Here is a 144,179-nt window from a genome sequence, read left to right as displayed (position 1 = left end):
CTCCTTGTATGATTTTCCAGATTTCATCCCAATTTTTCCTCTCCAACAACCCTTCTTCCAACTCCGATCTACTTGTCGTCCGACCTCCAATCGACGAACCGAAACCACCATCGTGTTCGTTGTGAATCGGCGTCGTTTGTCGTTAATTTCAATCGGAAGTATCGTCGGTTTTAACTCAATTTTCGTTGGTTTTTCGTCGATTCACGACGATCCAGTCATCCGTTTACGGCACCTCCCGCACCATCGTGTTTCTTGCATCGTTCCGAGTCCACCGGTGTTCTCCGTTTCTCCATTATCGCCGACGCGTGGAGGGGTGAGACCATTAAAGTTTCTGACGTTTCGAAATCGAGCTCTCCGCCGTTCAAAATTGTGAATTGAGCTTGGTAAGTGTCTCAAAACACCATAAAATAATTTTTAGGAATTTTTCCAGGAATTTTCTGACACTGTATCACTGTTCACGCGCCCCACGCGCCACCCCCGAGAGTGGGCATCGTCTGGTTGTAATTAATTTCTGTTTGGGTTTTATTTGTGTAAAATTTGGGTGTTAGTTTTGTAAATATTTGCAGAAGGTGGCTAATTTTGTAATTAATTTCTGTTTGGGTGATATTTGTGTAAAATAGTCGACTATTGACCGTTGACCGACGTTGACCACTGTTGACCAGAACTTTGATCGGCTTTGACCGGACATTAAACGACCTTGGACTTTGACCGAGTATACATATACTGACATTTTTTGACGTTCCGAATCTGATTCCGCAGTCCATTTTTCAAAATTTGGACCCGAAGGCCTCGAAATTGCCAGTCAAACCCGTTAACTTTTATTTTGACCAAAAATTCAAAATTTTCGAAAAGTCATATTTTATGTTTTCGATGTCTTGAATCCGAATCCGAAGTCCGTTTCACAAAATTCAAACCCGGTAAGCTATTTTTCACTGATTTATCATCCGATTCAATCCGTTTGTTAGAATTAAGCTCTGTTTTGATGTAATTTCTGTTGATATGGATCCGAGGAAATATTGGAAGATGATTTCAAGTTCGAGGGCGTTCGAATGGAATTTAACGGTTAATTAGTATTACACGGAAATCGAGGTAATATTTTACTACCTCTTTATGCTTTATGGAACATGTTAATATTGGTAAATGCATGAATAAGATAATGTTGGTCACTTTTGTGGAGTTGAATAATTTATACACTCTATATATATGTGGTAGAAATTCTGTAACTGAAAACGGATCGAATGACTAATATAAGATATTGAGGAACTGTTATAATTAAATTACAAGTTTGTGATTAGTGATAAAGAAATCAACCATTGATTTGTAACTTATTTTTTATACCATCAAAGGTTAAATGTTAAAGGTACTTGGATGGGAAATTATGAGAAAACTCTGGTAGGGTAAAATTACGAAAATACCCTTATGTTGTAGGATGAGAAGAATTATCCCTGGAAGTTGGTTAATAACTCTGAAAAGACATATTGATACGATATAATTACAGATGTGCATAATAAATGATAGTTTTGTTTAGAAAATTTGGATAACTGGTTTTTAACGCCAAAAAAGGTTTGCGCAAGATGCTAGAAGTTTGTTAAGGAATAATTTCAAGATCAAAGAATGTTCGAGAAAGCAATTGACCATATGATCTTTAAATTATAATTATTTTCGTTAAGAGTTAATACTGAAATTATCTGGTTATAAAATTACGAAAATGCCCCTAAGAGATAAAATAATTCGAGTTGACCCTGAATGAGAAAGTACTATGAGGATTTGTACATAACTCGATTAATTACGAATTTGATTATTAAGATCCTGACTTAGTGCAGAAAATTCTTGATATTCCGTTGGTAAAAATCTGAGAAGGCACTTGACCCGAAAATATCCAAGTTAAGAGTAAATACCTGAAGAACAATTTATCGGGGTGCTCTTTTATTAGAATTGTTCGAAGGGACTGAAATAGATGATAAATTGGAATTAAATAATAAAAAAGGATGGAAGAAAATGATTGAAATACATCGGATCTGTAGAATGAACAGAATACCCCTGTAATGGTAATGACCCCAAGAATATCACCAAGCTCAGGAATGATTGGATATCATCGAACTCTGAAATGAATGGAATAAAACTGAACACCAAAATTACTAAAATAACCTTATGGCCTAAACTAAGTAAATGTCTTGGATTAATTAAGGAATCCAAATAAGCATAGGTATTAGACTACCTTTAAAAGTAATGGAACACGATTTAAGTGAGTAGATCAACCCTAAAACTATGTCAATACCTGAATGGCATATATATTATTGGAATGCGTGTTCGTCTTTTAAAGTTTGGCTCGATGATAGTTTTGGAAGTATTCAGCTCAGCTCAACTCTAGAACGCATTCAGTAGTAAGGATTTGATATTTGTTAGACAAATCGACCACGAAGACCAAATTGAATTTAACGGAAGTATAGTATGTATCTGAAATTCAGAAACGTCTGGATTACCCTGAAAACCCCCAAATAACATGAATAAACATGAATGCTAAATGAATTAGGTAACCTCAATGACTGAGGATTTAGTAAGTGATTTGGATAAGTCTGGAAATTCTGATGAGTTTACATAGTGTACAATTACGATGGTTTATGATTAAAATAATCAAGTACGTCAACATTACATGATATTGTGGAAGCGTGGAAATGAAATAAAGAGTAAATACCCTGGAAGGGTAATGCATTAACCAGTCGATAAGTATTAGTTCTGGGAGTTGTTCAGCTCAAGTTGTTCGGTATTCTGATAGATCGACACAAATCGTAAATGTTTCGAATCTTCGTTTCTTCCTTATCAGCTCAATTCACATTCTGAATAATTGATGATTCTGTCAGTTAATGAACTCTTTCAATAGTGATTCTAAATTCCAACATTCTATCGACATACTGAAGATCTGTGTTTCTCTGCCTGATACAGTACCTCTAAATAATATTCGTAAACTTTGGTGTGTTTCCTAATCATATGAATATTTTATATGGTTTCCGATTTGAAATATGTTCTGATTTCTTATCTGAATTTTGATCTGATTTCTGATCTGGATTCTGTTCTGATATATGATATGAATTCTGCTTTGATTTTTGAAATCTCCGTTTATTGACGAAAATATGTTTTATTTGGGGGTATTGTTGGAGGAAGAATATATACAGGCTCCTCGGCTTTGTGCTCAGGGCTTCACTGTTGTGCCGGGGTTGTATGGTTCTGGGGAACCTACATATTATGATGTGTTCGGTTGGGGGATTTACTATGGTTTTTGATAAATGTTTTGTTTGGGGGTTATTGTTGGAGGAAGAATATATGAAGGCTCATCGGCTGTGTGCTCAGGACCTTACTGTTATGCCGGGATTGTATGGTTTTGGGGAACCTACACATTATGGACATGTGCGGTTGAGGGAATTACTATGATTTCTAAATTTTTAAAAATATGTTTTGAAAAGATATGTATCTTTTCACTGGTTTTGCGGGAACACACTAGATAACCTATTCTGATCTCCTGAACCTAGACATCCGAAATATTTCTCTAAATTGAAAGCTCATTGTCCGTTACCATCTGAAATACCAGTAGGATTTCCGCTCAACATAAGGATTTGTAGATGTCTGAACCGATAAGAAAAATATATGTTTATCTGTATCTGCACGTTCATCAGCATCATCTGGTAGTTCTGTATTACTGCGCTTTTCGAAGTTTACTCTATTACTCACCTTTGCAGGTTAAAAGAATCGTACAGTATATCTATCGACATCAGTAAGGGAGTTCTTCCAGGGTTGCTTGCAGAGTACGCTACATGTGATTAGGGGGCATGTAATTGTATTTTGTTTTATATATGAGTCTGAAAATCTGTTTTATTTCTGTATACTGAGAAATTATTTTATAAGTTACATGTTTTAATAAAAGTTTTAAATTTTCCGCTATTTTTTACAGTGGGTCGCTCTGGTGGCCCTAATGTGACACCTCAGATCAGATCGGGTCATCCGTATCGGTCTGGGGGGTTACAATTCTGAAACAAAATCAACAACTACAATTACTTTCATGACAATTTATGTTATACATATTTGTCTATTTTGAGATTTTTAGTAAACCCGTTACGACTGCAAGATAAATCCCGAAACAAATTTGTTTACTATCTCATTTTTCCTACAATTCCGAATTATCTTGGATCAAGAAAGGTACAAGATGAAAAATCTATCATAAGATTGTTGACCGAAGAAATAATCCGAGACAAAAATGAAACCTGATAAAAAGTAAAAGGAAGAAATCTTATTCTTTATAATAAAAGAGAATTAAAAAAGAAATAAAAATACTCTTTTATATTTGATCTTGTGATCGAAATCAGTTGAGGCTGTCACTATACAGTTTTCTTAAAATAGATTTTCGACCACTCCTTGTTGCTTGAGATCTTTTGGTCGTCTGTCTCCCATGATACAACAATTTGATGATCAAATACAATAGTACAACAGTAAAGATCACAAACTTTTATTGCCTTCGACTATCACCGGTAAAACTAAGGGAGAAAAAGAATATTTTCTAAGAATGAGAGAAAATATTTTCAAGAGAAGAAAACTTCTTGAATTCTGAGGTATGAAAAACTGCGAGAATTGCTAAATATTTATAAGGGAATTTCGAGATAGTTTTACTCTAACGAAAACTCTTTTAATATCTAAATTTAAATAGATAATAATATCTTTTAAATTTAAAATATTGAACTTGAGAGTTTAACTCCAACCAAAACTCTTTTAATATCTAAATTTAAACATAATAATATATTTTAAATTTAAAATATGGGCACTTTTCCGTTGAAGAAGCTCCACCCGACCTCCCCCCCGACGACCAAAACCCCTATGAAATCATGACCGATTGATGATCGACCGACGACAAATCGACGATTTAAATCCCGCGAACCCTACAATAAAAATCACGATCACACGCGATTTTGACAATGAATCACGACAACTACGGTGACATATAACTAGGATGATGGTAAGGACTACGTCAGGGGCGACGGTTGTGGGAGAGGGCGGCGATGGTGGATTAAGATTAGGATTTGGAGTTTTGGGGTTGTTTTATAAAATAAGAAAAGTTAGGTTTTTTATAAATATAATAGTATTTTAAATATTTTTTAAAATAATTTTTAAAATTACTAGGTTGTGACACGTGTCACTAGACGGAGAAAACTAATGTCGTTGACAGCTCGGACACCTAAAGTGCTAACGTCTTTAACGTTAGGCACCCGGATGGCCCAAAAAAAATATAGGCACTTATTTGGCACAAAGGGTATAGTTTGGACAGTTATTTGAGAATTAAGCCTTCTAAATTTAACCATGTTACCACCATCATGGTTTACTCCCTCATAGGCTTCTGTGCTCTCTCTTGCTTCTTACACTTCACCGACAGTTTCATGACGCCTTGAGGGATGACCCTTTTCGAGCTTGATCTCCAAGTCGAATCCCCGAAGGACAATAGGTACAAGGTTGGACTTACGGATTTCGTTCATGCCAGCATGTCGGTGTTAGTGTTCATGACGACCGCTTTCCCGGATCATAGAGTTACCAACTGTGTTTTTCCAGGACACGAAAAGGAGACGGATCAAGATATGCAGGGTTTTCCACTAATGGTGAGGATTATTTGCAGCGTCTTGTTTCTTGTGTTTCCCAAAACTAGGTTTGGCGTTGGTTGCATGGATACTTGATATTTAACATCATGGTTTCGATTTAGTGTCTTAATATAGATAGATTTAAATTTGAAATGATTTTCTAATAATAAATTTCTTCGATTCGTGCCTGCAGAAGAATATTACGTTGTTACTGATTTTGTATTTTTATTCTGATATGGAGTATTTGACTAAAAAAGTCTAAATATCATCTTGTAAAGCACCCTGTATCTTATTATTATTAGCTTTATATATTAGATTGTTCAAGAATCAATCTCGGCTCCCCCATTTCACGACTACATCATAGTAGGCGGAGGAATTGTCGGTTGTCCTTTAGTTGCAACTTTGTCTGACCACAAATGTTTAATTTTGATCATAGAAAGAGGAGGGTCTCCCTATGACAAGCCTAACAAGCAAAGAGAACTTCTTGCTTACTCTTTTAGATCCCTCACTCACTCGATTCATATTCTCAAGCATTCGTTACGGATGATAGGGTATACAACCACCAAGCACTGATTTTCGACGGTGGCTCCATCAACACAGGATTTTACATGCATGTTGAAACTGAGTTTATAAAGGTATCCGGTTTGAATGAGCTAGCTCTGATAAATGATTAGTACCAGTGGGTTGAAAAGGAGGTATTCAACGCACCTGTGTTAAAGTGGTAATCTGATGGACTTTTACCATTCAACGGAATCACGTACTACCTCAAAGTGTAACTAAGAAAACGATCAAGTGAACAAAAAAAATCTAATATATAAAGCTTTATTATTAAATAAAAAAGTTTTAAATTACAGTGATCAAAATAAGAGAAAAAAAAATCAGTTGTTAATTTTGTAATTTACCCTTTTTCCCGTTTGAAACAAAGCAAGTACATAGGTAGAGATGGAAGCAATTAGAAGGCATCTATAATTTTTGACATAAGGTTCACTCTATCCAAATTATTGTTTTCGTCATTATCATATTTTGATCAATTTTACTCTTAAAGTTGTTTAATTTAATCATTCTAAATTCTAATTCTAACGTAAGATTCTAAATTTTAAATCATAAACTCTAAACCCAAAACCCTAATTAAATATATAAACAATATTAAATATTTTAAACATTGATGCAATTGATTAACTAAAAATATGATAGAGACGAAAATGATAAATTGAGTCTACTACAGAGACAAAAATGACATTTTCACCTTAATTTTTTAAAACCCTAAGTAGAAAAACAGAAAATAAAACAATATATATATATATATATATATATATATATATCATGTAAAATTAAGTGACTCTATTTGAATTTAAAAATTAATCTATTAATTATTAAAATTTTGAATTATTCAAATTATATTTTACAACTCGTATCAAATGCTATACTTTAAAAATAATAATAATAAAATTTATGAAATTATAAATATAATCAAATTAAGTTGAATTTAACAAAAATATTTTTTTACTCAAGTCGCCTGCTTACCGTACTGCTTTACTCGCTCTCTCAACTTTCTCCCCCAACCAACATTGAACTGTTTTGGGTTTATGTTTTAGTATTATTTTTCTCCAAATTCCCGTGAGGGTTTTTGTTCTATTTTCTTCTCAACCAAACAGACACGCAACTAACCCCTCTCTCGTCCTTAATGCTAAATGGAAAATCCTGGTGAATGTTTCTCTCAATTAGACATATCAAAAGAGGTAATTTTTTCTTTTGCTTCAGTTTCTGCTAATACCTTTCGAAATGATAATCCAATCTGTTAAAAAGTTGGTTTCTTTTTCTGATTTTGTTTTTGGTAGGAAAAAGACAAGCTTGTTGCAGAAGTAATTCGTTACATACTATTTAAAACGCATCAGAACTCAGGACGTCCAATTAAAAGGGAAGAACTCTCTCAATTAGTCACTAAAAACTATCGTCACTTTTCACTTCCTGCTTATATCATCAACCAGGCTAAAGAAAAACTCTCCTCCATCTTTGGTTACGAATTGAGGGAACTTCAAAGATCTCGCCCTTCTTCCACAAACCAGTCCTTGCTATCTCAACAAAGTAACAATATATTGTCGCCCTTTGTTTGAAATTCTCTTGATTCGTATAATTTTTTTTTCTCTAACTTTAATTTCGATGACGTTTGTTGTTTTCAAGGTGGAATTGATGCCAAATCATATGTTATCATAAGTCAGTTACCTGCTGATGTGTATAAGAAATATGTTGAGGATGTGAATACATCTCATATGAATGGCTTTACTTTTGTTGTGATTAGTATCGTGCAGCTTGCCGGAGGCAAAATTGCGGAAGGTACACTTTATTGATCAATGTATGAGCTTTAAAATTTTGGTTATGAACTTGTGAGGCCAAACTTGCTTTGTGTTTGTGTGAATCTGCTTTTTCTTTGTCTTGTATGTTTATAGATCATATACTTGGTAGGCTGTCCTGTATTACTCTCATTCGAGTGAATTTATCTGGCTGAAAGTTAATTATCAACTTATCACATGATTAATAGTGTTTTCTTGATGAATTAAGGATTGAATTTGATTTTCTTTTTTCCTGCACGTGAACTAATCCACTTGTGCAGATAACCTTTGGCATCATTTGAAGAGGATGGGATTGCATGAAACCGATGAAAACCACCCAATACTTGGCAATGTGAAGCAGTCACTGGAGATGTTTGTCCATCAAAGGTTAGGGCCTACCCAATAGTTCGTTGTTCATAATGCTGTTTACTTTCAACAACCAGTTGACCTGGACAGTTTCTTAATGGCTATTCCTGTATTCTTCTTGTAGATATAATGCTGAGAGAGCTCTGGAGGGAACTGTAAGTGAGAGAATTAAGCAATACCTAACACAGGTATTGATAACATATGCTCTGTCTGGTCTTTATGGCTGATATTTTACTCAAGCATTTCAAGTAATTTTTAAATGCATTTACACTGCCTGGTGTCTTCATGATCAAGCACTGCTTTTTCTCTCTGATAACTTTTTTTTTCATGTAAATTTGATTTGAGCAAGTTCCATGAATACAACTTGTAACACCCCCAACCCGTATCCAACCCGAATATGAGTCTGAGGTATCACATCGACTTTTAAACCGTTTCTTTTCACAAAATAGCTAAAGAATTTCAATTTCACATTTAAATCAAAACTGAATAAATTACGTTAATTAAAAACATTTGGTTTTACATATCCTATTAGAACATATTCAACGCAAAGCTCTTAGTACATGCCAACGACATTTAATATACCAAAATACATATGATTCAAAACACTTTTCTGATCTGATCTTCGGAAAGGAGAAGCTGACTTGTCTTGCTCCTCTGTGCTTCTTAATCTTCTCGAAACCTACGTGTGAAACATTCACACGCTAAGTCTATGACTTAGTGAGGCATAAAAAAACATATAATATAACCTTTAACTACTAACAATGCATGAACATTTCATACTATCATTTCACACCAAATCATATAATATTTCATATAGCAAAATGTATACATACACATAGGTCATCATTATCCTCACTAATATTCTTATCATTATCATTAATACCATTTATCATATAATATTATACTTATCATTTATAAAATCCATATAACACATTTCACCACAAAACACACAACACACATACTTTATTTATATTGTATCGTTTAATTGCCCATGGTATACTTGGGAGAACTAAAGATATGTGAGTACATAGTGGTGCACATATGCTGTCACCACAGCTCGTATAGGGTCCCACTAGGGGCATGTAAAATTTGTCCCGAAAGACCATATAGATGTCCCGAAGAACCACATATCATATAACATATATGTCCCAAAGGACCATATATAACCCTCGACTCTTGACATGCCAACTATACCCTTAGCTCTCTTATCACGTAACATGGGCTTTATCACTTATGTTATTTCACATATTCATATAGGCATGTGGTTCACTTACACGTAGGAAATTTTCATATGATTCACATATCACATAGCTTATCACATATGCTTGTATTCTTTTTCACATAATCACATAGTCATATAATGTTTCATATATTCACTTAGATAGTCACATATACATTTTCTCATATATCTCATAACATATATCATATATGCATGCCTTCACTTATATCATATCATATAGTTTATGTTTTGTTCTCTTATGTTCACATAACATATAATGCATACAAGTCATATTCACACAATATCAATCCTAATCATTATTTTACTAATACAATCATATTTTTCCAAATGTAGGAAACAAACTTGTCGCAAATCTAATTTCCCATTAGCTAATATTTCCTACCCGTATGCAGTCACCTGGACTCACTAGTCAATTCAAGCACTTATAACTCTTTCTTGATCGATCTTATCTCGTTACCTCATCAAATACTTGCTTTCGTTCGATATCTACACAATTGTACATTTGATACTAAAATTAGAATTCTAAACCTTATGAATCAATCATCAATAATCTTATTTAAAAGAAACATCTAATTCACATTTTTACTTTGAGTAGTATCGGTACCGAAGGTATGGTACCGATACTTCCCTAGCTATGGTATCAATACCAAGCCTGGGTATCGATACCCAAATTGCATTCTGTAATCCTTATTTCAAAATGGTATCGATACTGTCCTTATGGTATCGGCACTCTTGGTATTGATACTACCCCTTTAGGCATCGATACTCTTTGAATAACTTATCAAATTTCGACTTATGGTATCGATACTGTTCAACCAGTATCGATACCCCTATCCCAAATCTCACCTATTTTCCTTTGAAGTACCGGTATTGGATGAATCAGTACCGATACTCCTAACCCAGAATTCACTCCTTTAGCCTTAAAATTTACCAATCCCAACCTAAACCTTTCGTTTTTAATCCCTTTTATGCCATTAAACTCAACTACACTTACTTAAATCAATTTATATCCATATAACACATCATTGTCTTCAATATCTACACATATAACTTGAAACCAAGAATCTCACTACATTTTCAACATGTTCTAATTTCATTTCTAACACTTCTAACTTCTTAATTAGATCCTTGACAAGTCAAATATGGCTTAAAAATCCATTTATAACTTCTTTCTCATCAATTCACTTAAATCCTTCTTTTATTAAATCACCCATAACTTGTCCATCTTTTTGTTTTACACCACTATAACCTTTCCTTAAGCTTTCTTAACACTCCAATAATCAAAACCAACCTTAAAATGAAAGAATTAATCCATAGAAAGCATACTCACCTTATGCAGGAAGAACCCACGGTGAAGAGGAAGAAGAAAGCTGAAGAATGCTCTGGATATCTCTTACTCTTTCTTTCCCCTTTTCCACGTGTTATAATATTCTCTTCATACATTTTTAATTATTTTCTTCTCAAATGACCATTATGCCCTTTTCATTTCCTAACTTTATTATTCAATCCTGCTCCAAGAAATTCTCATTTAAGTCCCTAAACTTTTCAATTTTCCGAAATTGATCACATAGTTTCAAAAACTTTCATTTTAGTCACCAACCCGGTTTTTGGGATGTTACACAACTAGTAGTGAAGCTTTTCCTTTCCATCGGTAATTGTAGTTGTATATGTCATAGGTGTTCATTAGAAATACATGATATACTCAATGTTATAATGTTGTTGCTTTAATGTGCTACAGTAAAACTATTTTCCTTGGAGAGAGTACTTTTTTGTTGCACAATACAGCCGCAATAAAGACTTTCCTTATCATCAATAATTTGTGCTTATGTACAACCATGTATAGTACATTCATGAAACTGTTGCAGATACAGATTTGAAACTATAGATTCTGGTTTTGCTTTCATTTTTGTGGACCTTCATTTTTTACAGGGTAACTTTTAGGGAAAATGCAGCTAGCTATTCGTACAAGAGTATAGATACATGCCAGTTACAAAAAGACTTGCATTCTGCTGGCTCTTTGCTATCATTGATATTTGTTCAACTTATAAGACAGAACATTGATGCTTTGAAATATTGTATTCTAGGACAATGAACTTTCTATAATGCATTCTCATAATCATTTAACATTGATGCCTTCGATATTGTTATTGATGGTACTGACCTGAAGGGATGTCTTATGTTGGCAGATTGTGAAGAAAGATGATACCACTGGATATCTCGTGACAGCTTGGTGCTAGCTCTTACCAAGTAAATAGAGGTGGATGTTCGACTTCTTGCTCCATGGCTGATTCATTAGTGAATGAAGCTCAGTTCCTCGTTGGTTTTTTTTTTGTGCAGTAGGTTTAGGAGCCTTAGTAGTTTTTTGGGGTGCAGCTCCAATTTCTGTTGATTTTGTTCATTGTTAGCTGGGCGCCAAGCTTGGTTCAAGGCAACAGTTCAAACAGGTTCATTTTGGTTTTAGACATTTGTGTATACAACTGAACAAAGTGGTTAATGGGTGGCCCATTATGGTTATGGATGGTAATGATGTGAGGTGATTATTGTGGTTAGTGAGTAGAGCCTATTTTGGTTTAGACATTCTGATATATACGCATAAACATAGGGATGTCAGTGGGACGGGTTTCACGGAACCTCCCACTTCGCACCAAATTAGACGGGATGGATACAGGTTTCGAGGTAATAAAGACAAAAACAATCTCTCTTTTCATTCACTTTTTCTTATAGAACATATTCAGAATTTATTTTCTTTTCACCAAAGCAAAACCTAAGAGATTTTCGCCATTGGAAAGGTCAATTACAAGTATCGAACAAGTTAAATAACCACCCCACACGTCAAACACCAAAGTGAGAAAGATGCAAGTGAAAATAATTAGTCTTTGCAACTCCAAATAATAGTATAGAACATGGAATTTAGGTCTACTATTATTTAACAAAAAGTTGCAAACATGCTTTGAAGAAGCCAAAAATGGCATAAGCCAGATGACAGCTTGCAGTTATCGGCAGTAGCCTATTTACAAGTTGAAGTGCTGCTTTATGTGTAAACGTCATGTAATCTAGATCATCAACAAATGATAAATAACTAGTACAGGGTCAATATAACATAGCATAATTCAAATTAACACAAAAGCTAGTGTATTGAAAGAATTCAAGAAACAACAAGGCTCCCTGCTTCCCGGAGATTGCGGCCAAACATTCCATAGGAAACAAATATAGCTACATCCCACACCAACCTGAGTTAGTGACATCCAGTTATTGGCACTGCACGGCTTGTGTTGGCATCACCGATCGAGACGGTTGCAAGGGATTTAGAGGCCCATGCTCTAGCATTCATTGCTCCTTGTAAATTGCTTCTCTTGCAAGGTTCCTTCAGGGAATTAAACAGTTGAATCGCCCGTTTCAGATATGCCAGAGGGTGTTCCAACAGAGCCCCCAATTTCACATTTTGGATCAACAGTGTCCAAATTAACTGTGCAATTACAAGCATAGTTGGATACAATAGGTAAAGCAATCTTAAAAGCACAAAAGTGGTGGCCAGAGCCAAATATGTCTCTTGTCGAAGTAAATTCTCTGGAGATCTTGCCCATGGGAATGGGCAGCTTTCCTGCTCAGTGCTATTATGCTTCTCATGATTCGACATGCGACTGATTCTGCCCAATGATATTTGATCCAGACAATTCTTAATGCCTAGAACAATGGCAAAGCAAATATGTTAGCCATGATATGCATAGCTTCCAGATGTAGAATATTATTAAACCCCATCAAACTTTGTTTTCAATCAAACTCCCCATCTTGGAAATGAATGAATCACAAATTAACATTCCTTGATGGGGAGAAATTTTGAAGGGAACATTAAAGGAGGTATGAAACTATAAATCATTAAAGCCCACCCAAAGAAGGGGGAAAAATTAAGAAACAAAAAACTCCTTAAGGAAGCATTTACTATGGAAAGCAGGATCATAGATAAGTATATCTAATAAGACACTACAAGATTCCCCTTCAGTTAATTTTATCTCATTTTGCATCATCTTATCCATGATGGATTATGCAATCTTATGATGAGAAGCAGGTTTGCAATAGTTTGGATTGGATTATGAGTGGGATACTATGGCATATTTGTCTTTACGTAAGCCAAAACAAAGACACAATGAGGACATTTATTACTCAAGACTACCTTATCACTCTTATCCTACTGAATCCATAATCTTACGCACTAAACACAAAAAAAAAGAGAAATATCAATTTAGCACCAGACAGACAGGTTAATCACACAACTCACAAACTAGAACCATAAAGCATTTTTAACCCAAAAATTAAAATAAAAACTGCATAAAAAGTATGCCATTAGTCAAAACATATGAATATCTCCACTTTAAATCTACTATACGTATCAACTCGATGAAACATAGATATCACAAAAATCCAAAAGTTGCAGAGCAAAGGCCTTACCAGTGACATCACCATAGAATGCACTGACAGATTTCAAAGACCGGTTTCCATGATAACGAGCACGCATTGTAGAATTTAAAAGGAAAAGAGTAGGAAACCCGTGAACTCCATACTTTGAGAGTATGCTGAAGAAATCAAAACCAAAATTCAGTTTAGCAAGATAAACATACTCAATTACTCATAGCATGGAAATACTAAATTACAGATATTCATTTGCAAACCTTGGCCTGACAGCTGCTTCATCTATGGCAAAATGAGGAATAGAAGGATAAGAAGAAGAAAGGATATTGAAGCTTGGTCTAAAAGACCTTGAAAAGGGGCACCAAGATGCATAGAAAAGCACTGCTACATATTGATTACTGTTCTTGTAAATCATGTTAAGCGCCTTTTGCAATGAAACCTCGTCCCCCTTAACCATATCAAAGAAAAAGTGTAATTAAAAATCACGCAGAAAAGAAGTACAATCATAATTCAAGTCAACTTCGAATATGAATTTGTCTAAATAATGTTAGTTCCTTTAGACCCAATGCAATGAACTAACAGAAATAAATAGATTTAAGATATCTCCAATTCCATCAAGACCAATCGTAAGATTCTTGAGAACTAATCCAGCAAATTCATAAAAAAATGCAAAAATGGATGATATTTGTGTGTGTGATCATATATTTCTCAGCCCATACGTGACAATTAGCGTATTTTCCCTAATTTTGAGAAATCATGCTCCAACCTTTCTAAAGCAACCAAAATGGAAAACCCTAAATACATTCTTTTTTTTTTTGCGTATCCTTATCAGCTTATAAAAAAAAAAGCTTCTAACTTATAATTTCCAAAACCTCAAATCAGGCGGAAAAAAGAGAATTTAAAAGAAAGGGATATAATGAATACAAAATGAAAGGGGAAAAAAAGGGAAGGAAATGAAAGAATGCGAAGGTACTTCGGTAACACCAACGAACTCGATAGATTCGGTATGTGCAGAGGTAATTGGACAATAAGAGTCTCGGAAGTCAAAGATCGCGTCGGGAACGGAGACCTTGGGACATAACGGAACCCTAAAGGGAACGAAGACGGCGTACGTTAGCCTCCACCAGAAAACCAATATTAGCAACCTCCTTTGCCATGCCTTCGCACCCATCAACTACCGACTATTATTTGCCGATTGACACAATTTTTTCTTTTTTTTAAAAAAAAAAAGGCTGGCAAATTATATATAAAACCCTATAAAGGAATTCCAGATATACTTCAATCGGGAAAAGGATGAAAAGCTGTGGCACAAATTTGTATATATATATATAAACACAGATATTTTGGGTATTTTAATTCGGAAGGATCGGAGTAGGAAAGAGTTAACAGAAAGTTGATTTTTGGTCATGGTTTATAAAATAATCGATCAATCAATAAAATTTATGATAACCTATACTATGGTCGTCTAACTGTTAGGATCATTATACTTCAACCATCCAAATCAAAAAGCGTTCATTTTAGTCACCAAGAAAAACTTTCTCAATTACTTTACTGTTAAACCCTGATGATTATGAAGGTTGAGAATCAAACCCGAAACCTTTGATATGGTACCCAACAAATAGCCACTGGATTAATTTGAGTAATAATGTTATAGGATTAAGAATTAATATTTTTAAAATTTAATTGGTATTAAATTTATTATATTTATTTTATGAAAATATATTGATTATAACGTAAAATTTGAAGTATTATTATAAAATTATATTTATAACACTAATTAAAATATATTAATTTTATAAAAAAACATTATAATATTAATTATGTTACCATTTAGGTTATAAATATATTTTTATAATATATATATATATATATATATATATATAACTAGGTGGATACAAGGTAATGTCTATTTAAATGCTCTCAACTATTTGAAAATGAACGGTTACATTCCTACATATACAGTGTTCAAACATGAGACTTCAAAGGATAACAATAAATCTCTTAACCACTTTGATTCATGCTAAAATAAATAAAATGAGAGTAAATTAAATCAATGGTCACTAATATTTGAGTAAATTTTCATTTTCCCCGTTGAAGTTTCAAAAGTAACAAATTGGTCACCAACCTTATAAATTTGTAACAAAATGATGAATCCATTGTTATCTCCATTAAAAGTTTCAAATAGGTCCTTGAACAATAATTTCATATTAAATTTATCCCTAAAATTTTCTAATTTGAAAAAAGAAAAGGTTCTAATGATTATCGGTTAGGAATTAGCCAATTTGTAAATTTCGAGAAAGGATACGAGAGCGACGATGTTACTTTGAACGTTAACATTATTAACGAATGACCAGAAAATTGTGGGTTAGTTTTTACTTGAATCTTTGAATTTGGTCCGCTAATAATTATTTGGGAAATTGAGTTATTTCCCATGCGAACGTAGTTTCAAAATTGATCTAAAACATCAAGATCAAAACTACCAAAATTGCATAACAGACAAACCTTTAAACTATTGAATTTTAAAACAAAATAGAAAAGCCCAATAAATATCAATAATGGAGAGAACACACCAAATTTACGAGGTTCAACAAAATTATCATCTACTCCTCGTGCACCACCAACGGATGATAACTTCACTATCAACAAAATATTACAAAAAATGGAGTTCCTTAGAATTCCCAAAATATTATAAAGTGGGAGGATGAAGAAAACAAATATAAGAGATGATTTTTGGGATGATTTCAAGTGAAAGTGCTTAGGCCTGTTTATAGTTGATCTTCAAGGATCAACTTATAAATAACCTAAAAGTTTAGGGACTAAAGATTAATTTTCCCATGTACAAAAGGTTAGTCATTTTCCAACTTGAATCAACTTGTAAATTTGTATTGCCAACTTGTGTAGCAAATTCAAACTTGATTTCTTTAGTGCTAACAAATTTGAAATTGAATTCTTTGATGGCTACCAATTTTGACCAACATTTGTTGACTTTCCAACTTGTAGCTTGTAAAAATACAAGCTACACATAACAAATCTCCACCTTGACTTGATATTTCCAAGCCTACTCAACTTCTTCAACTCCACAAATCTGATGAGGTTATCCTTATATAGTGATTCTAATTGCGCTCACAAGCATCGTACACCCAAAGGTGCTCAAACTTTCAGGATATTAATTAAGTTCAAACAATGATTAATCTTGATTACTGTTACCACCTTGGTCATCATATCTATAAGATTTTATGTTGTCATAATCCTTTGAATTAGAATCTTTCCTTCTTCAAAGATCTCACACACAAAGTGATACCTTATATTGATATGCTTAGTATTTGAATGGTAGACTTAATTTTTTGCTAAGAGAATAGCACTTTGACTATTACAATAGAGACTAATATGACTTTGTACAACTCCCAAGTCCTCCATTAACATGTTAAGCCAAATTACTTCCTTCATAGCCTCTGAAACTATCACCTACTCTACCTCTAGCCTCTGAAACTATCACCTACTCTGCCTCTATGGTAGACAAAGCTATTGTAGACTGTAAAGTAGACTTCCAACTTACTAAGACTTTAGCAAGAGTAAATAAATACCCAGTAGTTGATCGAAGCTTAATCAAATCACTAGTATAGTCAAAATTAACAGATCCAACCATAAACTGACCAAGTACTTCATCCTGTACAAAAATTAAATCAACATCCATGGTTTGTCGTAGATACCGTAGAATTCATTCATAGCTTGCCAATGTCCTTTTCCAGGATCATGCATGTACATGCTGATAACTCCAACTACTTGTGAAGTGTCAGGATGTGTACAGACCATCACATACATTAAGCTCCCAGTTACATTAGGATATGAAACTTTTGTCATATATTCTCGTTCTTCATTATTTTTAGGAGATAACTTTCTTAGATATTGTTTCTGAGTCAAACAAAGCTTGCCTCTATATCTATCATTGTCTATCTCCACACTAAGAAATTTTTGGCCTCACCAAGACCTTTAATCTCAAACTCCTTATTCAACTGAGTCTTTAATTTGTCTATCTCATTTTGACTCTTCGAAGTGATCAACATATCATCAACATAAAAAAGGAGATAAATGAAATATCCATCTTGTAGCTTTCGCAAATACACACAATGATCGTATTTGCTTATGGTGTATTTATACCTCCTCATAAAGCTATAAAATTGTTTGTACCACTGCCTCGAAGATTTTGCTTCAATTCATATAGTGATTTGTTCAGCTTACAAACCCATTCCTCACAACCACCATCTTTGTATCTTTTTGGCTAAGTTATATAAATATCCTCTTCCAAAGCACTTATAACACCCCGAATCTCAGGTTAGTAGTTTTGGGTTAACCCGAGTGAGTTTAGATAAATCCATTAGCATTGTAAGAAGACTTGAACCAAGTTAGCCTTGAGTCGGGCTTGGATTTGGCCCAACATATGAGAAAAATGGGTGTTTTTAAGATAAGACCAAAACTAAGAGGATCAAAAGAGCAATTATACCACTTTTTGAAATAAAAGCTAAAAATCTTTAATGGCTTGATGATATCACGTATGGGGTTCTCTTTTTCACCACTCTTCTTTGTCATATTATTCTCCCAAAAGCTTTCATATTCCTCTTTGGTAACCTAGACAAAGGTGGTGACTTTGTAAACTAGCAAGCTTAGTTTGAGGTTTTAAAGGTAAGAATGTAACACATATTTCCCATATATGTCCCCGTATACTAATAAGAGATGTCACATGTTTCTTATAAAACCTTTACAAATCGAAAACTGGTAAAAATTTTGTTTCTTTAAAAAATTTCCAAATCATATATTCAATTTAAATCTAGAAATCATGTAAAATCGTAATTTAATAGTTTAAAGTCAAAATTGAATTCGATTTTTATGTAACTATTTGGTATATCAGTATTGTTTCACATCATAAATAAAACTGGCTAATTTAAAATTTTAACTTTTAAAGCAGAATTTAGTAAGACACTATTCATTTATAATATTAGTCATACTTAATATTACTATAATTAAACAATACTAACTTTTCTATTAAAAACTATTTTTATAACTTTCATATCTGAATAACTAAAAATCCTTTAATAAACATGTCACTATTTAAGTCAAAATTAATAATCGTAGGATGTCCTTACTAATCATGGAGGCAGACTCGATTCCTCGGAAATGATGTTGTCACTCTTCCTACTCCGCTCGCTTACTCGTACTTACGTGTAAAACAATCACATGCTAAGTTTTCACTTAATAAGTGCTAAGTTTTCACTTAGTAAGGCATTAGGTAATTTTTAAATAAAATCAAATAATAACCAAATTATCTTATAAAATCACAATATAGAAAAATATTAAAATAAGAATAATAAAATATTTATAACATAAACTTTTCAAAGTTATTTAACATATAAAACATATCGAGTCAACCCAAATATTTGATAAATCACTTGTTAGTTTTCGATTTATATAACTTGTGTTTTTCATATTCGAACCATATAAGCTTGTACTTTTCATGTATTTAAATCATAGCCCAATGCATCTTAACTAAGAATATCAGGTATTTGAGTCTTGTCAAGTGTGTGCGCTATATGCACTTAAAAGTGTCTCGTAGATATATTTTCACTCGAAATCGAAAGTGCCTTGTAGAATTGCACCATATGTGCCAAATAAACATGTATCATATAATCACTTCAACTCATAGCATTCCATTTATACCTAAAACTCTCAATACACATACATTGGGCTTTTGCCAATATCATATACCATTTCACATGTCAACTCATCCATATATACGAACAAAATAAAAAATATCATAAAGTTATGCATTGGGTAATCCATTCCCGAGATCATCCATCATTAAATAAAATACCATATAAAAATATGTTTAGTAATTTATACTCAAAATCATTCTTATGTCATGGAGTAAAATAATAATAAAATATATTTTAAAATACAATTTTAAAATTTTTCTTTCAAATAAATCGAGGTTGACTCATCGTAAATCTTCCTCGACATATAAATATATAAAATAAGTTAGATGCACTCATATGATGCCTCACTAGAAAGCCTTACTGTATATATATATATATATATCGAATCACTCTCGAACTTTGTCTTTTCCTTTTTGATCTCGATATTGATCACGATCTACTCAGAAATTAATTTACCCAATATATACAATTTCAAACACATGTTAGTATCTTGAATAACATAATAAACATGTATTTGTATACAAATGCTAAAAATGTGATAAATACCTAATCGATACTAATTTCTTTCACTTAAATAATTTCTAACTTAATTCCTTCAAAAATAACCTTCCAAGTCCTTGAAAATGATGATTCCTGACAATAAATAACCTCACTTTTCAAAACTTCACATTAAACCCACTAATATACCTTACTTTAAATTTATTCTAATACTTTGAAAACTTACAAAATGGTCCCTTTCTATTCACTTTAATTTCCATATCAACCACCATATTCAAACATTCTAGCATTATTCTCCAATGTAGTACTCCAACCTTGTCTTAATTACCATTTAGTTCTCAACTTTTCCAAACTTTTTAATTTGATCCCTAAACTTATAAAATCTTCCAAATAGATATAAATGAGCATTATAATACTAATTTCCAGCATAGCAATTCAATTTTCAAATATTTTCATCTTAATCCCTCAATTTATTAAAACTAGAGAACAAGTCCTCTTAGCTTAACAATGTTCCAAATTGGTCCAAAACTTATTTCAAAGCATGTAGAATCATTCTTTAATCCATTCTAACCCTTAGGCAATTTTTTTTTATAATTTTCCTAATTTTCTCACCAAGGTTGAATACTAAGTGGTGTATTTCTAATAATCTTCAATATGATTCAAGCATGATTTCATCATCTAAACATCCTTCTCATGTATTATCAATTATTTTCGTATCAAAACAAACCAAACTTCAACATTTCTTCATGTATTTTCACCATGGTCGGACACTAAATCAAGAGGTTTTAAGTGTTTTCAATCATCCTAAAAACTTGAAAACGATTCTATAACATTAGTAACATGAAATTATATCCTTAAATCATCTAATTTTCACATCCCCTTCAACCCCCATAATAACCAATTCAACACTTTAAGCATGAAGACAATGAAATTTTTATATCAACTTGTAGAGAATTTCATGTAGGTTATTTTTCTATTTCATGTCTTAGTCCAAAAACGTACTAAAATGGCTTGAAAATGAAAAAGAAAAGCTTGCTTACCCATCCATGAAGGCCACAGTTTGAAGAGGAGAAGATGAGAGCATTTTCTTGATTTTTCGGCATTTAAAATATCATGGATACTTGTTATAGTTATAGTTAAAATGAATTAAAAAAAATAATTCCAAAAGTCCTTTCTACCCTTAATGAATCTTGATATTTACCACATTGCCATGCTTCATCATGTTTCCATCACCATTATAACATCATCATACAAATATCAACAATTATTTCAAAAAAAATTCATCTTGGTCCCTGTACTCTTTTAAAAATTCCAATTTGGTCACTTTAATTTAACTATTCCACTTTAACATGAAAAATTCACTTAATTCCACTGATCCACATCAAATTCTATTGATTAAAAATATCAGAATAATATTTTTAACCACAAACTACCTTCTAATTTTTGTAAACTTTCGATTCAATCCGGTTAACCGATTATTTACCGAACTTTATACCGAACTTTATCACTTTATATTTTTTATACAAACTCTAAATCAAAAATATAATTTCCATGGAAATATCATTTTTGGGGAGAACTATTTGTTTACAAGATAAAAATTCTTTTTGGGGAAATTACCACTTTAGTCCTTGGACTTTTCCTAAATTTCTACTTTGGCCACTAAACTTTTAAAAATTATATTTTGATCACTTGCCAAAATTTTGGGTTACAAAGAATTTTAATCCTCTCCTCCATGGCTTTAATTCAAACCTCTAATCTCCTAATTTCACCACCAAAATATGGGTTTAGTGGGGATTTTAGAAACATAAAAAACAACTCGTTTTTTAAGGGATTCAATCCACAAGAAACATTTTAGACCCTTTTCTAAGCTTCCCAACAATGTCAGTAACACTGATGCTTTGTTTTTTCTAGTGAAAGAAGTTGGAGAAAACTCCAAGGCCAGGGGAAAGGATAAGCTAACACTTGGTTAACCTTGGGTGTTTTCCAATTGCTTGGGAATCCAAGGTAACTTACTTCTAACTCAACTCAACTACATTGTAGATCACTAGGTGAGTTTGTTAGCTTGCATGAGTCATTAAGAATGTTTATGGTAGATTTCAATGTTTGGGGATTTTCAACATGTTTACAAACTTATTATGACCCATATTATCAAACATAACACTCTAATAGCATTTCGGGACTTCAATAGGACGTTTGGAAGTGTTGGAGTGGCATTTTCATGCCCAAAATAGGGTATTTTTGGGCATGAGTATCGGTACTAAAAGAAAAATATCGATGTTGTTATTCAGATGTTATAAATAATGGGGTTTTAGGCTAGAAGTATTGATACCCATATAATGGGTTTCGATATCGTAGGTGAGGTATCGATGCTCGCAAGGTGGTATCAATACCAATTTCACTTAGAATATTTTAGTAGCCATTTTTGGTATCAGTACCATGGGAGTATCGATACTAAGGGTAAAGTATTGATACCCCCTAACGGCGTATCGATACTAAGGTATTTTTTAAAATATCAAAGCCAAACTTGGTACCAGTACTTAGGAAAGTATCGATACCTCAGACCAGGAGTATCAATATTCAAACTAGAGTATCGATACCAATATTTTTCTATCATCCTTCAATAAGTTAGTAGTATCAATACCCAAAATTTATTATTGTTATCTAGAGGTCAGTACTGATACTGAAAGGCTTAGTATCAATACCCACGAACAGTTTTGGGTAAGAAACTCAAGAGTTTTAAAGGATAGTTTTGAGATACCCAATAATACCAAAAAGCTAAGAAACAAAACTACAAGTGAGAACAATAATAAACTCAGAACTACTAGAAACAATAACAGCTAGGATGAAATAAAACTAGCTTTGTTTGATACTCGGGAAATAGTCAGAACACTTGAGTTACTTTAGCCAACAGTGATTGTATAGTTCAAATATATCCTAATCAATGCCAAGACACTTTAGCTGCCAATTGGGTGTAGATGCCCCAAGACTTGATGGGATAAGTTGGCCAGGTGTATGTTTCCGATGCAGTTTCGGATCTCACCCTAGATACCAAAGGGTATATAGGAAGGCTAGATGGGTGTGTGAGCTCTGATATGCAGAATCCTCAGTCACACCAAGATACCTACCTCAACATATTATATCATATTCATATGTATTCATGCTTATTCCTCTAGCATGCATATTTAGTGAATGTATGTAGTATATTACAATTACTAGTGAGGCACTAAGCTCGCGAGCTCAACGTTTAGAATGTGTTTTCGTGCACAGGTTCTTAAGAGGTTGTATGTGGAGCGTTATTGTCACTAGATATTCCAGCACCGCTAAGGCATTGTGTATGTCTTAATTTATATTAGAGGACATGTACTATTGTATACCTTTTTGTATTGAATCGTAACTCTATTTTGGTTTAGACTCAGTGTATTTATTTGGATGATTTAGAAGCTCCCTTTCTTTATAAACTTGAATTATTACGTTTTATTTCAGTTATCTTGGAGGGATTTATTTTTATGTGATTTTTTACATTTGTTTTAAAGGAAAAAATTTGGGATAGCCACTCTAGTGGTCCCGTGTGACATCACAATCTAGTGATCTTCGGGTCGGACTAGATTAGGATGTTATATCACCATGCAAGAAAGTTGTATTTACATCAAATTGAGCTAGCTCTAAATATAAATGTGCTACCAAGGTAACGATATTCTAACAGAGGAATTCTTCAGAAAAGGGAAAATACTTCATTATAGTCAATTTCCTCCTTTTGGGCATAGCCTTTTGCTACCAAACTTGCCTTGTAGTGAAAATCTTTCTTACTAGGAGATCTATCTTTTTTGCAAATACCCACTTGCATTTAATTACTCTTTTATCTTTATGTAATTATATCAGCTTTCAAGTTTTTTTTTTGTAGAGATTACATTTATTCATCCATGGCACTTTTCCACTTGTCACTTTTCAAGCTTTGTATTGCTTCTTAATAAGTGATAGGAATATCATATTTAATAACTGAAAGAGCATAGGCCACCATATCAGCAAATCAAGCAGGTCTACAAATTTCTCTCATTGGTCATGTAACTACAAGCAGTTCTAGTGTCTCTCATGGTTATTGGGTTTGAACCTCTTCATCTTTAGAATTCATCGGATACACCCAAACTCTTCTGGAAAAGTTATAACACCCCCAAACCGTATCCGACCTGAATACGAGTCTGAGATGTCACATCAACCTTTCAAACCATTTCTTATATAAAAAGAAAGGAAAATTCATATATAATTTAAGCATACAAAATAATTTACATATATTACTCAAAAGTTTACAAAATAGTTCAGAGCTTCTACCATTTAATTCTTTAAATACATGCCAATAATATAATACAATAAGAAAACCTACTGTTAATTCTTCTGATATGATATTCACATAAATTATGATGTCTCCTCTGCTTATCTTCCCTGCTAAACTTCTCGGATCCTATATGTAAAACACTTACACGCTAAATCATAGATCTAGTGAGACATGTAAATAAATAATGAAACTATAACTACTTAACCAATGCATGTTCATTGTAGACACCTAATTTCATCTTTTTCTTTTATTAATACTACAAATTATATTATATTTTGTTTACATTAATATAATATAATTTTATTTTTTATTTACATGATTCAGGCCTAAACCCCATAGCCCGTTTGATGACCTACCATACCTGTGAATCAGCCCCAAGACCCACAATAGATTAGGGTTTTTAGAAACCCTAACCCCATCTCATCCAACCGCATATCCAAGCCCTGTCGAAGACCCCTTGTGTATCACACCATACGCAGCCACCGCCGGAAATCTCGACACTTATCAACCACCAAGGCAACAACCAAGTTAGAGTTTTAATATGAATCAAATACTTAGCAAATCATAGGCTATAAATAAGATGTAATCGACCATTTGTAACACACGGAGATTACACATGAAAATACACAAAATACTCAGCAAATAAGCAAGGAATACGAGAGGAAAATTAAAACCCGAGCCTTGTAAATGTTTTAAGAAGCAATAAAAGGTTGAAGTTTATACCTTTCTTATTTCTTTTCCCTTGCATGTGTTGTTTCCTTATCATTTTTACTCTAAAAAAACAAAAGAATTTGGGCCGATGAACACAAGGGAACCGAGATCTTTTCTCTTAGACCTCCGGTTCCCCGAGGCTCAATTGTAAAAATCACTTTGATTTTAAGAATGGGTGTGAGACGGACTTTTGAATGATGGAATATTTTTTTGTTTCACCGCCGATGACTGGCGGCGGCAATGCGGTGCAGGGTGGCCATTTTTGGGACTCATGAAGAATCCTGCCATGTTCATCCATTTGGGATGAACAAACCAGAGAAGAGTTGAGAGGGGGCTGCGTGTTTTCAAATGAGGGGAAATGGGGATTAATTTTTTTTGGTATTTATAGTGAACCTGAACCGACCCGTGACTCAAGCGGATCCCCAAGAGGATCCGTGTGTTTTTGAATAAAATAGGGTAAACTACCCTTTTGGCCCCTCATCATTTTTAAAGAGTTATTTTGACCCCCGAATTAAATTTACACCTTAATATTGCTTTGAAATTTAACCTTCAGTTTATGATTCTTTCAATTTAATCCCTGCGCAGTTTAATTCATTCATTTATTTATTTAATTTTCTCATTTTTATATTATATTTTAATATATATACATATTTATATATATATATATATATATATATTATTTCTTTTTTATTTTTTTTCCTTTATATTATTTCCTTTATTTATTATTACTACTTTTTTAATATTTTATTCTATTATCTATATATATATATATATTTCTTTTTTTCGTTATTTTTATACATTATACTTAATGCTTCATTATCTTTATGTATATCATATTTATTTATGTATATTACCCTTTTTTATATCATTATTTCATATATATATTATTATTTACTATTATTTTCCTATACTTCATTTATTTATTTATTTCATTTTTCTTGTCTTTATTTTTTTCCTTTTTATTTTTATTTTATTCATTTATTTTCTTTATTTTTTTATTGCGCTTTCTTCATTGTCATTTTGTTTATTTTATTCATTGTTTATCTGTATTTTATTGTTTCTTTACCCTTTTTACTTTTCTTGATTTCCTTTGTTTTTATTTTACTTGTTTTTATTACATTTTTGTATCTAACACGTTTCTCGGCTATTTAAGGGCACATTTTCAATCAACCAAAGGTAAGTAGTCTGGATCAAATTTTACCTTTTAATTTAAACTTTCAATTCTCTTAATTTAAGACAATTGGAAATTACGTAGTACCGAAAGGGCAGTTCAAGGGTGCTAACCCTTCCTTGACTGTAACCGACTCCCGAATCTGACACATCTTTGGTACGATGCAGATCAGGTAAGAAATAAGGTATCCAATCAACCCATTTTTTTAAAAATAAATGATTAGTGGCGACTCCTAATCCATTTTCCTAAGTCGAAGCCCAATTCCGGGTCCAACCGAAAGACAACCGCGACAGCTTGGCGATTCTTCTAGGGACATGTAAATGAGTCAGGCTAAGGTAATTTCCAGTTCTCTTTTTAGTAAAAAGGTAAGTTTAAATTTTAAGGTAACATTTCAATCCTTTTTACTTACTTTTGATTATGTTTTTCAAATAAATAGTTGTACTAATGGTTTTTTCAATGATTTCAGCCTTCAAAGCTTGTTTTTCATCTAAGGCTCTATACTCGAGCTTTGAACCCTATTTTAAGTTAGGGTAAAAGCGACGCTCTCGTGAGAATTTATTCTTCGTATGGGCCTAGCAAGTAACCTTCGAGTTTAACTTAGTCCACATAAGCTTGTAATGGGCTTCGGACTAAGGGTCTGGCAAGCCCAAGGGGGGCACCAGCAAGGAGAACTCGGGTATCGTTTTTTAGAACCTAAACCGGGAGACTACATGGAATTAGAACCCACCCCAAAAACCTCATTTCAAACCCTAAGATATTTGAATTATTTTCTGCTTTATTTTTTTCTCAAAGCTTGAGAACTAGAAATGTATGCGGTTTAGGACTAGTTTAAAATTAACATGCGGGATAGAGATCATGTCCGGGTAGGAATAATAAGCATGTGGGGTAGATATCATTGGGGGTACGACTTTTTCATTTTCATCATTTTTTATTTTCCTTACCTCACTAACTTTTTTCATTTTTGTTCTCTTTTATTTTATTTTCATCATTTGCATCATTCAAAAGAGGTGTTGATCCACCAAAAACGTGTTCGTTAAACATAAATAATTTGCATTAATGGACAGAGGGGTTATAATACAAGAGATAAAAAACTCAGAAGTCCAACTATGGTCCGAATGGACTGGGATTTATGTTGTGCACACCAAAAGTCAAGTTTTTGAACAGGAAAATGTTGTAGGGGCAAGACGAGAAAAATGTTACCGGCCTAGGGAGTCCCTTCAAAGACAACGAGAACAAGATAGTGAAACCCTAGCTGAGCTGGAGGCCATTGTGGACGAATTCAAGAAACATGATGGAGGGCTACAATGATGGTTTTGTTAGGGAACATGTTCAGCAAAGGATGAAAGACATGGATGCAATCATTCGAGACTTCTTGGAGCAAATACAAAAAATAGCTCGTTACTTGCACGGTTTAGCCAGAGAAGCCGGAACAGTGCGACAGGGTATTCAACCGGTGACAAAAAAAACATGGAAGACGAATCCACTTGTCAGAGGCTGTTCGGGATCTATACCATCAAAATGTTTTTTGTCTCTTAAAGATGTAACACTTTTCTCCCCAATAAGGATTATTTATAATAACAGGCACATTTTTTGGATCAATGCCTCGAACATTTCATGCATCATACATTTTTGCATATTCCGCATTATTTTCATTTTTTCATTTCCGGTATTTTTCATTACATCCACATTAACTAACAAGAGACGTCTCATATAAAAGGAAAAAAAAGCTTTGAAAACAAATTGAAGATTACCTAAAGCGTGTTTGAAGATCCACAACGATGAATGAGATACTAGCGCGTGTTACTAAGATCGAGAAAATTCAAGAGCAACTCATAAAAACCCAACGAGAGATGATTGATCAAACAAGAAGATTTCAGGATGAATCTAGAGAACAGATGACCAAGTTAATGTATATGATAAATGTTTTGATCCATGGAGAGAAGCCAGTAGTGGATCCCATTTTGGATGGGACTATGAATTTTGGTGCTGAAACTGAAACGGTAATGACCAGAGGACCTGTTAAGGAGCCAAATATTTCAGATCCGCCCCAAAAACCAAATATGGTTATAGAAGGTTCTACTGGGTCAACCATGGAGGAGGAGCTTTCCCTTGTGAGATATAAGCTTCACTCAAAGAAGAGGGTCATAGAATATGACTGAATATTGACCAAGAAAGCCAAGAAGGATCAACATCTCATGATTAGAGGTTCTACCACTTTTCAATCATCAAGACATGACACTGAAGTTCTATCTATGAAGTCATTGCCAAGTAGTATCTCGTCATGGGGACTAAATGAGAAGAAAAACAAAGTGCAGGAGTTTCAGTTCCCTCCCTTCCACTTTTCTCTTGAACAATTACGTTCAGAAATGCACACAGCCAGATTGATTACACCGAGATATATCCAGCCACCCGAATGATAAATAGACCTACAAGGAGATTCCTTGGGTAAACCAAGATGGAACCCTAGTTTGTTCAATTAAGGTTCCTGGTAACCCTGAGGATCCTTTAGAACAAGCAATCCAGGGGTGCAAGGTAGAAGAGAAAGTTATGAAGGTCCAAACCTCGGAAGTCATCAATTCAATGGAGAATGCTTGTGAAGAACATAAGAGCAAAAGAATGAAAAAGTAAATTTAAGCAGAAGGGCCTCCGCGAGTGTAATCTAAGACTGGCCCGTGGGTTTGAGAATGGATGGGGCAGATGTAGCCAAGAATACACCTCAAACTGCTTCAGCAGAGGATTTCTGTGAAAAACCTAAGGCACAAGAGGATCGGAAAGGAGATCCAAGTAAAAGAGCTTCCATGGATGTAGTCCGAGACTGGCCCATGGGTTTAAGAATCAGTGGGACAGACGCAGCTTCAGAGACACCTCAAACACATATATCAGATTTCCTAAAGGCAAGAGGGATTCTGGGAAGCCTAGGAGGCTTGACGAATATTATGCCAATCACAGATGTCATATGCGTTCGGGATCCGACCAAAACTATCACCATCGAGGAAAATCATTTTGGATTTAAATTTAGGCCCATTTTCCAGCACCTAGGAAAGGAGAAACTGATGAATCTCAGGGAAGTATGATCTTCACAAGAAGCAACTCGAGAGGAAACAGAAGTTTGTGCGTCTGAGGGTACATCAAAAGGAGCCCCAACAAGTGAAACGACTGAGAAATAGGGAGCAAGTGCAGAAGAAGACCCAAATCCAACTAGTAAGGCATCCCGATGAGGCCTCATTACATTTTACGGCATCCTGTTTGAATTTGTTTTTGAACTTTCTCATATTTGGAGCTTATTTCTAAACTTTCTTTTTATGGATATTTAAATGAATTTATGTTAAATGATTGAACCAAATTTACAACTTTAAATTCTTTGAATATCAAATGAATCAAAAACTCTGTAAACGATCAGAGTTCCAGATCTTTGACATTGTGACGTGATAATGACCTTTGATTTTTCCTCAAAAGATACACTCGAACACATACCCTTTTTCTTGCAAAAACTGACATAGCCTTCTCTTTTCATAAGGTGATAAACAAGAGGCTTGGTAAAGTATGCATAGGAGCGGATAACATGGGGCATCTCTTGTGTATGCCATTACTATACTTTTTATTTAAGACGTTCAGTGATGATAATGAAATTCACAGATAGAATAGTTGAGTAAGCAAATCTAGTTTGGGTCTATTGTTTGGAAATTGAACTCTAAAGATAAGATTCCTTGGCTTTCAAAAACACCTAGACTATAACAGGTTCTTCTTGACAAACTTAAGAAATTGGACCCGTATACCCAAATTATAATATTATATATATACAATAAAGCTTGAGTTATCCCTCTAAATCAATTGGTTAAACGCCCCAACTTTATGGATAAGATTCATCTAAGCCTGATAAAGGTGATTATAATATACAATAAAGCTTGAGTTGTCCCTCTAGAGCAATTGGTTAAACACCCCAGCTTTATGGATAATATTCAGCTAGCCTGATAAAGGTGATTATAATATCTATACAATGATATTAAGCTATCCCTCTAGAAAAATTGGTTAAACGCCCCGGCTTTATGGATTCAACTAGCCAGACAATGGCAAATTTAAATAAGGAGTTTCGGTAAAAATGGACTAAGGGAGTTAAGGGACACCTGTTATAGTCAATTTCACACTAGCAGTCAAAAAATTCATTTTTAGCCTGATATTTCTGCATTGCCTTTGTTAGAGGAGCCTACGAAGCTTGAACAAATGGAAGATTTCAGAGAACCAAAATAGAAGGTCTAGTAATTGATAATGCTAGTTGCGTCATTTTGTCTGCATCCAATTACAATGCCAAGCCAAAGAAAAAGCATGTTGTAATGACAAAAAAATGACATTTTTTAAACCTTAGAAAATAGGAGGCCAACCTAAAGTCAACTCATCCATTTGAATACTTGTCAAAGAGCTATAACTCTGAAAGCATTAAAAGAGCTATAGATTCCTTTGATATTCTTTGAACTCATGTTTATAATTTGATTCGCTTTGATTACAAGCCTGAATTAAGGGGCAATGTTTTACAGAATTCTTTTATTTTCATATTTTTCCCCCTCCTGAATAAGAGAAAGGAAAAAACATTTTCAAACAGGACAATCTCAAATGTGAAGGGCCCTGGAAGGTACTAAGGTTCATTTTGCCTATATTGAAGAAAGAACGAACAATGTCAAATTTCGAGCCTTCCACAAGACAATCAATCCGAGAGATCAGATAGAACTTGTGACATTACCAATAACCTGATAAGAAAATGGGGCATGGTCAATTCCAAGGACAAGACCAGTAGACAAAAATATGGCTCCGTACAAGGGATAAAATAGAATTAATTCATGTTGCATGCATTTTAGACATACTTAAGAGCATCACATTTATCATTTTTAGCATACATAATTTTTTGCAACTTTTTGAGTCAAGTTTCAACTTCAAGACGAAAGATACTCGATTCAAAAGTACATTTAAAAATTGATGGTGGTTTCTCGACCTCACAGCGAAGTGGCGACTGTCTGGCGATAAAACAACTTACTCAGTCTCGTTCATAGTCAATTTTAACTTCACAGCGAAGGATATTGAACTCGAAGCGACACAATTTGTTTGATATTTGATTTCAACTCCACGACAGAGGATATCCAACTCAAAACCAACTTTCTCGAGATTGGATTTCAACTTCACAATGAAGGATATCCAACTCAAAGCAACATACAATACTTGGATTTCAACTTCACGACGAAGGATATTCAAGTCAAGACTCAACTTCACGACGAAGGGGTCATCCACTATTTTAACTCCACGACGGAGGATACCGTTCCCATCTACGCAAGATTGGATTTCAACTTCATGATGAAGGATATCCAGTTCAAAGCTCAACTTCACGGCAAAGGGGCTTCATAGTTTCTTTCGGAAGCAATTTCAACTTCACACAGAAGGACATTGGAATCAAAACAATACAAGCTTGGATTTCAACTTCACGACGAATGATATTCAAGTTAAGGCTCAACTTCACAACGAAGGGACCATTCACGATTTCAACTCCACGACGGAGGATATCATGCCCACAAATCCACGATTTCAACTTCACGGCAAAGGATATCATGCCCATCTACACAAGATTGGATTTCAACTTCACGACGAAGGATATCCAATTCAAAGCTCAACTTCACGGCGAATGGGCTTCCTAGTTTTATTCAGAGCCAATTTCAACTTCACGGCGAAGGATATTCAAGTTAAGGCTCAACTTCACAACGAATGGGCCATCCACGGTTTCAACTTCATGACGAAGGGAATCGTGCTCACCGATAACATTCATCTTCAGCTTGGATTCCAACTTCACGATGAAGGATATTCAAGTTAAGGCTCAACTTCACAATGAAGAGGCCATCCATAGTTTCAACTTCACGATGAAGGAAATCGTACTCACCAGTAATATTCATCTTCAGGTTGGATTTCAACTTCACGATGAAAGATATCCAATTCAAGGCTCAACTTCATTACGAATGGGCCCTCCACGATTTCAAATTCACGAAGAATGATATCGTGTTCATTTGCAGCATAGCTCAAGTCGATAAGGGCTATCTGCTAACAAAAGACCATCGAGTTCGACTACACTCAGCTCAAAGGCACATCATTTATAGCATAACTCAAGGCTAGAAGGGTTATCAGCCAACAAAAGACCTTCGAGTTCGACTACGCTCAGCTCCAAGGCACATCATTTGTAGCATAACTCAAGGCTAGAAGGGTTATCTGCCAACAAAAGACCTTCGAGTTCGATTACACTCGGCTCAAAGGCACATCATTTGCAGTATAGCTTAAGGCGAGAAGGGCTATCTGCCAACCAAAGACCTTCGAGTTCGATTACACTCAACTCGAAGGCTCATCATTTACAGCATAGCTCAAGGCAAGAAGGGCTATATGCCAATTATCGAGTTTGATTTCGTTCAGCTCGATGACACATCAATCACACTACTGTCCGGTTGCAGTCGAGGTTTTCAAGTCGAGAAGAAAATCTGGGTTAGCCATGCCTTAGTGATAATAAACCATTTTTTCGGCAGCATAACTTAAGTCGAGAAAAACTATCTGTCATCGAAGACTTTTCGAGTTCGATTTCATTTAGCTCGAGGATCTATCAACCACATGGTGGAGTCAAAGAATTATTTTCCAGTCGAATTTTAAATCAAAGTCTTTAAATCGAGAAGAAGACCGGAGTTGACTATAATTTGGCAACGAGAAGCCACATTCTGATTCAAATTCTAAATTGCGGCTTCAATTCCATATCATTTCAAGATGGACCCAACTTCGCAACTAATGAGCCATCCACAAGGAGTCATCCACAACTTAAATCGACAGGGAGTTACTCTTAATTGAAATATCAAAATCAATTTTCAACTCTACCGAATGAAATTTGTGTCCTTTTGTCAATCAGCCCCACGACCTGCAATAGATTAGGGTTTCTATAAACCCTAACCTCATCTCATCCAACCGCATCTCCAAGCCCATTCGCCGAGAAGTTGAGCTTTGAATTGGATATCCTTCGTCGTGAAGTTGAAATCCAATCTTGTGTAGATGGGCATGATATCCTTTGCCGTGAAGTTGAAATCGTGGATTTGTGGGCATGATATCCTCCGTCGTGGAGTTGAAATCGTGAATGGTCCCTTCGTTGTGAAGTTGAGCCTTAACTTGAATATCATTCGTCGTGAAGTTGAAATCCAAGCTTGTATTGTTTTTGATTCCAATGTCCTTCTGTGTGAAGTTGAAATTGCTTCCGAAAGAAACTATGAAGCCCCTTTGCCGTGAAGTTGAGCTTTGAACTGGATATCCTTCATCATGAAGTTGAAATCCAATCTTGCGTAGATGGGAATGGTATCCTCCGTCGTGGAGTTAAAATAGTGGATGACCCCTTCGCCGTGAAGTTGAGTCTTGACTTGAATATCCTTCGTCGTGAAGTTGAAATCCAAGTATTGTATATTGCTTTGAGTTGGATATCCTTCATTGTGAAGTTGAAATCCAATCTCGAGAAAGTTGGTTTTGAGTTGGATATCCTCTGTCGTGGAGTTGAAATCAAATATCAAACAAATTGTGTCGCTTCGAGTTCAATATCCTTCGCTGTTAAGTTAAAATTGACTATGAACGAGACTCAGTAAGTTGTTTTATCGCCAGACAGTCGCCACTTCGCTGTGAGGTCGAGAAACCACCATCAATTTTTGAATGTACTTTTGAATCGAGTATCTTTCGTCTTGAAGTTGAAACTTGACTCAAAAAGTTGCAAAAAATTATGTATGCTATGTGATGCTCTTAAGTATGTCTAAAATGCATGCAACATGAATTAATTCTATTTTATCCCTTGTACGGAGCCATATTTTTGTCTACTGGTCTTGTCCTTGGAATTGACCATGCCCCATTTTCTTATCAGGTTATTGGTAATGTCACAAGTTCTATCTGATCACTCGGATTGATTGTCTTGTGGAAGGCTCGAAATTTGACATTGTTCGTTCTTTCTTCAAATATAGGCAAAATGAACCTTAGTACCTTCCAGGGCCCTTCACATTTGAGATTGTCCTGTTTGAAAATGTTTTTTCCTTTCTCTTATTCAGGAGGGGGAAAAATATGAAAATAGAAGAATTCTGTAAAACATTGCCCCTTAATTCAGGCTTGTAATCAAAGCGAATCAAATTATAAACATGAGTTCAAAGAATATCAAAGGAATCTATAGCTCTTTTAATGCTTTCAGAGTTATAGCTCTTTGACAAGTATTCAAATGGATGAGTCTAATTTAGGTTGGCCTCCTATTTTCTAAGGTTTAAAAAATGTCATTTTTTTGTCATTACAACATGCTTTTTCTTTGGCTTGGCATTGTATTTGGATGTAGACAAAATGACGCAACTAGCATTATCAATTACTAGACCTTCTATTTTGGTTCTCTGAAATCTTCCATTTGTTCAAGCTTCGTAGGCTCCTCTAACAAAGGCAATGCAGAAATATCAGGCTAAAAATGAATTTTTTGACTGCTAGTGTGAAATTGACTATAACAGGTGTCCCTTAACTCCCTTAGTCCATTTTTACCGAAACTCCTTATTTAAATTTGCCATTGTCTGGCTAGTTGAATCCATAAAGCCGGGGCGTTTAACCAATTTTTCTAGAGGGATAGCTTAATATCATTGTATAGATATTATAATCACCTTTATCAGGCTAGCTGAATATTATCCATAAAGCTGGGGTGTTTAACCAATTGCTCTAGAGGGACAACTCAAGCTTTATTGTATATTATAATCACCTTTATCAGGCTTAAATGAATCTTATCCATAAAGTTGGGCCGTTTAACCAATTGATTTAGAGGGACAACTCAAGCTTTATTGTATATATATAATATTATAATTTGGGTATACGGGTCCAATTTCTTAAGTTTGTCAAGAAGAACCTGTTATAGTCTAGGTGTTTTTGAAAGCCAAGGAATCTTATCTTTAGAGTTCAATTTCCAAACAATAGACCCAAACTAGATTTGCTTACTCAACTATTCCATCTGTGAATTTCATTATCATCACTGAACGTCTTAAATAAAAAGTATAGTAATGGCATACACAAGAGATGCCCCATGTTGTCCGCTCCTATGCATACTTTACCAAGCCTCTTGTTTATCACCTTATGAAAAGAGAAGGCTATGTCAGTTTTTGCAAGAAAAAGGGTATGTGTTCGAGTGTATCTTTTGAGGAAAAATCAAAGGTCATTATCACGTCACAATGTCAAAGATCTGGAACTCCGATCGTTTACAGAGTTTTTGATTCATTTGATATTCAAAGAATTTAAAGTTGTAAATTTGGTTCAATCATTTTTACTCGAAAAAAATAAAAGAATTCGGGCCGATGAACATAAGGGAACCGAGATCTTTTCTCTTAGATCTACGGTTCCCCGAGGATCAATTGTAAAAATCATTTTGATTTTCAGAATGGGTGTGAGACGGGCTTTCGAATGATGGAAAAGATTTTTTGTTTCGCCGCCGATGACCGACGGCGGCAATGCGGAGCAGGGTGGCCGTTTTCAGGGCTCATGAAGAATCCGACCATGTTCATCCATTTGGGATGAACAAACCAGAAAAGAGTTGAGAGCGGGTTGCATGTTTTCAAATGAGGGAAAATGGGGATTAATTTTTTTTTGGCATTTATAGTGAACCCGAACCGAACCATGACCTAAGCGGATCCCCAAGTGGATCCGCGTGTTTTTGAATAAAATAGGGTAAACTACCCTTTTGGCCCCTCGTCGCTTTTAAAGAGTTATTTTGACCCCCGAATTAAATTTACACCTTAATATTGCTTTGAAATTTGAACTCCAGTTTATGGTTCTTTCAATTTAATCCCTGTGCAGTTTAGTTCATTTATTTTTTTAATTTTCTCATTTTTATATTATATATATATTTATATATATTATATATATATATATATATATATATATATATATTATTTTTTATTTTTTTCCTTTCTATTTTTTTTCATTTATTTATTATTACTACTTTTTTAATATTTTATTCTATTATATATATATATATATATATATATATTACTTTTTTTCGTTATTTTTATACATTATACTTAATGCTTCGTTATCTTTATGTATATCATATTTATTTATGTATATTACCCTTTTTTATATCATTATTTCGTATATATATATATATATATATATATATGTTTTTTACTATTATTTTCCTATACTTCATTTATTTATTTATTTCGTTTTTCTTGTCTTTATTTTTTTCTTCATTTTTATTTTTATTTTATTCATTTATTTTCTTTATTTTTTTATTACGCTTTCTTCATTGTCATTTTATTTATTTTATTCATTGTTTATATGTATTTTATTGTTTCTTTACCCTTTTTACTTTTCTAGATTTCCTTTGTTTTTATTTTACTTGTTTTTATTACATTTTTTGTATCTAACACGTTTCTCGGCTATTTAAGGGCATGTTTTCAATTAATCAAATGTAAGTAGTCTGGATCAAATTTTACCTTTTAATTTAAACTTTCAATTCTCTTAATTTAAGACAATTGGAAATTACATAGTACCAAAAGGGCAGTTCAAGGGTGCTAACCGTTCCTTGATTGTAACCGACTCCCGAGTCCGATACATCTTTGGTACGACGCATATCAGGTAAGAAATAAGGTATCCGATCAACCCATTTGTTTAAAAATAAATGATCGATGGCGACTCCTAATCCATTTTCCTAAGTCGAAGCCCAATTCTGGGCCCAACCAAAAGATGGTCGCAACTGTTCATATCATACAACACAATGTTCATATACACACATATATCATCATTAGTATGCTAAACATTAGTTATATTATTATAATTAATTCCTTTTATCATATAAACATGTACTTATCATTTCTAACACATCATAAAACAAGTAGATCATTTCATAATAGAGCATATATAGTATCAAGCCAAATTTATTTATTTATTCTCTTTAGAGCCCATGTATACTTCTAAGGACTTAAGGTATGAGAGTACATAGAGGTTGTGTACATATTCTGTCACCACAGCTCGTATAATTCCCACTAGGGGTGCGTAGGATTTGTCCCGAAGGACCACATATTACATATGTCCCGAAGGACCACTCCTTAAGAACCATATACATATTCCAATGAACCAAATAAGTGTACTGAAGTACCCTCTATATGTTCAAAAGGTTTACATATATGTCCCGAAGGACAACGTAGAAACCTCGACTCTTGGCATGCCAACTATACCCCCTAGCTCTCATAACACATAACATGGGCATTATTATTTATATTATCACACACATTCACACAGTCACGTAGTTCACTTACACGTAGATCAATTTCATATGATTCACATGTCACATATCACATGGCTATATAAGTTTATAATTTCATATCACATAGTCATATTTAATGTAACATTCTCGTAAGGTCTCTTATCCCATTATCACATATATGTCATGTCACATTTCTTGTATTCATATAGACATGTAATCACGTATCTCACTTTAACCATAATATCTTTTATCATATATCTTATTATCACACATAGCTTATGGTCACATAATTTATCACACATACATGTATTCACACATATCACATATAAAAATGCACTTACCTTTAAACATATGCATGGACTCGGGTACATCTAAGCATCATATCCCTATATGCTTATATTCACATACTCATGTAACCTAATATCAGAATTTGACTTATCGCAAGTTTTAATTCCATAGCATAACTTACACTTATTATCACGTACTAACATTGGCTCACTTGTTAATACCAATCTCTTTTTTTCCTCTTGAAATTCTTACTCTGTCAGCCTATCTGAACTTTTCTTTTAATCGATATCTACACGAATATAATCCAATGAATATCGGAATTGAATAACTTGAAAAGATTCATACCAATGTAAGCTAAATAAAAATACCAATTTCAACTTCCCAACTGAAGTAGTATTTGTACTACAAGCACAGTTTCGATACTTCTACTCTAGGGTACCGATACCCCCTCTGGCATCGATACCAAAATTAGATTCAATGTTGTCTGGTATCGATACTCATGGTACCGATACTATTACTTCAGTATCGATACCCTATGAAGCTTTCATCCCATTATTACCTTATGGTATCGATACTGTTCATGTAGTATCGATACCATATGCTTAAATTTCATTTTTTGCCTTTAGTATCTACTCACCTAACAGTACTGATACTACTCACCCAAAAATGCTTTTAACCCGAAAATTTCCAACTTCAATGTGTTTTAAACTCATTTCTAATACTTTAGACTTCTTAATCCTTCTCATGACAAGTCAAATGCATAATTAGAACTTCAAAAACCTCTTCATACTAACAATTCATGTCTTCACCTTTTTTTCAATTTCCTTTTTAATTCTCTCTTCTTGTTGTTTTGATCTTATATAAGCTTTCCTTAAGCTTATATAAGACCCCAAGAACAAAATCCAATTTAGAAATTTAAGAAAGAAACAATTATCACTAACTCACCTTGAAATGAAACCAACGGGAAGAAGAAGAATGAGACAAAAAAGAATAAGCTTCCAGATAACTCTCCCAACTCACGTGTTTATCTCTTAATAAAGGAGAAAAAATATCCTTTAAAATAAAAAGACCATACTACCCTTCATTCTTTCCATCTTTACTATTTAATCCAATACAAGAATATTTCACTTTAAATCCTTGAACTTTTTAATTCTTCTTAAATTGGTCACTTATCTTTACTATTTAATCCAATACAAGAATATTTCACTTTAAATCCTTGAACTTTTTAATTCTTCTTAAATTGGTCACTTAATTTCAAAAACTTCCATTTTAGTCACTAGCCCATATTTTTTGGGATGTTACAAAAGTTATCTAAAAAAATTACAAAATAATGTTTTCCTCCTAAAGATGGTATCTTGGTAGGACCCCACACATCTAAGTGACTATAATTCAAAATACCTTTCGTGTTATGTATTGTGGTGACAAATTCACTCTCTTATATTTTCCCATAACACAATGCTCGCAAAAGTTTAATTCGCAAGCCTTTGCAACTTTCAACAACCTTTGATATGCTAGAATTTGAAAGGATTTCTCTCTAATGTGTCCCAACTGCATATGCCACAACTGAGTTGTGTCCAAATTGTCGTCACTATAAGCTACTGCAACTACTCTAATAATTGTACTACCTTGGTAGTAATAATTTATTTTTCTTGATGCCCTTTATCATCACAAGTGCATCATATGTGACTTTCAAAACTCCATCTCTCTTACTGAAAATTGAGCCTTTGGATTCCAAGGCTCCCAACGAGATGAGTTTTTTCTTCAAATTATGCACGCACTGGACATTAGTCAAAACTCTTGTTGATCTATCTTGATTCTTCAATTGAATTGAACCCATCACATCAATTTTATATGCATTATCGTTGCACGTATTAACAACTCCTGCATTTAGTTCTATAAAATCGAAGAATCACTCCTACTTAGAGGACATATAATAAATGCAAATCGAATCTAATATCCACCCATCTGAATGGTATGATGATGATCAAGCAACCAATGATATGTCTTGTCTGGACTTAAACTTTGATCTCCCTCTCGTCTTTGGCTTTTGGCTTTTTGAGCGACCTTTTTCCACTATGGCACTCATTGCTTCGTACTTGTTCTCCTTATTAGTTTTCTTCCTGAGCTCATAATTATACAAAGCAATATTTACATCTTTAAAGGTAACTTTATTCTTATCATAAAGTAACAGTCTCAAGGTGCTCAAATTCCTATGGAAGAGATGATGACAACATTAAAGCCAAATGTTCATCTTTGAAGGTTCATCGATGCCCAATAAATATATCGCTAGTTCATTGAAGGTAGTGATGTGTTTATTCATACTGGTGTCTGGTTGATAATCAAATCTGAATAATCTTTTCTTTAAGTGGAAATGATTCTAAGAGTTTTTCTTTATGAATTTTTCCTCAAATGCTTTCCACAGCTTACTTGCAAAAGTTTTGTTCTTGTATCCATACTTCTACTCCCTGGAAAGATCAGATTGAATCGTGATGCATGCCAAACAATTGATTGTTCCCCATTTTTTCTCCTCCATATTTGTGGGATTTTCTTCCTCAATACCGATGTCTAGACCTTGTTGGAATAGAGCGTATAATACATCACCTTGTTATATGTTGAAATGATCAGATTCGTCGAACAACTCCACATAGAAGTTTACATTTGAAATCACCCTCCTCATTAGTCTAGATGAAGAGCTTGATGTCTCAACTGATTCATATTTTGTCATTTTGATTCTAATAGACAATATTCAACAGCACAAACTTGATATTTTCAGCAATGGGACACCAAGATAATGTCAACCGAAGTTCTAATACCAATTATAGGGGAAACTGGGTTATTTTTCACATTAACGTAGTTTTAAAATTGATCTAAACGTCAAGATCAAAACTACCAAAATTATGCAACAGAAAAACCCATCAAACTATTGAATATTGAAACACAATGAAAAAACCCATTAAAGAACAATAATTGAGAGAACACACCAAATTTACGAAGTTCAAAAAAATTATCGTCTACTCTTTGGGAACGACCAACGGATGATAACTTCATTACCAACAAAATATTAAAACAAATGGAATTCCTTAGAATTCCTAAAATATACAAAGTGGGAGAATGAAGAAAACAAATAGGAGAACTGATTTTTGGGATGATTTCAAGTGAAAGTTCTTAGGTATATCTATAGTTGAGCTTCAAGGACCAACTTACAAATTGAATTCTTTAGTGGTAACAAATTTGAAATTAAATTCTTTAATGGCTACCAATTTTGACCAACACTTGTTAACTTTCCAACTTGTAGTTTGTAAAAATACAAGCCACACATAACAATAACAACAATAGAGGGAGGTATTTATAATTTTTCATAATATTTGTGTAGCAATAACTTTGTTTGTTCCATTCATGAGTTATGCTTTAATTGGTGGTAATGAACCAAAGGGTAACAAAAAATATATAAATGTTCTATTTCTGTATTCTGAAGTTTATTGCAATAAAAAAAATGGAGGTGCCACCATCCAAAGAAGCTGGAGGATAACATGAATTTTGTGTTGAAGTTGATATCTTGAGCAGACTTGACCATCCGAACCAGGGAGAAAGTGACTGAAACCTTGTAGCAAAAGCTTTTGCTGACACCGAAACAACCCATTTATCCTTGATTTCCATCGTTTTATTGATTTCGTAGTACTTAACGTCATTTTATTTTCAAATATCTTCCTAAAAAACTTTAGTTGACATAGAAACAACTCATTAATCCCTCCATCAGTTCTCATCCCGAAAAAAATAATACAACTACCACTGTAATGTAGAAAAGTATTATTTGAATCTAACTAACTCTTATATCTCTAGTTTGCATGTGTTTATACCTAGATTTCAAAATGCACGTGCTTTATTTACAACTGAGAAATTTTTCTTTGTTGTAGTTCTTGGGACTATAATTTTACCATGCTTGGATATCACAATTGATTTTAATATGTTAATTTGCAGTGGATTTGTTTTATGGGTTTCTTTAATTTCAGCAAAACTAAGAGATTTTATTGTACATAGTTAGGCAAAAGGGAACCAAAAACTATTGAATGTTTAAACTCTTAATATTACTTTTATCGTTCTTTGTTTTTTTTTATTATTATTGTTTTTGCACAATCATATTTGGTGTAGTTTTGTATATAATATCTACTTCGATTCTAGGTATAACAACCATAACAATGGTAAAGTCAATTGCTGGTGAAGAAACAGTCATAAACTTCCTTCATTTTTTCTCATAGTTGTTGGTGTTAGCTATATGTTGTTGTTATTGTCTGATAAGGGTAGATATAGTCTCTTCTATTCTCAAATTAAAAAAATTTGGGATATATTTTATATAAAATCATTGTTTAATGACTTGTTTGATGTTTTAACAATAGTTTAAGGGTAAAACTGAATATTAACCTTCTTATTAACGTTTCCACATCATCAATTTAACGGAGATAACAGTGGAGTGATCATTTTATTATAAATTGCAAACGTTGATGACTAATTTGTTACTTTTGAAACTTCAATGAGAAAATGAAAACTTAATCAAACTCAATTATATAAGGTATTACCTATGGGGCAAAACTCGACTTGACTAGAAAAATCAATTTTTCGACTTGACTTGAATCAGAAAAACTCAACCCGAATTGACTTCGAGTTGTAATTTCATAAACTCGACTAAAAAAATTTCAAGTTCAAATAGAGCTGTAAAATGAAACTCGAATAATAACTCGAAATTTTTAATAATTAGTGGATTGATTTTCAAGTTTGAGTTAAGTCCCCTATCTTTGTATGATATATGTATACCAAATCTGAAAAAATATGAAGAAATATACATGTATTTTATATGATTATAAAAAACCATTTAAATTGGAATAATATAATATCATAAATATTATAAATATTTATAATTAAATTTAAACAGAAACTCAAAAAATTTGACTCAACTTGAAAAAAATTCAAATCAACTTCAATTTAGAAAATAGAACTCGTAAATTTAAATAATTCAAAAAAAAGTACTCAATCGAACCCTCACCCTATTATTACCCATGTTGGTTTTGTGGTTATGCTTTGATTGATTATCTGACTTCATAATAAAAATTTATCTTATTTTGTTTGATGCATCACCACTAGGGCTGTAAATGAGACGAGACAGATCGCGAGCTACTCGAGATCGACTCGATCAAGGCTCGATAAATACTCGGATCGAATGGACTCGACTCGAGCTCTTAACGAGCCGAAACGAGCTACTCGATATTCGACTCGAAAAGCTCGTTAGCAGCTCGAAAAAATGTTATATTATAATTTTCGATGTTTTAAAATTACATTATTAAAAATATATTAAAAATACATTATTGATAATTATAAAATTTTGTAATGAACCCAAAGCCCTAAACATAATATTTCAATAACTATATTGATTAATTAATATCAAGTTGTGAGCAACATTTAATATCAAGATATTATATTGTACTTACCTCATAAATCAGTACCAAGTCGATTAATTAATGTATTTGTAATGAACCCTAAACCCTAAACCCTTAATTCAATTATGTGATAGGGGTTAAGTTATGCGCATTAAGGTAACATACAAATTATGCAAAATGATGTTATATGACTCCTAAATAAATCATTCGCATACTTATACATAAACATATCAACAGCAAACAAATATACACAACTTGTTAATTGATACATGATTTTATCATATCTTAATGATGACTATCGACACCGTCATTGCTTTCAAGCACTGACTCACCAACATAATATTTAAAGAATTGACTTACCAACATAATATTTCAAGAACTAAATTTAGTGATTTGTTTGCAATTTTTTATTCTTGTGGCAAAATTTAAAGTATATAATAAATGATGTGTATTATCCAAAAGTTAACGATTGAATGATTATCATTATGTTAAATAATGCCATAATGAATTAGTTACTTGTGGTGAAGCAATCCATGATGCCTCTAGAATTAGCTTCCTTATATATAATAATACAATAATACGACCATAATATATGAAATATATAATTCACTTTTTATTTTTCTAATAAATCTAAAATAAATAAAAGACAATATTATTTAAAGATGTCTAATAATTTGATAATAAATATTTATATTTTTCATATATATATTATTTAAATTCAAAACTTCAATAAAAACAATAGATTCTTTAATCAATCAATAATTTAATTCGTATTCGATTATCGTTTAACCTATCTATACAGAAATTTAATATGACGTATGTTTTTCTATTCTCAGTTGACAGTTGTACTTGTGTCGTAGTGTGTGCATTTTCCTTTTAAAGACAAGCCAACCATATGTAGCAAAACTCAGTCCCGCTTGTCTGTTTTCGTCTCTCACTGAAAAGCCAGTTAACTCTGTTCATGTTTTGTTTAAAACTCTAAAAGCGAATCGGGGTTTGTGGGTGAAGCCATTTGAAGCGAAAGATTAGGAACTTGGAACTCAAGAACTCATAACCCAGGACAGAAAAGAAAAGAATACAGTAAACACGCCTCTCACCGCCGGCGTTAGGCGTCACCGACAGTCCATCTACCACCGTTTTTATCCCGGTCGACAGCCTAATCCTAAAAAATAAACAACCACCCCCATTTTGAGAGTTCTCAAACACTCCCCCTTTTTTTCCTGGTCGAGAGCCCCTCCACAGGGCCAAACAGACGTCGGCCACCATCCCCCAATATTTCTGCATTGTCTCTTCGGTTGTGGACTATGAAGAAAAGCACTGTTCCAACACGGAAATCGAATGCAATTCCTAGTCTTGGGACTCCCAATCATCATCACCAGTTGAGTTTTGGAATGCAGAAGGGTTGGAGTTCTGAACGTGTGGCATTGCATAACAATGGTGAAAGGAGACAAGCGAATGTTGCTGGGGTGTTACCTCTGAACAATGGAAAGACCTTGCCTTCAAAGTGGGAAGATGCTGAGAGGTGGATTTTCAGTCCTGTTTCTGGGGATGCCTGTGTGAGGAAATCGAACTTGCATCCACAAAGAAGACCAAAATCAAAGAGTGGTCCACTTGGTTCTCCTGGGATTGCTTACCATTCTTTGTACTCTCCTCCAACTCACAAGTCACTTGTTTGATGGAGGCCGTAAAGGAAGTTTTATGGCCGTTTCTCCTTTCTCAGATGGTTTAATTGCAGCTAATGGTTTGACAATTCATACCCGTAGGCCTGCTAGAGGATTCGATATTCAGAGATCAAGCTTAAATCGAGCTTCAATCGAGTTCGAGTTTCGAGCTTTAATCGAGTTTCTGAATATTTTTTGAGTTCGAGCCTTTTAGAGTTTGAGTTCGTGTCGAGCTTAAAAATTTTAGACTCGTGAGTTTTCGAGTCGAGCTTACATTTAAAATCTTTGAGTTCGAGTTAAACTCGGTGATACTCGAGCTCGACTCGTTTACACCCCTAATCACCACCTATCGAAGAGTATTAATATATCCAAGAAAATGACACATCGAGTGGTAACGTAATTAGGTATTTAATAGATCAGCGATCGAAATGATCTTTTCCTCTAACAATGGTGACTAAAATGATATTTACCCCTAATTCAAACATAGATTGCCAAAAAAATATCCTTAACGTCAAGAATCAACATGTTTCACGAATACCGACATTAAATGGATATTTCTACCTAATACTTCAGTCTAATTCTCATGGTTTCTTATAGAAATTTTTTCAATTGTCCCAACCAAATATGGTTCTGTTAAGAGTATTATTTTGTGTTACCCATAAGTCGAGTGATATTCTCTTAAAATTTCACATGATCCAATAAGAATATGTCACGTCACATGCATACAAATTTATAAAGAATTTAAAAAATCATTAAATTATTAAAAACCGAAGAAAACACTTTATAAACAAATTTTAGGTCTATAATTATAAAGTATTAAAAGTAAAAAAAAAACTGAAGACGTTAAAATTTTCTATAATTTTCAGAATTTTTATTTTGAACTTATATTTCCAAATATATATATATATGTATGTATGCATAACTTGGGCTTAATTTTTTACAAAATTAGATATATAAAATCATTAGAAATCGTAAAAAAATTGAAGACCCAAGAATTCTTTAAAAAGAAGCTTGAGTTTCAAAAAATACACCAGGAGTCTTTTTCTTAACTGAGATATTAAAATAAAATGTTACATAGGATAACTGAGGGAAAAATTATGAGAATTAAATAATGAGAAGAGAATAAATACTTCAAATGGTAAAAATAAATTCCAACATTACATAGAAAAAGGATCAATGCAAATAATAACAGTTGTACTAACTCCACTATCATCTTCCCTGAAAAAAATTCAAAAACGACTCGAAGGAGATCCTGTAAATAAAACTCAAGTGATAACTCGAAAAGGCTCGTGATGAAAAACTCGAATCTAAACTTAACTCGATTCGAAAAGGCTCGAAATGAAAAAAAAAATCTTAAACTTAACTCGATTGAAACCTCAAATTCAAACTTGAATCTTAAATACATGAAATCTTACTATTTTTTAAAAAATCAATACATAAATATTAATATTATTAATAATTTTTTTTGATAGAATTTGGAAGTCTCATTAAAAACTCCCTTCATATTCTTCCACATACTTAGAAGTATGTTGAAGAACATTGGAAGGAAGAAAAGAGTACCTCATATTTTATTAAATAAAATACCAAGTCCATGAGGAATCACCAAACCCAAATACGAGAATAAACACCAATACAAACCATATCACCTAGAAATCTTACATCGTCAAACAAAAAGCCCCTAAACCAATAACCCCATTTGTAAAATACACCTCAAGATATAAGATAACATAGTAAAAAAAACCAACAATTACAACCACAAACCTAAAAATACCTCTTAATACAGCTGTCGAACAATCACAATCCAATTGGAGGATCAAGTTCTAAAGAAATATTGCAATCTTCAGAAACCCAAGAATCAAGTTTGAAGGAAAGATCAACTTCATGCACTAAGATTTTGAATAAATGAACCCCGACCTTCAACTCAAACAACTCATTAATTCTCCCTTGAGCATTTGTGAGTATTTAGATTATCGCCCGTATTAATAATTTATTTTAAAAAATAATTTTTTAATATATTATTTTTTCAAGGTTCTCACGAGCTTTTCGAGTCGAATATCGAATAACTCGTTTCGGCTCGTTAAGAACTCGAGTCGAGCTCGAGTCGAGTCCATTCGATCCGAGTATTTATCGAGCCTTGATCGAGTCGATCTCGAATAACTCGCGATCTGTCTCGAGCCTTGATCCGAGTGTTTGGTAATGCGGTCCCCAAGAAATTTAATTTTTTTTATATTTCAAGTATTTTCTGTAATAAGTTTCTAATATAATTTCTTAAATTTACAACCTAACATGAATTCGTCCATCCCTGCTGGCAAACAAAGCTCTCTTATCGCAGCATTACCCAGTAGCAATAATTGGCTTTGTTCTCAAGTAAAGAGTCAAATTATTATTAACAATCTAAAGGGTGCCAACATTAAAAACAAAAATTACAGCAATGCTTTAAAATCTATGTTCCAAAAAGGCTTCCATTTCCATGACAGTGTTACAAATCACCATACGAAATGTTAAAATTGCTCCTATATCAAACATCAACAGTCCAACTTTCAGAGAGTTTTATCATGAACATGCCATGGCAAGATTAGTGCAAACGAAAGCACAAAAAGGAAAATGTCATAAAAGGATGCTGACATCTACAGAAAACTAAAGAGCTACCTGATTTCAAATACAACAACAATGTTTTTAACTACTACTTTTACATGGAATCATCAAGCAAATCCAGGGGGAAAGGAGGGGTGCTGATGTCTCTAATGCTAATTGCTAGCCTACAACCCTAGTTCAGACTATAGCATACCACCAACAGAAAAAGAAGAAAGACCGGGTGTTGCGATGTACATACAAATGAGCCAATATCCAAGCAGTGCAATAAGCAAAAAAGTAATTGCTGCACAACACATTTAAAATGCTTAAAAGTACAACACAGGCTAAGGTTATGTGTCTCAGTTATGCCAAGTCATAGCGTAATGCTTTTCTCACTTCTTACTTGTGCTGGAAATAACGGGAACCATACAATATCCATGAGAATCAAATGCCAACACGATGATTTGGACCAAGGGAAAAGCATCAACAGTGAAAGGCAAAACAAAAGTCATATCACAACTGCAAACTCTGCCTTGTGTAATTTGCGAGGACAATAATTTCATCGACCAACAAACTAGAACAACCTTCAACTTTGTTTCAGATGCTGTCTGCAAAAGTTTAGAAGTCATTAGTGCACCTAAATTTAACTACCATCTTTAACAATAGTTGTCTATAGTGTTTAGAAGCATCAAGGTTGAGAGGGAAGAAAAAAATAACAAATGCCAACGGAAATAAGCAAGCAATAAAAAGAGACTGCCATTCATTTCATTTTCCATGTTCTCCTAAAAATAACAGAGACGAGCATATAAACTGAGGCATGCAAATACAAAAGGCTCTGAAACAAAAAAAGATCATGCCATAAAATAAGAGTTATCAATTAAAAGTGATAATCCATCGTGAGAATAATTCCAGTAAAAACATGATGAGAGAGAGTGTCAGAGAGAGCGGGAGAGAGAGAGAGGGTTTTAGGTGGTCAGTCCTCCGGCGAGGATTGGACGGTCTTCGTTGATAATCTGAGTAAAAGGGCATCTTGGAAAACAGTCAAGGAAATTTTTCAACAACAGGGGAATGTTCTACGTGTTTACATTCCGAGTAATTCTAACAAGCCGAACTATAGAAATTATACTTTTGCTTTCGTTCAGTTCGCAAAGGAGGATGGGTTGAAGAAAGCGATAGCAAATGTAAATGGTATTTGGATAGATGGCAAGAAAATCTCGGTAGGAGTTGCTAAGTACCAGAAGCAGAGATTCAAGCAAGCTGTTAGTAGCAACGGCAGAAGGGATGAAGATAAGTGGAAAAAGGATGTGAATCGGAGTAGAAGAGGTGGTCCTGAGTCATATAGTCGATTGAGGGATGAGAGATCTTATAAGGTTGTGCTAACTTCTTATGATGGGCGGAGGGAAGGCCCGGCGACTAAAGAGATTTGGGAGGGACATCAAAACAAGGATGTAGGGCTAAGGAATTTGTGGGAAATGCATATTCCCTCAGATGAATATGATTGGGTGAAAAGATCATTAACTGGGATCATCAAATCCCAGTTCGATTTGGAGTTAGCAGTGAAGGGTCTGGCTAGTGAAGGGATCAAGGTCAAGGGAGCTAAATGGGGATATTCATGGAATTCTTGTATCATATCGTTTGGTTCGCAGGAAGGGTTCGAGGAGGTATGGGCGAGCAGAAGGGAGGAAGTGTCTTTTTGGTTTGATTGGCTTGATCCACTTATGAGTGTAGATGGAGTCCCGATGGCATTTTGCTCGGTGGAGTTGGTTGGAATCCCCTTACTATGTTGGAATGTTCCTTTTCTGGAAAAGCTTGTCTCAAGGTGGGGGAAACTGGTGTGTTTCCACGAGTCCACAGTTAGAAGAGAGGATTTGGCGGTTGCAAGGGCTTTGTTGAGGGTGGCCAGTCCTTTTGATATACAGGAAACTGTTATATTGGGTTCATATGGGAGATCCTATAAGGTAAAAATCAGTGTGGGTTCGGTTAGTACAAAACAAGAAAACTCTTATGTAGAAAATTTTACGGTGGCCGGAGAGGGTGAGTTTGGAGATGAAGTTTCATCAGTGGAGAAAGAAGACCGAAGTTCAGGCAGGGTAGGCAGCCCACAATTGCTAGCTGAGGACTCTAGGGACACAGTCGACAGATGGTTGGTAGGGGAGGTCTGTAAAACAGTGGCAGGCGGCAGTGGAAGTAAGCATTTAATGCTAAAGGAAGGAGAAGGTCAACCTAGTAGTGCTAAGGTGTCAGATTTTCCTGAAGAAATTTGAATTTTAAAGAGGATTACAGGGGCCTTGGTCTAAGGAATGTTTTTATTAATGAATGTGATAAAGCCCACCAAGAGGACTTGAGTGAGCCCAACTCAAATATTAATAGAATTTCCCCGTCTGGGCCAGCTGTCAATTTATTAAATTTGAGCTATGGTAACCGTTTGGAGTCTCGGGTGGAGATGGAAGGAGTTCAACAGCAACCTGGTTCGGAGGAATCAAAAAGGCAGAATTTGGCTTCTGTTTCGTCAGATTTAAACTCCATTACGTTGCCTGGTGGGGCCATAGATAGAGGGTATTCAAATAAGTCAAATGAGGAAAGGTTAGAGGAAGTTTTTGTCAGGGATTAGGAAGTTTGCAGTGCGGTTGCAACAGAGGTGGAAAAGGAAGCAAGGAAAGTTCATATGGGTAGTTACCAGGGGCTAGGACTTAATAAGAAGTCTCTTGCAAAGGATTTTAGGAGTTGGTGTCCGTCAGATCATTTATCCAGAAGCTTGTATTTCAGAAATGCATCGATAGGAAGGTGGAAAAAAGGCTCTACTTCTAAAGTGTATAGAAGATCTAAAGATAGAAAGGTGTGGTTTAACCCAAGCAGTGAAGGAGTATTGCAATCTTTGGAGTTGCCAGAAAATAACAGGACTAAAATCGGTCCTTTGTTGAGTAATCAATATTTTCCTACTATCTTGGAGGGAAGCCCTATGGGGGTTGAGGAGGAAGGTAGTTTTAGTCTTCTTTCTGCTGGAGATCACTTTCAGTCTCCCCGATGTATAACAGATGTTACATCAGTTGGTCAATCTGATCCAGTGACTAGGAATGAGGATAGAAGAAAGAGAAGGCTTCTGGTCAGGGAAGCTTAGGATAGGGTCAGTTTTCCTACTGTCTTCTTCAAATTTCTCAGTATTTTTGGAAGAGGCATTGGCTACATGGGATGTAAGTAATATTTTGGGGATTTCTTTCAAGGAGGGGAAGAAGGCCTTTTTGGAAAAAAATTATAAATTTTGAGGAGGGTTTGGTGGATAGTAGGGAGGGGCTAGACTCGGGAGTTTAGATTGCTGATAGTTCTTTAGTCTTGAGGTTTTGGTTTTAGACAAGTCTTCATTATAAAGATTAAGATTATCTCATGGAATGTAAGGGGTTTGGGGAAAAAAGAGAAATCAAGAGCTATATCAAATATGGTTAAGAAGTTCAAACCGTGCATTCTTCTCATTCAGGAAACAAAGCTGGAATCCTGTTCTCAGGCTCTTAGGAGGAGGTTAGGAGGTAGTATTCTTAATGGAGGAACTTTGGTTCCAGCGGTGGGGTCTGCGGGTGGATTAATGGTTTTGTGGAATGATAAGGATTTTAAAGTCTCCAATTGCCACTTAAGTGGCAGATTCATTGCAGTGTTTGGGAAGTTTAAGAACTCAACTGAAGACTATGTGATCATTAATGTGTACAGTCCTTCCATTGATTCAGAAAAGGCTGAATTTTTCAAGGAGTTATCGGATTTTGTTGCTGCTCAAACCGGGCCAGTTTGTATTGGAGGTGATTTAAATGTGTACCTTGATTCGGCAGAGAAATTGGGAAGGTCTCAAAATTGGCTCTCTATTGATATTTTGAGAAATTTCCTGAATCAAACAAACTTAATCGATCTTCCTATGGTAGGGGGAAGGTTTACATGGTGTAACAACAGAGAAACTTCTACTTGGGTCAGACTTGACAGGTTCCTTATTTCTGGGAGTTTTTTTATATGTTTTCCGAATATTGTGCAGAGCTTACTACCTAGGTCTTTATATGATCACAATCCTATTTCATTGGAGGAAAAATCAGTAGATTGGGGTCCTAAACCGTTCAGATTTTTTAATTATCTTTTAGAGGAGGAAGGATTTGAGGAGTTGGTTAAATCGTCCTTGGATAATTGAAGGGTGAGTAGGAAGAGAAGGGGTTTCTTCAGTTTTTTACAAGGAACAAAAAAATCAATCAGAAACTGGTCTGGCAGTAAGTTTCAAGGGATTTCTGAGTCTATTTCAGATTTGGAATTGAAGATTCATGACATTGAATTTAAAGCACAACGTGGTGTTCTCTCCCAACAGGAGTGGGAACAGTTGTCACAGTTCAGATCAAATCTTTGGAGGCTGTATAGGGTTGAAGAAAGCATTTGGTTCCAGAAGTCAAGGGCAAAATGGATTAAGGATGGGGATAGAAATACAAGATTCTTTCATCTGTCTGCGCTAAACAGGAGTAAAAGAAATGAAATTACAAGTTTGAAGATCAATGGCTCTGTTGTTTCAGATCCGCATTCGATAAAGGTGCATATTGCAAATTATTTTAAGAATGCCTACAATTATAAGTCTACTATGGAGCTGGATGTTTTATCTTTGGATTTTGCTAAGCTAACAGAGGGCAAAGCTACAAAACTAGAGGAGCAGTTTTTTGATCAGGAAATCTGGCAAGCGATAGCCTCATCGGATAGTTCTAAAGCTCCTGGCCCGGATGGCTTCACAATGGGCTTCTTCAAGAAATGCTGGCCGTCCTTGAAGGAGCATGTAATGAGATTTTTTCAGGATTTTACTTGGGCAGGGATTGGGAACATGGGGTTAATCATGCGTTTATTACGCTCATTCTGAAGAAGCTAAATTAGGATAGTGTGGACGACTTTAGACCAATTAGTCTTGTGGGCAGTCTTTACAAGATCCTATCTAAAGTTTTATCAAAGAGATTGAGCTGCTGTGTAGGAAATATCATCAGTCAATCCCAGTTTGCTTTTATACCAGGGAGACAGTTGTTGGATTGCGCCTTTATTGCGAATGAAGGAATTGACTATTGGAGAAAACAAGGGTTGCGTGGAGTTGTTCTAAAAGTTGATTTTCGTAGAGCCTACGATTCTGTGGAATGGTCTATTTTATTTAGAACGATGTCAGAGATGGGTTTTGGTAAAAAATGGTTCATGTGGATTTCTAAGTGCATTTCGACAGCTTCGATTTCGATTCTTGTGAATGGGTCTCCTTCGGAAGAGTTCCCTATGGCCAAGGGTTTAAGACAAGGTTGTAGACTCTCTCCGCTACTGTTCAACATGGTAGGCGAGTTACTCCATTTGATGCTTACTAAAGCAGTTGACAAGGGTCTGCTCCAAGGGTTTGTTATTGGGAAAACTGAAAATTCTACGATGTTGTCTCATCTTCAGTTTGCTGATGACTTAATCACTTTTTGTCAAGCTTCTATTACTCAGCTCAAGAATGTTAAAAGAGTGTTGAGGATTTTTAGTATCATGGCAGGTTTACATCTAAATTTGGAGAAGAGCAAGTTGTTTGGTATAAACATGGAGGATGAAGAATTAACAGAGTGGGCTTCACAAGTGAGTTGTTCAGTAGGTTTCCTTCCAACAGAATATTTGGGACTTCCCTTGGGTTCTAAGAAGAATTCAGAGGCTCTATGGGATCCAATTTTAAGGAACTTTACTGCCAAACTTGCTGGGTGGAAAGCTTCATGTTTGTCTTTGGCTGGTAGGACAGTATTATTGAAGTCGGTGTTAACTTCCTTACCAATTTTTTTCTTATCTATGTTCAAAATGCCATGCAAAATTGGTAAGAAGTTAAATTCATTACTGGCTAATTTTCTATGGGGCGATAAAGAGGAAAAGAGGAGAATCCACTGGGTGAATTGGAGTACAGTTTGCAAGCCATTGAATTGTGGCGGTCTAGGTGTTCTTGATCTGAATCTCACTAATCGGGCTCTACTGGTCAAGTGGGTGTGGAAATTTGTCAATGATAAAAATTCCCTATGGAAATGCGTGTTGTGCAGTAAACATAAGGTCAGTTGTAATTCAATGTCTATTGGGGAGGTTTCTTATCTTCAATATTCTTGGATTTTGAGAGGAATATCTAATAACTACCTGAAGAATGATTCGGATGGAGATTGTCTCAGATCAAATTCGAAATTGAAAGTGGGAAATGACAAATCCATTTCTTTTTGGAATGACGTTTGGGCTGATGAGTGTTCTTTAAAATTCCTTTTCCCTAGAATCTTTGTGCTCTATAATAATAAAGAGGGGAAGGTTGCGGAGTTTGGCAGCTCTGAACCGAGCAGTTGGGTGTGGAATGTACAGACTAGGAGGAATTTGTGTGATTGGGAATTGGTTCAATGGATGGAGTTGATGTCTATATTGAAGAATATTCAACTATCAGATCAAGTGGACGATTATCTTTCGTGGACTGCTAGTGAAGATGGACTGTTTTCAATTAAATCTTGCAGAAAGTTTCTTGGTAATGAGTTTGGGGGTACTGTTGTGTGGACTAAAGGGGTCTGGCTGGGTTATGCTCCACCTCGGGTAGAAGCTTTCCTTTGGCAGCTTGCTCACCAGAAAGTAGCAATCAAAGCTGAGTTGGTTAAAAGAGATTTATCACTAGGAGACGATATCCTATGTCCTTTTTGTAAGAAACAGGAGGAATCAGTGCAGCATCTATTCATTTCTTGTTATGTTGTTTGGGAACTATAGAATAAAGTAGCAAGTTTCTGGGGCATTTCTTTGGTTCTACCACAAGATCCTCCTTCGCTTTTTTGTTCCTGGGGTGAGTTGAGCGTAAACTCGACGATTTGGAAGTTTATACCGGAAGTCATCTTTTGGTCAATCTGGAAAGTTAGGAACGCGATGGTTTTTGAAGGAACTCCTTTAGACAGATTGTCTTTGTTCTTCATTGTTAGATTCAGGCTTGCTAAATGGTTCCATGCCAAATTCCCTAAAATGGCTATACAAGAGGATGTGCTGATTGGTAATCCATCTCTTGCAGATGGTTTTTCACCTTGTAAAGTTAAAGATCGTCTTGTCATTCGATGGATACCCCCCAGTAGATTTCCTAAAGATGAATGTCGATGGAGCTGTTAGGCTAAACGGTTCGGGGGGAGGAATTGGAGGTATATTAAGAGATTGAAATGGTTGCACCCTTTTGACTTTTTCAGAGAATATTGGTCAAGGAATTCCTCCACTTGCTGAATTAAAAGCTATAAAAAGAGGCATTGAAATTTTTTTGTCATCACGGTGGGTATCAGTAGGTAGGTTGATCGTTGAATGTGATTGTTCGTCCGCAGTGGATTGGATCCAGTCATCGGTTTTGGCACCAATTTTTTTCTCGCCAATTGTTTATCAGATTTCGAGTCTTATCTCAGACAAGGTTCATTTACTAAGGTGGATTCCAAGGGAGTGTAATGGAGAGGCACATAGTTTAGCAAAGCAAAGGATAGGTTGATTGTAAGAGTTCTATTGTGGTTTTTCTGGTCCAGTGTGTAGGTTTTTATGACGGGAGGAGTGTTTAAGTCTTATGTAATGCTTTTTAGTGTTTTTTGTTAAATCTCATGTAATTCTTCTTTATTTATAAAAGTTCGAAGGTACTCTTTTCCTCCTTCCGCTGACTAAGGAGCTTTCTTCAAGTTCCTTAAATCAAGAAGGGGGTTTTTAATGAGGCCTTACATTCCTATTAAAAAAAAAAGGCTTTGAAACAAATTTCAGAACACTTGTGTATTGATAAAAAGATAACTTTGACCCCATCAATGTAAGAGTACCAATAGACTTATTTTTGAATAAACATTTATGCCTTTTTCCGAGTAGCTCCAACTATTTCAATTTATTTTTGCAAGTCGAATGACTGAGTGGAGTAACTAGAACATCAAATCACATCATTTGAAAGGAAAGGGACACAACACATTATAAGCAAATACATGATGTCAGATCTAGAAGTTTCCAAAATTCATACAGGAGTCTACAATGTGCCATCCTCAAATTTTTTGGCACAGCAATTGGAATCAAGTTAGGGTATGTTACAATGCAAGATTATATTATATATTGCACTATAGCGCACAGCCCAAGCCTCAAAACACCCTTGAACGGAATCAACTAAATTGAATCCCATTGAAGGATGCCGAAAGCTCTAGCAAGGTTTATTCCTTGCAACACTTAGGCTGCGCTAGATACTAAGGATGGAAAGGAGTGGCAATGAACTTTTTTTTTAATTTAATGGTTAAGCAATGCAAAACAAGAAAGTGGTTATGAATCTTAACCATTTGATTAACAAATTTTCCATCACTTCTTTCCATCCTTCAAGCCAAGCAAACCATGACAGGAGAGGCATCTTATTAGTAGTGTATTCCATAGAATAACATGCAAAAGATAAAAGAGAGAAAAATTAAGCTAATGTATGTAGGGGATAACATCATTTCCATTGACCATGTTGTGTTATAATATTTAGCCACAATCAACTTGAAGTCTTGAACTATATCACCTTGAGTTGGAAACTATATGAAAATGGTTCTAACAGTTGTAATTTCCTTTAGAGAATACTATATACATCAATCAATCTGTCCACTCATGAAAACTTGGCTTATATCCAGCAAATAATAGTTCCGTGTGATGTGGAAGTTACCTTGTATCATAGACCTTGGTAATGACACATGCTGGTATGCTTGTAAACATCTACATAAAATCATGGTTCCTAGAGAACCTAGCCCGACAGTTGGCACACATAATCATTGAGCTTCTTTGTGCCCCGATGTCAACAGCCTCATTATAAAGCTCATTTCCACAACAAGAACACACGGTAACCTGATGTCTACCAGCTATTTTAGGCAACAGTGGCAAGGCATCCTTTCCAAGCCAAACAGAGGAATCAAACTTTAATGCCATTTCTGAATCGTACGATGGTACCTTAGAGTTTACTGAACGAGATCTCGGTTGAGCAGTCATAAAACTATATTCCATATGTTCTAAGTTATCAGATCGCATCCCTCCAAAACCTGATTCATTACTGCCCTTCCCACTAATGTTGAACATTTCACTTCCACCCTGTCCATTGCAACAAAATTTTATAATCAAATTTCATTAAGCAAACAACCACTAATTTATTTTATGTGTTTATTTACTTTCAGCATTGCCTCTTAATCATACAATGATACCTTGGAATTTCCTGAACAAGAACTTGGTTGAGCAGTCAGAAAATTATATTCCATGTGTTCTATGCTATCTGATTGCAGCCCGTCAAAACCCGATACACTGCTGCACTTTCCACTAATGTCGAACATTTCACTTTCACCCTATCAATTACAAGAAAATTGCACTGCCAAATTTCTTTATGCAAACCAACAGTAATTTGTTTATTAAAAAGCAGAACTTAGTGGGAAAAAGTAAATTATTTATTTGTTTTCTACCGCAAAGAACAGCTCTGATCTTTACTTCCATTAAAATAAAAACTTAAAAATCAAGATCCACATCTTGAAAGCAACTAGCAACTAAACATAACATATATCATACTGTTTTTCTGAGAAAAATAACAGTTTCATGATTTTTTTTCTTGCATTATATCATAACTTATGGGAGAGAATGAGGAATCATATCTGTAGTCTGTACCTTATGTGACATCCAGTCAAATGTAGGGTAATAACTGGATGATGGCAACAATTGAGATGAAGTATCAGCCAAACCACTCAGCAGAACATTTCCTTCATTACTTTTCCATGTGAGCCCAGTCATGGAATCCTCAATAGGTCGGGCATGATTGGAATAACCAATCATCATTTCATTATTCCTTGCATTTTCAAAATCCTGTAACCTAGATCCATTATGAGCTCTGCCTGCATGAATCATGCTCACATTACTTGCCACATGTGTTTGTTCGCTACTGGATAGACTGAAGAAATTCCCAAAAGCACCTTTATTTTGCTTTGGTTCAAGACCACCACTTCTAATACCAGGCACATTATTTTTACCAGCAATTTTATCCCTGTTTCCGGAAAAATGAGGTGGACAACTTTCGTGCACAGTGCCTGCTGAAGAAAATGTGCCTGGTCTAGCATAAGCACTTCCAGCAAAGGAGCTTGCCACTTTGTGTTTGGGATCCTCTATCGTAAAGAAAGAAGCTTTGTTCATACTATTGTCATAGTTACTGTTTTGTTGATTAGCGTATTGTTGATAGAGAATGCTCTCAGACCCTTTATCCTGTTTATACTCTGGTGTGCTGATGGATGTTTTCTTGTATGAAGATGGACCAAATTGATGGTCTTTAGTCTTTCCATGCTTGACACTAGCCAGGATGTTAGCACCCACGCCACTGCCATGCCTGTTCACACCTTGAATTAATCCACTAGAATTTTGGGCCTTTTCAAGTTCAGACATCTCTACCGTCTGGCTAAAGACCTTAAATGCATTATTGTCGGAAGGAAAAATTTGATCCCTTCCATGAGATGTAAGCAATACAGTTTCACTTTTCTCGTGTGAGGGTTTCTTCATAGGGAGATGGCTTTGGAAACAAACAGTAGGATCGATATTTGCAGACTCATTGACCATAATGGACTCGGGATCAACTACTGTGCCAGAGACAAGAATCGAATTATTGTTGACGACACATGTTTGATCATCTTTAGACGAAGTTAAACCACACCCAGAACCTCTTTCATGTGCGGAATCGACTGTAACAGAAGCCCCTTTCAAATGATCTACGAGATTAACTCCTTGTTTGTTGCCAGAAGGAATGAGTGAATAACCTTCACTGTAATTTTCCTGCTTAACATCAACTCTGACATTATCCAGCCCTGTGCTAGTATCAACACGGCCAGCTTTTCGGTCATCCCTTGTAGCTTTATCCTTCAAATCAGCTTCCATTCCTTTCAAAAAGCTAGGAAAATGTCTATCCTCAATATTCATATCAGTAATGATATTTCCCTTGGCATTTGGAGCAAGGAAACTGGTATTTGAAGCAAACTCTCTCTTCTTCTCCTCCACTGGAAGGGCAAATCCAACATCTATTTTACGTGAAGATTGGGAAATCCCTTGTTTATCAGCAGTAAACAAGACATTTTCGGAACCCAAACAAACATTAAGATCAGCAGCTGCAGCAGTATCATTGACGTCTCCTTTATTACCAATTGCGGAATAGAATTTACCTTGTTTATCACAGTTTTTCTCAGCTAAAACTTTCTCTTTCCTGTTAACCTTATCCTGTTCATCAATGGACAATAAATTGCATCCATGATTGTTATCAGTAAACGTCTGAACCAGAGGATTTTCATTAGATTCACTGCAGCGAAAACCAGGTCCTATTTCATTGTTGCCAGAAGAATTTATTGGTTGCACGATGTTTTGCTTTCCAACATAACCTTCAACTTTCTTCGTATTGTTTTCTATGTGAATCCCAATATGGATACTGTAGCAATTCCTTTCTTCAAATAGTTCATGACAAAACTGGCACTCATATTTTCCACTTTTGTTTTTTACCTCCCCAATAGTTGGGGTATCATGTCCAGAACTCATTGCTGGTCCTTTGTGAGATGATAGCAGGTGGCATATAAAATCGTCTTGCAAATTAAAAGTCATGGTGCATTTGTGGCATTTTATTATTTCAACTCTCTGGACTTCCCTAGGACTATCCATTCTTTGTAAGGGAGCTCGCTTCTCGGGTTCAGAAGATTTATTTGTTCTTGGCAACTGTAGAAAGCATTTAAAGTTCTCATCGTCAACTGCATAATCAAGCGGAGATGAAGTGTGAATGATAATCACCAACACAAAAAGAAACTTACATTTCCAGATGAGGGTTTGACACCAAAATCAATGCCACTGTCAGAGAGATTTGAAGTTTCCAGGCTTGAATCTTTAAGTCCACCAAAGGAGTGCAAGTATGAAGAAACCTCTTTGCAGGATACAAACTGTTGCCCGTTAGGGCTGGAGGGTACCATATTAGGGAAGAGAGTGTAAAAACGACATGACCAACACAGCTAACAACAAAGGAACTGAAAACTGAAAATCATAAGAAACAAATTTTTCGAATCCGATTGTTATCTACTTCCTTTTCTTTTATAAATGCTCTAAATCTCTCTTACTAGGTATCATGCATGGAACAGCTAATTTGAGGACTAAACCAAACATGGAAAAAAAGATATAGCATTCAAAGTCTAAAGAGAAGATTCAAGAACATTATACTAAAAATCACATAAAATGTTATACATAAAATTAGCACCGAAAATTGATAAAACAATGACATTTCAAAGCAGAGACTCTAAATTATTCTCAACAACAGGGAAAAAGGGAGAACGGGAATTCAACTAAATAAAAAGGCTCCCATTAACAAGAAATTATGTGTATTTTATATTTCGAAAAAAGTAAACAGCGTCGATAAGATATGCAGGTTATCATTAATAAGAATTTTAAAGTAAAGTTTTAAAAAAAATGTAATGGAAAACCTTATGTATCGGCTACATGCTAACCAAAAAAGGTTGCCTCTCCTCTTCACAAAGAGCGAAAGCTTCCACCCTTGTGGAAGGACATTCCCAAACCCAGCGGCGTCAACAATTCTCTTCTTGTGGTTTTTCGTCAACCATTCCCCTTCTAAACCCCCCATAAACTCAAAAAGTTGCGCCTCTGTCACAATCCCCTCAGTCCTCCTCCTCAACTCTTCTTCAATTCCCAGAATCTGCTCCACATTCCCCAATGCTGCCTTCTCGATTTCGCTCTCAAATTTCTTTTGCTCGTTTCCAATCATTCTACTTTGACTCTCCTCCTTTCGTGGCCTCCCTCTCCTCCTCTTCCCTCCGTTACAACTGCTACTGTTGCCCGCATCAGGTGTTTCATTTGGCTTATCTAAGGTTTCCGTTTCTTTACATTCCTCTACTGGTAAACGCTCGCTCTCAATCAGCCAATTATCTTTCCCGTCCTTCCTCGGCCTCCCTCGCTTCCTTTTTCCTACACTACTACTAACAATGTCGACTGGAATATTCTGCAAACTCGAGTTCCCGTTCGGATAATCGATTTGAACCGGCACAAGATCCTTATTGTCGTACGGTTCATCGATTTCGGGGTTAGCGGGAAGCGAATCATCGATGTTGAAAAGTGATTTAAGCAGAGAGAGGGCGTTAGAGCTTTCTTCGTCAAGAGATTCAGGGTTTAGGTTTAGAGGAGGAGGGAAGGGCTCAGACGAAGGAGAGGAATGTTGGTCGTGTAGGTGGCTGCGGGGCCGGGAACCGCCGAATCGGAGACGGAAGAAAGTCTGTTTCCGACTACCGGCGGACTCGTTGAATACGGAGCGGTCAATTTTGGGAGTGAACAGTTCGGTTTCGGCATTGGAAAGGGAAGGAGAAGAGGAGCATAAAGATAAGGAAAGGAGTTCGGGTTGGGAGAGGAGACGTAGGTCTACGACGGGGATGGATTCGAGATGGAGGTAGTTGCGGTGGTCGGCGGTGGCAGTGACAGTGGCCATCGAAACCCCAAAAAGGAGAAAAGAAGCACGATGCGGAAAAAGCGGAAGAGTTCTCGACGGAACCGATTGGGATGGGATTTATTTTACAGAGAGAAGGATTTGATTTAATTGCCCAACCAAACGTTGCCACGTCGATATTAAAAGGGTCGGATCGGATTTAACCGGATTTTACTACTCCGGGTCAATTGTTACTCAAATATGTTAATTTGGGCTCATTTATGGACTCCAGAAGTTTCATCTAGAAACAGCTCCCTTCCAATGTAAACTATGATGGTGATTGAGCATGCAAGCTACAATTCTCTCGCGTCAAATGCAACGTGTCCATGTCAACCGGTTAAGATTTATTCTCACACCTGTGCTGTACCACAAGATTTTTTTGATAGATATGGAGATAATCAAACAAACCCTAACCGCTTCTTTATTCTTCTTTTGATTTTAAGTCACACACAGCGATACCGATTTTAATATTGGTTCACGTCCATCGATCTTTATTATTCTTTTGTAGAGTCTTTTATTTGTTTTTTTCCAACCTTTTAGTACATTGTTGTCTTTTTCTATCAGCCATTTAATTGTTTGTTATTTGTTTGTTTTTCTTAGAATTGGATTTATAATCAACGCGATTAACAAAATGTCATTCTTTTTCACTTTGGACCTCGAATTGGATAGATATATGATTTATAATAGTAGATAATTTTCTCACGATGTTTGATTTTTATTTACGTTTTTCGGTGATTTTTGAATAGTTTAATCTTTTGTTAGTTGTTTGTTTGCCTATACAGTTAAATATATTTGTATCTATCATTTATTCGAGTTTTTTAAATATGATTTTTACCATTTTTCCTTATATGGTTATTTTTTGATCTCAAATAATAATTTTTTGTGTCCATAGTTATAAGAAAATATCACAACTATACGCTTAGTTTACAATTATGATTTAAACTTTCGTATTATATAAAATACTAGATAAGAAACATAGACAAAAACATATTTTGGCCAATAATTATAAAAACAATTTTCTCTCATTTATTTATATATCAACAGTTTTTTTCTCTCTCTTCCACCCACTATCTGTGTCTCAATTTTAGTATTATATAAAAACTAAAGTACACAAATAATTCATGTTGTATTTATATTTTATTTTACACTTTATTTTTTGTCACAAATTCTTCGAGTGAGTTGATATTTTGATATCAACTCAGAACGAAATCTTGTTGATAACTTTTCATCACACATTCTTTTACCGAGTTCATATTTCGATATCAACTCAGAACAAAGTTTCAGTACCAGCATTGATTTTAAAACGTGAATTGAGGGTTCATCAGCCATTAACTCCACGTACGGTGCATGCATGTCGTTCCGGTACATGTTGATCCTTTAAAAGATGTGAAGAGCTTGGAAATTTGTGTTGCACCATAAGGATGCATTAAAGACTAGATCAACAGGTTTCTTTCTGATTCTTTTCCTCGTCGTTGAAAATGATCCCTGCCGGAAAATACCACTTCAAAGTGGCTGAAAATCTGATTTTGTCTGTTTTTTTTAAAACTGGTTATACAGCTACGGCCAACTATGTAGCGAGAACTTCCGTTCCCGGTGTCCTTGGTTAGGCGCCTTCCGGTTGATTTATGGTTATAAACCTCTCATGTGATCTTTGCAACACAAATTTCCAGAAAAGCTTGAGAATTGATTAGAGATGTAAGCTTCAGAATAGGAAGAAGATAAAAAGAGGTGGGAAATCTATTCAACAGATTACCTTCACGTGTTTCCCTTTATTGAGATCAAAGAGCAGCAACAAGAAGAAAGGCAAGGTAGGAAGATTTCAGTTTATTACTTCTATTTTGTGTATATTTTAAAAATTTTACTGGCTTCATCGTCTTCCATTGGTTTATTTTGCCCGGGGGGAAGGGGAGGATGCAGCTCCAAAAGCCGTCGAACAAGAGAAAGGGGCAAGAGACCTTCAAAAAGGGATTGAAGAACAGGTGCGGCCTTTCGAGACCGATGAATCGAAATCTAAAAGCTTCGATATCGTTCGGGAAGAATCTCTTTGCAATGCCAAAGTAATCAGTCCTGGGAGTCCTGTTGGATTTGTAGCATCAGACACATATGAAGGGGAAGAGGAGCATGAGGACGCCTCGACTAGTATACGATTCTCCGATTTCAAGTTCCAAGCCCATGTGATCAGTTCAGGCGAATCATTTGATTTCACAACAAAAAGGGTGGCTTCTTCGGATTCATTTGAAATTGACACTGAGGAAGTGTTCATCAACCTAGACGAAAATGATGATGAAAACGTTGTCGATGTGCACATGTATGTGAACCGGGGATCCAGAGGATAGAGTTCGGTGCTTTACCAATCCTTAAGCGTTCTTGCTCTAATTTGGAGACAAGGAATGTTCAAAGAATGGTAGTTGATCAGTTCCTTCGTAAGTCATGTTGAAACTACACAGCCTGCAGATGATATGAATGGTCATGAAGGCACAATTTTACGAATTTTCTGTAGGCACTTATAAATCACCAGCAAGGAACATACCACACTCGAATCTCTGTTTGGACCGGATCCCGTCCGAGGAGGTGTTATACGCCAATGATGTCATTCAGACTCTCAATTATTCCTCTGTTGTTGCTCACATTTCAGGCATAAATCTGAAAGCTATTCCAATGATCTCAGATTTCACCAGCCTTCGATCTGTCAACTTGTCAAACAACTTCATAGGTATGCTCTTAAGAGAAGTTACCCATCCTTTTACATATGATTGTGATTCTTTCTTCTTGAAGTCCAAGTTACTCCAGGATCACTTCCAAAGAGCCTTCACACACACAACTTGTCAAAAAACAAGATCAACAACATCGAAGGACTCCGACAATTAACTCAGTTGCGAGTACTCAACCTCAGCTACAACCGCATTGCTCGAATCAGACATGGTATATTACTTGTGAACCTGTTTCTCCTTAAGCAAATAGCATGTAACAAAACTGCATTGTGGTTTCTATAATGCCAGGGTTGTCAAACTGAATTTTGATCAAAGAACCGAACCTTACCGGGAACAAGATAAGCATATAATAATATATGGATCACAATCTACTTTGGTTGTGCTTTTTTAGATTTAGTTATTTACAACTATTTATGTTTTGAGTTTGATTTTGGAAGAAAAATTCTAAAAAAAAAACGTAAGGTTTGACCTAATGGTCATAATGTTATCTACTTCACATAGTGACCTAAAAATCTCAATAATCGTACATAATGATGAGTTATAAAATTTATATAATTATATATGTAAGATATATATTATCAATAAATTATTTTTTTTTCTTATAATCATAATATATTATTTTAAAAAAAAAGAAAAAGAACAGCAAAAGAGTTGGTCCAAGAAAGCCTGTAACTACCGAAAAGCTCAATTATATATTAAAATTTCAAATCCCGTCCGTCCCTCCCTCCCTCAAAAAGAGGGGAAGAAGAGAGACCGTGAGATTACCTTTTTGAATTTCCCCAAAAACTCAGAATCTCGTGTTTGCCAGCTTCCATTCTTCAACGCAATCATCGCCCCTCACTTCTCTCATCCTCTCAAACCCTAAAATCTTACATCTAAATCATTTTTCATAGCCTACCCATTCCCCTCTTCAAAACCCCATTTCATAACCCTACGAAATGGTCACCGCCCCTTCTTCCCGCGAGGAATTCGTTTACATGGCCAAACTATCAGAGCAAGCCGAGCGCTACGACGAAATGATCGAGTTCATGGAGAAGGTCTCCGTCTCTACCGACAACGAGGGGCTCAGCGTCGAGGAGCGGAACCTCCTTTTCGTCGCATACAAGAACTTGATTGGCGCACGCCGTGCTTCGTGGCGGATCGTTTCCTCCATTGAGCAGAAAGAGGAGAGCCGTGGTAACGAGGATCACGTGGCTGTCATCCGTGATTATCGGGCCAAGATAGAGACCGAGCTTTCCTCCATCTGTGGCGGAATCTTGAAGCTGCTTGACTCCAGGCTCATCCCTTTGGCCTCCGCTAAAGACTCCAAGGTCTTTTATCTTAAGATGAAGGGTGATTTTCATAGGTATTTGGCTGAGTTCAAAACTGGAGCCGAACGTAAGGAAGCTGCTGAGAGTACTCTCACTGCTTACAAATCTGCTCAGGTTTTCAAAATTCCTGCCCTTTTTTCCCCTTAGAAACATGATTCAAGCATATCTATTGATATTAACCTTTCTTTTTGTTTCATAGGACATTGCCAGCGCCGATTTGGCTCTAACTCACCCGATCCGGCTCGGATTCGCACTCAATTTCCCTGTTTTCTACTACGAGATTCTCAACTCTCCTGATCACGCTTGCAATTTTGCAAAACAGGTTGATTCCGGTTAACTTCTTTTTCTCCCAAAAATAAACATAATATGCTCATACATCTAGAGTTGCTAACGTGCTTCCTTGCGATCGGGACATGCATTTGATGAAGCAATCACTGAGTTGGATACTTTAGGTGATGAATCATACAAAGATAGCACCCTCATCATGCAACTCCTCCGCGATAATCTCACTCTATGGACATCCGATTTGCGGCGTTTTTCTCAAAAAATCATCTTTTTAATTTAATATTCCCGATCAGGCACCGGTCAGACTATATTTCCCGATCTAACACCCTTTGCAGTAAGGCGCGCCCCTTGCACCGCGCTATACGCTAAGTTGGCGCCATGTGGGGTAAGGCGCGCCTTATGCTGACATGGATACAAGTGTGAATGGGCGAGGGTAGGTTGGTAATTAAGTGTGATTCTGACACGCGTCAGAAAGGTGCGGGCCCTACCCCGCGTTATACCCTTAATTACCAAATTACCCCTGTCCGTTCACACTCATCCCTCCCTATAAATACCCCAATTCTCAATCACTTTCATCATACCAAATCCTCTCAACTTCTCTCAAATACTCTTATATTCTATTGTTATGGTATATTTTATTATATTTAGTTTTTTTAGTAATTTATTTAATTATTTTAATTGCTAAATATTTTATTTAATTAATTTTTTTTGTAGACATAAAATAGAAGGCGGTCTACTTTAGTTGGATGCAAATCATATATCTCGACACTTTGCTGATACGGTAACATTTTAACGTTTTAATTTAATTAATTTATTTATTTAATGCATGATTATTAGTTTAAAAATTAATTTGTGTAATTATTTATTTTTTAGGAGAGAGACTGTATATTAGATCATTTTATTAGGAACCTTAAGTTAGTTATACCTACTCGTGTAATGTCATATTTAGTAGAGGCTGGATTCGGTCACCTAGGTAGATATCAGGGTCACTGTAAGATAGAACCAGACCTTATTTCTGCCTTAGTAGAGCGGTGGAGGCCGGAGACCCACACATTCCATCTTCCGTGTGGAGAGTGCACGATCACGCTTGAAGATGTTTCTATGCACCTGGGGATATCGGTGGATGGAGGTGTGATATCAGGGATAGCTTCCGGTTCTTGGAGTACTTTGTGTCGGGTTAGTCTAGGACGTGTCCCGAAAAATTTTAACGGTGGACGGATACCGTTAAATTGGTTAGATGCCAATTTTCGGGAGTTGAGCGAGGACGCATCTGACAATGAAGTTAAACAGTATGCACGAGCATGCATACTGCAGCTGATAGGAGGGTTGTTGATGTCGGACAACTCATGCAACCAAGTTCACTGTATGTGGTTGCAACATCTTGGCAACTTTCATCTGGTCGAATCACTCAGTTGGGGCTCGGTAGTTTTGGCTTGCCTGTACAGGGAGATGTGTCGAGCCATTGACTACATGCATAATGCTATCGGCGGATGTCTCCTGTTGCTGCAGTCTTGGGCATGGTATCGATTGTCCTTTTTATATCCCGTTGTGAAGGACTCATTCGTATTTCCACTACTCCTAGGGTAATTATAAAACTGATTTCATATATTAATAATTTTATAAAGCGTATAATAAATTTTTTTTCCTTGAATAGGTGGTCTACTGATAGGAAAAATCATCAAGAGCTACCTGATGATTTAGAAAAAATTAGGGTGCTAATCGATCAGAAGGATGGCACACAGGTTTGAATTTTAATGTTTAAAAATCGATTTTAGATTATAGTTATATAATTAGATTATTCTTTTGATAAAAATTATATATATTTGTTTTAGTTTGAATGGATGTCATATTCTACTGATGATGTGAGGGCGGTGATCCCACCTGAGTTGAGGGGCCTATCAGATGTTTAGATGGCGATGGTCCCCTTGATCTGTTATGCGATCGTCGAGTGGCACTCTACTGATCGCGTGCTTCGGCAATTTGGTTATTTTCAACCAATTCCGGAAGCACCTCACAATATAGATGAGTTGCATAGCACAAATAGACGCGGCAAGACAGATACAGATCGCGTGGGTCGTGTTGTGGGAGGATCGACACCGACACCTTTCCCGTAGAGAGCCCATTTTTGATGACCTCTTGATGGTTGCTGATAGTTATTACGAGTGGTTCAACAGTAACGGGAAACCATTTTTGTTTCCCGAGGATGCACGAGGGCAGACTTTTCCGTGACGTCGACAGAGACGTTCACTGACACAGCACCATCGTCCCCTGACTCGTGGACGGAGAGCAGGTACATCCGGTTCATCCTCAGCTGCACCAGTAGAACCTTCACAACATCCACCGTATCCAGTGACTTACATACCGCAGCCATATATGATGCCGCCACCGCCTTTTCATTACCAGATGTCGTCGCCTTCACCTGGTTTTATGACCCCGCCACCGCCACAGATGACCCCTCCTGGAGGCTATTATGGGTCTATGTTTTTAGATCCAACTTGGGGTTCATATACTGGATATTTGGCAGGTTCAGCCTCATCACCCATGGTCGCAGCACAGACACTTCCTGTACAATTTTCACACTCAGCGATGTATGGGTTTTATGAGTTTTCCCAGTTTTCGCAGGCCGGTGGGATAGTCAATCATACACCTCTAGGGTTCTTATTCTATGGAGGTGCTTCATCATCATCAGCTCCTTATCAACCTAATGTACCTACTCAAGACGACGACGACGACGATGATGGTGATGATGATGACAGCGAGGAGTCATAACCAGTGATATGAAGAAATCCTCCTCGAGACAGATAGCCACCGCCCTGTGGAACACATTCGCGTCGCAGGCATCGATAGATTTTGTTTTTTATTATATTTGTATTTAGTTTATTGGACTTTTTAATTGTAATTTTTTATTATTTCTCATTTAATACTTACTTTATTTTGTTAAATTTGTTTGACTTTTTTTAATGTATTTCAGTTAATTTTGTTTATTACCATTTAATATCAGTTATTGTAATTTGGTTATCATTTACCATTTAATACTTATTGTAAGTTTGTTGTAATTAAAATTATTTTGAAATACCAAATTGTTCGATAACTTTCTTAAGTTTGTCACTTATTATCTCTTTTATTATAATCATATAAAACGCAAACGTCCAATCTCGTATTATTGTATCATTTTTTTAATCTTCATCAGCGATTATCGAATGACATTAACTTGAAGTAAATGCAAATCAAAGTACAAGAATTATTATTTGATAAACAAATACATCATTTCCTCATCAATTGTTACTTGATGGTAACAGAAGTGGACATGTTTTTCTAGTGTGTCCTGGGTTTCTACAATGCCCACATCTTCTGTCTTGTCTAGATCTTTCTCGAATATCCATATCACAATGAATTCGATTGGATTGTGGACGACCACGTTCCCTCAATAAACTCGGATTTGGTATAATCAGAAGCCAGTCTTGAACCTCATCAGGGTCTTTGTCATTACATATGGGGGGAAACTCAAATCCGTATACCTTAAAAACTTCAAATAGTAGGTATACGGGATCCACAAAATGGTTATAGTCTTGACGTGTATGCGAGCAAGCTGCTATCACATGAGAGCATGGATACTTAAGAGCTTGAAAAAACCCGCAGTCGCACGTTCTGTCCCTTAGATTTACTCTTAACGACACAACTTCAATCCTTTGAAGAGGTCGCGGCAACTCTGTGACACGAAACATTTCATGCCTTCTAGAGAAGCTTGTTACAGACATTCCATTTGATGCAGAAATTTTTTTCTGTAGATCTGCAACTAATCTAGGGTAATAGACATGACCGCCTTGCATCCAGGTTTGAGCTTGTCCCTCGAGCTTCGCAAAAAGCGCCCCCATACGAAAATATGTAGTCTTTACCAAAGCCGCTACTGGTAAATGACGTGCACCCTTTAAAGTTGAATTGATTGCCTCTGCCAAGTTGGTTGTCATGTGTCCATATCGATATCCACCATCATATGCTTTCGTCCACATTTATTTATCGATATGGCTGATGTAATCGTATCCTTCCTCGTTCTTCGCCCGTAAATCTTGAAGCATTGATTCAAACGTTCGAGGAAGTAGTTCGTAACCTGATCAAAAAATGTATAATTTACTAACTTGCTTTCTTTGCAAAATTAAAACGATCGAAAGAAAACAAACTACATCAATTTCACTTACCCATGTACACAATTAATTGACGCTCATCATTCTTCTTGTACTTTCCATGGTAGTTCGCAGCAATGTGTCGGAGACAATACCTATGTTGGACAAAGGGTGGTTGCCACATTGGACCCAAAGACTCCATTACTGCTTTGATCCCAGCTCCGCGATCTGAAATGACACATATGTTTTCCCTCGTGATAACACGTGCACGTAAATTTCGGAGGAAAAAAGCCCAAGAACCTATATCTTCTCCTTCGACAAGAACAAAAGCAACTGGAAGAATGTTGCGATTGTCATCTTGGACAACTGCCAATAATAAAACTTGCTTGTATTTTCCATACAAGAAAGTCCAGTCGATCTGGACCACAAGCTTGCAGTATTTGACAGCATTAACACACTGTGGGTAAGTCCAAAAAACTGGTAGAATTGGAGGTCTAATAGCTCCATTAGCATATAAATTGTTTAAGACGTGTTTTGCCTCAATGCGCTCAAACACTAGAAGATGTCGGATTTGAAATATGGTCAAGAGTACATCAACTTGGAGCAAGATATGGTTTCATGACGTCTAATAGTGCAGAATCAATCAACGCTCTAAGTTATCATTCCCAGAAATTACCCATTACTATGTTAATGGAGTTTTTTCGAGCCTCTATTCAACAGTGGTACTACAAGAAAAGAAACCATGCAGGTATTATTTCTTTAAATTCATAACTTATCATATATTTTACTAAGTATTATTTATTTAAATTTACAGGAACATTGGAACGTCGTGTTACACCATGGACTGAAAAAAGATAACGAAACGTGTTGTGAAGTCAACGTCATGGAGAGTTGAACCATGTTCAAACACTTTGTTTGAAGTATTGGATAATAACTTAAGTGGGCTTATCGATCTAAATGCAAAGACATGTAGTTGTATGAAATGACAAACATCTGGTTATCCGTGTGGCCATGTTATAAAAGTTGTTATTCATCTAAACCAAGATGATTCAAGCGCATACGCTATGGATTGCTACACTACAGAAGTATATCGACAGACTTATGCCGAGATTATCTACCATATTCCACATCCTTCTGAGTGGGACATACCAGATGACTTACAAACAGTTTTGCCACCAGTCATGGACAGCAGGCTACCCGGACGACAAAAAAAGCACGATCGTATACCGTCTAAGGGTGAAGAGAAGAGGATATCGACATGTAGTCGGTGCAAGGAAAGTGGTCATACAAGGTTGACCTGTGGATCACCAGTGCCATCACAATAATCTTTTCCTCTACCATAATATGGATCCTCATCAAAATCCAAAGCTCATATGGTACCAAACAAAAGGAAATCAAAATCGCAATCAAAATCAAAATCCCAATCACAATTGGCTTCACCTTTTAGGACTTATTAACTTAGGTGATTTTTAAATGAAAATGTTGTATTATATGTATTTTATGTGTGAATGCATACATTTCAGTTAGACATTCATTAGTAACTTGAGTTTGAACATTGCTATGATATGTTCAGTTGTTATCACTTATCAGATTATTGTCTGTTGTCTTTTTGAAGGTGTTTTCCTTGAATTCGCAACGCGAAAGTCAAATTCACATTGCGATTTTTTGTTGCGATTGTTGCGAAAGTCAAATTTGCATTGCAATTGTTGCGAAAGTCAAATTCGAAACGTGAAATCGCAACGCGAATTTGACTTTCGCATTGCGAATTTGACTATCACGTTGCGAATTTGACTATCATAATGCGAATTTGACTTTCGCGTTGCGAATTTGATTTTCGTGTTGCAAAAGTGTACCTTCAACAGGTCTTTTTTGCCTTCAACATAATGCATATTGAAATTTAAAACAACAAATCAACTTTTACAAATCAATTAAACAAGCAAAAAATAAGAATTATTTACACATCAATTAAACAAATCAACTTTTACAAATCAGTTAAACAAGAAAAAAATAATTCTTATTTCCTCATCAATTAAACAAATCAACTTTTACAAATCAATTAAACAAGCAAAAAAAGTGTACCCCAGACAGTTGTTTATGCACAAATACATCAATTTCATGCAGCTCACTTCAGGATTAACCTGCAGAAACTAAACATTTGCTCAAACAACACTTTATACACATCTAAAACCAACAAACAACAAATTATTGAATTCTAGGTACTTAACCAAACATTTTCAAACCAACAAAGAGTATATATGTTAACAGCACTTGCTCAAACTTACCAATTGTTTATGCACACTTTCAGCATGCGGATGCAGGTAGGCAACGTCTCGCATATATCGCTCGAGCCATAAAATGTCGAAACCACAACCCTACTGCACCTTTATCTCTATCTGTGGGAGGTAGAAACTGTTTACTTCCTGTCGTCAAACGTTCCAAGCACATGCATACAAAAGGACCACAATCCCCTTTGGCTCCCTCTGTTTGTTGTGGCACGGTCTCGTCTCTGATCATTGTAACTTTGAACTTTTTTGGCTTCTTGTTTCCAGAATTAGTCCAATAATCAATTGCATTCAAGTATTTAGCCAAATGAGCGCTCCATCCCTTACAAATAATATATCTTAAATCAGACAATTGTATGTAATTCAATATGCTGTCATATACTATCGTCTTCAGGGATGGGAGCTGAAGCTCGACGAGAAGCCAATGACGATGTTCCAAAACAGGGATAAACACCTACAATTATAAATAATAATTCAATTGCGCACATCAAATTTTTATTTATGAACACCTTTAAAATATTCAAAAATAAATACTAACCTTATCAACATCCCACCACGCAAGATAAAGTTTAGCTTTTCCATTACCCAACACATATGAAGTGTCTCTCTGATCCTTCAAGTGAGCTACGTGACTTCGGCATAATAGTCCATCACGTATTTTTTATTTTCTTCAATATCCTTATTATCAGAAGACGTGACACCCATGCATCAATATGCTGTTTTATAAAAAAAATACATTGTTGAAAACATTTTGATGTTTCGATATAACAAATTAAATTAAAAGAATTTTAATTTTGAAAAAGATGTTTCTAAGCATATTCGATATATTAAATCGAATATCAAAATACTCAAAGTATTTCAAAGTTCATTTTAAATCCTTACTAAAGTGTAAAACTAAGTTTTAATAATAAAATAATTTCAAAAACAATTTTACAAAGCATTTCGAACCGTTTCAAAGCCAAAAATTACAGTTTGTCCAGAGGGAACCGATTCCCCCTGAATGGTTTGGCTCCGAGAAATTCCAGTATGCTCGGAGGGAATCGATTCCCCCACTGTTCAACGGTCGAAATATTTGAATTTTACACTTAGGGAACTGATTCCCCCCACGCTCCAAGCTGTTGTATTAATTGTTTTCACACTTAAACGGCTCCAATAACTTCATTAATGATCCCCCAACATTCAGAAGTGATTCAAGGTGTATTTAAACAAGCTTAGAAGCCATTGATCAATAACAAGAAACATCAAGCAACTAGAATCAAGAGAGAATCAAAGAGAAAGCATCAAACCTCAAGTTTGAGTATTTCAAGCCTATTTTTCATTCAATATTCATTTTGCTTTAAAGAACACTTATTGTGCTCAATTGTATTCATTCTTGAGTGTTCTTTTCTTTGTTCTAGAATTGTACGAACAATCTACCTTGTGAGTATTTCCTTGTAAGTTTACAAATTTGTATTGTTCTCTTTGTGAGAGAGTGTTCTCAAGAATTTGGGGTATAATTCTTGAGGATTTGTAAGGTTACTCTTTGTCCTCAAAAGAAAGAAAAATTAGTGAATTTGTGGAAAATCCTTAGTATGGATAGCTAAGGTAGTGGACGCAGACTTTGGTTAAGAAAGTTGAACCACTCTAAATCGCTGTGCAATTACTTTCAATTTTCTGCAAAAGATTCCACCAAAATTTTTATTGCCAATTCACCCCCTCTTGGTCGATTTCATCGATCGATTAACTCAACAATTGGCATCAGAGCCTAACTCATTTGAAGGTTTAATCGCCTCTTGAGTCAATTTGGGAAGAGTTACATTGATAATCAAAGTCATCAATGGCCTCCACTTCAAATTTCGACTCCGGTCTCGATTCGATGCCCGTCAACAAGCCTCCTTTCTTCAATGGAGCTAATTATGCCTATTGGAAAAATAGGATGATGTACTTCGTTCAAGCAAGTGACATGGGAGCATGGAATGTCATAGAAGAAGGATACATCAAGCCTCTCATTCATCCAAGATTGTGGAGTGAATGAGAGACAAGAATGTTCCAGCTCAACTTTAAAGCCATCCATATCATATTTTGTGCTCTTGGACCAGATAAATACGGAAGAGTTTCATCTTGTACAACCGCCAAAGAAATATGGGACAAACTTCAAGTCACTCATGAAGGTACCGATGAGGTAAAGAAATCTAAAATTAGTATTCTAACGCATAGCTATGAAAATTTCATGATGAAACCAAATGAAGATATCAAAGCTATGACGGATAGATTTTCAACAATTGTCAATTGTCTCAAATCATATGGAGATATCATTTCAAATGAAAAGCTTATGAGGAAGTTAGTCTACTCCCTTCCAAAATCGTGGCAATCAAAGAAGACGACAATCATCGAGTCTAAGGATCTAACGTCCTTAACTCTTGAAGAACTAATCGGTTTTCTTCTCACACATGAAATGATGCTTGAAGATGAAGTGGATCTCGATAAGATTGACGAGACACCAAAGGAGAAGGAGAAGAAGAAAAACATTGGAGTTGCTCTCAAATCCACAAAAGATAAGAGTGATTCAAATGACGATGATGATGATTAGGAAATGGCATTATTTGCTAAACGATTCAGAAAGTTGATGATGCCCAACCTAGGAAGAAAATTCAAACGTCATGAAGGTTTAGGTACAATAGGTAATATCTCTTCCATACAAATTAAAAATGTGTTATATGTGAATGGATTAAAGCATAATCTATTGAGTATTAGTCAATTATGTGATAAGGGATTCGATATCATATTTGAAACTAATGGTTGTAAAGTCATTGACATTGCATCTAATAAGATTATGCTTGTTGGTCATAGAATAGGAAACATATACATGGTGCATTTAGACTCTATAGAAATGACTAATTTATGCCTAGTTGCTAAGGATAAGCATGATAGTTGGTTATGGCATAGGAGACTAGGACATGCTAGCATGAGTGTTTTACAACGGTTAGTTCAAGGAGAATTGGTTCGAGGGCTGCCTAAACTAAAATTTAATAATGATAAAATCTGTGATGCTTGTGCTAAAGGAAAACAAAAGCGAGTTTCTTTTAAATCCATTAATGATGTGTCAACTAGTAGAGTATTACAATTGATCCATATAGATCTTTTTGGGCCAACTAGGACTACTAGCTTGGGTGGAAAACAATATGCATTTGTCTTGGTAGATGACTATTCTAGATATACTTGAATTCTATTCTTAAGTACTAAAGATGAAGCATTAGAAAATTTCATCACATTTTCAAAAGTAATCCAAAACGAAAAAGGTTACTCTATCACTAGTATTAGAAGTGATCATGGCACTGAATTTGAAAATCTTGGATTTAATGAGTTTTGTAATTCTAATGGTATTAGCCATAATTTTTCAGCACCTAGAACCCCTCAACAAAACGGAGTTTTTGAGAGGAAAATCGAACTTTAGAAGAAATGGCTAGAACCATGCTTTGTGAAAATAATTTGCCAAAATATTTTTGGGCGGAAGCCACAAATATCGCTTGTTATGTTGTAAATCAAGTAATGATTAGGCCAATTTTAAAGAAAACTCCATATGAAATTTTCAAAAATAAAAAGCCTAACATTAGCTATTTTCATCCTTTTGGATGTAAATGTTTTGTTTTAAACAACGGTAAAGAAAACCTTGGCAAATTTGATGCTAAAAGTGATGAAATAGTTTTTTTGGGTTATTCCTTAAATTCTAAAGCGTATCGAGTATTTAATAAAAGAACTTTAGTTTTAGAAGAGTCTATACATGTTGTTTTCGATGATAATCTCCTTCCGAGGAAGTATTCTTGTGTTAATGATGATGTTGGTATTATAAATACAAATGATGTTAGACATAACGTTGGAGAATCATCATCAAAGAAAGAAACGAAAGATGAGGAAACTCATGATCCTCTCGAGAATCCAACCATTGAAGAAAGGGAAGTATCTTATCCAAGAGAGTACAACTATGTCAAGGATGGTGAGATTATAGGTGATCCATCCAAAGGGGTAACAACTCGATCTTCTCTTCGAAATATTTGTAATTATGTTGCATTTATTTCATGCATAGAGCCTGAGAACATTAAAGAAGCATTAAATGATGAACATTGGATTATGGCTATGCAAGAAGAGTTAAATCAATTTGAGAGAAGTAAAGTATGAACATTAGTTAAAATGCCTAGTAATAAATCTACTGTAGATACTAGATGGGTATTTAGGAATAAGCTTGATGAGAGTGGTAATATAGTTAGAAACAAGACTAGACTTGTTGCTCAAGGGTATACTCAAGAAGAGGGCATAGACTATGATGAAACATACGCTCCCGTAGCTAGGATGGAAGCAATTAGAATGTTATTAGCATTTGCATGTTTTCATGAATTTAAACTATATCAAATGGATGTTAAAAGTGCATTTTTAAATGGTTTTATAAAATAAGAAGTGTATGTGGAACAACCTCCAGGTTTTGAAGATTCAAAATTTTTGGATCATGTTCTTAAATTGACAAAAGCACTTTATGGTTTAAAACAAGCTCCTAGAGCTTGGTATGAAAGATTGTCAAACTTTTAAATTTAAAAAGGTTTTTCAAAAGGAAAGGTTGACACTACATTGTTTTTAAAGCATAAAGGTAAAGATTTATTAGTAGTTCAAATTTATGTTGATGATATAATATTTGGTTCTACTAATGATGTTCTTTGCCAAGAATTTTCTAAGCTAATGCAAAGCGAATTCGAAATGAGCATGATGGGGGAGCTCTCATTTTTCTTGGGACTCCAAATCAAGCAAAGAAAAGATGGCATCTTCATCAATCAAGCTAAGTACGTCAAAGATATGCTCAAGAAGTTTGGACTGGAAAATGGGAAACCTCATGACACTCCAATGAGCTCTTCTACAAAGCTTGACTTGGATGAAGGAGGTAAATGTGTAGATGTTAAATTATATAGGTCAATGATTGGTTCTTTGCTCTATCTAACTGCAAGTAGACCAGACATTATGTTTAGTGTTTGCTTATGTGCTAGATTTCAATCATGTCCTAAGGAATCACATTTACTAGCTGTTAAGAGAATCTTTAGATACCTTAAGGACACTCTTAGTTTAGGACTTTGGTATCCTAGAGACTCTAGCTTTAGCTTGCATGCCTTTTCTGATACGGATTATGGAGGATGCAAATTAGATAGGAAAAGTACCTCCGGTACTTTCCAATTCCTTGGAAATATGCTGATTTCTTGGTTTTCAAAGAAATAAAATTGTGTTGCATTATCTACCACTGAAGTCGAATACATTTCAGCTGGTAGTTGTTGTGCACAAATTTTATGGATGAAACAACAACTTTTGATTATAGAATTGAAGTAGGTACCATTCCTATCAAGTGTGACAATACTAGTGCTATTTGTCTCACTAAAAATCCCATCCAACACTCTAGAACTAAGCACATTGAAATAAGACATCACTTCATTAGAGACCATGTCACTAAGGAAGATGTAGTTCTAAAATTTGTTGATACTTTGCATCAATTAGTGGATATCTTTACAAAACCTTTAGACAATGAACGTTTTTGGACACTTAGGAGAGAATTAGGTTTAACTGACCTATCTTCACTAAGTGTTTAAAATAATTTTGGCATTTTAAAGAATAAATGAAAAATGCTTATAATTGTAATTTCTGATTACATTCATTGCTATTAGTTAGGGGGAGTTTATGATTCTTGATGAAAAAAATTTAACTTTATGTTCAAATGTAGTTTAAGGATTAATTTGATTGATTGAACATAATTAATTTTTGATATATGAGTTACCAATACCACTAGAGAAGATTAATTTAGCATTTTGAGTGTTTAAAATACAGATTTTTTAATTATAGGGCAGAGGGAATCGATACCCCCCTGGGGTTCTGGTTTTTAACACGGGCAGAACCCAATTTTTGCTAAAACCCTCCCTTCCTCTTCACGCCGTGCTCTTCTCCTCTCTCTCCCTATCTCCTTTTTGCTTCATAACATCTATTTCTAGTCGAAATTTCATCATTTTTCAAATCCTAAACCTGCTAGCATCATTAAAATCGTGCAAACAACATCAAAATCCACTCAATCTCATCTTTCAAGGTAAATTTTTCTAAACTCTCTGTTTCATTGATTTTGAACATATGACTAGTTTCAATTAGTTCTAGATAGAAATAGTGATCGGGCATTGATTGTTTAGTGATTAGAAACTAGATTTTACAACTAATTTCATCAAAAACACAAGAATTTTCCAAAATTCTTTGAAATTTTCGAAATAATTTTTTTTCTTCAAATTATTGTGTTTTGATTGAATTATGTTGTTGTTATGAAAACTATACATATATTGATTTTCAAAATCTCATTTTTCAATAAGTTTTTCAAAAACTTTGCCCATTAGGATTAGTTTAGAGAACCTTGAAATATTGAGGACTCAATTGAGTTTTGGGATTGATTACATTGCATACATGTGTTTTATAATTGCAGGTTATTCATTCTATTCCGATTTTCTTAAACCATGTCAAATCCTAAACGTGCTAGGTCTTCATCTAGTCGTTCAAACCAACAACCAAATCCACCTCCAAATCCTTATCCTATTCCTAAAATTCCTATTCCTAATCCCATTGATCCTAATATGACTATCCAAAACTCATGCTTCAATCATCCTGGTCCTAGAAATCATCGTTTTTGGTATTATCAATATTTTGACTCTTACAAAATTAGAGAAGAATGTATCCCTTCTGTTCAAGCTATGATAGATATCGATTTTAGATATCTTTCTCTTTTACAAGAGTGGAAATTTGATAAACTTTGTGACCTTGAACCTATAGTTTACCATCAACTTGTTCGCATATTCTATTCTAATGCTGTGTGTGTTAAAAACCGAGCTCAAACCAAAACCATAACAGTTCGTTCCTATCTCCTAGGACAATTCTTTCATCTTGACTCGGTTTACATAGCTAATGAATTAGGATTAGATAATGATGGTATATCAAATGAAAAACAGTTTTTAGGTTCTCGTTATAAAAGAAGGGATAATGCGAGTGTCTTAGATCTTCATGATCGTTTTCTTCATCTAATGATTTCTTGGTGGTTTCGACCATCTGGAGGTCGTTACTCAACTCTTAGAGCCTTGGATATTTGGTGGTTACATTGTTTCCAAAATAATATTAAAATAAACCTACCTCAGATTATTTTTGTTGAAATTGTTGAAACCGTAAATCTTGTTCCTAATAAGAAACTCTGTTCATCTCTAGTTTACGGTTGCATTCTGAGTAATCTATTTTCTAAAGCGGGGCTTAGGGTTGGTCTAGATGCCGTCTTTCCTCTCAATAAACAAATTAATCTTCTTTCCTTAACGAGAGTGGGATGGATAAAGAATAAGGAAACCAGTGAATGGGTTCAATCTTCTGAAAATACTCCGGGAGCTAGTTCTTCTTAAGCTCCACCAGAAGCTGACGACGATCCCGAGCTTGAACAATTAATGCAAAATATTGACGATGCCGACGATGAGCCGGAACAGCACGAGGAACAAGCTCAGCAAGAAGATCATGTGCCTCCATATTTTCAATCATTTATGGAGACATTTGATTTCCGTTATGCATCCTTGGATTCTCGCTTCACTTCCATAGAATCTCACTTATCGACTATGGAAGCTCAACAATTGGAAATTCTCTGGGAGATGCGTGCAAACAATGAAGCAACCAACGCTCGTATTAATGCACTCACTCATGAAATGGTAGCTATGCGAGCTCATTTCCCATATCCCGATCCTCCTACGGATGCTTGAACTTTGATCTTTGCTTTGCTTGTTTGAATTGAACTTGGATATTTTCATTATTGTTAAAACATTTTGAATGATTTTGGATTGTTTATTTTTGGTTGTTCAAATTTATGTTTAATACATTTGATTTGGATTTCGTGTTTATTTTGCATCTTTAGACATATATGACCAATTATCCATTACATGTTTATGAATATTGATTCTGAAACTAATGGCTAACCTCTCTTTTGATTGTGATCTTAGCAGCTTAAGCTTTATATTAATAAATCAATTGGCTTACGTTTTTTTCAAAACTCTTGTTTAAAACGTTTTTATAGGGTCTTTTTGATTTAACAAAAAGGGGGAGAAAGTATTAAAGTAAGGGGGAGTAGTATTTTTCAAATTAAAATTCATTTTGAAATTAGAAAATCTTAAAATGTTTTGTTATATCAAAAAGGGGGAGATTGTTGAAAACATTTTGATGTTTCGATATAACAAATTAAATTAAAAGAATTTTAATTTTGAAAATGATTTTTCTAAGCATATTCGATATATTAAATCGAATATCAAAATACTCAAAGTATTTCAAAGTTCATTTTAAATCCTTACTAAAGTTTAAAATTAAGTTTTAATATTAAAATAATTTCAAAACAATTTTACAAAGTATTTCGAACCGTTTCAAAGTCAAAAATTACAGTTTGTCCAGAGGGAACCGATTTCCCCCCAAGGGGGTACCGATTCCCCCTGAATGGTTTGGCTCCGAGAAATTCCAGTATGCTCGGAGGGAACCGATTCCCCCCAGGGGTATCGATTCCCCCACTATTCAACGGTCGAAATATTTGAATTTTACACTTAGGGAACCGATTCCCCATGAGAGGTGCCGATTCCCCCCACGCTCCAAGCTGTTGTATTAATTGTTTTCACACTTAAACGACTCTAATAACTTCATTAATGATCCCCAACATTCAGAAGTGATTCAAGGTGTATTTAAACAGGCTTAGAAGCCATTGATCAATAACAAGAAACATCAAGCAACTAAAATCAAGAGAGAATCAAAGAGAAAGCATCAAACCTCAAGTTTGAGCATTTCAAGCCTATTTTTCATTCAATATTCATTTTGCTTTCAAGAACACTTATTGTGCTCAATTGTATTCATTCTTGAGTGTTCTTTTCTTTGTTCTAGAATTGTGCAAACAATCTACCTTGTGAGGATTTCCTTGTAAGTTTGCAAATTTGTATTGTTCTCTTTGGGAGAGAGAGTTCTCAAGAATTTGGGGTATAATTCTTGAGGGTTTGTAAGGTTACACTTTTTCCTTAAAAGAAAGACAAATTAGTGAATTTGTGGAAAATCCTTAGTGTGGATAGCTAAGGTAGTGGACGTAGACTTTGGTTGAGAAAGTCGAACCACTCTAAATCGTTGTACAATTACTTTCAATTTTCTGCAAAAGCTTCCACCAAAATTTTTATTTCCAATTCACCCCCCCTCTTGGTCGATTCCATCGATCGATTAACTCAACATACATATATTAGTGAATTTCATAAATTTTAAAAAAAAATTAATCAAAATGCAATATAAGAAGAATATAAGACTTACCCCTCATTCGAAATAGCCATTGTATTCAACCCTTAATAACACACCCCACCAAGACCGATCAAGAAACAAATGCATATCATCGTTGAGTTTGCATATGTCAGCGTAACACCCCTGGCTCCACTCATGTAGATAAAAATCAACAACGGTCTTAGCCCAAAGGGTATTATCCAGAATTGTGTCTGGTAGTGTTCTCCTCTCTACTTCAGATACCGGAATGGTACTGACCGGTAACTCATACAAAATCCAACTCTCATCCATCATGTCGAGAACGTGAGGGGGTTTATCAATATGTCGACATATTATGCCATGTGAATCGGGCTCTTGAACGGTGGAAGGGACCTCTTGAATGATGATAGGGGCCTCTTGAATAGTGGGAGGAGTCTCTTGAAGGATGATAGGGGCCTCTTGAACGATATGAGAGGCCTCTTGAATGATGACAGGTGAATCGAACTTCTTCTTACGTAGTCTTGGCACTATTGGGGTGAACGGAGACGTAATGGCATGTGCACAACGTCTGATGTGTGAACCCCGTCGTGCAAGAAAAACCCGACATAAAACATCTACCTTATCGGACCGCTAAAAATAAATTAATACATAAATCAGTAAATAAACAAATAAATAATGCCGAAAAAAGGTTATTTGTATTTTTAGTATATTATTAAACAAACTTACCTTATTACGTAGAGTATGAACCTCATTCTGCAACGATGCAACAATCTCACGTAGAGCGGCTACATCATCACGTAAAGTAGATACCTCACCGCGTAAAGCACCATTGTTATCGCGTAAAACCTCTACCTCACCACGTAAAGACCGTACCTTATCACGTCATGCACCATTGTCTTCACGTAAAATATCGACATCCTCATGAAAAGCATTGACCTCATCACGTAACTCCCCTAACTCATCCCGTGGAGGCGGAGAACATGGAGATAAATGTCGTGACATCTTTGTCGGTCGCCTATCATGAGGTGATGGTGGAGAAGAGGCTCGATGATGTGATGGAATAGGTGATGGCTCTCATTGTGAAGATGATGGCTCTGGGTGTCGAGTTGTAGAATCGACTCGATCAGGTGATGGCTCTCTAAGTGGGGGTGCTCATCATCCGTGCCATAAAAAAAACGCTTACTAGCTTGCCACCAATCAGTGGCAAGCTCAGCCTTTGTAATGGATATTTGGCTTCCTAACAATATAAAAGGTCAAATAAAGTTAAACGTCTACTAGTAATAACTTGTTTATATATGGTAGTATTTGTGTTAACTTACATCATTCATCGTCGTATATGGTAGTAACTCTTCCCAATCCAACAGTCAGATCCTCCTCCAGGAAATAACCCTAGGAATATTATTTGAATTTTTGATTGCATATGTCTGCATGCTGGGAAAAGCCTCAAATATCCAAATTTACAAACAATATAATACACAAACATTAGTAATTGTTAAATAATTAATTATAATTTTGGAAAGATTATATAGAAATTCTTACCTTAAAGGCCCAAATAAAGCCTTCCAAAGTGTATTTGGAACCATGACCACGCAAACTTTTTCGGTCCTCAAAGGCAGACGATAACTTTTTTTGGGTAGCTTTCCATAGATATGAACCCCACGGAAACACGTTCCATGCATTTAGGTCCTCTACCAATAATATTAGGTCCTCAGAAGTAGGTTGTCTGGCCTCTTTGCCTAAAAAGTCGGCATGCGAAAGTAATAAAAGGCATACTCGGACAACATCGAGGTCATCCATCCGAGTAAAACCATATTTAACTAGTAATATTTTCAAGTCGTCAACGTGTAAACTCGGCTTCGCCTTTTCCAGCTCAGGAAAAACCCGAGATAACCATGATGGGCGAGCGATATGACTAGTGTACCAACCTACTTCATCGTGTCTGAAGCGTAGACCAGTGATTAAGCAAAACTCCTCCCGCCGAAAACAAGTATACGCTAGAGGAAAATAAAACCATATCTCTTCATCACCACGTTGTATCCTCTCGGGTAGATCGTTAGTCATTGTCTGAAGAAACAAATGGGTCAACATAGCATCTCCACCTGGATGTTAAACTTTCAGCCATGGCCCAAAGCAAGTATCCTCAAACAATTTTCTTTGTACAGATGTAAGTGTCGACGCAATTGTAGTGACTAGGCTTAATTTATTCCTTAAGGTCAATGAAGCAAAAAAAGTATACAAAAACAATAAACATACCAAGTTAGATATACCAAAAACTACAAATTATACACTATAAACAGACATGATATTAAACAGTGAAAACATAGCCAAATATGTTTCAAACTTGAACGGTATTCACCCAAGTCATTATTCTATCATAGTTCACAAAATGCATCAGATAACATTCCAGAAGTAAACACTTATATAAACATTTAAAAGGACAACATATAGGTTTAATGCAGGTTCAAGGACAACATAAAGAATAGTAGTTTATTCTTGAAACTTAAATTCCCAACACTGTGAAGTTAGTATTTGTCTTTGTTTTTTGGTTGAAGTAATGCAATTCATTCAAGTTTCAATTTGCAGAAGAAGAATAGTTTCTGAAACTTAAAATCGCAACGCGAAAATAAAATCGGGTTGCGATTTTCGCTTTCGTGTTGCGAATTTAAGTTTCAAATAGTCTTCTGCAAATTGAAACTTGAATGAATTGCATTACTTCAACCAAAAGACAAAACAAAGACAAATACTAACTTTACAGGGTTAAAGACTAAACAGTTTAGCAGTATTGGCAGCAACCGAATGAATTTACTAAGCAATCTAAGTGAAATGGTTAATCTATTATTGAAATTACCAGTAAAATTATCATCAATTTAAATATGAAAAATCTAATAATAATATAAAAATTTCAAAATAAAAATAATTAAAAAAACTAACCCTCGTGGTTGATTTTTCATTTCTGATCGTGAATGGTTGTGAGGGTGGCTCTGAGAGATAGAGACAGACGGATTTCGCCGGAGATGGGGACGGATTTCGTCGGAGATGGGGACAGATGTCGCCGTAGAGAGTGAGAGATGGAGATGTGTCTGAGTTGTGTTTTAGGGTTTTAGGTTATGATTTGCGATTATATTGTTTACATTTGTGTTGCGAAATTAATATTGTGTTTCGAATTCGAAAATAAAATTCGCATTGCGAAAATAAACGCGCTTTGTGAATTTGACTTATGTGTTGCGAATTACAAATTTGCGTTGTGATTTACAGATTCGTGATGCGAATTTGAAAATCATGTTGCAAATTTGAAAATCGCGTTGCGAATTTGGAAAATCGTAATTCGAATTCGGAAAATCGAAATGCGATTTACATATTCGCGTAAAATTTGGAAACTGAGTTGCGAAATTAAAGTTCGCATTGCGAATTTGTTGGTCATTTTCGCAAATCCAAAAAAATTTGATTAAAATCGTATATTATAAGACATTTTTAGTTACTGAAATTATTTTCTCAAAAAGAAAAAACTAAAAAGAAAGAATGAATTACGTGGCTGAATGAATTCAATTACATTTCTAACCTACCTCAAAGTCCGTCTCTACCACTCTCCCTCGCCATATTATCCTGCTTTGGTCCCCTCTTCAAACATCTCCGCCGTCGCCACTTTCCAGCAGCCAATTGAAAAGCTTCCAAAAGCATCCGGTCGAATCCTCTTCTGGAAATGGCTGAATCTGAATCTGGAAACCCCCTTTCTCTATCTGAGGTACTCATACTTTAGTTTCATTTCTTTGAAACCAGTATTTGTAATAGTTTATTTTAATTCATGTAAAAACGGACAAGTTCGATCTCCTTTGATTTTTTTTCTTTTATTGCAATTGATCGGGACTGTTTATTTTTAAAAAAATTTATTTCTCTTAGAATTCTGTTCGATTGGACTAAAATGAGCCGATCTGACCGAGTAGTTCTGGATTTTATTAATGAAATTAGTACCAGCGTTTTGAAGTTTTGATGCGGTGTTTTTTATTAAAATTTTGACTGCTTATGCTCGTTTATCAAATATATTTAAGATTCAACTTTCTTGAGAATAATCATGATTCTTGAACATGTGATTAATATGATTTGTTGCTGCTTTTGTTTTCTAAATATATCTGCTCATTGAAGTTACTCTATCACTTGCCTTCAGATTTAATCTATTTGAGTTTGCTGTACGCAATGTTGGTGTTTTGAGGGACCTCATTGATAAGAGTCAATGAAAACGTAATGTTTTGAGCAAAGTTTTCATTGGGTTTGTCACTAGTTGCAAAGCTTGTAATATGTAGAATCAAGTAAAATTTCCGAGCAAAATTTTGGATGACTTGAGCATTCAAGCTTTTGACTAACTGAAGTAAAATTCATCTTTGACTATGTTGTGCGGAAATAATTTATATCAATGTTATAGAATGATTAATTTGGATTTCTATCTTCTTTGAAGCTTGTTGGTACTTGAACATTCCATTCATGCTTAAATTTAGCTAGGATGCAACCTTGTTTGCTAAGCTTTGGTGCTGTCTGATAACTTCAATGAATTTACTACATTTTTTTTTATAGAAGTTGGAGGTCTCATTAAAAACTCCCTTCGTATTCGTTCACATACTAAATGTATGTTAACGAACATTGGAAGGAAGAAAAGAGTACCTCAAATATTATTGATAAAATACCCGATACAAAAGATACCACGGAATATCCTCTCATGGTGATGTACACCATTACAACAAACACCTTAACCTCATATGACCTCATCCAAAGCCACAGTCAAATCACCTTACTTCTAATTATACCACCAGCAGTAGGAATAAAACAGAACATAATACAAACTAAAAGCAACACCTACAACCATATAGACTAAAACAACCACAATTGAAGAGACAAGATCTAATGAGACTCGTCTTCTTCAGGAGCCCAAGAGTTTGGTTTGAATGAAGGTTCTATCTCATGCACCATGACCTTGAAGAAGTTGTCAGCAACCTTCAATTCCACCATTGCATCAATTCTCGCATCAGCCTTTGTGAGGACTTGAATTTTTGCCCGATCAAAGGATGATGGAGACTGACAACTTTCGTCGATAGCTAGTAATAAACCCCACTTATTAGCAATGTTCTTGAAAGTATCCCAATTCCATGCGTGAAAAAGAACACCCTCGCAAACTAACCATACTCGACGACAATCCATTACCAAACTCTCTGACCAAGCTTCGACTATGGAGAACCACTCTACGAGAATCTTTGATTTATCGTTCTTCACGCTTCTCAATGAAGCATTGTCCTCGAAAATCATTAAAATCGCATTACCAGCAGCTCTCATTAAGGTGAAGCCAATGAGGCCCTTCGCTTGCATTTGTCTGGCGAGATGACCAATTTTGACAAAGTCCTTGCACCACCCCACTAGACAATTGCTCAACACCTGAAGTTTTTCTTCATCTATAACACCTTCAACTTTATTTGACCTGATAATGGGCATGTATAGTGGTAGTATTTATTTGACCTGATCATCCTGCAAACCTATTTGAATGTTTGGACATATAGCAATATGCACTGAAGGAGGAAAAATCAGACGCAGCTACAAAACCAGCAGAAGTGAAAGAGGTTGAAAATGCTGTGAATGCTGCTTCTGTGGAAGTTGTCACTGAGAAAGTGGAGGCTCCTGCTGCTGCAGTTGAGGAAAGCACTGAGGCTGCTCCTGCTCCTGCTCCTGCTGAAGAAAGCAATGAAGCCAATTCCACTTCTGAAAACAGTGGTGAAGATGCTCCAGCTGCAGCAGAGAACTCAGATGACGCTGAAGAAACACCAGAGATTAAGGTTGCTTTTCCAAACATGTTTATTAAGATTTCAATCTTTGCTGCCTCCAGAATCTTTATGTGCATGTTAAACTCATCATTACATGTTAGATTGATTCACTAACATATTTTGGTGATGTTTGATATGCAGCTTGAGACTGCCCCAGCAGATTTTCGCTTCCCAACTACAAACCAAACAAGGCATTGCTTCACACGATATATTGAGTACCATCGGTGAGCAATGAATACCTTGTATCTTATAAAGGTACAAAGGTTTGTTTCTTTTGAAATGCTCACTTGGTATATCTTTATCCTCTCTTATACAGTTGTGTTGCTGCAAAAGGAGAAGGTGCTTCAGAGTGTGATAAGTTTTCCAAGTATTATCGTGCCCTATGTCCTGGAGAATGGGTGTGTATTTTCTCCCAAGATCCATAATACACTACACTTCATCATAATAATTGCATAATGGTTTTAACTGATATCAGATGGCTACTGTCTGTTGCTCTTTTTGCATTTGTAAACTATGGAATACCCTATGACCCAACATCTTTTGGAGACAGTTGTTCCTAAGTTAATCCTAAAATGTGTGTTAGTTACAGATGGTCATGTTGAAGAGCTGTCAAATAAGAGTATAGTGGATTGGTTGAATTTGTTTTGTATCTTTTGATGAACTTAAGTGCTAGAAAGTTCATATGGATGGCATATCTTGGTGCCACTGATGTAAAACCATATTGATATCTTCCCATTGATGTGGAGGACTGGAGGCGGGAAAGAGATTTCTTTGAGGGTTTGCATGTGGACAAAGAGAACAGTTTGGGGTATATCACATGGATAGAGAAGTAGATACAGGTGTAACCCTATTTGGTAGCATCAAAGAACATGTTGAAGGATATTCCTTTTATCAATAAGTTAGGGTTTATGGGAAAAATGAAGGGGATTAATTGAAAAGAACTTGGCTTGAAATTTGTGAAAGAGCTTGGTTGAGAGGAGATGAAGGGAATTATATTTGGATTTTTGATTGCATCATTGCCTTAGTGACCTATTCAGTCTTCCCTATTATGCAAGGCCTCTAAGATACAGTGATTACGCAGGAAGCTAGCTTAAAAATACATAATGATAGACTTTGAGGAAATGTCAAAAGCAACCAAAAACCCTTAATCTTAGGTAAGTTACCTCAAAGACAGACCTAAATGACAAATTTTAGGCCATACAGGAAATGAGAAGTCCATTCTTCAAAGTCTCCAAATAGTGAACTATGATAGACTCCAATTTTGAGCTGATTTTGAACTAAATCTTATAATGGATTCTTTGGTTGAAGTAAAATGACTAAACTATAGAAGATTAAATCTTCCTCCTCACTTCCTTATCTCAAACTGGTCCGGTATTGAAGGTCCTCATTGTCAACTGATGTGGAGATTTTTGTTAAAACTTAACATGGAGGAGCATGAAAATAAAAAGGTAGTAAAAAAAGGAAGAGACAGGAATGAAAATGTTTCGTTTTGCATGCTCAATTCAATATTTCATTAATACATTGTTTTTTGAGGAATTGGGAAGGTTTATGCTTTGATTAACACATTCCTGCGGTTTCGATTTAGACTATTTTTTGATTAATCAATTTAGACTATTTGAGTGTGTATAATGTAATAAACTCAGAGGTTGAAGAGTGTATAAGACGCCAGCTTTTATTAACCATTTGGTCTTCAATCTAACAATCACTCATTTCATTTGTGTTTCAGATCGACCGATGGAACGAGCAAAGGGAGAATGGCACTTTTCCGGGACCTCTGTAAGAGGTACTATCTATCGGAAAACCTTGTGGTTTTCTTCTGTTATATCCCACCCAGTGTAACCACAGATGAATTTGTTTGATGAAAATCCTGTTTGAAAGGATGAGATAATAAGAAATTTTGGCATGTATTTTAGGCTAATTAGATCAAGGATGATACCTTTGCTCAACAAATACAAAATATTTTAAAATTTATACGATATAGAAAATAATTTAAATACGATATAAATAATAAAACAAATATAAAATATGAAGCCGACCTTGAGGACTTAGTTGCCTCTTAACCAATTGGGTAGAGAAGGTCCACTGGTGAGTGGGGTTAGGCTGGGCTGAGCTGCCCAACATGAGTTCTTTTCTTGCTTTAGACTAACTAGCAAAGCAATAGCAAGGCTCACAATTTCCAACCCTAATTTTTGTTTCTCCATTAGGTTAGACGAGATTGATCTTATTGAGATTAAAAATATTTATCTATATTAATGTCTAACAATTAGTGATTTTGGATAAATGGCGAGGTAAATTTCAATTACATTTATAATGTTCAAATAGGGAAATTGGATATTGTAACGATAAGATTAAAATTAGTTGTGGGGTATAATTTGGGATCCAAATACAATTATAACGGTGAAAATAGAATAAATAAAACAATTATTAAGCACGTTACGTTATAAAAATAAGAAATTATATGTTATATTAAATAATAAATATATTATCATTTTTATTTATGTTAAACTAGCAATGGTTGTATTACTAAATAAGTGTTTTATTTTCAAAAATATTAATTATAATCATACAATTACTTATTTATGGTTAATTCATATAAATTTTAGAGAAAATGATTAATCCTCCCGAGGATTGATAGAAATTTTAGTTATCCATGTAATTTGAAAAATGCTCATTTATCCCTATTTTTTTTTATTAATTTGGGATAAGTACAAGGTAATATATGTTCAAAGATAACTCTCAACCATTTGACATTGAACTCTTACCCCTAACATTCTTGTTGCTCAGACCCGGTACCTCAAAGAATAATAACACTTCATTTACCAATTAGATTACTTGGTTCGTGCTCATTTATCCCTAAAGTTTAATATATTAACCCTTTGTTTAAGTACGAAGACAATTATACTCTAACTATCATTTTCCCTATATATTTTCTAACAAAGACTTACACAAATAATGCTAAAAAAGGTACAGTTGTACGAACTACAAACATGAATTCAACTGAAAATGTTAACTTTTACATTTTAAGTTGTGTTTAACAAAAAAAAATATTAATTTTAATATTTTAAATTATGTTTAACCGAAAATGTTATATTTTTATAATATTTTTTATTGCATCTATTTTTTATTATTTCTTAACCTTAAACTAAATTATCGTCCAACAGAATTTTTCCAAGGTAAGAAAATCATAGCGATACACGTATATAAACATCATCCTCAATCGTTTAATAAGTAATAAATTTAAAAAATTATATTTAAATACTTACAAATCTACTCATGATTTCCTTCTTTATATTACTCATATTTCACATTAATATAATCTTATTCAAATATGAATGTTATCAATTAAAAAAGGCTTAATTTCCAAATAAGTGCCCAAACTATCTCTTTTGTGCCAAACAAGTGCCTACGGTTTTTTTGCTCATCTGGGTGCCTAACGGTACAAATGTTGCACTTTTAGGTGCCCATATCGTCAACGCCGTTAGTTTTCCCCGTTAAGTGACACGTGTCAACACCTACTAATTTTAAAATTTTATATAAAAATTTTAAAAAATAAAATGATATATTTTTAAAAAAGAAAAAAATAAACTTTGAAATAACCCCTAAACTTTGAAAACTTTCATTTCAACCCCTAAACCCACATCGATTGTTGCCCTTTACCGTCGAAGAAGCTCCACTCGACCTTTCCTGCCCTTGACGATCATAACCCCTATGAAATTATGACTAGTTGACGATCAATCAACAACAAATCGACATTTTAAATCTCAAAACCCTAAGATAAAAATCGTGATCCCACGCGATTTCGACGATGAATCGGCGATAACTACGACGACATATAACTAGGATGATGTCAAGGACTACGTCGGCGATGGAGGTGGTGGCCGAAGAAGGCGCCTACAGTGGATTAATGTTAGGATTCAGTTTTTTGGGGCTGTTTTATAATATAAGAAAAGTTAGGCTTTTTTACAAACATAATAATATTTTTTATATTTTTTTTAAAAAAATAAATTTCAAAATTATCATGTGTTGACACGTAGCACTTAACGGGAAAAACTAACGGCTTTGACAACCTGGGCACCTAAAAGGGTAACGTTTGTAACGTTAGACACATGGACTGGTAAACAAAACTGTAAGGCACTTATTTGACAAAAAAAGACATAGTTTGAGCACTTATTTGGACTTTAAGGTGGTGTTTGTTTTTACTGTGTAAGGTCTGTAAAACTCTTATGTCTGCGCCGCGCAGACATTGGGCTTCGCAAACCGTTTGGTTTTTAGAAGACAGAAGCTCTTCTAACGTCTGCGTGTGGTCTGCGTGGTGCAGACGTGGTCTTATGTCTGCAGACGTCTTCTAACCTCTTCAAAGAGGTTTTATATTTAATTTTAATTTTAATATTAATTTTTAAATAAATTAAATATTAATTTTTTAATATTATATTATAGATATTAATTTTAATATTAATTTTTAAATAAATTAAATATTAATTTTTTAATATTATATTATAGATATTTAATTTTATATCATATAAATTATTTTATATATTATTAAAATTTTATATTTATTTTAATTATTTTGATTTAAGTTTAAATATAATATTTTTTTGGATTTGTTATTTTTAAATTATATTTAAACTTTTTATACAAAATGTAAGTATTTAAATCACATTGCTTAATAAAAATGATTTCATTGTTTGATAATTAAGATTTTAAAATATAAAAAATTATAAATTATGTTTTTAAAATTTAAAATATAATCACAATTAAATAAAAAATAATCATAAAATAATTTGATAATTTAAAAAATATTTTATAAAAATATCATATAATTATAAAAATAAATTATGAATATATATTTTAAAAAATTAAAAGTATTACATAATTGCATATTTAAAAAAATCATATAATTTAATGATCATTTCTTATATTTTATTGTATAAAATTTATAAAACTAATAATACATGTGATTATGTGAGATTTATAATAGAATTAATAAGGTGGTGTTTGTTTTTCTAAAAAAAATATTATTGTAGCTGTATGAATTATTTAAATTTCAGTATTGTAAAACTAAAATTATTTAAATCTCAGTATTGCAAAACTCTTTTAAGTTTAAAAAATCAGTTTATTTATATTTCAATTTATTTTAGCAGTTTACAGACGTTAAAAAACAAACAATCTTCTTCTTACAGATCACAAACCTTTTAACTATTGCAAAAACAAACACTACCTAAGCCTTAAAAAAAAATCCTATCGTAAGCCCACAGTTTGAGCTACTAACTAATCAGACGGAGGTTTTGGCATTGTGTTTCGCTTAAAATAAGAAACTTTAGCCCTTCCTATTGTAACACTACACAAGATTAAACTAAGTTCCACTCACAGAAGCTGTCGGCAAAGCAAATAGGAACTAATTAAACTAATCGATTCTATTTGTCTTTTTCCTTCCAACATTCCACCATGAAATAATATATATATATATATATATATATAATGACGGTATCATATTATACCATAAAACATTCTCAAAGTACCTACAAGTTACAACAGATTAAATTTTCAAGCAAAACAGCTTGTCGGAGTAGTGATTCTATTCTATCAATGAAACAAGTTAAAGAAAAAAAAAAACACGCAATCAAGCAAACACCGCCATTAATGAAACCTGTTCTTTCGTCTTAGTACTTATTGGGTGAAACAACTTGGACAAGAACCCACGTTTCTTCTTCTTACGATCATCGCCTTCTTTGCTTCTCATTCGGGAAGCACAGGCAACTGAGCTGCTCTTAGTGAGTAGATTCTTGCCATTAAACAACAAAAAGCAAAAACAAGACTCTTTTCCATCTGCAGTAAAACGACGAGCACGAAAGGGAGAGGAAGAACACGAGGAATAAGATGAGGAAGATAAAGAAGAAGACGTCGAAGAAGGACAATAAGATGACGAATGAGTCGATAGCTGAGTCAGTTTGTCGGCCAAACAAAGCGAACAAACTCCAGGCGATTGCTTGTGTTTTGGGTGTCGTTTACATGCTTCGTTCGGCTTGGATCTCCGACCACCTCCTCCGACATGTTCCGATGATGTTTTAAAGCCCGGCATTGTGAACATGGATTCTGAGTCTTGGTCTTTGGGGGTGTACAAGAAGGTATCATTTATAAAGGGCAAAGTGGGAGGTTGGGTTTTTGCAAGGGAGTTTCATGGGAGCTTCACTCTTTTCCTTTTAAATTCAGGTCAGGTTGACTCTTGGAAAAAGTTCGATATGGAATAAATGAAGGGCTCTGATTTTGGGAATGTCCTTTCTGGTGGTTCAGATTCTTTGTTGCTAGGCGGCGTATGGAAAATCAACAAAGGATTAAAGTTTGTTTTACAGTCAAGAAAATCATTTTTTAAATTTTACTATTATTTTTTATTGAAATATAATGTAATCTGACATCACATTCAATATTTATTTTTAGATAAAAAATATTAAATGATATCTTATTATTTAATGTAACAACAAACATATTTAACTTCCATCAAAATTTGTCCACGTTAACATTCCAAGATGATCTTTTTTGCAGTCTTACGTGTGACAACTTAATATACGATTAAAAAAAAGTTATTATTTTTTATATAAAGTCGATAAAAAATTGCTGAAAACATTATTATTTCTAATGATTTTGTTATTATTAAGAATTTTACCGGGTTTGATAATATATGCGGTAGAAAAATAATAATATTTTAGGTAACACTTTATCGAATATATTAAAGCTGCCGTACGATAGAACTTCCCGTCTTTTTATCTTTCTACATCGGCAAATTATTTTAATTTTTGAGCCATCATTAACATAAACATTACACGTCATTTGTATTCATGTCCTTGTTTTGAACCATCAAATTCGTATTTTTTTAACTTCAAATATGCTTGAATGTAGGATGGAAAATATCTATCGTAATGAAATATTATTGTAACACCCCCAACCCGTATCTGACCCGGATCCGAGTCCGAGGTATCACATTAACTTTTCAAAACTTTTGCTTATACAAAATTAGTGAATAATTTAAAACTTTTATAACATATAACTTATTCAAAACGTTTACAAAACTATTCAGAGCTTATATAATACATTATTTTGAATACATGCCAACTAAAACTTTAGTTGTTAACATACATATTATTCATCTTTCTTTTGATCTGACCTTCAGTAAGGAGAACTGACTTGTCTTGCTCCACATTGCTCTTTACTCTTCTCACTTCTGTAACCTACGTGTGAAACAATCACACGCTAAGTCTATGACTTAGTGAGGCAATAAACATATAATGTAAACATTTACTAGTAATCATTTCTTACAACTCATATACTGTTATATGTAACAAATACATACATACATACATATATGCCATTATCATTTATATCTCTTATCTCCTGTTCCTATGATCTTTTATGTCCATATTATATATCTGATAGACTTGTTATTATATCATCATGTCAATCAATTATACTCATTCACATATACCTTAACATGTACTCACGTATACCATATACCATATAACATATATATATATATCATGTTATGTAAAACATATATACTATCGTAAATCAAACACACAATCAACTATATCATCATCTTCATTCTTATCACTATCATTGATTCCTTTTATCATTTAATCTTATATCTGCCATTTGTACCATCATATATCACACATAACATTTCATAAGGAAACAAACATATCATCATATCCAGTTTATTAATATTATCTCTTTATTAGCCCATGGTACACATGTGAGAACTGTAGATACGTGAGTCTATTGAGGTTGTGAACCACTATGCTGTCACCACAACTCGTATAAATGTCCCGAATGACCTATCCAGAGGTCACAAAGACCCCGACAACTATCCATAGGTCATAAAGAACCTCGGCAACTGTCCATAGGTCCCGAAGAACATAGGTAAACTGTCCATATGTCTCGAAAGACATAGGTAAACCCTCGACTCTTGGCATGCCAACTATACCCCTAGCTCTCATATCACATAACATGGGCATTATCATTTATAACATTTCATATCACTTGTTATTTCTCTTCTGTCACATACCACATGTATGTGTAACCATATATCTCATATCATATTACATGTATCACAAGTGCATGTATTCACGTAGATCGTTTCATATAACTTGTATCATTTCTCATTTGTTCATGTAACTCGCATGTCGTATCATGTAACATATAACACATAATCATATAGGCTCACGGTTTTATAACCTATAATGTTATTTCATATATACACTTTTATATCGCATAAACTCATATATATCATGTCACATATAATAACATATGACACATATACCCATAACTTCATATCACATACTTATATCAATTCACACTTAGTCACATGGGTCATTTCTCATAACATATATCACATCACATATGTTCATGGGTATATCCCATAGCATATAAAATAACATATAAACTTATATATGTATTCATGTGTATACTTTCATTTAGCCTATATATTAATGTCATATAACTTATCTCATAACTTATTTGATATTCATATGTATTCTCATCTTATAACTTATATTACCTATGCATATAACCTTATGACTTATTATCAAGTACTCAATTAATGTTCCTATATGGTTCCATCTTTATCATATAACCTATGAGCTATTCTTATATTACCCTATATCAACCATACTTTGTTTATCTCACTTTTCATATAATTCATTTATCACATATATGTCACTTTGCTTATGTCATCTCTTGTTCTCATATAATTCCATATAGTCACTTATCACTTATCACATAGTTTACATCCTATGATCATAGAATCATATCAATAACATATATACTCATGCACATATATATAAATCATAACAAAACACATACCTCTATGAATTCATGCATTTTACTATTGGAAATAGACTTATCATAAGTCTTATTTTCCATTTAACATCATATACTAAATAATGTGCACTCACCTTGGCCTCACTAAGTTTCAATCCACTTTATGATTTCTTCTCTTTCGATCGAATCTTAACTTGATACACAACCCAGAACTTGTTCGTGTTCGATATCTACATAATTATACATTGATACATATCAGTATCCCATTGTTATAATCTAATCTATCATTTCTTAGACCAGAAGAAATGTCTATTTCAATTTCCCCTTGAAGTGCATCGATGCATGCTACAGTGCATCGATGCATTCTTTAACATGTGCATCGATGCACTACCCATGCATCGATACACAAATTACCTTTGATGTTTTCATTTTACAGGGATGCATCGATGCACTCCTTATGCATCGATGCACCATTTGCATTCGATGTTTCTTCTTTAAAGAGTGCATCGATGCACATTCAATGCGCATCGATACACCTTGCCCAGAATTTGCATTTTAAGCCCAAAAATCCATTTAATTCAACTCAAATGCTTCATATTTCATCCCCTTTCATATTCCTTACTTACATATACATATTTGCCCTCATTTCTACTCAATAATCAATTCTTTAACCTCCATATATCCTATTCTCCTTAAGAAATTCAAGAATCATACCCAAATTTTAACATGTTACAAATCCAATTCTAATACTTCATACATGTTAATTAGATTGATGACAAGTCAAATTCACTCTAAAACCTCATTAAAAAACCCTCTTTCAAGATTTCACTTATTCCTCCCTTTTCTTTAATCCCCTCTATTCTCTTCATCTTATTGTTTTAAGATAATTTAAGCTCTTTTTATGCTTAATTATCACCTAATAATCAAAACTCAACCTTAAATTTCAGCTAATAATCAACAAATAAAGAAACTCACCTTTGCCTAGCTTAGGCACGATGGAGAAGAAGAAAGCAAGTGAAGAAGAAGAGAGTTTTCATCTTCCTCTCCCCAACGTGTTAATCTCCTAATAAAGGGGAGAAAATATCTTTCCTTGTCAATTGACTATTTTATCCTTTACTTCATTTAATAATTACCAACAACTTTAATGATTTATTTCCAAATAAATCATTGAACTAATCCATGGTTCTACTCTAGTCACCAAATTCTGAAACTTTACAATTTGATCACTAACCCGATATTGAGGATGTTATAATTATTTTTTTAGAGTAAATTATACAAATGATCCCGCTGATTTGTTAAGTCTTTAATTATTAAAAGTCATAAAATGATCATTTAATTATAAAATTATGTTTTGTTAAGTCCCCGATTATTAAAAATTACAAAATGATTACCTATTTATTCATATGATATGAATTCGTCCTATTCTGTTGAAAAATTGACAATCGTTTGTATTATAAGTTAACATGTTGATTGAGATATGAATTATAAATTAACATGTTGATTGGGATATGATAGTCGTTTGAAATTCTGCAATAAGATTTTATTATATCTCAGTCAGAAGGTTAACGCCTATCTTAGAATATTATCATCAATTTTTAATAGAAAATGATAAGTTTGGAGCATATAAATAATTTGGTAACTTTTAATAGTAAAAAACTCAATAAAAAAACATCCTATAATAAAAAATCATTTTATAATTTTTATAATTAAAGAATTTAATAAAATAATGTCATATAGTCAGAACTATTTAATCAAATGTCATCACCACTTATTATTTTTTTTATAAAAAAGCTATACTCCTATAATTTATTTTGAACTTATGGATCAATATTCTGGATGGTAAAGACAAAGGGATTTGGCCATGTATAATGAATTAGTTATTCAAATTTTAAAGAAGCCATAACTAGAGATGGGTATAGGTCAAGTCAGGTTTTTAGTCAATTTGATATGACTCAGAAATTCAACTCAAGTTTAGAAGTGATTTCAATTGATTTAAATTCGACTTGTGCTTTTTAGATAAAACTCGAATTTGACCCGATTCAACTCAAAATGAATATATTTATAAAAAAATATATTTTTATTCAGTAAAAATAAGGATCTAATTGAAAAAAATAATATATAGATGATTATTATTATAATTATCCCTAAATATATAAAATAATTTTTGAGTCGGGTTGATTTTAATATTTTTCATCCTTAACTCGAACACAACTCGATCCGAACATATTTTCTAAAAAACTGACATGACCTGAAATTATTAAAAAAAACGATCCGATCCGGTCGGATCCCGTGCCCATCCGTAACCATAACTATTATTTTAGTGCCATCTTTGATGTAAAAATAATATTCATATATTTCGGGAAAATTAGTTTATTAATTATTATGACAGGATTGAAATAAATTTTAATTTGAGTGTTATTATTATTAACATATAAAAAATTAGGAGAGTATACATGTTTAAATGATTAATATTTTTGTTCCAAAATAAATGAATAATAATTTAAATTTTAAATTTAGATATTATGAATAATAAAGTATTATATAAAAATCATGATGAACCCTCGAGAGATCAGCGAAGGAAGAATAAAAGTGTACAAATATAGTAACTTAAAATTGAAGTCAAGGAACTACGAAGTTTTGATAGAGGAGCGTCCACATAATTTGCCCTAAGAAAGGGAATGGCCATTAGTAAGCTAGAATTGGTCGAATATGGATCACGACATCAACACAATATAGGAAAAATAATTAATATACCAATACAAAATCAATCGTAAATATAAAAAAACAAATAATTAATATATAATTTTTAATAAATATAATATACTTTAACAAATTGGTTAAAATCCATACATTTCTTCATCATTTCACACTTAACTTTTGTTTCAGACAGATTCTAACTATAGTTTCACACTGTGTGGTTGCAGCATCTGAATAAGGTCATAAAATTGCGAGTTTCATACAGTGGGGGGTCCCAGCCGACTTGGTGATTGCTCTCACATTTCCATGGCCAACCTGTTGAGTTTGAGCTTTGATTTTACTAGTATTATATGCAATGACGCAACTCATACGGTCGTGGGGGACGGTGTCTACTCAGCACATCGTGTGTATTCAAGAACACGCAGTTTGTTCAACATAAACCTACTGTAATTGAAAGAACTGGGCACCACTTTGGGCAAACCAATTTTTAAAAGAGAGAAGTCGATATCATAGGCGGAGGTGGCGGCACCAGCCCTTAAGGCTGGTTGTTGGCCGCCGATCCTTTTTTTTCTTTTGTTATTTTATCTTTTCATTAGTTTGCTTTTAAGCAGCAAGGTTGGTGGTGGAGGCGGCCACCGCCTCGCGTAAGGGATTGTTTCCGTTTTCGAACGTGCCTCTTGACTATGTGTGTGGCTCTTTTCTCTCAAGTTTATTCTTTTTGTTGAAGAGGTTCGGTGTTCGTCGCGTTTGTGTCCTTTCTTCGTCTATTAGCTTGAATGTAGTGAGTGGGTTTGTTCGAAAGGTATTATCTCTCTCTTGTCTTTCAGCTGTCATGTGTTTACTTTGCCTAGACAAGTGTTCTCTGGAGTTGTTTTTAGTTGTTGTTCTAGGCCCGTTCCTGTGTTTGTTGTTTTGCTTTGTGTGTTCCTTGTTGGCATCCCGGCCGGTTGTGGAGTGGTGAATATAGCGTTACCGTTGATGTGATGAGTCCTAGGTTGCAGGAGGTTTCTGCTGCAGTTGCGGGTTTTGTGTTCCGGTCGTGGAAATGAGGTGACTTGTCGGTAATAGTCTGAGATTACTGGCAGTTTCCGTTATTCAGGAGTTGTTTCTTTTGGGAGTTTAGTAATTTTGTGAGGAGTCGTGCTTTCGTTGATGGCGGAGCGTGGCATGCAGTCTTCGTTATTATGGCGGATGTTTTTGGTTTCGTAGTGGCTTGTGCAGATTAAACTAGTCTCGAGAAAGGTGGTCGGGGGATGTGTAGCTCTAGGCGTCGGGCCAGAGGAATATTTTCGTTTGTGGATGTTGGTAGCAAGTTTGTTGTTTGTGGTCCTTGGTGGTTCGTTAGAGGGGCAACATGGTATGGGAGTTAAAGTGGAGCTTGGTGTGGTTGGCGTTGCAAGTGGTAGGCCCTGGCGTTGAATAGAGCAACTACGCATTTTCATTCTGCCTGAGGAGTGTTAATGCTTTTGGAATAGAGACAGCTAGTATGAGGCTAGTGGATTGTGAGGTGGAAAGGGGGGCTGCTGTTAGAGAGAATAAGCATGATTCTCATATTTTTGATTCTGTTGGGCATAAAATCCAGGTTGGCGTTGCACGTGGTGGGCCCCAGGCGTTTATTGAGCAGTGGGTGAGGACTTTTCAGTAAATACATGCATGGTGAATTGGCACAATCCTTGCAGTCCAACCTAGTTAATCGTGATTGGAATTCAAAGTTTTGCATTTGTATTGCTTTAAAAAGAATGAAGAAGATTGTGAGGAGACGGAAGTTGAGGCAAGTTGACAGTAGGGGGTGGTTGTTCGTGGTTTTCCTGCGAAGGTGTTTGTTGTTAATCGAACGGTGATTGTTCATTGAAGCGAGGGCAACGCTTCGTGTGGGTGAGGTTTTGGGCGTTACTTTCTCAGTTTTGGAAGAGTTTGTGACTTTAAGTTTGGAGCACTTTGTGCTCTCAGTTATAGATAGTGGGTGAGTTTTCCGTGTTTAGTAGAAGGTTCGTGTAAGGGCTGAGCTAGTATAGATCTATTTCGCTGTTTCGCTATGGCCCTCGTTGGATTCGAGTATTTTAGAGTTGTTCGTAGTCCCGTTCCTTTACTGTTTGGTTGGCGCTGACAGGGTTCAGATCTATGTTTAGTATCCTTTCATAGGCATATGCTCTACTGTCTTTTGTCCCGGTGATTGTAGCATGGTTTTGTTCTTTGTTTTTAGATGTGTGTAGTTCCTTTTTGAATTTCTTTCAGGGGTAGTGTGTTGCTACATTGTTGTAGTCTGTTTTGGGCTGTTCTAGTGGTGTGTTATCGGCTGTTATTCTTGTTGTTCCTGGGTTCATATTGGACCTTCTTTCATCCCAAGGTTCACTCTTTTTCCTCTGCTTAGGATTAGAGAGGTTTTTTTAATAAGATCCTTGGGGTGGTGTACTTTGTGAATTCTAATACAAAGTAATCATTTTCAAAAAACAAAAAAACCTACTGTAATTGAGATGATAAATTATGTAACTCGGATCTCACTATAAGCATCTATTGCTGCATATGCATTTTGGGTAAACTATTTTTTTTTGGTAAATTTTATCTTTATTTCTATTTAAAAAAAATTCAATTCCATCACTAAACTTTCATATTTCACTCTTTTAGGCCACTTAACCATTAAGTCCTTAATGCTGTTTATTTTTTGGTAAATTTACTATAGACCCTAAACCTTAAATCTCAAATCCCAAAACTTAATCTCTAAACTCTAAACATTGAATTCCAAATCATAACCCGTAGACCGTATGCCTTATACCCCAAACCCTAAATACTAAATCTCAACCCAAACTTTAAACTGCAAATTTTAGATCGTAAACACACACAAACCCCAAGCTCTAAAAATCATAAACTCTAAACATTAAACTTAAACCCTAAACCTTAAACTTTAAACCATAAATTCTTATATTATCTTATAATTTTATAAAGATTAAATTATAATTTTATCATTTAACAGAGTCAAAAAAGAATTATTATGTATTAACTTATATCTTTCAAAATAATTTATAGGATAAATTACGTGTTTAGTACCTAAATTATCAATTTTAATCCGTTTTAATACCTAAACTTTTAATTTTTTCAAAACCATACCTAAAGTTTAGTTTTTATTTCATTTTAGTACTCCACCATTAAAAACATTAGTTTTTATTTCGGTTTAATAACCTAATTCAAAATTTAACAATAAGTTTTGAAAAAAATGAAAAGTTTAAGTACTAAAATGGACAAAAACTGATAGTTTAGGTACTAAACGCATTAAATTTTTAACGACAAAGTAATAAAATGAAACAAAAACTAAATTTTAGGTATGATTTTGAAAAAATAAAAGTTTAGTTAGCAAACCGGATCAAAACTGATAATTTAGGCTTTACCCTAATGTATATACAAAATTATCATTTTAAGACGATCAGACCGATGTTAGCTGGAAATGCAAGTCAAGATATGCTTGGCTGAAGAAATACTTCATTTATTAGGGATAATCATTCGAGAAATCATTCTCAATTTTGGTTTGCATGTATAAATTTTAATTATAAGATAACCAATTGCATTTAAGGACAAAGAAAATGAGTGCATAACAATATATAGAGAAATGTAAAAAATTATTCCTTATTAACATTTTCCATGACAGGCTTAGTTAGTTAAGCCTAAACCCAAATTTATTAATAACTAAAACGATTTGTCATGACTTATACAAAACGTTTCATAGTTACAATTAAATGATAGGTCATGTAGTATATAGGTTTATCAAGCTTGAGATAACCCTATGGTTAAATAATGATTGGCTTACATTCACATATAGAAAACTAAGCTGGCAATAACATTTACATCAAATGAATGGAAAACAAAGATTAATTTAAGTAGCCAAAAAATGGTGGTTGAAGTTGTGTTTTTAGTTGGCTAACTCGAGTTCTTTCACCACTATTTTGACCGACATCAAAAGACGGCGCTCAAACCTATACTTTTTCTAGCCAAGAAGCGAGTTCCTTCGTCGGAGGACATTTCCGACAAAAGCGGGGTGAAGCAGCCTATAGGAACCAGCCTAGGACTTTAACACATTTGATGGAAGTGGGGTGAAGAAGCAGGCATATTATAAGCTAACAAAATTTATGCTGCTCTACATGGTTACCTGTAAATTAGATTCGTTTCATCTCAACCTCAGAAAGCCGAAGTAAATAACACCAGAATTCAACCTTGTTTAGTTAATCGTTACGAAGAGGAGCACATCATGAAGAGATATCGATTTCAGCAACTTCCATGGCATTGCGGAACCATTCAGGTACATCTCCTTTAGGAAACTACAAGACGATGCAAAATCTCATATTCAGTTAAAATTACTCGACAAATACACACACATGTTGCATAGTTCGTGCAGATGGGATGATATCTATAATTGGAAAACCATGATCATGATGCTTGTCAACCAAGCAAGAAAAGAGAGAACAAATGAATGACAAAAAATTACATGATCACCATCCAAGTGTCAAAGCTTGAAAACCTAGATACCAGCCCTTTGCTTCAGCAACTTGAAGTTCTGAACTTCTGGTGCTTGAAGCTACAATTTGTACATACTAGCAAGCAAGCAAGCATATACCATGTTATAGGTGAAAGGGTTTCTAAATAGTAAACTGCTCTAAAAAGATTGATAAGCAAATCTTTTTCTTCCCTTGTTTCTGGGGAGATGGTAACTGATGTAAGGTTAACAACGGGTGATGTTGCAATGTAATAGATACCCTCGTACTCATATTGGCAGCGAATATAAGATGATATTTCATCACTTAAACAAACGAAGAACATGGAACTTCAAAATAATTTTAAATTTGAGCCAATCACAATCAAAGAATGTTTTGGAAGAATGACAGACTGAAGTAGATTACATGACAAAATTATAAGAAAGAGGATGTTAAGCATGACAGAGAAAACCCTTTTAGCATTTTAAAGAAATCAATGGCAGGAAGAAAGAGAGATCAAAATACAATTTTCTACAAAACGTTGCATACAAACCTGTAAAAAAGACTAAGAACAGTAAAATTTCTTATACTGCAAAGAAGGAAATGGGGAAGAAAAATTAAAGTTGGCGAAAGCAAGAGGCAAACATACTCGGGAAACTTCCCCTGGACTATGGATTAGTGTAGATTTCTGCTAAGCTAAAATTGGTAAAGGTATACTATCAATCATTAAATAAAGTAAACATGAAACCAACAAAGCTTAAAACATATCAACTTTAAGGTTGTACCTGCATCATATAGTATAAATTGTGATATGATAAAAGCTGAGATCCCATAGCATCCTTTGTTACAAGAGAATGAATGTAGGCCCTCGTATAGTTCTTGCATACGTATATTGGGCAGAGAGTTTAATATGGCAAAAACTAAATCCATATATTAACAATTTTAAGCAATTTGATCATGAAATGCATACCATACAAGCACACGTAGGATCAATAGGGCGAGTATCCTCAGGCATCGCTTTGTTCTTGAGTCTAAGCACTCCCTGCATTAAGTGCTTGAATGACATCAGAATACTAGATTCATATTCTAAATAAAAATTGGGTGTAACTAATGCACTCTAAATTCATAGGGAGGTGAACTTATGAGATCGAACTTTTAACATTACTATACTATGTTACTCGAACTCAAGTGTTAGTGCTGGATAAGGAGGATATGCGTCTAACACACATCTTCAATTTATTCTCAAGTTTTTTCACGTATTTGAAGGGCCCTTGGAGAATCATATCCCCGTATCCATGTCTGAAAATATTCTTGACATGATAATGCATGCAATGAGAATAGACAAGTCATACTAGAAGGCAAACAGAAAGAATAGCAACTACTGCCATAAACACCATGCATTGCAACTAGTGACAAAATTGAGAATATTAACTCTCAAAAACTATGTAAATATATCACCTCCGGCACAACAGCAGTGCCAAAACGAGCAGTTCGACTAGGATAAACACAGTCATACATGTCAGCACCCAAGGCACTACAGACTACAACATACAGCGGATACCCCACACCCTGAAATCAAGCAAGCACAAATATAATGCTTTACAGCAATTTAAACGGAGAAAAGAAGGTGCAATTCATCAGAATCTAAGGATGTAGATTACAGTTATTAAACTCATTTGTACCATGACATACCGTGGTTTGTCTTCAGGAAGTGCTGCAGTACACTGAGCTACAACACGCCAAAATGAATCTTTATCTTCACCGCCTGCAAGACCACCGATTGCATACCTGTCACACAAGTGAGCTTAAGTTAATTCAACTTGTCGTTGATTGAATCTTTAGCAGGCAACTAGGTTATCCTAGATCTAACAGCACCCCCGCCCCCCCATAGGGAATAATACTGCTAGAAATTATAGAGATTTAGATTTGGAGTTGTATTTTCTAAAATAATCAATCATTTTATATGCTGCTACTAGTAAAACCAATTATCTTCTAGACCTAGAAATTGATTTAGATATTGAAATGCAAAGTGGAAAAATTCTATCGAAACTAGCTAAAGTATGAAACATCAAGATTTGATCATCTACTGTAAAAGTATATTCAAAGAAAACATAACATTTTTATATGCTGCTACTAGTAAAATTATCTTCTAGACCTAGAAATTGATTTAGATATTGAAATGCAAAGTGGAAAAATTCTATCGAAACTAGCTAAAGTATGAAACATCAAGATTTGATCATCTACTGTAAAAGTATATTCAAAGAAAACATAACATGAGTAGGACTCTATTCATCAGCTTCAACAAACAATTTTTCTTTAGTCAACTCAACCTTTTACTTTTTTACTCCCAGAAAGCAACTTGGATCTTGAAATGTTATAGATCTGATTACATTCTATAAAACATCTTCAAAGTAAACATAGCATGAGTTATTTCTTGGTATAGAATGCACATACCTTGGTAAATTTCGATCCACCAATCCTCGAACACAAATATCCCTGATTAAAACAAGTATCAAAAGGGTAAAAAAATCAAAGTATCATTAGCAAATGAAAAAAGGGTAAAACTCACATCAAAAAGCATGGTTGGAAGACAAAGATCAGAGATTCAACTTAGTACTGGATCTAAACCACCTTGTACTATACCAAACAAATTCTGTTCATGTGGCTTTTTATGAGCTGTCCATGAGATCAAGGCAGCAAAAGAGAGTCTAACTCGATAAGAATGCCACCATTAAGAGAATGAAAAAATTACTTAATAACAATGACTTAAAAGGGACACCAGAAAGAGCCATGTTAAATGAAAGATGGAAAATTGAGAGATCCAAGTGATGACAATCAACAATAACATTAGGTTGCCTTGTATGATTATAACACACTGTAAGAACTTAAAAAAGATTTAAAAGACCATGCAGACAAGCCTGATAAAAGATAATCTACCCAAGCAAGCTAGAGCGCAGGCAGACAGGGCAAAGTGCATATTTAGAACTTAAAACATTGGTAAGGAATACGATTCTCAGCCAAATGGTTAATCTACCATGCGTGAACTATAAGTAATGTTTAGTCTTAACAATGACTACCAACTATGCATCTGTCTATCCAACGAAGGTTTACGATACATGGTGATTATGTGAATTAAATATGTGATTTTGTGAATTAAATAGTTAATCTTTTATTTAATTTATAGTTCATTTTTATTATTTATAATATAAAAATAAATATTTTATGAGTATAAATAGTGAAAATAATATTATATATGAATTATTAGTATTTTATTTACTTAAATTTTATTTTTTTTAAATCTTATAAAAAATAAAAATTTGAAAAGCTACATTATTCATCACTAAATTATCTTTTCACTCTTATTTTGGTCACTAAAATTTAAATTTTTATAATTTAATCACTCAATTAATTTAATTTATTTTTATTAAAAAGTATCATTTTTATCTTTAATTTAATTTTCTTTATTTTTATTAGAAATTTTAAATATTTATTTTTTAATTTGTTAAATTTAGAAAATGTTTTTTCAGAAAATTATACCATTATTTACAAGAATTTCTTTCTTTTAATTTTATTTCAAAACCTCCAATATTCTCATTTCAGTCTCTATATTTTAAATTCTTTTAATTTGATATTTACGGTACAAAAAAATTACAACCAAATCAAAGTCGCGGTAATCGCAAATAACATTAAAAATATCTATGACACACGGCGATGTCTTTCAAAAAAAATAAAATAATATATTATAAATAATATATTAACAATGACATAAAATAAAATTGCGTTTTAATTAACAATGTCTTTCAAAAAATAAAATTAATTGAATGTTCTTTATCGTAGATGACATAAATAAATAGTATTTTAATAAAGAATTAAGAATGTATTATAAATAATATATAAAATCGAAATATATACATATGAGTAAAAATCAATTTTTTATGATATGTGCCAAGAAACTGGACATTGCCACGTGGAGCAGTGATCAACTTGATGAGTTGTCTACGTATTTTTTTTAATTAATCATTGGTATCCAATCTATTTACCGATTAATTTACGTATTTTCCTCTCATTAGAAAACAAAGCTCAATATTTGGAATTTTGAGATGAATGTATTGACTTAGTTTAAAATATGAAACCGTTTATGATGACTAAATCTCACACCTTTATGTGATATTTTGAACCATTTAAAATCCATGACAAATAGAATGCAATTCAAAACCTCAAAACATTCCAACTACGTTATGACTTTTGTATTTATTTGAGATTTAAATACTCCGTAACGTTTTCGTTTTTATATGAGATTTAAAGTTTTTCTTGTAACGTTACTGTTGATACAAGTGGTTATGATTCATAAATTTGAATTTGTAAGCTCAAGTTTAAATCCTAGCATCATCATTCTTGGTAGGTAATATGCAAATTCTTATTGAGTCTTAGATATACCTTAACCCTGGATTAGGGAGCCAACCTGACCTAAACTTTAGCTAATGTACCAAAAAAAAATATTTATGATTTGAAATATTTTGTTTCCTTGTTTTTATTTGAGATTTAAATACAAAAAGTTGTTGATATAGGAAAAAACCCCGAAACTATTAACCGTAACCGTTAATCGGTATAACCGTTATATTTAACATGTTAATTAAACGAACCGTTAATACTAAACGATTTCGGTTAACCAAACCGCTAAAAACGATGGTTAACAGTTAAGGTTACAGTTACAAATTTTGATAAACGGTTAACCATTAATAAATTAGATTTATAATTATATTTCTAATTTATTATATTTTTACAAGTAACTTGATATAAGTTTCTTTTATTTATAATTTATACATATATTTAATAAAATTTGTATACAAATAACTTAATATATTTTTTATTATTTATTTCTTTGAAAATATAGAAACATACTTATGCCATTATAATTATATGTTTATTGTTAAGTACTAAGGTATTGAGAGATGTACATTGTAACATCCCAAAAGTCGGGTTAGTGATCAAAATAGAATTTTTGGAAACTTTGAAGCATGAATTCAAAAGATTGAAAAGTTTAGGGACTTAATTGGCAATATTTTGGGAATGATGGTCTAGTAAATAATTGATGGAGTAAGGGGTATAATGGTCATTTGACAAGAAATTTTTTTATTTTTTCCTTTATAAGGAATTAACCATGTGGAATGAGAAGGAAAAAGAGAAAGGAAAAGTCTGGAGAGTTGGGTCTTCTTTCTCATTCAGTCGTGAACCCCATTTGTAAAAGGTAAGTTTCATGTTGGTTGATAAATTCTTAATTTTAAGCTTGGTTTATGTTCTTTAGATGATACTTAATTTAAGGAAAACTTAAGTTATCTTAAAACTAAAAGATGAAGAAGTTAGAAAGGATTAAAGATGAGATGGTTATAAGTGAAATCTTGGAAAAGAGTTAGTAATTGAAGTTGGAAGTTAAATTTGACTTGTCATCAATCAAAATAAGAAATTCAAAGTGTTAGAAACAAATTTAGAACATGTTGATAAATTGGTAAGATTCTTGGTTTCCAAATTTAAGACAGAATATTGGATATTATGACGAGTTAAAGTGATATAAGTTGGTTAGAATAAGTGTAGTTAGGTTTAAAGGGCTAAAAGGAGGTTATATAAGAAGAATTAAGTAAGTTTGGGTGAATTTTTGGGGGAAGAAAAGTGATTTCTGGGCTATGAGTATCGGTACTACTTCAACAGGTACCGATACTTTAAGACTGGAATTAACAAAGGCATTCAAATGGTATCGATACCTGGGAAGAATAGTATCAATACCTAGGGTACCGATACCTTAAGGAATGTATCGATACCATATTTGAACGAGAATTACAGAATGCAATATGGGTATCGATACCTAGGCATGGTACCGATTCCACAGCTAGGGAAGTATCGATACCCTATGAGGGGGTATCGATACCATTGCAAGAGAAAATTTGGATTAACTATTTCTTCTAGCTTAATAAATTAAGGATCGAATCATAGTATTTGGAATGCTGATATGTATACATGATTGTGTATATATCGATCGAGAGTAACGTCCGGACAAGTTTACAAGTAATAGTCACCGAGAAGAGATAAGGGATCGATAGTGACTAGTGAGGCCAGGTGAGTGCATATTAGTTAGTATATGATGTTTAATGGAAATAAGGCTCGCGACAAGTCGATTTCTGATAGTAAAATGCATGAATTCATATATAGAAGTATGTGTTTGTTATGATTTATATGTGTGTATGAGTATATGTGTTGACATGTTATTGTGTAAATACATGTTAATGTGATAAGGAGATAAGGAATGAAATGAACATGTGAACATAAGATAACCAAGTATAAGTTATATTATATGGTATAAGTGATTATACGAGAAATGTTATGAGACTCTATGATAATAGTATATAAATTAGGGGACATAAACATAAATGATGATATAAAACTATAAGATAAGTGATATAGGGAAGATTTATACACTTAAAGGAAACTATGGTATAGGAGTTATAAAGTGAATAATTACAAAGCTTTATGAAATATTATTATAGGAGTCAAGTGAAATTCAACGAAATTAGTATATAAATAATGTGAGATAAGTAATATGGATTATATGATATATATAAATTCAGGTTTGTGAAATTAAATCATGTGAATAGTTATAACTGATTTATGAAAGTGAAATGGAAAGGTGAAATAAGATGAGTATAAATTACTTATAGGATAAAATAAGACTATATGAACATGTAGTATAAACTCTATGAGGGAGACCTAGTTGAAATTATTATATGATATGAGTATATGGCATTAATATGAAAATTACATTAAGGAGTACACATGAGTACATGCATAAGTATATATGTTATTGATAGGACATATAAGATTATATGATTGTGTAATAACATGGAAAAGTGAACTGAGTTCAATGATATTGAACCCTATGAGTATAAGTATATGTGATATGTGACATATAACAATGAGATATATGAAGATAAGTAATGTGATTACATGATCACAAGATATGCACATATGATATGTGATAGAAGAAAAGGTAAATGTGTTTATAAGATGAACGATATGCACAATTAAAGCTATGAAATATAATAATAGTGCCCATGTTATATGATATGAGAGCTATAGGTATAGTTGGCATGCCAAGAGTCGAGGGTTACCCATGTTTTTCGGGACATATGGATAGTTTACCTATGTCCTTTGGGACATATGGACATGTTACCTATGTCCTTCGGGAGATATGGATAATGGTCATTCAGGACAAATTTCATATGCCACTCAGTGGAATTATACGAACTGTGGTGACAACATAGGTTCACAACCTCAATGTACTCACATAGATTTAGTTCTCACATGTGTACATGGGCTAATAAAGAGATAATATAAATAAACTTAGTATGATGTTATGTGTTTCCTTGTGAAATGGTATATGTATTATATGATGTATATGTTGTTATGACATGAAAGGTATTATGCGAGAAGTTGTGTGGGTATTGTGTAAATAAATTATATGAAAGTTAAGAATGTTAAGTACAAGAATATACGACTAAGAGATATGAATGAATATAATAAAGATAAGAAAATGAGGTTCACAGAGATACTGACAAGATATGTAGATGTATACAGTTGACTTTATGTTGATGTGATATTATTTTATGTGATATCATTGATATGAAATTTTCATGCATTGTTCATTAGTTAAAGTTTCATTATAAGTTTTATATGTCTCACTAAGTCAAAGACTTAGCATGTGAATGTTTCACACGTAGGATTCAAGGAGATTATGGATCGAAAAGGAGAAAGACAGGTCAACTCTCCTTTACTATAATCATATCAGACAAGAGATTTGAATGATATGCATTTTATTATTTGAAAGTAGTTGACATGTAATTAATGTTTTAAATTATATACGCTCTGATCAGTTTTGAAGATATTGTATTTGTAATAATATGAACCTTTATTGATGATGATATGATAGATAAACTTAACTATTATTTTTTATTTTGAAGATCTATTCAATTTTTAAGAAACATTTGATTTTTTTATCAATTTAAAGATCACCTTAAATACAAAAAAAGTTTATTTTAATTAATTAATTAATAAAGTAAAGTTTACGAGCCATATTTTTTTAAAGTTGGGCCCTAAATATTTTGAACTACCACCAACATGGGTTGGTTCAAGTGGCAAGCAACTTAATTCCTCTTAAGCAAGGTCTTAAGTTCGAGTCCTTCTATATGTAGAAAATCCTTGTTGGGAGACTCACCCACCAAAACCAGATGTGCAATATGAATCGATTTGGATTAGTCAGGGTAAAACCTTGAAACTGAGAGGGCAACCAAAAAAATTCAATTACCTAAATCCCTTTTTGAGATTTTTTGGAAGTTTTATATTTCTCCGTTTTTACACAAACAAATAAATCTACCTTTCTTTGATTTTAAAAACATTGTATAAAAGTCCATTATCTAAAACTCATTCTTCTTAGAAATCAAACTTGGTTTCTAGAATGTTAGCAAACATGCATATGGAAAATATTGGATAATGGACAATAAAACAATTCCATGTGGCAACAACAAATTAATCACATGGCAAATAAAATCTTGTTGCAACAAGTGACAACATCTTAACTTACAAATGATAGGTTGACAACATGTGGAAATTACATAGAGTGGTAAAGACATTCACGATTGTAACTAAAGATTAAGAGAGTTATCCAATATGTGGCAAATTGTATTCAATTACAACTAAGCATAAATGAAGGTAGTATACAAATACTTAATGAACAAGGAATTTAGAGTGCTAATGTGAAAGCAATTTAAGTCGATTACTAATGCTTATATATAGGTTCAAATGAGAAGTATGTGTGAATATATGTAATCTAAGAGTGAAGAAAAAAATAAGAAAGAGATAAAGTGAAGCTTAAAAAAGCTTTAGTTGTGTAGTGTTTTTAAAATAGCCGCATCTAGTATCGTGTTCGAGTTGTATTGTATTTTTGTTTATATTAATAATATTGTACAAGTTATTAAGCTTATCGAGTTCCTACCAACGCTTCCAACTAGTGGTATAAGAGCTTGGTTCGAATTTACACAGTAGTAAAGATGACCAATATGATCCAATTACAAATCTTGAGATTGACAAAATCAAATTATGGAAACTGTAGTATTCAAATGAAGGCGTTACTTGATTCTCAAGATTGTTGGGATGTTGTCGAAGAAGTTTATGTCAAGCCCAAGAATGTAGAAGTAGAAGAAACCATGTCAAATAAAGAGAAGAGAGCACTAAAAGAATCGTGTAAAAAAGATAAAAGGGGGGTTATTCTTCATTTTCAAGGAGAAGATGAATCTATATTTAAAAACAATTTCAGAAGCGAAAATTGCAAAACAAACGTGGGAGATTTTGAAAATAAATCTCTTCATGGTGTCGATAAAAAAATGTTTACACTCGCTTAGAGCTGAATTTAAAATGTTGAAAATGAAAAATATAGAAAACATAGATGATTATGTTAACCGTGTGAATGTTGTAGTAAATGAAATGAAGAGGAATGGAGAATCACTCGATGAAGTTTGAGTGATGAATTTTTTTTATGATCGCTAATACGAAAATTTGACTATATAGTCATAACAATTGAAGAATCAGAAGATTTATCTCAAATATCGATCTATGAGCTTGTGGGTTCACTCCAAGCCCATGAGCAGAAGATGAAGCAAAATGAAGATTCGGGAAATTTAGAGTAAGTTTTGCAAAGCAATATGAAGATCAATAAATGAGAAGCTAGCAGAAGATACATACAAGGTAGAGGAAATTATGGTGATTTTTGTGGAAGAAATAGAGGTGGATGAGAAACTCGTGGACGTGGTGGTCGTTCATATGGCACCACTCAAACAAGTGAAAATTACCAAACATCAGGCTGTGGAAGATGATTTAGAGGTCGAGGTCTAGGACAAGGCAAATACCAATAGAGAAATAAATCACAGGTACAATGTTATAATTGTAAAAAGTTTGGTCATTTTAGTTATGAGTGACGATCAACAGGTAAACAGGAAGAAATAAATTATGTAGCAGCCATTTAAGAAGAAAATGTTAAAAAATCTCATGTTTTCCTTGACTCATAAAGAAAATGAAGAATTTAAGAAAAATATTTGGTATCTCAACATTTGTACAATCAACCATATGTGTGGCCGAAAGGAGCTGTTTGTGAAGTTAGATGAAACTATCCATGGTCGAGTAACATTTAGAGACGAGAAATCAAAGGCAAAGTCGAAGTTATGATTACACAAAAGAATGGGGAAAAGAAATACATCTCAAATGTATATTATGTATCGGCTTTGAAAAGCAATATTATTAGTCTTGGTTAACTTCTGGAGAAAGGATATGAAGTTCAGATGAGGAATCACTCCCTTACCATTAAAAATAAAGATGATGAATTAATTGCCAAAGTCGATATGAATCAAAAGCGTCATTTTACCATTGACATTAAGTCAGGAGAGGTCAAGTGCATGAAGATTGCAATAAAAAATATTCATGGTTGTAGCATCTAAGATATGGACATCTTGCTTTTTCAGGTTTAAAATTGTTATCAAAGGCAATTATGGTGAAAGGAGTGCCATAAATCAACCCTCCAGATCAATTATGTGAGGCTTGCATAAAAGGAAAGCAACACAGACAAAGCTTTGAAGTTGGCAGATCCTAGCGAGCCCGAAGTCCGCTGGAGATTGTGCACACAGACATATTTGGTCTTTATGACATCCCATCACTTGGAGGTAACATGTACTACTTAACTTTTATTGAATATTTTAGTCAAAAAAGTTGGATTTACATTTTGAGAGAAAAATCAGAAGCATTAAAGAAATATACATTATCCATAAGTTGGATTTACTTTTAAAAATTGTGACGGAAAAGTAAAGTGGATAATATTTAAATATACTCAGATCTGATAGAGGAGACAAATATACATTAGATTTATTTAAATATTTTTGCAAAGAGCGTGACATTATCCATAAGTTGACAGTCAGATACACGCCTCAACAAAATGGAGTAGTTGAAAGAAAGAACCGCATAATCCTTGACATGGCAATGAGCATGATAAAAGGTAAGCATCTGTAACATCCCAAAAACTGGGCTAGTGACCAAAGTGTAAGATTTTAAAATTTTATGGTCAATTTAGATAAATTAAAAATTTAGGGATTTATTTGGAATATTTTTGTGAAAGATTGTTAAGCAAAGATTAAAAGAGGAAGGGGCATTTTAGTCTTTTGACAATTAATGAATTTAAAATTGGTTAGTGGTGTATTATATAAGCACGTAAAGGATGTTAGGGAAAGAAAAATCTGGAAACTTAGTTTCTTCTTCTTCTTCCAACGTGAGTGCTTAGTTAAGGTAAGAATTTTTCCAGTTGGTTATTTCTTAAATTTTTAAGTTGGTTTTGATTCTTGGGGTGTTAGGAAAGCTTAAGGAAGCTTAAAGAGAAGTAAAAACTAAAAGATGAATAAGTTATGGGTGATTAAGTAAAAAAGGTTTTTGAGTGTATTGTTGAGAAAGAGTTGGTAAATGAATTTTGAAATGAGTTTTGACTTGTCATAAGCTGAAATAAGAAATCTAAAGTGTTAGAAAAGGATTAAGAAGAATGTTGATTAATTGGTATGATTTTTGGTTTCAAGTATGCTAGTGAAATATTGGATGTTTAGATGTGTTAAAGTATTATAAGTTGATTTGGTTAAGTGTTGTTGAGTTTAAAGGCTTAAAAAATACTAAAGTGAGGAATTTAGCAAAGTTTTTGGTTAAATTTTGAGTTAGAAGGAGTAAGTTCTGGGAAAAAGGTATCGGTACTGGATGAACAATACCGATACTTCAAGGCAAAAATAGGTGATATATTGGCCTCATCCAGTATCGATACCATAAGGTAAAAGTGGATGTATTCTTTAAAGCATATTGATGCCGAAGTAGTAGCATCGATACTAGGGGTATCAATACCAATGTTTAAGTATCAATATAATTTTTAAGAATGAATTCCAGAATATAGAAAGGGTATCGATACTGAAGTAAAGTATTGATACCACAGTAAGAAAGTATCGGTACTGTACCTAGGGTACCGATACTAATCAGAATGAAATTGTAAAACAAGTGCTTCGTTTAACTTATATTATTAAGGATTGATTATAGTGATTCGAGTTCAGATATTTACACCAATCGTATTATTGTGTAGATATCGAACGAAAGCCAATTCCGGACAAATCGAAGATATAAGATTGATTAAGTGAGAGATAAGAGTTGTAGGTGTTGCTTTGACTAGTGAGGCCAAGGTGAGTGCATACTACTATAATATATGGTGATATGGGAAATAAGACTTGCGATGAGTCTATTTCCAATAATTGGATTTTATGATTTATGAATACTAGTATATTGTGATATGATTTCTATGTGTACCTGAATACAAGCATATGTTTATGTGTTATATGCACTGCTCTACTTGGTCTATGTGATTACATGACAACGTAAAATAAGTTATGTGATATTTACTTATGTGATACATGAAAATATGATATATGTTATGTGACCATAATCTATGTGTTATGTGATCTATGTGATTACATGATAAAATGATATAAGCTATGTGATACCGAACTACTTGAACTTGTAAACATGTAATATAAACTATGTGATACTGAACTACGTGAACAAGTGTGATATAAGCTATGTGATACTGAACTACGTGAAAATCTGAAAATGTGAAATAAACTATTTGAAAATGGTCTATGTGGATACATACATATGTGATAAGCTATGTGAAATGTGTAAATGGTAAAGCCCATAAGTATGTGATATGAGATCTAAGAGTATAGTTGGCATGCCAGGAGTCGAGGGTTCTACGCGGTCTTTCATGAAAATACTATGTAGTCCTTCGGGACATTTCTATGCGATCATTCGGTGTAATTTATACGAGTTGTTGTGGTGACAACATTTGTGCACAACCTCAATGCACTCACATACGTTAAGTTCTTAATGATATACCATTGGCTATTAAAATAAAAAAGATATAAATGAATAGTGAATGATAATGATAATAATAGTGATGTTGATAATGATAATGATAGCGATAATGATGATGATATGTATATATATGTGTGTGTACATATATGTGCTTTCATTATATGATGTGTTCCGTGTTTTCTTTACATGATTGTGTGAAATGCTTAGAATATGATTAAGTGATGTAATGTTTTAATATGTATTTTATATGCCTCTCTAAGTCAACAACTTAGCGTGTGAGTGTTTCACACGTAGGTTCAGAGAAGCAAGAAGATTAAAGTTAGGAGTCAAGACAGTATAAGCCTTCTGAAGATCAGATCAGAAAAGATTTAACAGTATGTGTTTTGTTGTATTAAATATGGTTGGCATGTAATTATAGGTTAAATTGTATATGCTCTGATAATTTTTGTAAACGAACTTTACTGTATTTATGTAAATTATTAAGTATTTTACTTTCAGTTGGAATTTGAATTTTCTTTCTATACTTTGATCAAAGGATTCCACCATTTATATATAAATAAAAGTTTTAATTTTCAACTATATTTCAAAAGTAAACGATTTGAAAAATTAATGTGATACCTTGGATTCGTATTCGGGTCGGATATGGGTTGGGGGTGTTACAACATCTATCGAGAAATTTCTGGGCCGATGTAGTTAGATTTACAATTTACCTATTAAGCTGATGTCCAACAAAGAGTGTGAAGTATATAACGCCAAATGAAGCTTGGAGCAGTCAAGAGTTGGGCATCTAAAACTTTTTGAGTGCATCGCATACCCCAAATATCAAGTCATTGACTTTATTGAAAATATTTAAAATTTGAGTATTTATTTAATTAAATGATAAAAAATAAGAAATGATTTGGAATAGTGTTTAAGACCAATTAGTAACAATGGATGAATAAAGACCGATTAATCGGATTTACATTTTGGATATAATAACGAGACAGGCCAGGTGAGTGCATTTATTTTGTACTTATATGTTATGATAGTCATAGATACATTTTGCTTAATATATGTATTGCAATTACCGTATTGGCAATGTGTGTGCAACCTAAAAAATTCATAATAAGTATGAATTTCCATATTGGCACTGTGTGTGCAACCTAAGAAATTCATAATAAGTTTATGAATTTTCGTATTGGCTCTATGTGTGCAACTTAAGAAATTCATAATAAGTTTATGAATTTTTGTATTGGCACTGTGTGTGTAACCTAAGAAATTCATAATAAGTTTATGAATTTTCGTATAGGCACTATGTGTGCAACTTAAGAAATTCATGATGAGTTTATGAATTTCTGTATTGGCACAGTGTGTGCAACCTAAGAAATTCATAATGAGTTTATGAATTTCCATATTGGCACTAAGTGTGCAACCCCGTGTAATTCATAATGAGTTTGTGAATTACTGTATTGGCACTACGGGTGCAAACCATATAATTTATAATGAATTGAAATAGTCAAGGGATATTCAAATTGTTATAATATACTAGTGTTTAGAATTTATTTATGAATATTATGCCTCACTAAGTGATTACTTAGCGTGTGTTAATTTCACGCGTTTGTTTTAATACGAGTGGAGTAAGGAGTTTACCTGACATCACAAAATCAAGGGTCGCTACATCATTAACTGTACGACGACCATGTCTACTTTTGATGTATATAGTTGGCATGTAATAGACCTAGGAATAACACTCTAAAAAGTATTTGAATTATAATGATGTAAAAAGATGAAATGTCTGACCATTTCTTTTTGTTTACATACGTAAGTTTAATTAATGTTTTATTATTATTAAATTAAAATATTTTATGAAAAGAAATAAAATTTTATAGGTTTTCAAAGTAGGAAATGTTTTAAAGGTGATGTGACATCTGTTTCTCGTGTATAGAAACGTATACGGGAAATGGGTGTTACTGGTGGGTGTCGAATCCAACAAATAATAATACTTGCTTTTAGAAATATAAATTGTAGTAGCGATAAGCAAGGTAGAATCCACAGAGATTGGGCAGACTTATTTTAATAAAAATTAAAGTAAATAAAAGGGGTTTTGAAATTGAGAAAAAGAAAAAAGAAAAAGCAATTATAATCAACTAAGAATTTAGAGAAATCAATATCAAGAAAATATCCAACTAAAGGTATAATTTCAGAATTGGTTTAGAGAATTGATCATAGATGCAATGATAAAATCTTATACTTTTCACTAAATTGGTTATGGTTATTGAGGAGCTCTAACAACCTGTCTCTCCGTAGTTTCTTGATAATCAAGAGAATCTCTTTGAGTATTTCCCTTGTTAATGAACAACCCTAGATAAGCTCTTAAGATTTAATCCACCAATAGCATTAAACACTAGAGGGACCACCAATTCTAGCCAACGAATACACAAGCTCGATTCATTTAGACTAGGTTATATACATTCATAACATAGTCAAAATACTATGTTACTTTACCACTAATATTAGAACGTTTAAACAATTACAGATTTAAAGTTCTAAATGACAATTTATCAACCTGATAATTGAACAACGAGCCCTTTGCACAATCAATCAAGACAATAATTCTTAATAAAAACAGAAGATATATAAATAGAAAAGAAGTAAAAGAACAATGAAAATTATTTAGATCTCACAATCCTTGAAGAACCAAAACTTCAGTTATCCTCCTCCAGTTGGAACAAAAGTATTTAGCTACTCATAATTGAAAGAAAACCAAAAGAAAAACTTAAAGAAAGACTTGATGAAAAACTTGATGCCTCGTATGAAAGCCCTAGCTCCCCTTTTATAAGGATTTTCTTATTCTAGATAAGGAAGTTTTCCTTAAAGAAAATCCCACAAAAATAGGAGTTTTAAATGCCTTTATCCTTTTCTAAAGATAAGAATAATTCAAAATAGTATTCTAGCCATCATTAAACTCTTTTTCCTTTGTAAATTTGTAACCTTAATTTAGGGTTGTACAAACTGGTAAGGTGCACCCACGCCTTAACTAAAGACTTCTTCTACGATAACTCAGGATGAATAAGCCGTGCCCACGCCTTATGCGAAAACCTCTTCTGGTCTTGCCAACTTCTTAATTCTGATTTTTTCTCCTTAATTTGGGGATTTTGTAAAGATTGTGCTAATCATTAGATTTTGAACCTGTTTTATCCAAATCTTCAACCTAATCCACAAAATATGAAATATAATCAAAATCCATGATTTAAGCAAATTTAGTTATTGAGGAAAATATCATAGAATATATGTTTAATATGCATATTATCAAATTCCTCAACACTTAAACCAATGATTGTCCTCAAGCATACAATAGTTCAAATTCATAACTCTTCTCGACATCAATCATTCTTCTTCTTTTGCTCATCCCTCCATAATCAAAATAGTCATGCCTTAAAAACTCAAATCTAGACACAAGTAAGGAACAAGCAATTCGTAGAAGGAATTCTCATAAACCAACACACATTAATAATCACTCCATCAATCTTTTTCGAAGTCAAAATGTAATGGGATATAATACCCTCACATTGGATTCACTCAATACGCTCAAAGTGTTTAGGGTGTCAATAAACTCTCAAGCCAAAACATAGAAAGATTTTTACCATAGGCTTGCTAACCTATCACTTCCCCACTACTAATCAATGAATTGAATGCATAAAAACCTCAGGGTCTTAAACAGGGTGTAATGGGGCTTAGGTGAGGTTTGGTAAGAAATAAATTTGAGATGTTGTATTGAAGGAATCATACAGACTTATCCACGTGGAACTCAATCTCAAATGTTCTCTTCAAGCCACATAACATTTTTTCTTTTGCAAAATCTTTTTCTTCCTTTCCTATGCACGATTTTTCCTTTTTCTTTTTGTTTTCAATGAAAGAGATTGCAACTCGAATCACTATATTCTAACATCTTCTGATCTTCTCAATATAATTTGAATTCTCATGTGAAGAAGCTCATATAATCCTCCAATTCAAGGTTCAAAATAGGGGAAATTAATAAAAAGGATTTGATATTTGCTTGTATCATGGTTAATTTCAAACAAAAAGGCTCATGCTCAGGCTCAAAATTGGCTTTCTAAGAATGATAATTAGGGTAGGCTCTTTACGAAAGCTAAAAGTGGTTTTATCTAAATGCCCTTATCATTCTTGATGCATCCAATTTTAAAATGTGGTCTTCGACATGTATATCAAAGCAAGTTCTAGAAAAATCAACTATGTATGGCAATCACTCAATCAAGAAATAGAGCATGCTGAAAATGAGTGTTCATTGGCCCAAAAACTCACAAAAAAGGGTAAATATTTATTAACTCCCACACATTTTTCATTCAATCAGTCATCAAGAGTAATCAACCAGTGTGTACCAAATAAGAATTCAACTACTCAAGCTAATCCCCTATTATGCTTCAACTTAATTCGATAATTCACAACAATCCAAATCATGTGAGGATAAACATCGAAAGAATCTAGAATTTCGAAGAGAAAAATAACAAAAAAAAAAACTAAAGCATACTAGTTTTTTTTTCAAAAACAATTGAAGCAAAATTATGTTCAAAGCAAAATCATGTATGAAATACTCTCTCCCACACTTAATCCATACATTGTCCTCAATGTATCAAAAGTAGATGCTCAAAAATCATAAAAGAATAAGAGTCAAAAACTCCCCTGAAAATATTGAGCATCAACCACGATATCTGTCACGAGCTGGGGGTGAAGGTGTTGTTTGTCGGCTGGGTTGGTTCTCGGACTGAGCGGAGGTGTGGGTCGGGTGGAGCGGAAAGGACGGCTGGTGGCGCGCATTCTTCTGAAGGAACACATAAAATAAAGAGAATATGAGGCACATTTATATATTAAAAAGTTTCTTTGAATCTTGTTTCTTGAACCAGAAGTGGTGTTGAGTTTAGAAGTGGGCACGTCTTATACAAAAACATCTTTTGGATAGTGAGAAACTTTAGGAATAATTCTACTTTTGTAAGGCGTGCCCATGGGTTACAAAAATTTATCTTCTGAACTAAAGAGGAAAACAAGATTAATTGTACTCCGAAAAATTAAGGAAAAAATAAAAATAAAATAAAAATAAAAAGAACAAAAATAGAAATTGAAAAGGGAAAATTGGGTTGCCTCCCAAGAGCGCCTTTCTTTAACGTCTCTTTGGCTAGACGTCGTAGCTTCTTAATCATCCTAAGTTGGGTACTCCAAAATGGTTTGACCAACAGTATGCACCAGAGAACCTTCGTAAAAAGGTTTGAAACGATGATCATCGACCTTAAATATTTGATATGTATCCAAACTTTATATTTCATCGATAGAGAAATTTTTCCACCACCCAATAGCTTCCTTCTACTCTCTAAGCATTCAAATAAACTTTTCTTCTTCTAAGCGAGAGAGTTTTTTGGGAATGATCTCTAGAATAATTTCCTCTTCTCCTAAATATACATGCTTCAGATGATTTGGCAAAGGCTTTGTTTCCAATTTTGTTCCCTGCACAAGAGAAGGAAGAAACTTGGTGTGAGAAAGAGGTGACTCAATATAAGATACATCATACCTCATGGGTTTGAGTGATTCTAGTTCTTGGATTGTATCTTACAAATCAAGATCCAACACAGACTTTTTCATGATTCCCTGCAATCCTTCAGAAGTGAAATTCATGTTGAGTGTATCTTTCAACTTGTCATCTTCATGTTGATCAAAAGTTTCCTATGCTAGAAGTTCAATAACATCCATGAAAAAAATAGAGGACACATCACTTGGACATCTCATGTCATTATAAATATTGAATTTAATAATTTCACCATCAAATTCCATGGTAAGTGTACCATCATTTACATCAATTTTTGTCCTAGCTGTTTTCAAAAATGGCCTACCTAACAAAATTGAGGTTGATTTAGAAGAATCATATTCTTGCATATCAAGCACATAAAAAACTATAGGAAAAACAAATTCATTAACTTGCACCAAAACATCCTCTAAAACTCCCTCAAGATATACATTAGATCTATCAACAAGTTGAAGAATCACTCTTGTTTCTTTCAAAGGACCAACATTCAGAGATGAATAAACAGAAAGAGGCATGATATTTATTGAGGCTCTTAGATCTAACATTGCTCTCTCAATCTTAACATTACTGATTTTACAAGGGATAGTAAATATACATGGATCTTTGCACTTGGGGGGTAGTTTTTTCTGGAGGACAGCTGAAACATTCTCCCCCATACTTACCTTTTCATTACCCTTGAGCTTTCTCTTGTTGGTGCACAATTCTTTAAGAACTTTAGCATATCGAGGTACTTGTTTAATTACATCAAGTAAAGGAATATTTACCTCGATCTTGCGAAATGTCTCAAGAATTTCTTTCTCTTCTGCTTCTTTCTTGGACTTAGTGAATCTAGCGGGAAAAAGAGGTTTTATGACAAATTCCTTCGGTTGTTCGCTTTTGAGTCCTTTGGGTTGGTCTTTCTGAGTCTGGGAAGCAATAACTTCCTTTTTAGTTTCTTCCTTTAAGGCTTTCTCATGTGTCAATGGACTATGTTCTTTCAACTCCTTCCTACTCTCAATGTGATTGCACTAACATTTTGCTTTGGATTAACAATGGTTTGTGAAGGTAGTTTACTTTGGGATTCTAATCGACTCATAGAGGATGCCAATTGACTCACTTGATTCTCCAAATTTTGTATGCTTGTTATTGTCTCTTGCTGAAATTATTGTGTATTAGTTGCAAGTGATTTGACAATTTCTTCTATGGATATACATGGCTTTGAAGAAGATTGCTCAGGTGGAAAACGTTAGAATTGTGATGGTCTTGGTCCATAGCTCAGGTTAGGATGATCCCTCAATCCTGGATTATAGGTATTTAAGTAAGGATCATATTTCCTTTGTGGAGGATCGGGAAACCTTCCAACTGAATTGGCGTACTCATGAGAATCATCTTGAAGTGTAGGACACATGTCAGTTGGGTGACCAATCGCAACACATATCCCACAAGCTTTCACTTACTGCGTTTTTCCTACAACTAGTTGTTGAACAAGGGAGGTGAGATGCGATAATTGATGTTCAATGGAAGACGAACCTACCCCATTCACCCACCTTGAAGATGTCTCTTGCTTAAAGCCATATTGTTGTGAATTGGCGGCCATGATGGAGATCAATTCCCTAGCATCGTGAGGAGTCTTATTCACTATGACACCTCTACTGGCTGTATCTATCATCTTCCTCTCCATGGGTAGTAGTCCTTCATAGAAATATTGGATGAGAAGTTGCTCATAAATCCCATGTTGAGGGCAGCTGGCACACAGTCGTTTGAATCGTTCCCAATACTCGTGAAGGGTCTCAGTATCATTTTGTTTTATTCCACATATCTCCCTTCGAATGCCAGCGACTCTTGAAGCAGGGAAAAATTTATCAAGGAACATCCTCACCATCTCAGCCCAAGTAGTTACAAACCAGGGGGTAAATAGAAGAGCCAATCTTTAGCTCTATCGGTTAGCGAGAACGGAAAAACACGTAATTTGATCTGCTCTTCAGTCACTCCTTGTGGTCTCATACTTGAACAAACCACATGGAATTCCTTTAAATGCTTATGAGGGTCTTCATTCTAAAGTCCATGGAAAGTAGGCAACAAGTGAATCAAACCAGATTTTAGTTCAAAAGCTACCTCCAAATCTGGGTAGTCAATGCAGAGCGGTTGTTGATTCACATTTGGTGCAGCCAATTCTCTTAGAGTTCTTTCTTCGTTGGCATTGTTCATTCTATTTCAGAATCACTGGATGAATCATCCAGTTGAGTGCAGATTTTGATTCAGGGGATGAAGGATAAGAAGCTTGTTTGTTGCGCAAGTTAGTTTCTTTTCTTAACCTGCGAGCGGTATTCTTGATTTCAGGATCGTATTAGAGTTCACCTACATGAGAAGAATGAGGTATTAAAATACGTCTAAATGACACCAATCCCTGACAACGGTGCCAAAAATTTGGTGGATTTTGAATCCAACAAATAATAATACTTGCTTTTAGAAATATAAATTGTAGTAGCGATAAGCAATGTCGAATCCACAGGGATTGTGTAGACTTATTTTAATGAAAATTAAAGTAAATAAAAGGGGTTTTGAAATAGAAAAATAAAAAAGAAAAAGCAATTATAATCAACTAAGAATTTAGAGAAATCAATATCAAGAAAATATCTAACTAAAGGTATAATTTCAGAATTGGTTCAGAGAATTGATCATAGATGCAATGATAAAATCTTCTACTTTTCACTAAATTAGTTATGGTTATTGAGAAGCTCTAACAACCTGTCTCTCCTTAGTTTCTTGATAATCAAGAGAATCTCTTTGATTATTTCCCTTGTTAATGAACAACCCTAGACAAGTTCTTAAGATTTAATCCACCAACAACATTAACCACTAGAGGGACCACCAATTCTAGCCAACGAATACACAAGCTCAATTCATTTAGACTAGGTTATATACCTTCATAACATAATCAAAATCAACTATGTTACTTTACCACTAATATTAGAACGTTTAAACAATTACAGATTTAAAGTTCTAAATGGCAATTTATCAACCTGATAATTGAACAACGGGTCCTTTGCACAATCAATCAAGACAATAATTCTTAATAAAAACAGAAGATATATAAATAGAAAAGAAGTAAAAGAACAATGAAAATTATTTAGATCTCACAATCCTTGAAGAACCAAAACTTCAATTATCCTCCAGTTGGAACAAAAGTATTTAGCTACTCATAATTGAAAGAAAACCAAAAGAAAAACTTAAAGAAAGACTTGATGAAAAACTTGATGCCTCGTATGAAAGCCCTAGCTCCCCTTTTATAAGGATTTTCTTATTCTAGATAAGGAAGTTTTCCTTAAAGAAAATCCCACAAAAATATGAGTTTTAAATGCCCTTATCATTTTCTAAAGATAAGAATAATTCAAAATAGTATTATAGTCATCATTAAACTCTTTTTTCCTTTGTAAATTTGTAACCCTAATTTAGGGTTGTACAAACTAGTAAGGCGCACCCACGCCTTAACTGAATACTTCTTCTGCGATAGCTCAGGATGAATAAGCCGTGCCCACGCCTTATTTCAAAAACCTCTTCTGGTCTTGCCAACTTCTTGAATTCTGATTTTTTCTCCTTAATTTGGGGATTTTGTGAAGATCATGCTAATCATTAGATTTTGAAATTGTTTTATCCAAATCTTCAACCTAATCCATAAAATACGAAATATAATCAAAATCCATGATTTAAGTAATTTATGTTATTCAAATATGAGGAAAATATCATATAATATATGTCAAATATGCATCTTATTAGTTGCAGATATGATGAAATAAGCAAAGCTTACAGGCTCTATAATCTTGTGAGTAAGATGGTAATAATTTCAAGAGATGTCGAGTTTGACAAGACATAATACTAGAGATGGAGCAAAGAAGAAAAGAAAGTTAAAGGATTATTTTTTGATGAAGATAAAGATGATGGAAATCTTATCGATCAAGATGAACAAGATAATGATCAAGGACCTCAACAAAATTCAATTGTATCACCATTAAGCAGTAGAAGTAGTGGTAAAAATGGACAATAAATTCCTGAAGTACCTCCCATAGAAGTTCAAAGATTTACGGGAGAAAAAAAATTCCAGAAAAGGTGCAATGATTATGAATTACAAACTGTTTCACTTTTCTGCTTACTTGCAAATAGTTATCCAATAACATATGAAGAAGCAATTAAAGATGATAAGTGGAAGAATGCAATGGATGAAGAAATTGCATCAATAGAAAGAAATGATACTTGAAAGTTAACAAGTCGACCAGAAGCTCACAACCCAACTGGAGTCAAATGGGTGTATAAGACAAAGACTAACAAAGAATTTAAAGTCGAGAAATACAAAGAAAAATAAGTTTTTCAAATGCTACAAACAACGACAAGGAATATATTATAATGAAATATTTGCTCCAGTGGCAAGAATTGAGACTATCAAACTTCTCACAGCAGTTGCAGCTCAAAACAAATAGAAAATTTATCAGATGGATGTGAAGTCAACACTTTTCAATTGCTACTTGGAAGAATGAGTTTATATCAAAAAACCACCTGGTATACTAAAAAAGAGCATGACGATAAAGTTTATCGCTTCAAGAAAACCTTGTATAGATTAAAACAAGCTCCAAGAGCATGGAACACAAGAATAGATGAATACTTCAAGAGAGAAATGGGTTCATAAAGAGTCCATGCAAGTATGTCTTATTGATAACTCCGTAAAAGGCCACATTTTGGGACCTTTTAACTTAAGTTATTGAATGTCTAAAGGCTCATTTAGGACCATATAGATGCATTTAGAAGCATTTAGTTGCATGTGGTGGATATCAGTTTGCCGTGGCATTTATTTTTACAACGGTACTGCTTTATGGGAAAGATACTTGTCTGATGATGTGTAGGTATTAAAAGCAAGGAAAAGAGGAAAGAAAATAACGTGACATAAGGAGATTACTGAGTTAAATAAAAATTCCAAGTTCGACTGGCATTTCGAGAGCGCACAAGGTGAAAGAAGATATTTTCCAGCCAACTGTCCCCGACTCTCCGTGCCCTTTGTCTGAGAAAACCACCTCGAAGATATGCCTGGAGGAATCGGTGCTGCAATCGCCGGTTCTGCTGATGACACCATCTGACCCTGCAGATCTTGTCTGTCCTTGGGCACCTGCGACGGGATTATGCCGGTCACTCAGCCAGCTACCCAGGCTGCATCATAGACTATACTGCTCGACTCCCAAGCACTTGACCATGGTTTTTCGGGTTTTCTAGGATAGTTAACAACAAATCCTAGGATTTGTTTTCCCCTATAAATAGAGGATGAATCCACCTTGAAGAAGACTTTGGTTCCACCCAGATTTGATCTTAAAAAGTTAGAGAGAGAATATCTCATCTTTCTCCGTCAATCCTACTTGTCGTGGCATTTCTCCTCGACAAGCCGGAGGGAGTGGCGTCCTGAGCATCCGAGAGGAGCCAGTTCACTAGGAGCAGCACGTGGTGGCCGAGGAAAGCATTGGGTAGTGCACATCGAAGGCTTTCTCTTCTCCCTTAGTTCTTTGCTTTCATATTTTGTTATTGGGTTGTAAGGAACAAATGATACTTGCTTTGTGCTTGTTTATTTCGATCCCCACCATGAACTAATCCTATTTAGTGGGAGTTCACTTGGATATTTAAGTTTTATTTTAATGAATGGTTGCTTTGCTATGCTTTAATATGTTTTGTTTATGAAACTTAATGCCTTAAGGTTGTAGGAGCTACGAGAGTAGCCTTTCCTTAGGAGGTCTTGAGGATTCGAGAGAATGTCTTGGCAAATTATCCTTAGTGTTTGAGAGAAACTAGGGAGGAACTGCATAAACAAGGGGTTCTAGATAGTAACTAGGACTAATCCACCTTAGAGATAAGGATAGGATTTCATTCGACTAAAAGGAGGTGTTCTTGAACGATAGGTTAGATGTTAATATTGCCGCAAAAAGGTATTGCCGAGACATATCATGCTATCTGGACCAATAGGATCACTGCAGGGGTTTACGCCAATCGGTTTTGCCAGGGCATCTTTAACCTGTCGAGTCTCTTACTAGAGATAGTATAGGGCACCTCAGTAGACTATGTCGGGCAGGGTAAGCATAGAAGAAATACCATTCAGAGAAATAGACTTAGGTTTTCATTGTGACTCCTATCACTCATTTCCATTGCTGTTTGTCTTGTGAGGAAGCCAAAGTCCTATATATATATATTAAATACATGATTTACATTTTGTTTTGCCTTGGCATTTATATTTGTTCCCACGCATTACAATTTCATTTGCCATGACAAATTCGATTACTACCATACCACCATCATTCCATTTCCACATCAGTCATTCCATTTTGCCACAACATTATCATTTGTATATACCATCACTAACTTTACTTAGGTGACAAAGTAAAGTGCCTTGACAAACCTATTTGATTTCCTCAATTCCCTGTGGTGACGACACTCACTTATCACTGTATTACTTGTTCGATTGTGTATACTTGCACATATATCCGCACTCATTTTATAGTACCCACAAAAGAGGACACTTATATACGAAGAAAAATAAAGATAGTGATATCATGATCATATGCTTATATGTGAACGACAAGATTTTCATAGGAAACAATCCATGTATGTTCAATGATTTCAAGAAAGATATGACTAAAGAATTTTAAATGACAGATATTGGTGAAATATCATACTTTCTTGGAGTCAAAGTGAAGCAAATGCAAGATGGAACATTTATTTCATAAAAGAAGTACACCGAGCAAATTTTAGGCAAATTTAGAATGGAGGATTGCAAGTCGGTAACCACTCCAGCATAACCAGGAATAAAATTAGGTGTACATTCAATAAGGGAGTTGGTGAATCCAACCTTGTTTAAAAGTCTTGTTGGAAGTCTAAGATATTTTACTATCACACGATCAAACATTACATATGTCTTAGGATTGGTAAGCAGATTCATGGAGAAGCCAAAACAAGATCATTGGATTACAGCGAAGAGAATTTTAAGTTATGTTAAAGATATGATGGGTCATGGTTTGTTTTACACACATTTAAAAAATTCGAAGTTGGTTAGTTATTCTAATAGTGATAATGGGGGAGATTTGGATGATCAAAAGAGCACATCTGGATATCTATTCTATATCAAGAGCACATCTAGATATCTATTCTATATCGGCTCTGCAATATTTTCAAGGTCATAAAAAAGCAACAAACTGTTTCTCTTTCAACATGTGAAGCATAATATATAGTCGTTGCAGCATGCATTTGCCAAGCAATGTGGTTGAAGAATATTTTGAACGAGTTAAACTAGGCACAAAAAGAACCGACTACAATTTATGCCAATAACAAGTCAATAATTTCTCTTGCCAAGAATTTTATCTCCCATAACTGAAGCAAGCATATCGGTACAAAATATCATTTTATACGAGAGTAAATAAAGAACAAAAATATGGAATTTGTCTACTGCTGAACAGAAGAACAATTAACAAGTATTTTTACAAAGCCATTGAAAATAGACACTTTCAATAGACTCAAAGAAAAGCTCGAAATGGAAAATCAAATTTTGAGGGGGAGTGTTAGAAATTAAACTTGATTTCTTGAATGTTTGTAAACATGCATGTGGAAAATCTTGGATAATGGACAACAAAACAATTCTATGTGGCAACAACAAATTAATCACATGGCAAATAAAAGCTTGTAACAACAAGTGGCAGCGGCTTAACTTACAAATGATGGGTTGGCAACATTTGGAAATTACATGGTATGGTAAAGACATTCATGGCAACAACTAATGATTAAGAGAGTTATCCAACATGTGGCAAATTGTATTCAATTACAACAAAGCATAAATGGAGGCAACATACAAAATACTTAATTAACAAGGAATTTAGGGCGACATGAAGAAAAAAAATAAGAGATAGTATGAAGCTTAGAAAAGCTTGTGCTGTTTTTAAACTAGTTGTAGCTAGTGTCGTGTTCGAGTTGTATCGTATTTCGATTTATATTAATAATATCATATTAATTGTTAAGCTTACCGAGTGCCCACCAACGTTTCCAACAGTTCTTAATTTTAAGGGTGAATTTAATAAAAAGGGAATGATAAAATTGTCTTAAATTAAACATTATGCTCATAATCTAAAATTATCTAAAGAAGTAATAGTATTGAGATTACTCCTATTCCGATATTTTTGATATTAGTAAAAAAATTATTTTAGAATCATACATTATAAAAAATGTAAGTTTATTTAAGGCTTAATAAAAAATAAGAACCAAATTATGTTTTAATCATTGAAGTTGTTCGATTTATACGTTTACATATGCATACTTTTTTTATTAAGCTAAAGTGATTATAAAATAGTGTGTTCTAAATATTTTCAAACATTTGCTAATGAACACTTAATCACGCTATTGCAACCGTTGGTGTTTGAACGTGTGACCTTTAGAAACAACAATGATTCTTAAAATATTATAATAAAATTTTTATTTTATTAGAATAAAAGAAGAATCCAAAGCTCTTTTTAGTTTCTTTTTATTAAATAATAAATTTATCAGCTTTATTAAAAAAAGAAAATATATAAAAATTATATAATTAAAATATTGAAGTATAAAACTGATCACTAAATAATAAAATAAAATCATGCAAATAAATTGTGAAAAACTTAATGAAATAAATCAAAATAATGATAGGTAAAAAATACCATTATAAATAATAATAAAAAGCATCAACACGAACACAAAATTCATATAATAATAAAAAGTTGATAAATTGAATTAAATAATATTAATAAAATAATTAAACTAATTCTCCATTATTTTCATTAAACCATGATTCTTTTCCTTAGAGTTGAAACGATAATTCCCATAAATAATAAATTGGACCAACAACGTGCAAATCATAACGGTAAGCAGAATTTTTGTTCATAAATATATCGGAATTGCTTTGATCCATGTGAATTTCCTTTTTTATTTATTAAAATAGACAGAAATAATAAATATAAATAAAGAATTAAATATAATATGTTACGCTTAAATTCTATTAATATGATCCTTATATTTAGTTCTTGAATGTATTAATAATTTTTGATGTACTTCTTTTCTGACAAAATTCACAGTTTTGAAGTAGATATAATTTACTAATAAAATACATAAAAATAATTCACAGCTTGGAATAAATGTAACTAGTGTTACTGAAAGCTCTACGGAGGATAAAACTAAAGATTATACAATATCTTTACAATTCTGCAAAAGGAAGTAATCATAGCGGAAATAATTCTTCACAATTTTTTTGATGTAATATGTGAACGCAATACCATAACTTTTTGATGCAGTAAAAGAAGTTAGAAATGAAATATAATTAGATTTTAATTTTAAGAAGAAAGAAACAATAATAGAATCATATTTTATTAAGTTGTCCTAATTATATTATAATTTTATAGAATTATTAATTTATAATATTAGAGGGACCATAAATTTATATATCTGTCTTTCAAAAATTATTATCTTATTAATTTATTAAACCTATTATCTTATTAATTTAAATTTTAAATCCAAATTTGGATAAAAATATAATTTTAAAGAGATTATTATTTTATTAAATATTAATTTATAAAGGATTTATTGTATATTAATTTTTATTCTCATAAAATTTTTATTCTAATGGATATCTACTCTGTTTTTAATTAGTATTTGATAAATTATCTAAAATTAAATTTTTTTTATTTGAACTCATTAATTAGAAACAGTTTTTTTTTATTTTAAAAAGCAAGTCTAGTCAAAACTCAATTACTTTGTTTCAATGTCTGGAAAAGAAAAATAATGGATATGCACTATAAAAATAAAGAAAAAGTATTCTAATGAGCTCTGAGTATGGACTAAATTGAAATAAAAGATAAATGCACGGGCATAATTAAAAAACCCCAAAACTCCAAAGCATTAGAAGGTATTGTTTTTATATTTGGGTAACTACAAATTTAGTATCTAATTATCACTTTTATTTTATTTTAATCACCCAATCTCTCAAAATCATACTTAATATTAGGTTTTAATTTCATTTAATCATCCATAATTAAAAAAATAACACAACTATTGACTTTTTTTTATTGTTTTCAATAATAACGTGAAACCATCTTATTATAACATATCAGTATCATTTTTATTTTTCAATAACGAGTTATCAAAATAAATCTAAAACTAAATGTTAACTATGATTTAAAAACTAGTTGGATGATTAAATCAGAATAAAAGTAATAATTAGGGAACTAAACGTGTAATTTACCCTTTTATTTATTTATTTATTTTTGAAAAATATATCAAAACCCAGCCCAAGGCCTAAACCTTCTATATATACCTCCTTTCCTCTCTCATCTCCCTTTACCCTACTGCCGCTTCCTCAATTTCTCATGTTCTTTGTGTTTCCTTTCTTTTCTTTGATCTTCTAAAATTCTATAATGACGAAAACCTTAGCTTGCTTTGTTCTCTCAGCTCTCATCGTAAGCTGCGCTCTCGGCCAGGCTCCAAGTTCCGCCCCGACCAAGTCACCGCGGTCTTCTTCTCCGACTCCAGCTCCCAAGGTTTCCCCAACCACGTCTCCCACCGCTACTCCAACCGCTTCGCCGCCGTCAATAGCCACCACTCCAGCCCCAGAATCTTCTCCAACTTCCTCTCCCCCGGCCCCTCCTATGTCTCCGGCTGGTTCTCCGACCGTCGGTGCTTCTCCCACTGGCGCTATCACTCCATCCTCCATCAGCGGGTCACCTGGAGCATCTCCAACATCTTCTCCGAACGCCGCCGCTTTGAATATAGCCGCCGTCGCTGGATCCGGCGTTGCAGCTGTTTTTGCAGCAGTCGCTTTGTTCGCTTAGATCTGATATTTTCGGATTGTAGGATTTGAATTTGATCGATTTTTTTACTTTAGGGTCATTTTTAGATTCTCATATTGAGTTTTAGTAGCGTATTTCTTTTTATTTTGACGGGGTTGATTTTATATATTGATAGGCTGGAGCTATATTTACCGTTGAGATTTGGTTGTAGTTTATCGTTGTTGGTTATTATAATTAATAATATGCTCTTATGTATTAATTAAAGTTGGATTTTGAACTGATTAATCGGAGGAACAAAAAAAGGACGAAAGCGAGTGATGAAAGTTGTGAGAGTGTGGAAACGTGGAAAGTGGGGAGAGCAGGGGTACTTTCTTGTCTTTTATGATGCCAGCTGTTTTAATGTTGTGCGCTTTCTGGGGGTTTACTCGTCTTTTGCTGAGTCGGGGCAGGTTGGGCCTGGGCGGGGAGACTACAAGTATCACGTGGTAACAGCTGTTATGGGACAGCATGTTTCACTTATATAAAAAATAATAACATTAATTAATATTCAAAATTTAGTAAAAATATATCGAAAAAGAATATATATATATATATATACATATATAGAATATTATTTAAATTATAATTGTAAGTGTAAACTTTACTCTCAACTTTATCGCTACGAGTAATGAGTGTTTCGTGGCATGGGCACGTCCAATAGTGTCTAAGAAACCGCAGTGGATGTTTTGTTGTCATTTTCCAACACTTGAAATCCATAGTATGGCCACTAGGATAATGGAGCACTCGAGGGTAACTACTCAACTCCAATGGAAGCTTGCCATCCTCAATGGTACATTAAACAAAATCCACAGTTTCCTTACACGATTGGAACCCTTGGCATGAATCTTGAACTCGATTTTATCGGATTAAGTGAACGCTATATACTTCAGGTGCCACCAAAAAATGACATAACAGAGCTCAAATGGCTGAAACAAAATCCACAGTTTCCTTACATGGATATTTCGAGAAAAAAATATAGCAGTTGTTAATATGAGAATGGAAAGGATTAGAGTTGAGCCGAAGAACAGTCAATTTACTCCAGGTGCCACCAAAAAATGACATAACAGAGCTCAAATGGCTGAAACATTCACGTACATATGTTGCTTCCCCACGGAGTAACAAACAACAACCTCTCTTTGATCCGAGTATAATCAAATTCAACTTCAATCCACAGCTTCTTGTTCCGAATTAGGGTTCGACTCGGCCGATTTATCGTCGGATTGTGAACCGTCGTCTGATTGAACTTTCACGAATTGTCGACTACGTTGCACTCGAATCGGTCTTCCCATAAACATCTGCAATAAAAAATTATCAGTTTCTTGACTAAAAAAACAAAGAAACAAACAATCGAGAAATTTACTAAATAAGGAAGTACCTTCCCTTGGAAAGCAGACAGTGCAGCATCAGCTTCTTTCTTGGATTTGAAAGATACAAAGCCATAGCCAGATGACTTTCTCGGATTATCATGAAATATAACTTCAGCAGAAACAACATTAGCGCCCTCAGAACTGAATAACTCTTTAAGATGTTTAGCCCTCACTTCGTACGAAAGATTCGCCACGAACAAGTTGAATGCCGGCACCTGCTTCGGTTTCTCAGGTGGAAGAGCTTTCTTCTGCTTAGGTTTAGCATAATTGAGCCTTAAAGTACGACCCTCGAATTCCTATATCAGTTTTAAGGAAACAAATCAATTGTTTTTCTTGTTAAATGATGTCAAAACAGAGATGGACGGAGAGGGTGCTGGAGGTGCGGTTTCACACCTGGAAATTTCAAATTCTCACATAATTTAAGATTTTTTTTTTGTATTCTCTATTGATGATCTATTTCACACCCCTGAAATTTTATAGTTTCACACCCTCTAAATTTCTAATATCTTCCTAACTTCGCACCTCTGGGCATAAAATAGTGCGTTCCTCTTTGTGTCAAAGTATACTCTCAACCATTACTTAGGATAAATTGCCTCATACACACTGAATTCATCAAGGATTTGCTAACGAGTGCCTTAAGAAAACTTATTAAACTAGCATCTTAAGGAAATATCAAATATCTCTACTATATGTATTGAAAATCAGCAGGTTCAGATGATTGAATAAAATAATTCAGCTTATTTATATTGGACCATCTAATTCATGCAGAGATGAACTGAGAAAGATGGTTGTGCAGCGTGCAGCCGCTCTTAAAAATTTCAAATTATCATAATCAGTTTTGGCGAAAAACTTCTATAAATTCATTACTCGTAAAATTTTAGAAGTTCCACTCTAACATAAAATCTTTACTTCATCTCAGAATTCCCAAGTCATATGAGAGAATAATCAAAGGCAATAAATATGCTTACATATGACTCAAGATTATTGAGAGCCACAAGAGCCTCCTCAGGCGAAGCCATGGAAACAAATGCCAATCCCCTATTTCTGGTCTTGTTATGCATAGAAAGCTGAAAAAAAAAAACATATTCACATCAATACACGAACCACGAATAAAAAAAAAGGTAAACCCAAGAGAAAGAAAAAACCTCAACATCGACGACAGTGCCATGTTTCTCGAACAAAGAACGAATGTCTTCGACGGTACAACTCCAAGGCACGTTCTGGGCAATCAATCTAGTTTTTGAAAACTCTTCTTCTTCTTCTTTCACTTGTAAAGCAGGGTGTTGGGTGGTGGCAGAGAAATGGAGGACGAAGCTGGTAAATGGTGTAGCTTTGAAGCGAAGAGTGGTGCTGAGAGGAGAGAATGGATGAAGAAAGCAAGCGGAAGAGATGTTGGGGAAGTGGGTTTTAGGTTTATTTTGCAGAGAAAAAAGAGAAGATTGGTGGGGAAGTGGAAGCAGAGCCATCGGGAAGATTAGTTCAGCTCCGGTTGGGTTGAAGCGATGATTTGGTTTGATTGAGGTTTTTGAGAGGGAGAGGGGGAATGGATAAGGGTTAAGGAAATGATATTTTTGCGAGGCAAAAACTTTCTCAGGGCAACTCAAACAAAATGGGTAGAGTTCACTACAAGTGCCTAAGCTATACCCAGTGGTTGTTTATCCACTTAACTTTCAAATATTACACAATGATCATTAAACTTTTACAACTGTTATAAAAATTCATTTTAACATTTTCTTAATATTTTTAATGCATAAATATATAAATGGTGCCCAATCTATGTCAGTTTTTTTAGTTTAGTGCCTAACGTTTATTTCATTTCAGTTTGGTGCTTAACGTTTCATTCCATGACTCAAAATGGATCTAGCCGTGACGGGTCGTTAAGTTTGACAATTAACCCATTAAAAATGTCACCTGACATATTTTTTAGGGTAAAATATATAAGTAGTCTCCAAACTTTTAGGCAACTTGTTCTTCTTCTTCTTCATTATTATTATTTTAATAACCTTTGTTATCTTTTTTCACAGACAAGATCAAGCTTACCTTGGTGTAATATCTACAACCTGCTGACTCATGCCCAGACTGGAACTCTTCTGGTATTAGGGACATTTCTGGATTATTAGTTGACAAGCAAGAGAGTTGATGCCTATAGTTTTAACTTAGTATCAATCGTAAGTGCTCCATCTATATATATTCTTTGCATTACGAGTTTTTTGCATCATGATGATTGTTGTCCTCGGTTTAGAACAAGGTTAATTTAGTTGTTTCAAAGTTGCTGTAATCATGTTTATGAATGAAATTGCTTATGTTTGTGAATGTGCATACTGTAATTCATGCAGTTGTATTTTTTTCTGCCTACTGTTATATTTAATTTGCATTGTATATTATGTTGTTGCAATCTCTATACATCCCCTTCTCACATGCCATATGGTGACATGGTGCTGAACATATATTAAAATATCTATCCACTAAATGATTTTATGCTTAGCAGAAGTATTGGTCCATGCAAGTATGTTCGTTTCTTTATTTTTAGTCTTTTCATGTCTTTGGAGGGTTATATTCCCTTATCAATGTTCAAGGGGGTAAAAAAAGAGTCGGTGTAAGTCTGTAAGGGCATGCAGCACATTATAACAGATGTACCACAATACAATGTCTCACTCTCAGAGGTGGCCCTTGAGTTCATTTGCTTTTGGTTTAGAGAAAATCGCCTCAGTGACCAAAATTCTCATATAATATACGATTTTAACCAACTTTTTTCGGATTTGCCAAAATGACCAACAAAATCGCAATGCGATCGCTAATTCGCAACGCGATCTCCATTATCGCAAATTCGCGTTGCATTTCGCGTTGCGATAGTTGAAAATCGTGTTGCGATGGTCTACAGTGTCGTTGCGATTTTCTCAATTCGCAATGTGAATAAGTAAATCGCAACGCTAATTGGGAAAATCGCAATGCGATACTTACTTTCGCAATGCGATAATACAAAATCGCAACGAGATACTGACTTTCGCAACGCGATTCTGACTTTCGCAACGCGATAATACATAATCGCAATGCGATTTTCAAAGCGCCATTAGTATCCTGGCCAAGTATTTTATTTTTAAATTCCAAAAACGAATATTAATATATTGGAACACTGAACCGTCCACAGTATATCCCGTAATCGCAACTCATAACCTAAAACCTAAAATCACAACTCAGTCCCATCTCCATCTCTCCATCTCCGGCGAAATCCGTCTATCTCCATCTCTCAGAGCCACCCTCACAATCAGAAATGGAAAATCAACCAAATCAACCAACGAGGGTTAGTTTTTTTAATTATTTTCTTTTTGAAATTTTTGCATTATTATTAGGTTTTTCATATTGAAATTGATGATACGTTTACTGGTAATTTCAATAATAGATTAACCATTTCACTTATATTTCTTATTAAATCAACCGAGAATCGCAACACGAAATGCAAATCGCAACGCGATTTTAGTTTCGCGTTGCGATTCTCTCGTTGCGATAGTCAAATTCGCGTTGCGATAGTCATTTTCGTGTTGCGATTTTCATTTTCAGAAACTATTCTTCTTCTGCAAATTGAAACTTGAATGAATTGCATTACTTCAACCAAAAAACAAAGACAAATACGAAATTCACAGTGTTGCAAATTTAAGTTTGAAGAATAAACTACTACTCTTTATGTTTATTATTGTTTTTGGTATATCTTCACAGTGTAGTTTTTGGTATATCTAACTTAGTATGTTTATTGTTTTTGTAGAACTTTTATTAGACTCAATTGACCTTAAGAAATAAAGTCAGCCTGGCCAAAACAATTGCGTCGAAGCTTTCACCTGCACAAAGAAAAATGTTTGAGGATACATGCTTCGGGCCATGGCTGAAAGTACAACATCCCGGTGGAGATGCGATGTTGACACACCTGTTTCTTCAAACCATGACTAGCGATCTACCAGAGACTATACAACGTCGTGATGAAGAGATATGGTTTGATTTTCCACCAGCGTATACGTGTTTTGGGTGGGAGGAGTTTTGCTTAATCACCGGTCTACGCTTCGGACACGATGATGTAGGTCGGTACACTAGACACATTACCCGCCCATCATGGCTATCCCGGGTTTTTCTTGAGCTGGAGAGGCCGAATCTACACGTAGAAGACCTGACAAGATTGTTGAATAAGAAAGATGGTTTTACTCGGATGGATGACGTCGACGTTGTCCGAGTATGCCTTCTAATTCTTTTGCATGCTGACTTTTTAGGAAGAGAGGCCAGACAACCTATTCCAAATGATCTAATCAAATTGGTAGAAGACCTAAATGCGCGGAACCTGTTTCCGTGGGGCTCGTATTTATGGAAAGCTACATGGAATAAGTTATCGTCTGCCTTGGATGATCGAAAAAGTTTGCATGGCGATGGTTCCAAATACACTTTGACAGGCTTTATTTGGGCCTTTAAGGTAAGAATTTTTATATAATGTTTCCAAAATTATAAGTAATTATTTAACAATTACTAATGTTTGTTATTATATTGTTTGTAGATTTGGATATTTGAGGCCTTTCCCGCCATGAAGACATATGCAATAAAAACTTCAAATGATATTCCCAGGGCTATTTCCTGGAAGAGGAAATGGACCTTGCAATGGGAAGATTTACTACGGTATACGATAATAAATAATGTAAGTTAGCATAAATACTACCATATGTTTATAAACAAGTTATTACTAGTACACGTTTAACTTTGTTTGAGCTTTTATATTGTTAGGAGGCCAACACTCCTCTACAGAGGCTGACACCCACGGAAGCTGAGCCTACCACTGATTGGTAGCAAGCTAGTAAGCGTTTTTTTTGATGGAATGGTTGATGAGCAGCCTTCCCTTCGGGAGCCATCACCTCGCCCAGAGCTATCACCTCACCCAGAGCCATCATCTGATCGACCCGACTATACACCTCCACAACGACAGCCATCACCTATTCTGTCACATCATCGAGCCTCTTCTCCACCATCACCGCAAGATAGGTGACCGGCAAAGATGCCACGACGTTTATCTCCATGTTCTACACCTCCACCTCAACGGGATGAGTTAGGGGAGTTACGTGATGAGGTCAATGCCTTGCGTGAGGAGGTCGGTACTTTACGCAAAGACGATGGTGCATGGCGTGTTGAGGTGTCTACATTACGCGGTGAGGTAGCCGCTCTACGTGAGATGGTAGCATCGTTGCAGAATGAGGTTCATACTCTACGCAACGAGGTAAGTTTAAGATTTTTCATACTCGTAATTCATTCGGTTGCTGCCAATACTGCTAAACTGTTTTTGTTAGTATTTGTTTTTGGTTTTGTTTTTGTCTTTTGGTTGAAGTAATGCAATCCATTCAAGTTTCAATTTGCAGAAGAAGAATAGTTTACTTGAGCAACACGAAAATGACTATCGCAACGCGGAAATGGCTATCGCAATGCGAAATGAAAATCGCAACGACAAAATCGCAATGCGAAATGAAATCGCAAAGCGAAATGAAAATCGCAATGCGATTTGTGTTTCGCGTTGCGATTTTTTCGTTGCGATTTCATTTCGCATTACGATTTTGTCGTTGCGATTTTCATTTCGCATTGCGATTTTGTCGTTGCGATTTTCATTTCGCATTGCGATAGCCATTTCCGCGTTGCGATAGTCATTTTCGCGTTGCGATTTTAAGTTTCGTGCTGCGAAAGTAAACTATTCTTCTTCTGGAATGTTTATATATGTTGTCCTTTTAAATGTTTATATAAGTGCTTTCTTCTGGAATGTTATCTGAGCATTTTATGAACTATGATAGAATAATGACTTGGGTGAATACAATGCTAGTTTGAAACATATTTGTCTTTGTTTAATATCATGTCTGTTTATTTACTGATTTATGTATTAATTTTTTTTAGCGGCCCGATAAGGTGGATGCTTTACGTCGGGTTTTCCTTGCACGACGAAGTTCACGCATCAGACGGCGTGGACGTGCTATTACGTCTCCGTTCACCCCAATGGTGCGAAGACTCCGCAAGAAGAAGCCCGACTCACCTGTCATCCCTCAAGAGTCCCCTCCAATCGTTCAAGAGGCCCCTATCCTCCCTCAAGAGTCCCCCCCACCGTTCAAGAGGCCACTGTCATCGTTAAAGAGGTCCCTCTCACCATTCCAGAGCCCGATTCACATGGGGTAATATATCGAAGTATTGAGAAACCCCCACCGGTTTCGGACATGATGGATGAGAGTTGGCTCTCGTATGAGTTACCGGCTAGTACCCTTCCGGTATCTGAAGTGGAGAGGAGACAACTACCGGAAACAATTGTGGATAATACCCTTTGGGCTAAGACCGCAGTTGATTTTTATCTACATGAGCGGAGCCAAGGGTGTTACACTGACATAAGCAAACTCAACGATGAAATGTTTTTGTTGCTTGATCGGTCTTGGTGGGGTGTGCTATAAGGGGTTGAAGACAGTGGCTATTTCGATGGGGAGGTAAGTATTATATTTGTCTTATATATGATTTTGATTAATTTTTTTAAAAATTAATGTAATTCACTAATATATGTATTTTTTTGTAAAACAACATATCGATGCGTGGGTGTCACGTCTACTAATAATAAGGAAGCTTAGGAAAAATAAAAAAAATTTGCGATATACAATAATGCCGGCGGCTTTTCACGCAGTTCACTTGAAGAATCAACGAGATGAATCATTTTCGTTGGGCAACGGACAAGCTAAACTTTATCCTGCATGGTGGGAGGTCGATACGGTTAGTGTTTATTTTTTAAATTTTTTAAAGGTGTTTCATAATAAGTGCGCAAATAAATGAATTATTACTTATGATTGCAGGTGTTTATCCCTGTTTTGGAACGTCATCATTGGCTTCTCGTCCAACTTCAGCTCCCATCCCTGAAGATAATAGTGTATGACAGCATGATAAATTACATATCACTGTCTGATTTGAGAGATATGATCAAGGGATGGAGCTCTCATTTGGCTAAATTCTTGGATGGGATTAATTATTGGACTCATTCTGGACACAAGAAGCCAAAGAAGTTCAATGTCACAATTGTCAGAGACAAGACCGCGCCACAACAATCGCCGGGAGCCAGAGGGGATTGTGGTCCTCTCGTATGCTTGTGCTTGGCGCGTTTGACGAAGGGAAGCACAGAGTTTCTACCTCCCACCGATAGAGATAGAGCTGCAGTAGGTTTGTGGTTTCGGCATTATATTGCTAGAGCAATATATTCGAGACGCTGCCTACCTGCATCCGCCTTATGAAAGTGTCCATTGTTAATTGGTAAGTCAAATGCAAGTTTTGTTAACATATATACTCCTTTTGGTTTGAAAATGTTTGGTTAAGTACCTAGAATTCAATAATTTGCTGTTTGTAGGTTTTAGATGTGTAGGAAGTCTTGTTTGAGCAAATGTTTGGTTTCTGCAGGTTAATCCTTAAGTGAGCTGCGTGAAATGGATGTACAGGGTCACAAAGTTGTTGATTCATTGATTCAATTATTTATGAAGAAATAAGAATTATTATTATTTTTTGATTGTTTAATTGATTTGTAAATGTTGATTTGTTTAATTGACGTGTACATAATTCTTATTTGTGCTTGTTTAATTGATTGAAATGTAATAGTTGATTTGTTGATTTTCAATCTGCATTATGTTGAAGGCAAAACAGACTATCGCAACACGAAACTGACTATCGCAACGAGAAAATCGCAATGCGAAATGAAAATCGCAACGAGAAAATCGCAATGCGATTTTCATTTCGTATTGCGATTTTCTAGTTGCGATAGCCATTTTCGCGTTGCGATTTTTTATTTCGAATTGTGATAGCCATTTTCGCGTTGCGATAGCCATTTTCGCGTTGCGATTTCCCCGTTGCGATAGTCAAATGAATGTCTAATAAGTGATAACAACTGAACAGATCATAGCAATGTTCAAACTCAAGTTACTAATACATGCCTAACTGAAAATGTTAAAAGTGCACACATAAAATACACATAATACAACGTTTGCATTTAAAAATCACCTAAGTTAACAGTCCCAAAAGGTGAAGCCGGTTGTGATTGGGATTTTGAAGATGATTGCGATTTTCAGAATCTCGTTGCGAAAGTCAGAATCTCGTTGCGATTTTGTATTATCTCGTTGCGATAGTCAGTATCGCATTGCGATTTTCCAAATTCGCATTGCGATTTACTTATTCGCATTGCGAATTAGGAAAATCGCAACGAGATAATACAGAATCGCAATGCGATTTTCAAAGTTCGCAATAGGTTTTAGTTTCGCAACACAAATTTTTTGTGTATATATCTACGCAGAAGCAACAACTCATAACCTAAATCCCTAAATCGCAACTCATTCCATCTCCATCTATCACTCTCTCCGGCGACATCCGTTCCTACATCCTTCCCCATCCGGCAACAGGTCTTAGTTTCGCAGCTCGTTTGTTTAGTAAATTAATTTACAACCATGAAATCATCTAATGTTGATCATGTTTGGATAGATTTGTGTTTTGGAGGGTCATGAGAGAATGTTCATGGTGTTTTACAATATATGCCTTTACCCATGAATCTTCAACTAAAACTGTCATTAAAAAAGTTAACTTATGAAACTCTAAAGTTACGTGTTTCAAAGAAATTGAATTAGAGCCCCTAAGTGGATTTAGGCTATCTTATAAGAGGAATGGTAAAGTTTATTTGTTAACCGACAATGAAGATGTTGAACGATTCATTGCTTACATTAGTGTTTCAAGTGATGATGTTACATTGTATGTTGTTGAACCTAGAAGTAATATTGTTGGGTCAGTAGCGGGTAGTAAATAACTAAGTTTTTCTCAAAACCTACAACCTTTCTCTAATCCAAATCCCAATCAACTTTCAGCACCAAATTTCGGTTTTCGTATTGACCAATTAGACGATGATGAGCCAAGAGAAAAAATTGTGAGTACTAGTCAGTATTCGAAATTTGATCTTGGTCAATACCCGGACTTTGATATTGGTTAATACTCGGATTTTGATGATGTTTCAGAAGAAGAAACAGACCCTGCGTGTAATGATTTTGATATTGGTCAATACCCGAATTTTGATGATGAAACAACCTTTGCCGAGGAAGATGTTGTTGATGATAATGAGGAGGAAGTGGAGGCTGTGAATGAACATGTTGAAAATCCATTCTGTAATTCATATAATCCTGAAGAAGAAAAAGAAGAAGAAAAAGAAGAAGAAAAAGAAGAAGAAAAAGTCCCCAAAGAAAAGAAAATGCCACGGGAGTATAACTGGAATATGCCAGAATTACTTCAGATACCGGAAGAAGATTTGGTAAAGAAAGCAGTTGATTGTTACACAAAAGTTATTCGTATCAAGAAAGATGATTGTTTTGATACAAAGGAAGACTTGAAGATAGCTTTGTATACGAAATGTGTGGAAGATGGCTATCAACTAAAAGTTAACAAATCAAGCAAAGATCGTTTCGAAACAAGGTGTATGATTGACAAAAACTGTACGTGGCGTATGATTGCAAAGAGGATAAAAGATTGCGAAATGTTTCAAGTTAGGACTTTTATTGATAAACATACATGTTCAAGAACCCAAGTTTTTCCTAACCATAGACAGGCAAACAAAAAGGTGTTGGGTGGTTTTCTAGCTGAGTTAATGTTTTTGAATGGCAGGGTATATCGGGGACATGAAATTATGACAGACATGAATGCTCGGTTCAAGATTAGTATATCATATTCTCAAGCTTGGAGAGCCAAATGTTATGCCTTGGAATTGTTGAGGGGGTCGCCAGAAGCATCGTTTGCCTAACTGCCGACTTATTGTCACAATTTAAAGCTGAAAAATCCTGGGTAGGTAACTCATATCAAAACAGATAGAGATGGACACTTTGAGTTGCTGTTTATCGCCATTGGTGCTGCGGTTAGTAAATCAATATAATTCTGTTGACTCATTTCTGTTAGTTACATGCATTTCACATTTAAATGATTATATTTCTTGTGTATATTATTTTGTAGATTCGTTCGTTTATTACTTGCATGCACCCAGTTATTATAGTTGACGGAGCACATTTGAAAGGTCGATACCTTGGAGTAAACTTATTAGCAGTAGCCATGGATGCTAACAATGGGATATTGCCAATAGCTTACGGGGTTGGCAAATCTGAAACCTCTGATTCATGGATATGGTTTATGGACATCTTAGGGATTGCATAGGTCCTATTAGCAATCTGACAATCATATCCGATAGGGCAAACTCAATTGACAACGCTGTTAGAAGGTGTTTCCCAGATGCTTTTCATGGTCTTTGTGGTGTTCATTTGTATAGAAATCTAAAATCAATGTCTGTTGGTATAAAAAAGCACAAATGGACATACTGGAAGGCTGTAAAAGCTTATCGGGAAGTGGATTTCAATAAGCATATAAACTGTTTAAGACGTGTTTTGCCTCAGTGTGCTCAAACACTAGAAGATTTCGGGTTTGAAAGATGGTCAAGAGTACATCAACTTGGAGCAAGATATGGTTTCATGACGTCTAATAGTGCAGAATCAATCAACGCTCTAAGTCGTCATTCCCGGAAATTACCCATTACTATGTTAA

General features: G+C 34.4%; 8 protein-coding genes, 1 long non-coding RNA gene and 1 pseudogene across 14 annotated transcripts; 4 read left to right on the top strand and 6 right to left on the bottom strand.

The window, feature by feature from the left end:
- Window positions 1-7,180: 7,180 nt before the first annotated feature.
- Window positions 7,181-12,262, top strand: LOC120146027 (non-structural maintenance of chromosomes element 3 homolog). Of its 4 annotated transcripts, none has more exons than XM_039159695.1 (7): window positions 7,181-7,354; window positions 7,454-7,700; window positions 7,797-7,949; window positions 8,227-8,332; window positions 8,436-8,499; window positions 11,738-11,808; window positions 11,925-12,262. In XM_039159695.1, exons 1-6 carry the CDS (start codon window positions 7,307-7,309, stop codon window positions 11,786-11,788), a joined length of 669 nt encoding a protein of 222 aa, XP_039015626.1. In that variant the 5' UTR covers window positions 7,181-7,306; the 3' UTR covers window positions 11,789-11,808; window positions 11,925-12,262. The 4 variants fall into 4 exon arrangements, with proteins under 4 accessions (XP_039015626.1, XP_039015625.1, XP_039015624.1 ...); XM_039159694.1 differs by having other exon boundaries at window positions 11,892-12,262; XM_039159693.1 differs by having other exon boundaries at window positions 11,889-12,262.
- A 439-nt stretch (window positions 12,263-12,701) lies between these two features.
- Window positions 12,702-15,229, bottom strand: LOC120145831 (5'-adenylylsulfate reductase-like 4). Of its 2 annotated transcripts, none has more exons than XM_039159557.1 (4): window positions 14,932-15,229; window positions 14,306-14,406; window positions 13,998-14,122; window positions 12,702-13,235 (listed from the first exon to the last, which is right to left on the bottom strand). In XM_039159557.1, the coding sequence occupies exons 1-4, from the start codon at window positions 15,127-15,129 to the stop codon at window positions 12,787-12,789; spliced, it is 873 nt and encodes a 290-aa protein (XP_039015488.1). In that variant the 5' UTR covers window positions 15,130-15,229; the 3' UTR covers window positions 12,702-12,786. The 2 variants fall into 2 exon arrangements, with proteins under 2 accessions (XP_039015488.1, XP_039015487.1); XM_039159556.1 differs by having other exon boundaries at window positions 14,219-14,406; window positions 14,932-15,220.
- Window positions 15,230-47,645: 32,416 nt separating this feature from the next.
- On the bottom strand, window positions 47,646-61,159 carry LOC120146060. The gene is made up of 6 exons (XM_039159731.1): window positions 60,050-61,159; window positions 59,390-59,531; window positions 57,225-59,297; window positions 56,774-56,911; window positions 56,245-56,663; window positions 47,646-48,199 (listed from the first exon to the last, which is right to left on the bottom strand). The coding sequence occupies exons 1-5, from the start codon at window positions 61,060-61,062 to the stop codon at window positions 56,295-56,297; spliced, it is 3,735 nt and encodes a 1,244-aa protein (XP_039015662.1). The 5' UTR covers window positions 61,063-61,159; the 3' UTR covers window positions 47,646-48,199; window positions 56,245-56,294.
- A 3,546-nt stretch (window positions 61,160-64,705) lies between these two features.
- On the top strand, window positions 64,706-73,935 carry LOC120145973 (14-3-3-like protein; the record flags this gene model as incomplete). The annotated part of the gene is made up of 4 exons (XM_039159653.1): window positions 64,706-65,194; window positions 65,280-65,402; window positions 65,496-65,613; window positions 73,907-73,935. Coding segments are annotated over exons 1-4 (756 nt in total), but the record flags the coding sequence as incomplete, so codon positions are not given.
- Window positions 73,936-84,626: 10,691 nt separating this feature from the next.
- Window positions 84,627-88,764, top strand: LOC120145976 (cytochrome c oxidase subunit 6b-1-like). Of its 2 annotated transcripts, XM_039159657.1 has the most exons (6): window positions 84,627-84,795; window positions 86,594-86,866; window positions 86,996-87,078; window positions 87,171-87,252; window positions 88,581-88,660; window positions 88,693-88,764. In XM_039159657.1, the coding sequence occupies exons 1-5, from the start codon at window positions 84,754-84,756 to the stop codon at window positions 88,632-88,634; spliced, it is 534 nt and encodes a 177-aa protein (XP_039015588.1). In that variant the 5' UTR covers window positions 84,627-84,753; the 3' UTR covers window positions 88,635-88,660; window positions 88,693-88,764. The 2 variants fall into 2 exon arrangements, with proteins under 2 accessions (XP_039015588.1, XP_039015587.1); XM_039159656.1 differs by having other exon boundaries at window positions 84,631-84,795; window positions 88,581-88,730.
- Window positions 88,765-92,474: 3,710 nt separating this feature from the next.
- Window positions 92,475-92,933, bottom strand: LOC120145942. The gene has a single exon (XM_039159637.1). The coding sequence runs from the start codon at window positions 92,931-92,933 to the stop codon at window positions 92,475-92,477; it is 459 nt and encodes a 152-aa protein (XP_039015568.1).
- Window positions 92,934-102,444: 9,511 nt separating this feature from the next.
- On the bottom strand, window positions 102,445-103,709 carry LOC120145861. The gene is made up of 4 exons (XR_005518159.1): window positions 103,608-103,709; window positions 103,472-103,518; window positions 103,348-103,375; window positions 102,445-102,669 (listed from the first exon to the last, which is right to left on the bottom strand). It is a non-coding gene; the product is annotated as an uncharacterized LOC120145861 (long non-coding RNA).
- Window positions 103,710-121,518: 17,809 nt separating this feature from the next.
- On the bottom strand, window positions 121,519-123,565 carry LOC120145941 (annotated as a pseudogene).
- Window positions 123,566-131,723: 8,158 nt separating this feature from the next.
- On the top strand, window positions 131,724-132,447 carry LOC120145807 (classical arabinogalactan protein 5-like). Its single transcript, XM_039159531.1, has one exon. It carries the CDS (start codon window positions 131,812-131,814, stop codon window positions 132,223-132,225), a length of 414 nt encoding a protein of 137 aa, XP_039015462.1. The 5' UTR covers window positions 131,724-131,811; the 3' UTR covers window positions 132,226-132,447.
- Window positions 132,448-133,329: 882 nt separating this feature from the next.
- LOC120145806 (28 kDa ribonucleoprotein, chloroplastic-like) lies at window positions 133,330-135,138 on the bottom strand. Its single transcript, XM_039159530.1, has 4 exons — window positions 134,735-135,138; window positions 134,558-134,656; window positions 133,598-133,885; window positions 133,330-133,517 (listed from the first exon to the last, which is right to left on the bottom strand). Exons 1-4 carry the CDS (start codon window positions 135,053-135,055, stop codon window positions 133,386-133,388), a joined length of 840 nt encoding a protein of 279 aa, XP_039015461.1. The 5' UTR covers window positions 135,056-135,138; the 3' UTR covers window positions 133,330-133,385.
- Window positions 135,139-144,179: the final 9,041 nt, after the last annotated feature.

Source organism: Hibiscus syriacus, unplaced genomic scaffold (assembly GCF_006381635.1).
Source record: "Hibiscus syriacus cultivar Baekdansim isolate YM2019G1 unplaced genomic scaffold, ASM638163v2 tig00110895_pilon, whole genome shotgun sequence".
NCBI classification, from domain to species: Eukaryota; Viridiplantae; Streptophyta; class Magnoliopsida; order Malvales; family Malvaceae; genus Hibiscus; species Hibiscus syriacus.
The sequence above is the reverse complement of the archived record's forward strand: the minus strand, read 5'-3'. Positions and strand labels throughout refer to the sequence as shown.

Excerpts from the sequence above, each read along its gene's own strand:
- LOC120146027 (XM_039159695.1), top strand. The coding sequence starts at position 7,307 with ATGGAAAATCCTGGTGAATGTTTCTCTCAATTAGACATATCAAAAGAG. Across the intron at positions 7,355-7,453 it reads AATTAGACATATCAAAAGAG|GAAAAAGACAAGCTTGTTGC; the intron begins GTAATTTTTTCT and ends TGTTTTTGGTAG. Across the intron at positions 8,333-8,435 it reads GAGATGTTTGTCCATCAAAG|ATATAATGCTGAGAGAGCTC; the intron begins GTTAGGGCCTAC and ends TTCTTCTTGTAG.
- LOC120145806 (XM_039159530.1), bottom strand. The coding sequence starts at position 135,055 with ATGGCTCTGCTTCCACTTCCCCACCAATCTTCTCTTTTTTCTCTGCAA. Across the intron at positions 134,657-134,734 it reads GCACTGTCGTCGATGTTGAG|CTTTCTATGCATAACAAGAC; the intron begins GTTTTTTCTTTC and ends TTTTTTTTTCAG. Across the intron at positions 133,518-133,597 it reads TGTCTGCTTTCCAAGGGAAG|ATGTTTATGGGAAGACCGAT; the intron begins GTACTTCCTTAT and ends TTTTTATTGCAG.
- LOC120145976 (XM_039159657.1), top strand. The coding sequence starts at position 84,754 with ATGGCTGAATCTGAATCTGGAAACCCCCTTTCTCTATCTGAG. Across the intron at positions 84,796-86,593 it reads ACCCCCTTTCTCTATCTGAG|CAATATGCACTGAAGGAGGA; the intron begins GTACTCATACTT and ends TTGGACATATAG. Across the intron at positions 87,253-88,580 it reads CCCTATGTCCTGGAGAATGG|ATCGACCGATGGAACGAGCA; the intron begins GTGTGTATTTTC and ends TTTGTGTTTCAG.
- LOC120146060 (XM_039159731.1), bottom strand. The coding sequence starts at position 61,062 with ATGGCCACTGTCACTGCCACCGCCGACCACCGCAACTACCTCCATCTC. Across the intron at positions 59,298-59,389 it reads TCAAACCCTCATCTGGAAAT|TTGCCAAGAACAAATAAATC; the intron begins GTAAGTTTCTTT and ends TGCTTTCTACAG. Across the intron at positions 56,912-57,224 it reads TTGACTGGATGTCACATAAG|GGTGAAAGTGAAATGTTCGA; the intron begins GTACAGACTACA and ends TGTAATTGATAG.
- LOC120145942 (XM_039159637.1), bottom strand. The coding sequence starts at position 92,933 with ATGCCGGGCTTTAAAACATCATCGGAACATGTCGGAGGAGGTGGTCGG.
- LOC120145807 (XM_039159531.1), top strand. The coding sequence starts at position 131,812 with ATGACGAAAACCTTAGCTTGCTTTGTTCTCTCAGCTCTCATCGTAAGC.
- LOC120145831 (XM_039159556.1), bottom strand. The coding sequence starts at position 15,129 with ATGGGTGCGAAGGCATGGCAAAGGAGGTTGCTAATATTGGTTTTCTGG. Across the intron at positions 14,407-14,931 it reads AGTTCGTTGGTGTTACCGAA|GGGGACGAGGTTTCATTGCA; the intron begins GTACCTTCGCAT and ends GATATGGTTAAG. Across the intron at positions 13,236-13,997 it reads ATTCTATGGTGATGTCACTG|GCATTAAGAATTGTCTGGAT; the intron begins GTAAGGCCTTTG and ends CCATTGTTCTAG.